Raw genomic sequence first — 144179 nt, forward strand, 5'->3', positions numbered from 1 at the left:
TTGGTCGGAGCGTGGTCAAATCTATCATAAAGCCCTTCGGGCTTCATTGGTTTTGACCACGCCCCGACCGAAATAACCACCTCATAATACTCAAAAAATGATTCCTTAAATAAATCCTCGAATCTACAGTCAGAAATTTAGACTAGTGCCTCTGTTTAAAGGAATACCGGTGTTTATTATGAGGGGTTCGATCTTTATCGTGCCAGCACCTACAGGAACTTTGGATTAAAAAGAGAGTATCCATAAAACTCGAATTTCATAATCTGACGAAAATGTTTATATCAATTATTTTTAAACTTTTATTTTACTGTAAACATTTTAAGTATATCACAAGAAATGGGCACCTAACATATTAATAATTAGAGAAAAAAAGTCATGAAAACTGTTCTATGCATGATTAATTTGTGTCTGATTCGTGGTGAAATGAATATATGGAGCAAATATGACATTGACATATGCATTAATTGTTGACATTTTTAAGACGTATTTAATCAAATTTTGTTTCAAAACTTACTTCTTTCTAATTATTTAGGTAGAGGGTGCATTTTCACTTATTCACAATCAAATGCACTATTCATTGTATTGCTTTTGTGTAAAATCTTCGAAACTAAGTTTTCAATGATGTTAAATCCTTATTGATGATAAAGTTCATTAGTACTAATTCAGGGACAACATCAAAACAACACTAGCGCATGCACATTTATTTGTATACTAGATGATACCCCGCTCAATCGCTGGATTTAACACTTTACACATTATTATCATATAATCTTAATATGTTGAACCATATTTTTGTTCCTTTTTTGTATTATCTTTGTCCCATTTTTCTTTAAAATTGAAATTTAAAAAAACCCAAACTGCATTGCAGATTTAGAGGAACGGACGGGGATAAAAAATCAGAACTTCAGATAAAAGACTGTTTTTAAAAAACAATCATGGGGGGGGGGGGGGGGGGGGCATCCCTATTAAACATTTACGTAGAATACAATTATCTTTTCAACAAATTTATGTCTTAGGTTTACAACCAAGGTTTACATCTGTCGTGATACAAAAAAGTATAAAATTAAATTAAAAACGTTAGGTTATGCATTATTATCCATTTGCATACATATTTTTAACCAAACTTGTCAGGTTCAAAGTATCTGGCCGACATGTTAACTCGCCCTATATATAGGGCCATGATGTCAATTAGTCAACCCGTTTCTGGGCACCCTATTCTGGAAAGTTCTTTTCATTAATATTAAAATCGCATTAATTGTTCCATTTTATTTATTAACTTTTGTATTAATAGAAGTCCGATCCAAGGTATCTGCCCGCGATGCACGATGAATCCGTCCTACTCTTTTCGTCAATTAGTCCATTCGCGTTCTTGGTTACCCCGTTCTGGAAAGTTCTCAAGCGAATGGGTATCAAAACTAAAATCGCCCACTAAAGAAACGAATTTACTCATTTTATTTATTCAACGTTTGTCAAATCTTAACTTTAATGTATTCTCTAAATAGGCTCACAGTAAATATATTCAGTCTTTACGTCATCATTCAATAATATTTCATTGCAATTATATATTTTGATGCAAACTGTCCCTGACTTGGATCCGCCAAAGCGTGTCCACCACCTTACTCTCATTTTTGCTATTTCGGGCTTGTTTATCGAAAATGAAAGTAGGTTTTTGATTAATTTCACAATAATAACTTATCAGTTAAAATTCAATTATACCTAACGGACAGCATCACGCATGTGTTGAAATACCAAAGGTGTAAGCAAGTACTCTGGTGCAGGCGTTTTATAGTTTATTTGCAAAATGCCTTAATTTATAAGTATAGATTTTTAACCAGAAGTGTCCGATCCAAGGTATGCGTCCGATTCATGGTTAAATCATCCTATTTGTTTGCACAATACTAGTAGTCGATATTTTGAAGTGTGCAACACGTAATAAACTCGAAGTTTTATTGGCTGCTGAAAATAGAACGACGTCGTGCAATGACTTTACGCATCACTTTTGTTGTGGATACATTCTATACTTGCAAGAAGTTCGCTTCAGGCTACAGCGAAACCTTTTGGAAAATTTCAGATTTCGAGGTCGTTAAGGATGACATCAACATCAAATAAGAGGGTATAAATCGTACAATATTCGTTTTTATTAGTTTCAAGCGGATTTTTTTTTCAATTAGAAATCATACTATTATTTATTGCAAATGATAAATTCAGGACAGTATGTAATATTAGCTAACGGCGATATGAACTGCAATTGCTCTTCTTGCATATCGGTCGGCTGCATATCTTTACGAGCGCTTTATGTAATATTTTAGCACCAAGTTCATTAAAAACAATCTAAGTTATATAAATATAAGACTTTACTTTATCATTGATAAAAGAAATAGAAAAAAAAAGTTATGGTTCAATGTAGCAACTACTTTTCTTAAATGACATACTTAAACGTGTTACCAGAAAGTTGATAAAGCGTAATATGCCATTGACTACTATAGCTTTAATAATTAATGATCATATAATAATTTCTCGTTTGTGCTACATTTCAACAGGACATCCTTCTTCTTGGATTACTGGAGGATGAACAATGGATAAAACAACATTGGTGTATAATCACAGAATGATAGACTTCTGGTTATTAGTCGCTAAATCTATTTACGCTCTTCTTTTAACAGAAAATGTAGGTGTGAATATTTTGTCTTATTTCAGAACATAGACGATTTAGAGCTCGAAGAATGTTGCCGATCAATAAAGAGGTTGGCGGTTCCCCTCGTGGGGAAGGTGCAGCTGGGACTGGGGACAAGGTTAGGACTTTTACAGGACTGTCATTGTGTTCAATGTCACGAAACTGTCCATGATGCTATACATTCATTCTGAATCTAAGGCGCGGTGCAGTTACAGAGTAGATAATGAATTTCTAACCAGATTTTAAGAATATCAATGCAAATACGAATCATCCACCCATTAACTGTTTAATGTATTCATAAAGGAAGGAAACCAAATGCTTCAGCTTTAATATCATTCTTATTTTATATAGTGCTGTCTTTTTCAAAGGAGTTAAAATATGTCCAATATTGTAATAATTATAAAAGTCCCCTCAAAGCACAGTTTGATATGTATATACTGCATTTACATGTGTGTGTATGTTCAGTATTTTGCAGTATTTTACACAGTGGAATTTCTACTAACTGACAATGTGTAAATGTTGGTGTAATTATTTTCATCGATATTAATTTTATTCAATAGATCACACCTTCTGGTCCAAAAATATAGAAAAAACCATGGCGTTTACAGGTAAATACGTTATTTATATACAATGTGATAAAATGTGCTATGTTGTTGTTCGTCCGTCGGTGGCGCCGATGACTACTGTCTCAACTTCATGGGGGATGGGGTTGACCTGGACGGTGGGTGCGGAGGTGGCTGGTTGGGCCGATCCTCGCACGAAATACTTGTAGTCTCGAGCAGTGAAAGCAGTGGATGGTGGCAGCTGCTGGGTCTTTGGCACTGTCTTTCCTGGCCTGCCTGCGTTGTTCTGTTGGCTTCACAGCTATTGGCGCCCTCATGGACTGTGGCTTTCCACCCACACCTGTCTTGTGCATGCTGACTTCCCATGAGTCAGGGTTGATACTGAATGCCTTGAGGAAGGTCTTAAGGCTTCTTTGGTGCACACCGGGAACACTTTCCTTCCTGTAGTTCGCAAGAGAGTAGTTTCTGGGGAGTCGATGGTCTGGCATACGGACTACGTGTCCCGCCCAGCGGAGCTGTGACTGTATGAGCATGGTGTAGATGCTTGGCGTGCCAGCTCGGATGAGGACTTCTGTGTCGGGTATCTTTTCTTGCCACTTGATACTGAGAAGCTTTCGGAAGCTGGTCTTGTGGAAGTGGAAGCTCTCTGGCGTGCTTCTGGTAGACAGTCCACGCCTCACGGCCATACAGCAGTGTGATGAGAACCACAGCACGGTAGATCTTAATCTCTGTCTCAATTTTGATGCCTCTTCTGTCCAACACGTTCTTGTACCGTCTGCCCAATGCAACGCTCGCCTTGGCAAGTCTAGCGTTCACCTCGTCATCGATCACAACGTTCCTGAAGAGAGTGCTGTAGTCGTTGGTTGTTGATGATAATGTTAGGCTCAACATACGGTTTGCCTGGTGCTGGCTGATGCAAGACTTCCGTCTTCTTTGTGCTGATAGTAAGGCCAAAATTGTCGCAGGCATCAGAAAACTTGTTAAAGCTACATATGTGCCTCGGGCAGAATCATCAGCATCAGGAGGTCGTTGATGGTGTCCGATTGAACCTTGGTCTTCGCTTGCGGCCGTCTGAGATTGAAGACTGAACCATCAAAGCGCCATTTGATGCCGATTCCGGTGTCCGTGCCATCGACGGCATCAGTCAGCTTGGCAGAGAACATCAAGCTGAAGAGCGTCGGGGCGATACGCAGCCCTGCTTCATTCCATTGGAGACAGAGAATGGCTCTGAAGATTCGCTGCCGTCTTGGACTCTCGCCTGCATCCCATCGTGCAGCTGTCGAACGATGGTGATGAATTTTGTTGGGCATCCGTACTTCGCCGTGATTCGCCAAAGGCCCACTCTGCTGACAGTGTCAAAAGCCTTGGTCAGACCGACATAAGTTGAGTACAGGTCGAGTTCTGTTTCCGACCTTTTCTTGCAGCTGACGTGCAGCAAATACCATGTCGATTGTACCGCGATTCTTGCGGAAACCGCACTAACTCTCGGACGGAAGGCCATCCTCAAGGTGTTTAATGAGAGAGTAAAGTAGAACCCACGCTTACGTCTTTCCAGTGGTGAATAGGGAAATTCCACGGTGGTTGTCGCTGGCCTGTCTATTTTCCTTTCGCTTGTACAGATGGATGATTGGGGCATCCTTGAGGTCTTGAGGCACATTCCCTTAGCTCAAACAGATGGTAGAGTTTTCGACTAAAACCATGCCCCCTTCTTTGTAAATCTCAACTGGGATGGAGTCTCCGCCAGGTGCTTTGCCAGTTGACAGCAAACTGGTTGCTTTCTGGATCTCTCCCAAAATGGGAACGGCCGCGTCCGGTAACTGTTTGATGGAAACCTGGGGCAGTCGGTTGATGGCTTCGTCGTTGGTGGTAAAGTGGCGCTGCAGAACGCCATTGAAATGCTCCGCCCACCTGCCGAGTCAGCAATGAGGAGAGGGGATGGGCCTGATGGAGTTGGCCCGTTAACTTCCTTCAGTCCACACTTAAGGTTGTTCATGTCGTGAGAGTCGGCGTAGCGGTGGATCTCGTCAGGTTTGGCATTCAACCAGGAGTCTTGCATATCATGCAAGCTTTTGCTGTACTGCGAGCGTTCCTCAGAGCGTCTTTCTTGGTTGTGGAGGTGGGATCATCTAAATGAGCCTTGTAAGCGCGATGCTTGTCCTCTAGAAGCTGCGTGATCTCGGCGCAGTTCTCGTCAAACCAGTCTTTGTGTTTTCTGGTGGAGGGCCCCTGACATTCGAAGGCTGTATTGTACACCGTATTACGAAGTGTGCTCCATGCTGCTTCCACGTCGTGGTAATCTAGCACGATAGAGTTCAGGCGTTCATCCAGGGTGTCAGCAAAGTACTGAGAGATGGAAGGCAACCTGATCTTGCCAACGTTGAAACAATTTGAAGCCTTGGTCCCCTGAGCACGTATCTTGGAATTGATTCGAAAGGTGAGTTTTGCGAAGATGAGACGGTGATCTGTCCAGCACTCCGCGCCGCATATAGCCTTGGTAACACGAACGTCCTGTCTGTCCCTCTTCCTGACGATGACGTTCCTAAAGAGGGCTGCTAAGTCGCACAGGTGGCTGCCGAACTCCAACGCTGCTCCGGTCTGTGAAGAGCGACCCTATGGTCTATGCCGCCTGTGTTCAGGTCTGCAACTATCGACTTCCAGTGTACACGCAACTGTCACTTTCGTTGCTCGCCTGTCGCCACAGGGCTTTGTGGTGGACGATAGATAGGATGGAAGATGATAAATGACTTGTGCAATGAGTTTATTAAAAACAAGAAGTGTTGCGCGTTGCCGACCTCACTCTCTCGTCCGTAACCATCTAGATCCAGTGGCAAGACAGATGTCAGGACGTCTGGAGATGGCAACAGCTGCAGTGGATGACCAAGACGTGCTATATGTGCCTTGCCTTGCTCCAAGCATTCCACGGTGCTTGTTGTGTCCGCCTTCTCCTTTGAACCATGTTGGTTTCCTCCGCAGAGTCCACCGGTGCACAGTCATTTCATGCGTTATAGGCAGGCAAGCCCTCAATTAATGGGGGTATGAGATCCGTCAGCGCTTTATGTAGAGGGTGCTCTCCTAGAGGGATCTCCCATAAGAGGAGTTCCCTCTACCCGGACTAGTGAAGGGAAGGGGCGTCAAGCCATTGAAGGTCATGAGACTGCCCACTGCCAGTAATAAAATGTTCATGTGGGTCATTTGGCCTATATTCTAAATATTTTCAGGAATTAATTATACCCCCTGCAAACGAAGTTTGGGGGGTATATAGGAATCACCTTGTCCGTCCGTCTGTCCGTCTGTCTGTGCAAAATTCGTGTCCGGTCGATATCTTTCTTATGGAGAAACATTGGAAGGAGGAAGGATGTGTCATGACCTTGACCCAAGGTCATTCGGTCAAGGTCAAAGTCACTGGCAGAAAATGTGCCAAATTCATTTCTGGTCCATATCTTATGGAAAAATATTGGAAGTTTTTAATTCATATTAAGATTGCTTATAACCCATGGGTGAGCCATGACCTTGACCCAAGGTCAATTAAGGAAGTTCAAGGTCATTGTTTAATAAACACTTAATTCCTGTCTGTGTCATGTCTTGTATTGATGGAAATATTTGACGCAAAGCTTCCTTGTCTCAGGCCACATAAAATTATTTTTTAGATTCTCATCCCTGTCTCCCTGAAAATGGCCTGCCCCGCTGTATTTTTTTTTTGGGGGGGGGGGGTGTGTGGGAAAAAAATTTCGGGGAAAATTCGGGCTCGGCACCAATAACTCAAAATGTTTATATTAAATGGCTGCCTGACATGTGGATATTCGTTTGATTCGAGTCATGTTTGTGAACATAAGGATGCAAAAGTCCTCATGCATTAACAGTAACTTGAAATAAAATGGAATTTAAAGAATAGAAATTGGTTTGCGTACTCATGTTAGCATTTACAGTTTTAAAATATAGAACAGTCGTTATTTATAGAAAATGGACGGTGAATTAAAATAGATTCATCCAATATTTTCTATAATAGAAAAAATACATGAGTTATGATATTTTCTTAGCAGGGGTTATCAATTGTGAGCTTGCTTTAATTTGAGTTTTAGTGTTCCTAGTAAATAGTTTTATACTGTAACATTAAAAATCTCTTACCGTCACTAAGTTATATAAATAATCAATGTTTGCATGTCCGTGGTCAATCCTGAATAAATTGTTTGTTTTTAGATGCAGCCTTAACATACATCGAAAATCAAATCAGATCAGAATATCTGCTATCCTTTAAAGGTGGGTTTGTACTATGTCATCATTTTGTTACAACTCTCTGTCTCTGAATTTCACAAGCTTCCAGAAGGTTGCTTTTACTTTTTATATTTTGTTTCATTTCTTACAGAATTTTTTACAGAATTTCATTGATGCTAAAGACCATAAGATACCCCGTAAATTATATTATGATCTGTTTAATTTTAAACCATTTAACAAACGTTAATTTGTTTTCGTTTTGTTTTTAATATATAAATAAAAATAAAAAAGATGTTTTCACAGATTCCAAGCATCACAGGGAAAGACACGCTATAGCTAGATCGTGTAGATGTGAGCTCTTCACTCCCCATCAGAAAGACCAAAAAGCACACCAGTCATTCAACGGAAAAACCTTATCAAATATCCAGACCTGAAGAAAAAGATAAAGTAGATTTCCAATACCGTAAACCAATTTTAATTCGCGATCACTTTATTTTGCGAAATTCAAAGAAAATATTGGTTCTCAACCAAGATTTCTCTGGAAAGAATTTACCAGAATTTTTAAAGTACCGATTCGCGGCGATAAATATTTGCTTATTGGTTGGTATTGATACAAATATAATTAATTGGTTTATTGCTATATATTTAACAGATAGTCAACACCAAATCTACCTACGATTTCTCTCTTTATATAAATTCCATATATGGTATTTGTGTAGGTAAATAATATGATATTTTCAGTATACATAATCTTACGATAGCCTCTTCACCACATGTAATAGCTCCAGTCAACAAAAGACCGAGGCATGGTACCAGCAGCAAAAAGGTACGGAATTTCACCGTCGTGTACACGCGATCGAGTGTTGCACTTGCCTCTTTACGGTACTGATTTTTTTCATGTTATATTGACGATGTTTAGGGAACAACAGATACCGATATTAGTATCCCAAACCATACCGACACCGCCTGTGGCTTCAGAAGTTGTACTGCCAAACAAAGACAACAAGACCACAGATAAAGCTGTATGCGTCTACTTCTATCACTTGTCAACTATTTTTCAAAGAATTTAAGGCCCAAATATAAATCAACGTCAATTTTATAACATTGATATATTATATACATACATACAAAGTAAATATATTATATGTGTACTACATGACAATTTCAAATACAGTATGTACCAGTTAGAAACTACATGTAATCACAAATTGAATATTCTTCAATTCATTTCGTCTCTCTTTTTTATCTCAGAGCTCTCGAAAACGAAGGCAGAAAAGATGTGATGTTCCAAACAAAAGTGGACGTAAGCGAAGATGGAGTTATTAAAATTTACTCTGCTTGCTATCTAATTTTCCCTCCGTTTGTTTTGGTTTTAAAATATTGTAAATACCTTTAATATTATATTCAATTTGTTTGTTGTTAATAATATGAATTTGAATGTGTTTCCATATATTGTTTCATGCACATCATACACGTGTTTTATTTTATTTGGAATAAGAAAGAAAGTATACAAAACTGTTTGGTGGCAGCCAAAAAACAAAAATTATAAACAACCATCTTTATTTTCCATGACTGCGATAGAGCAACGAGTTTATCATTACCCATCCTAATTAAAAAAGAAATAATTGGTACAAGTATGCATTGTGGGTATATGTAGCTGGTTTTGATGCATTTATTTCAGCCAAACACTTGAAACTTTGCTTGCGTACGTCCTTCAGAAAGCGATCTACCAAGCCCCAACCCCTTCCATCCCGCAAAAAGACGGCATTACAATGCCGCAAATATTTCTTTTAATTACACTCACACCCCCAACAAATGGCCAAACGATTTCTCAAATATATGGTCTGGATAATCTGATTATCAACATTGAATTTACAATCTTATTTATTTTTTTTATTTTTTTAAAGTTACATAAAAAGATTGCATAGATACCGATAAAGTCATACACAATGTACCTCTAAAAACTGGCATACTAGTTAAATATGACAGTCTGTATCTTATTCATTATTTTTGTGAGATTTGTGATCATTCCAATGCATTAACCCCATAGTGACTTTGCTAGGTTTCTTATATTTGTCTGGTTGCTTGTGGGTCGTAAAGGTCACCCGAGAAAAATGCATGCCTCCAAAAGCTGAACTAATATTTCAAATATGAAGCAATGGTAACAGTGTGCAGAATTATTCAAATTACTCACTTTCTAGAAATTATTGCTAAATAAGTAGTTATAATTTTTCATAATATTACCTGAATATAGACCATAAACAAATTATCAAAAAAATGTTCAAGAAGTGATATTAATTGATTATGAAGGTTGTTTTGAAACACAACTGAATAGAATCAGATTTCTTCTGCTATATACTAGAACATGCAAGTACCCTCAATTCTACTTCCCCAAACCAGGCTCTAAGTAAACAATAAACTTTTAGTTACGAAATTATCTTTCCCCTCCAAGATGCTAATTTAAGAGAGCTTTGTAGAAAGACGGCAACACTATTGTGTGCAAAGTATCTGTGAAACTGTAACTACGACATGTATGGGCAAAACAGTATTCATAAATACTCTTGTCAGACTACAACAAACAATTGAAATAATGACAATAAATGGAGATATTTTTTTTTCATTATGCTGGCAAAAAAAAAAATGATGGACATTGCTCATCGTTTTTTTTCCTGGAAAAAAATATGTCTGTAGTGATTGCTTTTCACAATTTTACCAGGAAATAAAGTCGTGTAAAGATGTGCATAAAAATAAACCACAGCCAGATTATCTACTATCGTTTCAAACTTCCTCTTATAACAAATTGTTCAGATACGCCAAATGCATGTGGAGGATCAAAATGTAAAGTCAAGCATTTGATGAAAAAAATGTATTGCACAAGTAAATTTGTTTGTGTAAAAGTTTAGAAAGTCCAATTCCTGACCAGTGCAAATAAAACTTGATCAATAACTTTTTGTAACTATTCAACACATTTCAGTAATTTGTAGATTTATTTTCATACTTTCATTTGCACACAGATAAAATATTTGACATCAATCAAACATATCTATAGTATCTTAATACAAACAAAACAGTTGATGTAATGTTACTACACATTGCATAACTTCAAGTCTTTGCCAGTGGTGAACCATGACCTCAAAGGATGGCCATATTATTCCCTTTGACTCTGCACAGAGCCACAAACCACAGGACCTGTCTTAACAAGCTCATCATCAGTAGTCACGCTGTTTGTGAAGACAACAGGAACCCTTAAGAACTTTTTTATGTAATAAAATTACTAAGTGGATCTATTAAAACTTGTTTATAGGCAACACAGAAAGCATGATGCTGATGTTAAAATTGTCATTCATATTATTTATAAAGTACATGTAAACTGTGAGTTAAAAAAACCTGAATGTGACAAAATTGTTGGACATATATGAAATTTGACATTCTTATAAAAATGATGCAAGATGTTGGGTCCTTCTTAAAGAAAGAACTTGGATTTCCTCTCTAAATCGTATTAAATCATTTTAAATCCCATTTTAGTTACATAAATACTAACATTACTTTAATTCAAAGGTGGTTCATCCTCATAACATTAAAAGATATTCCAATCGATATAGATTTGGAATCTCTTTTAAATGGCAAAGGACCTGTCAGCCTAAACATCCTAACCATAGCAGACCAAAGGCTGGTTTCCTCCTAGGATTTACTTAGTCCTACATTCTTCTTACTATGACACATGGCCCTGACTTACCTTTATTCGCATTGTAAAAATCTCACAATAAATCTATTTGGTCTTTTTTTTTTTTACCCTGTCCACCCTAATGAAAATTATCATATCAATTCAAATTTTGAAAAAGATCAGTTTATACAGGCTTGAGTTAGTTTGGGCACAATTAATCTATCCAAAGCATAGGATGTTTATAAAGATGTTATGATTACATCAGAATGTTTTTACATCATGATGTAATAATTACATCTAGATGTGATAATTACAACCATATAAAATAATTGCAGTAAAATGTAATTATTACAAAAAGTTGTAACAATTACACCATGATGGAATGATTTTATCAGGTGTAATCAACACATTTGAGTGAAATTATTTTATGTTCAAAGTAGCGAAAATGCCAAAATATAATGGTACATTAAAGTGTAATGAGTACCCTTTGATGTTACAGTATTTGATGAGCTCTATTTTAAAGTCAAGAAGTCTAAGGAAAACTGCATATATTGGTTACAGTCACATTTAAAAGCATTCTATCAATAAAATAAAGGATTTAATTATTTTTCATTTCAAGAAATGTCCAAACTTCACAATGGTAAAATGTTGAAGGAGTTTTTTTTCTAAAATTTCTGTCTTTGAAAGAATATTCATTGGTAATCAGTCAGTAAGAAAAATATGAAATATTTGAAGTAAAAGAATTTACACCATAAATTTGAGATTAAACAAGACTTTGAACTCCATTTTTCTTTTTGATATCTACTGGGTCTTTTTTTTAACCATCTATAAATAAGAACACCCCCCCCCCCCTTCCACAAGCCCGCCGTCCAAATAAATGTATGTTCTGTCATTAAAAAGCTGGGTTTGCATCATTTTTTAATATTCTCATCGAATAAAATTCTCTTTTGATGACAATTTAATTGTTTTCTCATGTCAATTACAGAGGCTGAAGTATTTTCACATTAGAAAAAACATTTTATTTACAATTTAAGAGAAATGACAAATATATACGAAGCAACGTAAGCTCAGCTTTTATACTTCACATAGTTTGTAAAAAGTTAAAACTGATATAAACGCAAGATAAATATCACACACAGGTTATATGTAACAAAATGTTGACTGCATAATACTTATGGTACATCTTTTATGCATGGATTGTAGGATGAAGAATATAATCATTCACTCCCTTTACACTGGTTCCAAAAGTAGCAACAAAGTAAGTATAAAGTACTATTAATGATAGTAAATGCAAGTTACAAGAAACAATGCTGACCAAAAGTTTTCTTTTAACCTGAAACAAACTTAAACACATTTTATAATTATGTTGGATTGTTGTATACCATACAATTTCATAAAAACTTCAGCATATTAAAGAATATGACTTAAAATGTATTAATATGGTCGTTTAAAGACACTGAAATCACTACTTTTATTTCTAGTTTTAAAATTTCATGAATTTTTAAGACAGTATCTTCAATTATCACACCGAGAAAAAACTTTAAATAGCTTGAAAGGACAGTGTTAACATTATATCATTAAATTAAACAGATGAAAGAAAGGATGTGCAATTAAAAAAAGAGAGAAAAATCCACCATCATGTCATCTTATGAATCTCTTTGTCCAATCAAGATGCCCTCTGTCATAATATCAATATTGTACAAGACGGCAGAGATTGCCCTACGAGCACCAATTAACCACATCTACTGGCATCCAAAACATAAGAACAAGTTTCCCTTTATATATACTCATTGTCAGCTGAGGATTACGCATGCTTCTATTAGATGATAAAGGAACAGCAGGTTCTATAAATACTTTTTCATAAATGATTTTGTATTATGCTTAATTTTTCTTTGATTGTAAATAGCTGGTCAAAGTTTAACTCTTTCTTAATTCAAGAAATCTTTTGAATGAAAGGAAATATTCAGTATGAATTCTGGTTTTAAAAAACACAGATATAGTTAAATTCTTGCACCTCACTTGTAAGCTTGTACTGGTAGTTGACTGTGTCCTGCTAACAAATCTAACAATAATTTATCAGTCACACATGTGTGTTTGTAACACAAATTAAACATGTACATGTAGTGTGTATTATGTTGTATTAGTGTGTAATATTCCGCTATCTCCTATCTCTCTCTCTAATCTTTCTCTCATATTCGTTAAATCATCAATTCAAATAACATGTAAGGAACCTAATGAAGACCAATGCACAGTTACTCCTGGTGAACGGTATGATAAGCAGTGTAAGAGTTGTTTTGTTTCTGTGTTGCCGTCCTTGCTTCATCACACTGTAGCCTTCATCACATTCATTGTCAAGTTTCTCATTAAACACAGCTACTGAATCCAAGGCATTAACTTAATAAGAATTCTGTTGCTCTTTCTATATCCCAGTTATGTGAAGATAGAGCCACTCTGGATTTGTGCTGCAAGCAAAGGAAAGAATTACTGGACACTGCTTTATTTTATTGTTACATTATACAGTAAAACACGGTTATAGCGAACACACCTATAATGAATTGATTCTTACAGTGAAATGATTTTCATTCCCTGTGACTTTATTACATGTTGTAAACTTGACAGTTATAACGAATTACGCTTACAACGAAGTAAAATTGCCTGTCCCTGGCACTTCGTTAAAAGCATGTTTAACTGTATAATTCAATTTAAATCAAAGGAATCAGTACAACCGGTTTAGATACAATAGAAAAGCACACTAATATCTATGTTGGTATTCAAACCAAAATCATGAATTTAACACACTTTTATGTATAGCCCCTGTACCAAAATAGAAACATAGGTAATCACAGATTACAAAGCTCACCGAGACGAAACATCACTCTTATGAGACTTCACCTTTATGAGACCACCTTTATCATATTAAATGAAAATCATACTTTATGATCTTAGATATTCATGGATTCTGTTTTGACACAATATCGTATATCATCTGTCAAAAAATTGTATGATAATCATATGTTCATATGTTAATTAATACAATTATAATATAAAATTAAATATTGCATCCTATCATATTTACAACATATATCATATAATACAATAAAATACCATAATAAACAATGATGAGATATGATATTGTAACGTATGATATAACACTGTATTGTGTTATACGTTATCGTATTTGATCACATAATACAATATCATAATATATAAAAAAATATAGTATTATATTACAATATCATATTACAGAATACATCATAACTTTGAAACATATGATATTATATTGTACAATATAGTATGATATTGTATGATACTGTATCATTTTTTATACATAATATGATATTGTATTATTTGATACAATATAATTTGATACATCAACATTGTATCATATCAAATGATACAATATTATGTGATAAAGTAAAATATTATATAATACAGTATCATATTATACATATTGTATCATATGATACAATTATATATTTTACAATATCATACAATACAATTTCATGTGATGTAATAATATATCATATTTAATAAACCAATATCATTTTATACAATATCGTATGATACGATATTATAATATATATTTCAGTATCATTTTAGACCATTTCATGTGATATAATTCTATATTACAAAAACTAATGTCATATTATACAATATTGTATGACACAATATTATAGAATATACAATATTGTATCATAGGATGCAATATTATATTTTGCAATATCTTATGTAATTGTATCATGTGATAAAATAATAAATTAATAATACAATATAATATTATACAATATTGTATAATAATATACAATACTATACATAACGATGTCATGATACAATATCATAACAAAATATTTAAAAAAATTGTATATTATATTGTATCATATTAAACAATATTGTTTCATACCATATAATACTATATCATAGGAATCATGTTATATCATTTATCAACAAACACGTCTATCTTTCAAGCAGGTTTGAGTGAGTTAGGAGATTTCTTTAGCATCCTTGATAATGGAGATCAGGCTCTGCATCTGAAGCAACCTCTGCGTTTCATTTATAATATAGTTAAATCAACTATGCAAGCTATCATCTATAAAACATGTGACCTGTTCCAAAAAAACTAAACCTCATCCAGCATCCGAAACCTATGGCTCAGATTCAGCATTCAAGCCTGTCAGGTGCATCAGTAAACATAAGACGCATCTCCATGCAAGTTTGGTGAAGTTCAGACCAGTAATAACTAAGATATCATCATCAGAGGGCACTAGCAATTAAAACCTTAACCTGCTCCAGCATCCGCAACCTATGGCTCAGATTCAACATCCATGCCTGTCAGGTGCATCTGTATCATAAGACACACCATCCATTCAAGTTTGGTGAAGTTAGGACCTGTAATAACTAAGATTTATTTTTTAGCATCCTTGATAATGGAGATCAAGCTCTGCAACTGAAGCTTCCTCTGTGATTCATTCATATTACAGTTTAATCAACTATGCAAGTTTAAAATAGTACTATTATCTATTAAACATGTGACCTGTTCCAAAAAACTTAACCATATCCAGCATCTGAAACCTATGGCTCAGACTCAGCATTCAAGCCTGTCAGGTGCATCAGTATCATAAGATCCATGGAAGTCTGGTGAAGTTAGGACAAGTAATAACTAAGATATAATCATCAGAGGGCACCTGTTTCAAAAACTTTTACCAGCTCCAAAAACCTTAACCTCCTCCAGCATCCGAAACCTATGGCTCAGATTCAGCATTTAAGCCTGTCTGGTGCATCAGTATCATAAGACGCACCATCCATGGAAGTCTGGTGAAGTAAGGACAAGTAGTAACTAAGATATAATCATCAGAGGGCACCTGCAACAAAAACTTTAACCAGCTCTAAAAACCTTAACCTCCTTCAGCATCTGTAACCTATAGCTCAGATTCAGCACCCAAGCCTGCTTGGTGCATCAGTATTATAAGACACGCCATCCATGCAAGTTTGGTGAAGTACGGACCAGCAGTAACTTAGATATTGCTATCAATGGGCACCTGCAACAAAAACTTTAACCTGGTCCAACAACCTTAACCTCCTCCAGCATCTGAAATTTAGGACTCAGATTCAGCATTCAAGTCTTTCAAGTCCATAAGTAGGTCCAGATGCATCATCCATGCAAGTTTGGTGAAGACAGGACAAGTAATAGCTTAGATACAGGACCTGCAACAAAAACTTTAACCAGATCCGGACGCCAACGCCGAGGGTATAGCATAAGCTCCCCCTGACTTCGTCTCGGTGAGCTAAAAAGGGGTTTTAAATTGAATCTGAGAAACACTGATTCAATATGATACATGTACATTTAGGACACAGTGACACAATCGACATGAAAAATACAGACAGACATTAACAATGTTTCTGTTTACATAGTTATCAGGAAATCCAGATTTTTTCAACCATTTCAATGATAAAGTGGTGCAACATCAGATTTAATAAGAGAGAACACCTACCTCATCAAACCCCATGCTCATCACCTGCTGTATCTTGGCTTCAATGTCATACTCCCTCTGTGGACCTGTGGTGAAAACAATACTTTTATAATGGGGTAATGGTTATAGAGGAGGAAAAAGGGAGGAAAAAGAGATACTCCCTTCACAGTCTGATAATGTAGAGAGAAAAAAAAAGATGCCTGACCTTAAATAGAATCTGACTCACTGATAACAAACTCATTGATAACAATGCTTCATAAATAACAGAAAAACAACACACAACTAGTATGCATAATCTGATCGCTTTAATCTTACACTGAGGAACCACGAACAAATACAAAAGGAATTTTGACTTGTCAGAAAAACTTGACACAATAAAGCTTTCCCATTATGGCTTTTCACATGTCTTCATCATATACTGGTAATCCCCCCCCCCCCCCCAAAAAAAAACCCCTAAACAATTGACATGGCTAACTTGAGTAACAGTTTCTTAGTTAGACCCATTTTAAGAAGATCTTGGACTTTCGATAGGACGTAACTATCTATTTCTTTCGTCAAAACAAGTTTAAATGACGCTTGTTTCAAGTGAAATATACACAGATTGCATAGTCTAAGCTCAAAAGCCAGACAAATCTTGTTGATTTCACAGAGCCTTGGCTGAGTGGCCAGCGATGAAATAGACAGGCCTACGTCACATTGCTGTTTGACACAACTACCCAAATCTAAGCTCTTGTTAAAATGGTTCTAATTCTTGCTATTTCTCTGTTTTGTAGCCAAATCCTGGCTTTTGGGATGACGATATATTATATAAATTAGAATTATCATCATAAAAACAATTTCTAAGAATTTTTGTAGTTTGAAACTTTATGCTTCTAAAGATATTAACTTCTTCCCTAAAATATTCCCATTAATGTGGTAAAAGAACTTTGCAATTACTCTTTAGATCCATCATTGGTCTTGGTTCCTAGAGGAGAAGATGAATATATGAGAAATTAAACACCTCTAACAAAGACCAGACAGACAAATTTTGATCAGTCTGAGAATATCTACTAGAATGTAAAAAAGATACCAGTACATAAAAGGATAAACAAATAATTCAAATGACCTCCAGCATAAGCATACGTCCAGTGTCTAGCAGTTTTCTTAAATATTTCATTGTTTTCTTTGTATTGCTTGGCTACCACTGCGTCCTGGGGATCATCGGGCTCTGCTGCTGCTAGTAGCGCCTGTAGGGAGAGGAGGACAGTCCTTAACGTCATGGCTGCTGCCCTGGAAGACAGAATAACTTGTTTAACTATCGAACTCACAGCAACTTCCATGCAGAAAGGAAAGAAGCATGTGATATGATTTCGACTTTGCTATTCAAAATGTTATTTGTAAAGATGCAACTGTTATTTATCAAGCACTTACCATTGGTCTTTTAAGATGTCTAAGCAAATAGCTCCAGTGACTGAACTGATATTTGGATGCCAAATTTTTGTTAAAAACTTCACCTACAATAACAGTTTAGAGAAGAAAATGAACCTCTGCTTATATATATGGTACTAAGCATATGTAAAAATTTATGCAGAAAAAAAAGTATTCATGTTTCTAATCACTCACAAGCTGATTAGCATTATTCCTGTGAAAAATGTACCTAAATTCAGGGTGTATTAAATTACCACAGCATATTATGTTTGTGTTTTTGGATTATGATAATCAAAAATGCATCAAAGTGTTCATGTTTTTGATTATCAAAACACATCGAAGTATTCATGTTTACAACTACACACAAAAACTGCACATTAGCAAATATGTACCAGAACCCAGTGTTTTTTTCCCACCAATTTGGGACTGGAGGCAGGAGCCCTTTCAATTGGAAAAAATAGCGACGAAACAGGAAATTTGGGAAAATTCGTTCTTAATGATTATGATGAAATTTAATGATTTCTATAATTTATCCAAATACTAATTAATCACAATGCCTCTTTTTCTAGAGTTCTTAAAATTATTCATTATTCTATTCAGCCGTTCTTGCAAATTTTGACAACTTGTCCAAAGTTGTTTTTTTTTAAATACAATTGGGAATTTTTGATCCACATTTGGCAAAATATTAGAAAATTCCCAATTGGGAATGGGGCTAAATTTCGGCCCCAATTCAGGCCCCCAAAAACACTGGAAACACATACATGGCTTTAGCCCAGGTAATGCACAATCTGAAGATTATTCTGTCCCACACATTCTACTGCAAAAAGCATTCCAAATATAGTACCATATATTGGTGATAAAGTTAGCACAAGCAATGAACTCACTTTAGGAGGATTAAATGGGTAAGTTTCTGGTATTTTAATCTCTAGATGAAAATTTCCCCCTTGATAAGGTGTATCTGGTGGTCCTGCTATTTCACCTCGTAGTTCGCTGTAGGAATCATTAACTAATTCTACTTTGATACTGCATTTCGCCACCTGTAATATATTGAAATCATTTCCATACCTAAACATGAATAAATGTTGAACATGGAAAATAGTTATGCCCATGAATGTACTCAATGACATTAAAATTGGGCAAGAACTCTTTTACGACAAATCAACATACATGCAAGAATTAAATAAAATCAACATAATGGAAAAATTGAAGAAAATGTTTTTGTTATTGGTTTTATCGTATATAGACTTGTTTACAGTTATTCAAGACATCTGATCTCATTTTTTCTTTAATGTTGCGTAACTACACCATCCATGTGATATCATTTACATGCAGCTTAAACAGATATCAACACAGTTCAGAACTCTTTATGCACATTCAGCAATTTTTAGAACATCTTAAATGGTTTTTCATCTCTGCCCTTGTCACAGTTATTCAGAGAATATCCTTTTAAATAAACAGTGTTGGAAGTGATTTAGTTTGAGAACTCTCTTATTCATTTCATTTATAAACATTTCATGAACTGAGACGAGTCCATGGATACCCATCAGCCTATATAACCCACACCTTTATTCCAGGACAACACCATTTTCTGTTGAGAAACATATGAAATACAAAAACATCACTGAACACTATAAGCTAAATTGTTGTGAGTAATGAATCAAGAATAAAGAATCCAGGAACCGGGATAATTGAATCCGTTTTTTTTTCTCTCGGGGAAATTCGAACTGAAAATAACACTTATTGAAGCTGTATTTCTGCTCTCCTATGAAAACGCACGTTACCTCTTCACTTTTTACAACTTCTTTGAATTCTCTCTGTATTCTTGCTGCGGCAATGTTTGCCATGATGCGGTGTTCACACTTTTATTTTGGGTAACACTAGTAAATGCTCTCAGATAATCGTAAACAGAGGATTACTTCACTTGCTCTACTTCCGGTTATTATTTTTGGAAACATGACGCATATTTGGGCTTTAGTGGAAGGGATCGATAATTAAATAACAAACGCACTTAATATATGACTTGTTTTCTTTAATACCCTATTTCATACAGTTCATCTCAACAACTAAAAAATTATCGTATCCGGATAAAAACGACCGCATTGTATCCTGGTAACGGCACCCCTTTTGGAACAAAGTTGTTCCCCTTTGCAGGGTTTTTTCTTTAATTATTAACTTTATCATATTATGTGGGATACAATCCTCGATATAGTTTTTATTTTGTCCCTGGCTATGCCAAAGTAAAAAGAACATAAGTTTACATTGTTATAATTTTAAGTAAAGGATACGGCTTGAAAACTCTTGTCTAGGACATATGTAAACAATTTTACAGTACATGTCGATAAACATTAGCTGTAGCAATCATTAAAAGCAATACTATACTCTATCCCGAGTTTTTGCTTCCACCACTTATAGCTTGATATTTCGATAATCATAAATACCTTTGAGTTCAAACTACGTTCATCCAAAAATATGAAAAATGTCCAGATTATCTGTTTTGAAGCGCCCCCTCTACCGCTTCAGGTTTCCATGCACTTCCCAAAATAGAAAGTCTACGGGGATTTTGCATTGCATCAGCCAATAATAAGCCCGGATGATAGCGTTGAAAAATTGCACGAGGTGTCCCGAGTACTTCCGAATGGAGAAAAGATGTAAACATTTCCCATTTTAAATCTCCGTAAGAAATTTGTTCTTGTGAACTTTAATGAGTGAAAAATGATGATTTGTCAATGAAGATATCCTGGACATTTTCCTTTTTATCGATTTCAACAGGTTTTCTTTCACAGGTATGTGTATTTATATTCAAAATCATCAAAAAGTGATGGAAGCAATAACTTGGGACAGACTATAGTAGCATATGCTATTTTCAATTCTTTTTATTAATTACATGTACATGCAATTGGTTTTACACGGATACTTTAACATTAGTGGGTGTTTTAAACTATGTCCCAGAATCTTTATGCAGCATTTTTTCAAATTCTTCGATCATAAATACCTCAGAGTAAAAAATATTGGAAAAATCAACTTTTAAAGTTGCAAGATTTAAGTTTGAAATTCCAAGATTAAAGTTGGAAAAATATTATTTAAAATTGGAAAATCCAAGATTTATGTTGGAAAAATCAACTTAAAGTTAGAAATTTCAACTTTAAAATTGGAAAATCAGTGCTCATAAACCAAAATGTTCACCAATGATACAGAAGTCCTTTTTAAAGAAACATATATTTTTAAATGGTTTAGAGAATTCGTGTCTTTAAATTTACAACCATTTGGAAATCTTTCAATCTTTTTTTTTTCTTCCACCATTCAAAGACAGTACTTTCGCACATGCACAATATTTCTAGGAGCGACTCGGCGTAGGGCGAAAAGACCCTTATTACTACAGCTTCGAGAGGCGAAACTAATTTACACCGTATGTAATGCGTGCGCTTGACATTGACTAACTCGTGCTGAAAATCACTCAGTGCAACACAAAAGATTGATGCATAAGACCTTCATCAAAAATAATCTGCACGCAAAGTCAGCTGTTGACTATCACAGAATGCCGAACATAAAGGTATTTAGTGGCATGTCCCACCCTGATTTGGCGCAGAAAATCTGCGATCGACTCGGAATTGAGCCTGGGAAAGTCGTCACCAAGAAATTCAGCAATGGAGAATGCTGGTAATATACATATACTTACATCTCTCATTTTATAAATAATACGGTTCTTTTAAAACAAAATGGATAAAAAAATATTTTTTTTTCTTCCAGTGTTGAAATCGGGGAGTCGGTTAGAGGAGAGGATGTTTACATCGTTCAAAGTGGGTGTGATGAGGTCAATGACATGCTGATGGAGCTTTTAATCATGATCAATGCTTGTAAGATTGCTTCAGCCTGCAGAGTTACCGCTGTTATTCCTTGCTTTCCTTATGCACGCCAGGACAAGAAAGACAAGGTTTGGCAATGATGTTAAATTATGTTAATGACTTAAAATATGCTAAAGTCTGTCCCAAGTTATTGCTTCCATCACTTTTTGAGGATTTTTAATAAAAATACACATACCTGTGAAAGAAATACAGTTGAAATCGATAAAAGGGAAAATGTCCAGGATATCTTCATTGAACAATTATCCCTATTCACTCATTAAATTTTACAGGAACGAAAACAAATTTCTTACGGAGATTTATAATGGGAAATGTTTACATCTTTTCTCCATTCGGAAGTACTCGGGACACCTCGCGCAATTTTTCAACGTTATCATCCGGGTTTATTAATGGCTGATGCAATGCAAAATCTCTGTAGACTTTCTATTTTGGGATGTGTATTGATACCTGAAGCGGTAGAAGGGGCGTTTCAAAACAGATAATCTGGACATTTTTCATATTAGTTGATGAACAGAACGTAGTTTTAGCATAAAGGCATTCAATATTATCAAAAAATCAAGCGAAAAGTGGTGGAAGCAAAAACTCGGGACAGAGTATATTTGATTCTTTTGTACCTGCTTTAACTGATAGACGTATTCAGTTTACAAGAATTTTTGTGCCAAAATGATTAACAAAATAAAGCTTTTAATTTCATCAACTTGTAACCAACTTTGAAAATATCACCATGGTTAAGTTGATTTTCTGGATGCCTTATAACCTACCTCTTGCATCTTTTAAATGTTTCCAAAGTCAGGGACACAATGAAACATACTTGTTTGAATCTCACTTATATTCTGCTTTTTAAACTTTGATGAAATTATATATTTTTAGAGTAGAGCACCCATATCAGCCAAGCTGGTGGCCAACATGCTGTCTGTGGCCGGGGCAGATCATATCATCACCATGGATCTGCATGCCTCTCAAATCCAGGTAACAAATCTAACAATGTTCATTGTCAGCATGCCTGAAATCAGTCACAATTTTATTTTTTTACTTTTTTTAAAAATTAAATCTTGGATTGCACATGGGATAATATAAAAGAAAACTTGTGGCAGAGATGTTGATAAGTGTTGTTGTAGGGGTTCTTTGACATTCCTGTGGACAATTTGTATGCTGAGCCCGCCGTCCTAAAATGGATCAAGGACACTATCCCAGACTGGAGGAATAGCTGCATTGTCTCCCCTGATGCTGGAGGAGCCAAAAGGTAATGGCCAAAAGACAACACGTTGAAACAACCAAATCACTCCCAATGTATTTTGATTAAGATATGGAGAGTAATATGTATACCAATTACAGAGAGAGAGAGAGAGAGAGAGAGAGAGAGAGAGAGAATGGTCAAAGTCTCATTTGACAAAGTCTGGTAAAATTGCTTAAAGATGATTGTGATTTTTCTGTTTAGAGTGACTTCCATTGCGGACAGACTGAACGTTGACTTTGCTCTGATTCACAAGGAGAGGAAGAAGGCTAATGAGGTGGCTACCATGGTCCTGGTGGGGGATGTCAAGGACAGGATTGCTATACTGGTGGATGATATGGCAGATACTTGTGGAACTTTCTGTCATGCTGCAGAAAAGTAGTTACATTTATGATTAAAATTTTCATATATTCATCATTGTCTAATCAAGCAGAAAGCATATAGCACTGTACATCAGGTTAGATTGCCTAGTACAGCTTGAATTCTAGATCTTGTGTTGTGATGTTTAAAAGGGCCACTCTTAGATATGAATGTGTTACAGTATATGGAATTTGAATGAAAACTCAATCACAAACATGATTCCTGAAATGAAGTACATAATAAAAATATGCCTTCAGGTGATGATTACAATACATATACATAAACTCTTTTCTAGACTTACTGAAGCAGGGGCCTCCAAAGTTTATGCAATTTGTACCCACGGAATCTTCTCAGGACCAGCCATTTCTCGCATCAACAACTCTGTTTTTGAGGCGGTGGTTGTTACCAACACCATTCCTCAGGAGGAAAGGATGAAGTGTGCTCCCAAAATAAAGGTAAGATACAGCCTCGAGTCATTCCTGTTGAATACTCACTCTCACCTCGTGTATCGTATTGTAGATGTGCTTTTTGTCTACAGGGTACAGATTTCTATTACTCAACAAACTTTCATTTTTTAATTTAACAATAAAAAACTTTGTGCTGTTCTAAAACTGAACAATTTCTGTTTGAATCTAACACCAGACATACATATTTCTTGTGGTTTTGAATTGATTTTAATACATGTAATTTAAATGTAAGTATTGCTGTACTCTAAGAGAACTTATCAATTGGTCTTTTAATTAATTGTTTTCCTATTATAAAGGCACTTGGAAATAGCATTGATTCATAAACCTTAAGAATAATGAAGAAATAAAATCATGTGGAACTAAGCTTCACTGGTTTTCTTGATAGAACAGTAGTTACATTTTTTTATCCGGTTTGAAATATCTATGGAAAAAATGACCCTGTTGACATTAAGTATGTCTACTGTTTTTAGATTTGTGCCCAACAGTCCAGTATGTAGTGCTTGATGCCATCTTCAGACGATTAAAATTATTGACTTTTGTAAAAATCAGCAAACTTTTCTCATTCTCATGAAAGCCCTTTTCCAATTTGTTCCTTTACACTTTCTTGAAAGAAGTCTCATCAATTACAATAACACTTACATGCATCTGTAAACAACATTTTCATAATTGGTATGTTGTCATTTTCTAAAAAACTAAAATGTTTTACTTCATCTGTGGATTTAAAGTAATTAATATTCATGAGAATGAAAAAAAGTTAATTAAGCCAAGTCCCATATTAGAAAGCACATTTGAAAAGATGAAAACTTCTCAGTTTAAATTATGACATGTGTTCAACCTTATTTCATGTGTTCCTAATCATGATTTGGTCCTATCTTAAACCACCACCAATTTTTATCTAAAAAGTTTTACATGTATGTCTGTGTATTAATTGCAACAAACTGCACACAATTTTTATTTTCGTAAACCAAAGCCTAATTTTCCCCTTTCATCAGGTATTGTAGTTGGAGGCGTGGACAGTATTAAAAGTGATAACAAACTAGATTTTCTTTCAATGTATAATGAAGCATTTGTTGCTAAGAATAAAAAGTAAGGGTATATTTGATTTTAAGTTTGAAAATCAGCCACCATAAGATTTCATAGATTAATTACTGTCTTGTTTTTTGTTTTGATGGGAAAATTGTCTCATCATGGAAAAAACTTGTTCAGTGATTATCTTTGGTTAATCTTTTCTGTCACTTTTTAAATGGATTTTTCAATTATCATAAATACCTTTGTGTCCAAACAATACTCAGAGGATGCATGATATTTGAAAAATTGTACAAGATGTCCCAAAAAGTTTTGAATAGATCACATTATATTTTTCCATTGTAAATCCTTGAAAGAATTTTGTTGTCTTTCTTGTCCATTAAATTCCTCTGTCTAGAAAAGAGGGGTTAAAGAAGAAATACTGCATTTTTTCTCATATAAATTTCAATTATTCTTTACCGATAGACATCTTAATGTATTAAGAAAAAATTGACAAAAAATGACTGAAATAGAAACCTAGGACAGAGTATAGAAGCCTTGAGCAGAATAAAGAAGATAATTAATGCTGAGTATTTGATAGAGCAGTGAAGTTTGACAAAACCCAGACTTAGATGTCTTACAACATTCATAAACCTCTCCATTCTGGAAACAGAATGCCTCATCCTCTTCAATGTCTAATGTTTACATGGACTTGACTATTTCAGTGCATTGACATCTCCATCATCTTAGCGGAGTCGGTGAGGAGAACACATAATGGAGAGTCTGTGTCCTATCTGTTCAGTCATGTGCCATTGTAAATCACCTGTTGCCCCTCAGTCTAACAAGGCAGTAGGTTCACTTTCAGAGTACCATGTTCTTTATGATGTTGTTGTTTTGATTGCATGCTGCATTCTATTAATTTACCTATCCTTTCTTCTGTTATGCAGGTTATTAATCATTGCTTTATTGTAGTTCTACATGTTATTAGTTTATTATTGGCCGAACATCAAGTATTACTGTAAATGTATCATATTTAGTCAGTATGATATTTGGCAGTACCTGGTAATTCAGCAATTTAGCATGATTTCATGTACATTTAACAAATTTCTGCATGTTAGTTGTCATGCATAAACATAAATGCAGAACATAAGTGCCAATTTTATTTTGCAGAAGCAATGTTCTGGCAAAAATGCTAAGTGTACCAAGTCAAATATACATTTACAGTATATTTTTTGTTCAAGATGCACAGGAAAGATGTATTAGACTAGAATCATCTTTGATTGTAAACATTGTGAAAGATGTTTTTTGCTATATCACTCTTTCCATCAAAGAACATGCATTTTGATCTTTCATTTAGATGATTATATTAACATTACTGTTCTGTTGGTATACATGTATTGTCTAGAAAATCAATGTTTTGGGGTATATTGTGTGAATTGAAAGATTTCAAGACAATGTTTGTGTTGGCATGACTTTAAATTTCAGGTATTTATGCACACCTATATAGCTTTTCTTAAGGGTGTTCTTTGTATTGAAGAGAAGAAAATTCCTTTAGTTGTAACAATTTTAATACTGCCTTACCCAAAGGTCATGAGGGGTGAAGGTTGTCAATATGCCTCTTGTATGTCCTTAATTATTTACAGAAACTGGTTTCTAAGGATTGTCATTAGTGACGAGTAGTGACTGTTTTAGTGTTTTGTGTGTAATGTTTAGAAAACAATAGATTAGAGAATGTTCAATACTTATGATACTTAATTAAATATTGGTGTTGAAATAAATAGTAATACATTGTATAACTTTTTTCAATTACTTCTAAATGCACTGGTACCGGTATACTGTTTCCATGTAATATGACCTAGCTATATCTTTCACTGTTATTGAGAAGAACGAGAATACTACCTGTTTTTAGAATTTGCTGTTTTATGGCTCTGCCACATTAAAATGTTGATTTAAACTTTATTTATATTTTTTTTCAGTGCATCGACATTTCAACCATGCTGGCTGAATCCATTCGACGAACTCACAATGGTGAATCTGTTTCATATTTGTTTACTCATGTACCCATGTGATCTCAATTTGGACCTTAATGTATATTACCTACCACACATGTTATATATTTCCATTTGCCGATTTCTTTCACCGAGATGTTTTGTCCTAGTAGAATGTGTACTTTTAAAATGCTTTAAATAGTTTTCATTTATGATCATACGTACAGTATATGGTCACAAAAAGACTAAATGAAATAAAAACCAAATACAAATCGAACCATACAGTTATGACTCATTGTCATTTATAGTGCCATAAAAATTGAAGATATGATGTTGATGGAAGAAATGAATTCTGAATTATTTTATAGAAAGTCTATAATGTTCTTTTTATAAAAACTCAGTGCTTGACTTCTTTGGTGAATACATCTCGTAGACTGGTACAAATTGAATTGTCTATTTTCATGATCTATAAATGTATTTTTTGACCTTCCATTTCAATAGAGACACAGATTTGATCATAATCTTAGTAGTTTATATTTTGTAATAATTATGGGAATGTACCAAGATGATCTAATGAAAGTATAAGAAGATAAGAACCATTCAGCTCATTCAGTTATTTGAATCGATCTACATCTGTATTTTGTTTCCATAATGTATTTAATACAATGTAGTAGTGAATGTACAGAAGTTTTTGTTTATAAATCGGTCATAATTTTATAAACCAGGGTATTTTAATAACTGGTGTGATATAATTTGAATAATAGAGTTATTTAATGCTATCACATTTGATTTCTTTCCTTTTTCCAGTAAGCATATTTTTCAAAATGATGTTTTTCACTTGTGATGAATGGTTGTGTCTTGATTAAATTAGATTATTCAGACATTGATGTGTGGCAAATGAAAATAATCTTAGATAAGCAATAATGATGTTAAGTGATCATCTGATTCAAAACATTTAGTGCTCATTTTTTCCAGATATTTACATTTTGTTGTACATGTATTCCACTTCAAAGGGTTATTGCATTGACTTGTTTACATTTTTTTTCACCCTTGTGAACTTTTTTCTCTCCATTTACAGTGTAATATTTTTCATAAAGTAGAATCTCGAGGGTATCATATCATCTAAGATTTATAATGCATGTATAATATATCAGGATCATACAAACACACAATTTAACGTCTCCTTTCAGTGGGTATTTGAATTTCATTTTTCATTAATATTGGTTTTTGAAATGTCAAATTATAAAATAAAATCTTGGATTTAATTTTCAAAAAAGGTTTTTTTTTAATTTTATTTTACATGTACATGTATACAGCAAACAGGTTTAGATGAGGTGGACATGAATTTCCAGTCTGTCTATCTGTCCTAAATTTTGACCAAATTGCATCTTGATGGCAAAAAAAATAATTTTTATGGCCAAAAAATTGAGTTGCGCCTATGGAGGGATATAACTTTCAAAGAATGTGAATTTTGTCTTTTGTCTAATTTCCGAAACGGGGATATCTGTGGCACAGTTAAGAGTATTTAAATTGTTTCAGACCTTGCTGCTTTATCAATGAATATGAAAACAATTGGAATCTTCTCTAATACTCAAGGAATCATGTTTCTTTGCTCATTCTATCATGAATATTAAGGGGGTTCTAAATTGAACTGCATGGTTTGACTACAGCTCATCTAGTTGCATGGCTGCATATTACAGAGGTACAAGGAATATGAGTGTTGGTGAGGGGCGAGGGGGTGAAGAATGCAGGGATGATCACTCATGGGGCCAATACATCTATTATATTATGCATAGGTTTATCAAACTAGTAGTCTCTACCACATTTATTACCAGTACTGTCAATAAAATTTGATATTAAGTAAGACAACAATTTTCGTAATTGTTATTGGCTGAAAGGACATCACATGACATTCGTCCGTTTCATGATCAGATATCGAAATTGATAGGATGTTCATACGTAGATTTAGACACCCTACCAACTGTTACACTGGCAAGCCTGGTCGATATCACATTAAGGCTTCGGTCAATATCACTTGACAAGGGTGCATATAACCACATATCGACCTAATGAAGTCCAATTTTTTAAAAATTGTATAATATATATATAGCAAATACTCTTCTGGACTACATTTAAGATAGTAGCAGCTATGCTAACCGCTAGGTCAGATGAATGCGGTAGAAATTAAAGAGTTTATTCTGCTATAAAGCAAGCGTATCATTTAAAACTAAGCTCTATATCATACTATAGTGTTTGGTGGCACACTTCTGTCCCATTGTGTGGAAGTTACTAATTTTTCTATATTAAACATGTCGACATACAATATCAATATGTTGAAAAGCAAGATAATTACGTCAACATGCAAGATAGCTCAGTCAATTCAGTTTTACAATATTACAGTTTTAAAATTATACCGTTCATGTAGATAACCGTTGTTGACAATATAAATATATGCATTAACTCTACCCTTTAAAATAATGTTAAATTGGCATTTACCAATTATAGTTATCGTGTTTGTGCCAATAAATAACTTTAGAACCATTTTATCAAGAGCTTGGATTTTGGGTGGTTGTGTCAAACAGCAATATGACGTAGGCCTGTGTATTTCATTGCTGGCCACTCAGCCATGGCTCTTTGAAATCAACACTATTTGTCTGCTTTTGAGCTAAGACTACGCAATCGGTGCATATTTCGCTTGAAACTACGTCATTTTTAATTAACTCGTTTTGACGCAAGAAATAGATAGCTACGTCTAACCGAAAGTCCAAGGTATCGTTAAAATGGTTCTATTTATATTCAAAAAGGTATAGCGCCTTTTCCCATACCTGTGTTTGAATGGAAAGTACCTGTTGCTAAAATTAGATACAGGTACCTGTCGCAATATGATCAAAACCTACTGATTTTATAATGGTGTCAGTATGTAACCACTGATTTGTCATATTAAATTTAGGAAACCTGCATCGAGAACTCTATGTATAAAATCAGTTGATATTATGAACGTGATAACCGAGCAAATGCAATGAATGCAGTGTTGTTGACGGAAGAGATCTGGGTGTTGTTGATTTTTTTCATATCCGAGGCATGCTCACACTCAGAATTAAACAAAAGAATTAAAAAAAACTCCAGCAGATTAGATACACTAGATACATGTAATCTAAACACTCTATTCTTATCATGCTTTTAAGGAAAAGAAAAAAAACTACTCAGAGGAATCGTTCAAGCGACCGCAAAATCAAAGTGTACATGTAAGAGTTACCACTAGGCCACGCACATAACAGTTTCATGGGATGTTTTTTTAATGTATGTCGCTATATGCCTTATTATATTATAAAAAGTCATTAACCAGATTAACTGAAATAATCGTTTAATTATCAATAAGAAGACCACGTTAAACCAAACTTAATTCAATGTAAAAGTGTACTACTTTACCCGTTGATCATAATTTAAATTGGATTTCTAATAGATATGAAATATGATAGTTATGGATGGACAACCTTAATTACACAGGTAAATACTGCAGGGCCAAAACACCACGTGGTGAAAAAGACAATGGACCAAAAAAATGAAACCCATATTCATAGTCTTAGATGCGTTTTTCTCTTTCTCATTTTTATAACGGTAAACAATGCTATTGAATGACATTGAAAATCATTGCATGTGCTAGAGATTGAAACGAACTTGAAAATGTTGCGATTGCCCCCTAAAGTCGACCCAGAAGAACAAAAGAAAATAGCGAGATATGGGTGCATACAGAGCGTTTGTGTATTTGCAGTCACATGTGCCGTTATCCGTGCTCGTGAGTGATGATATTCTGTTATTTATAAGGGCTTACTCCTGACGTTGTTACACAAGCATTTTTGGGTGAAAGCATGTATACTCAGTTATGATTTTTAGTGCTAGGTTAGTGGTTACATTTAATATAATCTATATTTTCCTGGAAAGGATCAAAGAATTGTGTGTTGGGGGGGGGGGGTGATATCAAGTGGGTATTATCAGAGACATAAATATAAAATAACATTATGTTATTTATGTCTCTGGTACTATCTACCACACATATTAAGTAAATCATACATCACAGCTGTCCGGGAATCATAAAGTTTGTGCAATTATGAACGATTTTCTTTGCAGTTACTGTAATGTATGAAAGGTTTATAACGGTTAGTAAATGAAAGTAGAAATATTTACTTGTAAATTGAATTTATCAGATATCTCTCGGTTTTTCTTTTCCCATTTAGTTTGGCATATGTCAAGGTTTGACTGTAACTGAATGTATGTCATCTTATCTTTACAGTACCATACGTTATGAAGCAGCTGAATTCCTAAGGACTGTTGCTCTGCTGGGAGGTCAAGAGAGCTGTACATAGTTTGACAATGCCTCATGGAGGAAAATGTAGATACTAGACACTGCATAACAAATTTGTTTTTGATGATGATGAGCATCCTGTTTTTGCAGTTATATGATGATAAATAAATGTATCTCGCATATCTAATAGCTCTGTTTGATCTATGCATATTTTAATATATCAAAAGAGAACTAACCATCAATATGGCAGACTGATTAAAATCAACCCTTCCAACAGCCCTTTAATTCTGATTAAGAACATCTGAACAATTAGATTAAGGAGCTAGTCGAAGGTTGCTTGTGGTGGTCTTTTCCTATTTGTGTAAACAGGATCAAAATATTGCTCTCCTTCTACAAAAAATCCTTTCACACCGCAAACCTTCATACAGCAAAACTTGTTTATAACGAAGTCACTGGGACCTAAGAAATTACTTTGTTATATCCGTAATTCGTTATAACCGTATAAAAAATTCATTAAATTTACATAGCTGGGAATCCAAGATGACTTCACTATATCCGTGAATTCGCAATATCCGTGTTCGTACTAAACGAGTTTTACTGTACATTGATCATAAGCAGAATATAGAGGTATCATTGGGATACGTATCACATATATCACATAAGGGGTTTTGGAAAAGCTAAAAGTATTGCAGGTAAAGGTGTGTTAAACAAACCTAAAATATCGGCACCGGACACCTCGTCAAAGACAACTCATCGAATGCGACAACTCATCAAAACTCAAAAGTCAACTACCAGGTAATCAAAAGTAAAACTCGCTGACGCAACATGTCACAGAATGACAACTCATCGATATTACATGTATATACTCTGAAGTAAAAAATCTTTGAATACTTCTCATATTACATACTCACTTAAAACATGGCTGAAGGAGGTACCAATTTACCTTATTCCGTCGCAGATGAATACAAACAAATTGGCATACAATGGTTTTGCACACTTGTGCAATAGGAAAAAGAAAACTTATTGGAAATTCAAACTGAGCACTTGTTAGGGGACTCTAATTCGAAGTGGCTGCTCATAAAGGAAAACTCTGGAAAAAAAAATACAATTGCGTAAACCGTCGGGGAACGAATCAGAGATGGTAACTACATGTATTAAAATGATCTTGAGGGTAAATATTAATGTTTATGTGAATAAAAATTTTATTAATAGTTTTTTTTTCACTTTCTATGACTGTCGATGTGTTGTCGTATTCATGAGTCGTCTATTCCATGACTTGTCCTTTATATGCGCTGTCCATTCTGTGTGTTGTTGCATCGTTGTGCATCGATGATTTTTTTTCGACAAGTTGTCTTTCGATGAGTTGTCATAGACCCCTTAAATATATCTATAAGTCAAGATGTAGTTTTCTGGTTCTTTAGTTGATGATAACCATGCATAAATTTTGCCATGTTCAAACACAGGTTAAATTATTTTAAACAGTTTTTATTTTTACCAGTAATTTCTACATTCTGCTCAAGACATATACACAGGTTTTGCTGTGTGAAACAACTTTTCTGGTTTGCAAGTAATGTATGGACACTCTTTACGCACACAGATGAACACAAAGACAAGCTAACAACTGTTGTGTAGTAAAAAAGAATTGTATTACACTTTCCTGCTGCATTTCCATTGGGGTTAAAAATAATTGAAATCATAGAAGGGATGGGTGAGGGTAACCTGTAATCTGGAGCAAGGTACATTAATACCTTTGAAAAGTTATAAATGGATACACTACATTCTAAGACTTCCATTTCCTACTTAGGGTTTATAAATGCAATTAAAAGAGCTCTTCTATAACGTAGAGGAAACTAAAATCTTTATATAAAAGTTAATAACTTATCATCAGTTACAAGTGCATTACCCGTATGTTGTTTATAAAATCTTGTCTTTGGTAATAGGTAACATTTACCCTGGCGCCTACAGTGTTGAAAACACTTAAATTCACTCAAAATAAATTATTGTGCAACCAAATATTATTAAAATAAATAACAACTAAAAAAAGAAAAAAATTCCTTGTAGACAAGAACTTTAAAAGTTATTTTTTGACTATTTTTTTTGTGTATTCTTTCCACAAATACCCTAAACTATCTGTATTTAAAGGACAGAAATATTGAATAATTCTACAACACCATTGGTACAAAGCTTTATTTCTTATGACTTGCACATAAAACATTATTATTTTATTAAAATATTTTGATAAGAAAAATTGATTGCAATGCGTTTGCACTTTTAAGAGATACATATGATTCGATGAAAATCTTAACTTTTCTTCATGTAATTTTGAACATGATTAATAAGGTCACTCATAAATATCACAGTCACAGTTCCTATATACCCGGTAGTTACACTGTTTTCAGCCGAAACACTTTGCGCTGCTGCCTGCTATCTTCTGTATTTCTTCTCTATTTTTTCTACTAAGTTGGGCACATTTTTGATTTCAAAGTCCAACAGCATCTGGCCCATGGCTTTTCCCTTGAAAATAATACCAGTATTTTCAGACATTGTTAACTAGGTGGTTACAAAGCAGTCACTCTGAAGGTTGTAATATAAGCGTGTGATATATTTATTTTCCCTGTTGTAGATTGTTTAATCAACTGAACATGTTACTTGTAGCCAAATATATATACTGGTACATGTGTAACAAAAAAGAAAATTTCCTATAATCATGAGGTGATAGGAGAGGGTGTTCATATCATAAGAACTGCAGATGATTGTGCATTCACATTTTATCACAACATATGTAGCGAACTTATTTGATTTTATATGCCTCTTTTTTAATCTTTTTTTTAAAAATATATTTCTATAGTGAGATATTTTTTAATGAGAGCCAGTACAATAAAAGGCTGTTGCTATACCTTTTCATAAACCGGTATTTTTAATGCATTTTCCATAAAAATGACTGTTTGCACTTAAACAGAACTATCTTCTATCCATACCTGAGGGTCACTCCTGAGAGAGGCGATTCCTCCGCCCCCTAGCACATCATGCAGCACAAAGTTCAACCCATACACTCCTGGTACATCATACCTTTAAAATTTAAGAGAAAGGTATTTTCAACATTTAAATACTATTTCGTCAATAAAAAAAGACAACCAAAAATACAATCAAAATATATATTAAAACTCTAGCTAGATATAATTAAGAAATAGTTGTATTAATGAAATTTTATATTGGATATTTAATTGCAATACATGTTAATTTTCTATTTATAAGATATATTGTTTTTTAAAATAAATAATTTGGAGATATGTGAAGAGATCAAAGGGGTGGTAATTAGTATTAATTGACAATACTTCACTTACCCATGATCAATTATAACAGTTGTTGTAATTAACTCAGCAGGAGTGATAATTAAACCATCAAACTGTGGAGAACTTAACAAGGGGGTCAAACAAACCTACCTGTGTCCCACTTCCTTTGATCTCAGTAGGATAATGACCTCATTTAAAGTCTCAAAATTTACCTAATGAAAAAGAGTAACTCCTGATGCATGGATGATATATAAGGGGGAACTTGCAGGGCATTTCATTACAACTCTCTTCTTCAAACCATTCAATATAATACTGTCAATATACTCAAAACCATGGATGTTAAGACCAGTGCACAACTCCTACAGAGACACCTGATTCATCACGAGAAGGCCAAGGCCCAGGTCAAACTCATAGGTAGGAGTTTGTAAAGTTTTCTGATAATTAATTCTCATTTAAATTTGTAACTGAACACTATATCCTTCAGAAATAAAATATTAAGTATAATACTAAAAGAAACAAAAATTAACAATGGTTTTATCATTTTTCAATGATTTACAAACTTTGTCAGTTTTTTTTTAGCCAACCTACATAATTGTAATCTAAACAATCATACCTGTAATTATTAAATACAGAGCTTTGTTGAGGAAATCAGAAAGTTGCAAGCATTTTAAAGAATGAAGAGTATATGTCTTCTATGACTCAACACAAACTCTGTGATATGTCATTACCATAATCCACAGGGCGAAAAACCATCTTTAATCAAGTCCTTAAAGGTGGCTTAAAGGTGACTTAAAGGAGCTTAAAGGCTATACAACCTTTAAGCCGCCTTTAAGTCACCTTTAAGCAAGTGCTTATAGGTCCTTAATGTCCAAACTTCTTTAAGCTACCTTTAAGCCACCTTTAAGCATCTTGAAGTGGCATTTACGCTCTCTTTACACTGCCTTTACACTGTCTTTAAGTGGCCTTTAAGTCAATATTGATCAAGCTGAACAATAAAAACATATATTTAATGCAAAAGCTCTTTTATAGAGATGGGAGGGGGTCATCCGAGTGATAATACAATTTTCAAGGAAGGGGGGGGGGGTTCCAGGCGGTTTTAATCGTCGCTTTATTAAACACAGATCGCTATCATCAGCACCGCTCTGATGGACACAGATTGCCGTTATAAAATTCTTTATAATTTTTTGGGGGTTTCAAAATTATTGTAGGGATGAGCGCAGTCTCTGTATCTTAATATGTGCATAAAACTAATTAAACTATGTTTGTTTCCTATTATAAATTAATCGGTGAAAAAAATCTCTCTCTCTCTCTCTCTCTCTCTCTCTCTCTCTCTCTCTCTCTCTCAGTTCATCTGGTTATTAAACAAAATAAAGATAATGAACCAAAAATGCATGATTTAATTTGTAAATCGGTTACATACGGAAGCGTATTAGGGCCGCAGCAGTATTTTTTATTAATTTGTTATAACAGATTATCAATTTGTTATATCAAATTATTAATTTGTTATAACAGATTAGTAATTTGTTATAACAAATTAGTAATTTGTTATAACAGATTAGTAATTTGTTATAACAAATTAGTAATTTGTTATAACAGATTATCAATTTGTTATAACAAATTAGTAATTTGATATAACAGATTAGTAATTTGTTATAACAAATTATCAATTTGTTATAACAAATTATTAATTTGTTATAACAGATTAATAATTTGTTATAACAGATTATCAATTTGTTATTACAAATTAATAGTTTGTTATAACAGATTATCAATTTGTTATAACAAATTTGTAATTTGTTATAACAAATTATTAATTTGTTATAACAAATTATCAATTTGTTATAACAAATTATCAATTTGTTATAACAGATTAACAATTTGTTATAACAGATTATCAACTTGTTATAACAGATTATTAATTTGTTATAACAAATTATTATAATTTGTTATAACAAATTAGTATTTTGTTATAACAAATTAGTAATTTGATATAACAAATTAATAATTTGTTATAACAAAATACTAATTTGTTATAACAAATTAATAATTTGTTTTAACAAATTAATAATAGCAGAGAGATATCATAGCATTGCACAGAAATCTCATAGCATTGCATTTTTATACTATTTTTTGGTATGCTATGATATTTTCAATGTTTTGTAATGAGATTCCATTGCTATGCTATATGATATTTGACCATCATTTTATGCATATCTATTACAATCTCATGCTATGCTGTGCTATGAGATTCGAGTAATGTTTCGAGATTCATAAGCAATGATATGAGATTCCTATGCTATGCTATATTAAATTGAAACGAAATGCTTAATGATATGGTAAGCAATGCTATGATCAGTGAGAATCATATGAAATGCTATAGGATTCAAATGCTTTATAATGTATATCGATGCTATGCTATGAAATTTAAATAACATAGCATTAAAATCGTATGACATAACATTGGAATCTTATAGCATATCACTTGATTCTCATTCATCATTGCATAACAAAACCTAGCACAGCATACCATATCATGTAATATCATATATCTTCATTAAACGAAGCATTTTATTTAAATTTACTAAAACAAAAGCATATAATGATATGCTATGATATTTCGATACTATTCAATGTTACGGATATAAAAGGTTAAATGATGCTATGCTTTGATGAATGAAAATCAAATTATATGCTATAAGATTCCAGTGGTATATAATGTAATTCCAATGCTATGCTATGGAATTAGATAACTGTAATATCATTGGAATTACATTGCATAGGATTGGATTTTATAGCCTATCATTTGATTCTCATTCATCATAGCATAACAAAACCTAGCACTGCATACCATATCATGTAATATCATATATCGTCAGACAGCATTTTAATTTACCAAAAAATAGTATAAAAATGTAATGCTATGAGATTTCTATGCAATGCTATGATATCTGTATGCTATTATTAATCTGTTAAAACAAATTATTAATTTGTTATATCAAATTACTAATTTGTTATAACAAATTGATAATCTGTTATAACAAATTATTAATCTGTTTTAACAAATTACTAATCTGTTATAACAAATTAATAATCTGTTATAACAAATCGATAATTTGTTTAAACAAATTGATAATCTGTTATAAAAATTATTAATCTGTTATAACAAATTACTAATTTGTTATAACAAATTGATAATCTGTTATAACAAATTATTAATCTGTTATAACAAATTACTAATTTGTTATAACAAATTACTAATCTGTTATAACAAATTGATAATCTGTTATAACAAATCAATAATTTGTTATAACAAATTACTAATCTGTTATAACAAATTAATAAAAAATACTGCTGCGACCCTAATACGCTTCCGTAGTTACAGGTTTGTATTTTTTTTTTCAATTTTCATTATTTCTAACTCTAGATCTGCTAGATACATGTTAAAGATGAAAAGACTCTCAACTGCCTTTGTTATATCGGGCAGGATATTACTGCTTTGTTTGTCTAGACATAGTTATGTTCGTTTGTGTATATCTAATTAGAGTCTATTGTTTGTCCAACTTAAGAAAACCTCTGGAACTAACACAGAATATACAAGATATACACAACAGTTGTGTCGTGTGCCCAGGTGCATGTTTGTGTATATCTAATTAAAGTCTATTGTTTGTCCAACTTAAGAAAACCCCTGGAACTAACACAGAATATACAAGATATACACAACAGGTGTGTCGTGTGCCCAGGTGCACGTCAGGGTTTCTAAAGGCGTTGAATCTTAGTATGTACGAGTATACGATAAGTCTAGTGAATAAAAGTTAATTTACATTTGTAATTCATTTTCAAAGTATTATTTCCTAGCTCTGGGTTTTAAATATGTTACGTCTACAAATTAACGATACATGTATGTAAGAGTAAAATCTTGAGGCTAATTAATTAATGTACCGGTGATCATAAATAGGGGTTGATTATTTAAATATATGTATAAGGGTAAATATGTCAAATATACCCGGCCTGGCACATCATACAATTGTATGTACAAGTCATTTGCAATTGCCACATGCAGTAAATACGTCACCGGTAATCGGTAATTTTGTTTGTTATAGAATTGATAGTTTAAAAATCATGCACATACAATTACATGTAAATATTTAAACATATTGGAACGGCGCCGCGATCATGAAAACCGGGAAATTGCGGGAAATTGAACAAATACCCTAATAGTATCAATGCATTTAATAAAAGAAATGATTTCATTTTCTTTCTTACATTTTTATAGCTATAAATTAGATGAATTACGTATATCTACTCGGTTTAAATTTATTAACTAAGAAAGCCTACTATAGTGAACCTAACGGTTTCCATTTAGGTATAATATATTTTTGTTCACTGAAGACCAAGTTCCGTATTTCATTCTAAATACATGCCTGCATGTAATTTATAAATTAGATATAATTGATTGTTACAAACTGAATGGTTTGTCAAAATCTTTTCAAGTAAACACATTCAATACAGTGATTCAATATCCACTGATATATAGGATATAAAAACACGTATAAATATGTAAGTTGCCGTGGCGCAGAGGATGTGTGATGATGCTAGTAAACTAAGGGTCCCGGGTTCAATTCTCAACGTGGCCGTTTTTTTTTTGGTGTTTTTTTTTTGATTTTTCTTTCTAGAACAAAAACCGTTTTAATACCTTTTCTTTCATAAAGTTAATACATTTTGATGGAAATTAAGCACAATATTGAATTAAAATTTTTTTAATGGCTTAAAGGTGGCTTAAAGGTAGCTTAAAGGTGGCTTAAAGGTGGCTTAAAGAAGTTTGGACATTAAGGACCTATAAGTTGTCCTTAAAGGTGGCTTAAAGGTGGCTTAAAGATAGTCTTTAAGCTGCCTTTAAGCCATCTTTACGCTTTCTTTAAGCCACCTTTAAGCAATACATATAGCTTAAAGGTAGCTTAAAGGTGGCTTAAAGATCGTCTTTAAGCTACCTTTAAACACCTTTAAGCTATCTTTAAGGAGGACTTAAAGATGGTCATTCATCCTGTGATCTGTATTTCAAAAAAAAGGATATGTAAATTATTTTAGATCTGCATGGTGTTGTTCTGATGAAAATAAAAGTATCTGCTTGGTATTTATTTTGCTTTTAATATTTCAGAGCGACAGATTAAGAGACAATATCGACTGGCAGTGCGCACTGTTCTCAAGGGTCACAAGGGACAGTCCCTTCACTACATGGGAATCATGACCGTTCTACAGTCCGTCCGACACTTCTACCAGCGCTATTCCCACAGGAGCTGGCTGAACGTCCAGATGCTGGCCCGCATTATCATGCAGACCATGGACCCCTGCCGCATGCTCCCTCCCCTAGAGATCCCAGAGGACAACTTCCAGTGCGAGAGTGGTCAGTCAGAGAAGTACCAGCATGCTCTAGTGGTGGCCCATTGTAACTTCTCCAGGGCCAGTTAGTGACATCCCAGTTGTTGCTACCTTGTGATATTGTGTTTGTGATATTCTAGTGATTTTCATTGTGTGACAGTGTTATATTCTGACATTGTGTGTTAAATAAGACTCAAATTTTTAAATGGCTTTCAAGAATAAGGACCTCTTGATAGGCTAAAAAGATATCCAAACTTTCATCTGATGTTTTATTGTGTCCTTTTGTGTAAACAATGATATTATTTCATGTGCTCCTCTGTGCTGAACCATTTGTATATTCTATTCAAAATGTGAAAGTGCTTACATGTTATAGAAACTAATAAATTATAACCATAATCAATTTTATAGTCTTCTTTATAAAAAAAAAAAAAGCAATAGAGAAAAATTGATTTTGGTGACAAGATAAAACCAAAACCTAATATCCCAAATATGCAATCTAAAATGCCTAGTATATGTTATATGGGTCTTAAAGGGGCATGGTCACGAAGTTCATCAAATTTTATTTTTCTATTTTCAGTGTTTACAATGCTATTTCGTTTAAAACATAAAAAAAAACCATTTCCTGATATTTGTGACATTCATTTTAGGTCGAAGTCCCTTTTAATGCATTTTAATTGCATTCCGAGCATATCTAGAAATATCTACCAGTAGTAACTTCTTACTGTTGAAATATATACAAGCTTTTATAAAATACCTCTGTATCTTATGGTGACTGGGTACACTCTTATTCTCAAAGAGATGGGAGAAGTAGCTTTCCACCGCCTCTGTAGTGAGAGCCTGTCTAAGATAGGGTAGTATATCAGGGTGTCTGGCAATCACACCTACAACACAAATACAATGGTCATTACACACTTATACATTAAACATATAACACTTTAAAGAATTCTTTTGAATAAATGCACGTAGCTCATGAAAGAACACAAATATTACTTGAGAGCCATTTCAATTACTGCATAAAACTGCTATCATGATTTCCACCCTATCTTGATAATAAGTTTGTACAGATCAGCGTTTGTACCAATATATGAACTGTGATAATGAATTCCCCCTAATCTTGACAATACAGATGAGTTGATTACCAATATTAGCACTGTTTCCCTTGTCTCCACTCCTGGTGTAGGCCAGTTCCTCCAGCCTGAAGGAGTAGTCTCCCCCTGGGAGGGGTGTCTCCACCACTCGGGAGGGAGGCGTCACATTCTGGGTCATGTACTCTGACATAGGGATGTCTGGGAACTGATACTGTTCTACATGTTCACCATTCATGTGGATGTCAACCTGTAGCATTAACATAATTCATTATTCAAGAAAATCACTACGCGACTACATCTTTTTATCAAATCATATGAATGGGATGAATTATAATGGTAATTGATGATATATGTATCAAATTTTCTTCTTTAACACCATGCTCTGTTTCAGTTTAAAACAAACTCATTTAATTCTGATATTGTGGCAACCTTTTACTAAATCAAAATGGTTATATATACGAAGAGAAGTTCTGGGGTTTTTGCTGAAAGTCTCACAAACATGTTTACCTGGACATTGTTGCGTGGATACAGAAAGGAAAACATCTTCAGCACTGGATTTCTGCAAACAAATAGAACATATTAATATAAATAAATGCAAAAGCACACAAACCAAATCAACAGTCATACTAGACCAACAACAGATTAAGATTAATATTATAAATATTCATATTCTCATATGAAATAATTCATATTTAAGAAGAAGAGGTAATTTTGAAAAAAAATTGGTTCAATTTCACCAAATGTAAAATACATGTACCAATAAATATATATACATGTATAAATATACATGTGTACCAATATAAACTATTTTTTCTGGCAGAGTTGCGATCAGGGTACTTACACTTTTGGGCGTCCACCAATGATGTTTGTTAATCCTGGAGCTGTGTATGGAACATAATTTGGATTTGTTAGATATGAATTATCAACAGATGATTTTCTACATGTAGTTTCAAAACAATATCAATATTTTATACATTAGAATTTTTTTTAAAGATATTCAGAAATTCAAAACATGAGATTAGATAGATTCCATTGCTGTGCACCAATGTTTAACTAAGAGGACAACAACTTGTTATTTTTCTTAAAAACAATGCAATTTGTTTAATTTTCAAACACTCTTGATAGGACTAGACCATTCAGCATCAACGGATGATGAGGAAATGTATGACATAACCTTTTCTTGCAATAATGAAAACCTCATATTAATACCTGGTTGGAACATTTGGCCTAATGCACATTAAAAAACCATGATCAGAATACCGGTACACATGATGTTAGTAGGAGATACATACCCATCCCCGTTCCTGCAGGGGCAATTTCTTTGGCAAAAAACTCTAATGCCTTTTTGTCTTTGTGTTGAACTGCTAACCACATAACAGCATCCCTTACACCCTAATGACAAGGTTATGGATTACATTGGCGTAAGATACATGTATATTCCACAGTTAATTAACTCTTTACCTCTCAATGCCATATTCATAAGATAGTTCGATCAAATGAGACAAACTGACAAACCTTTGGAACTCTACTATGTGGTCCATAAATATGTTCTGAGCCAAGCACCTCAAGGTTGACTTTCGTGAAATCACTCATATTTAATTGTGAAAAAACTCTTCTACATCTGAAATAAATATATGTACATGTACAAAGGTACACTGTACTGTAACTATCAAAGTCTTAATTTTTTATTGATACCTTTTTTGAATGTTCCTTAAATTTTTATCTCTTACTGATTATCCAGTATTTCATACAAGTTAAGCTATATTTGTTATTATGTGTAGTTACACAGTTATCCCAGGTCTAAATTTATGTCTCTTTTTTATAGTTTTCTTAATCAGTACAAATACTTATCAGTAAAGAACAATAAAAATGGATATAAGAAACGATTCTTGGTACTTTTGTTCATTCTAGTGAATGAATATTGTTTTGACACAGAGGCAATTGTGCATATCAAAATATGGCTTATCTGCATCTTTGTAATTCCAGATTCTTACTGTCTTGAATGGTGTTAAACTAAATAACATCAATGATGATATGACAAAAACTGTTTTGAAACAGGGCTTCATCTTATTAATAACCAACCTGTATGCATTCATAAAAAAAACATAATTGTAAGGGTACTGAATACAGACTACACTTGCCTTTTAAGGATTTCTTCAGCTGTTTTTTCTGCTTTAGCCTTGGCATTGACACCACCCACGCAAGCTACAGCAGTGGCTCTGAATCCACTGGGATATATGGTACAAACCTGATCAGTGTATTATGGAACAGAATAGTAATAGAAAATAAATATTTGACAAATTAAGTTTAAGATAAAAGAAACAATGAAATTCAAAAGTAATCTTAAGCAAGATATGGAGATCGAGTAAATAAATGTAGCACAATTAGGATCTTATTTTGACCTTGAACTCCCCGGTAGGAGGATGACCTTTGGCCCCTGAGACATAAACAGCTGTACCATCAGGTGCTACAATGCAATATCATTATTGAGTTCAGTCTAAATTGTGTAATACAGTAGTTTGAATAACACAATAAATATAGAGGTCAGCTTAAGGTCGTACTGTCAAATTCATCCAGCTGTACTTGAGAGAAATCGCAGCAGACGTCAGGGAGCATGTAGTGCTCTGGGTCCCCTATCTCATACACCAGCTGCTCGCTGACCGTCCCCCTGTTCACCAGACCCCCTGTCGCCTTTGGTTTGGTGACAATGAATCCACCATTGGAGGCACACTCCACAATAGGAAATCCAATGTGGTCCCTGTCACAGATTGAGTATCGTTATACAAGCATTTACAGTTGGTAATTTTAGAGAACTACACACCTAATGCAAATCACCAAAATAAGCTCAATATATGCTACAACTAAAAAGGAGCTTTCAATTTTAAAACCCAAGGGCTATAACACTGTTAAAATTAACTCAACTTTAGCAGATTACATAATTTGTATGAAAAATAACTTACCAGTCGGGTACCTTATCCCAGTCTGTGAAAATTCCTCCGGTGACCTGAGCCCCACACTCTACCAAATGCCCTGCAAGACTGTAAAAATCAACACAATATCATTAAAAATGCACAATCAACAAGTCTTACCATTCTCATGTTCTCAATTGATTGATAACCAAAATAAAGAAAACCCTCTCCAAATTGATAAATATTCCTTGAAAATGTAAAGTAAAGTATTGAATGGCCAGGAAATGATTTTCAGCAATATCAATTTATGTATTGGTACATGTATGTAACAATAACACATGTCTTTATTAATATAAATGTAATTGGCACACACCTTCCAGCAGCAAGACTATTGAAATCTTTCCAATCCCATCCGAACTAGAAATATATAAATCAACTAAAAATCATGTGCCTTAAGGAATAAACATTTAAAAACCTTAATTTCTTTTCAAAATTATGTGTATTGCATTATCACATTTTAAGCAACAATCCCATAATGATAACATAGTACTAAATTCAAGCAATGAATTTTTTAGTGAAATTTTCACATTATAGTAAGCAAATTCCAATAACATATCCTATAACTTCAGCCAATTGAATCACAAAAGAATTTCATGTGGAAAGTAATACACAAAAATTAATGTGAAATTTCATCCATTTTTAAGTTATCTGAATTTCACATTAAAATTTTTATGTAAAATTTGGATGTAATTATTGCAGTTAATCAGTCTTGAAATTAAGTACAAGTTTAAAACTATTTTTTTTCCATCATCACAGACAGGCAAACTTACTGTGTGTACAAGAGGTCCTAACACTACAGCACTGTCTACACAGCGGCCTGTGATCACAACATCAGCTCCAAGGTCCAGGGCTCGAGCAATGGGGCCTGCCCTGTAACAAAGCAATCCAAGTCTCCAATTAATAAAACTACCTATGCAGGGCCATTACTACTGTAAATTCCTTATTTGTTGCGAGTACTGGTACTTAATTCCGCAATTCAACTGTTTTGTATTAAATCGTGAGAATATAAAATCGAGAGCACTATTTTTTTGATATAATTCCTAAAGTTCAAAACTGTCTGAAAAATAACAGCGTGATTTTATAATCGGCGAGGGTTGCTTCTCGCGATTTTAAGCGGATGTTAATTCCTTGCCTTTAATAAGGAATCTACAGTAGCTAATGGTCCCTGTAATCTGGGATAGAACATGCAAGTAATAAATTTACACATATTACCCAATGTAGGCATTCATGCTGACCACTGCTTTTGGAAATGATTGACCAGACTGCATATCTATTATACAGTCATCTTGGAGACTCTTCAACTGAAAAGAAATTAAAAAGGTAATGAAACTCCTCTTCTCTAAATTTATAATTTGCTTGGACCATCATAGATTTGTGTGGTGTGTGTGTGAGGGTATGTCTGTCACTCTAATCAAGACTTTTACCTTTGGCATGAGATCATCTCCAGTGACAACAGCAACATTTAGATTGACCCCTGCAACCTCACATACTTTTTTCAGTGCAGCAGCACAACCATGAGGATTTACTCCCCCTGCATTGCTTACAACCTTTATTCCTTCAAAACATAACACAAGAGTATAATATCGTAAAACACAGTCATAGAGAAAATGCTTAAAAAGAATTCATGCTTACATCAGTTTCACGTCCCTAATCTTTAAAGTGTACCGGTATATTAAAAACGGATCGTACATTATGAATTATGCTTATAACATATAAAAATTGCTTGTCCCTGGCATTTTACTATATTAACCCTACTTAACTGTAGTTTCTTAAAGTATACCTTTATCATAAATAAGTAATCTGTAATTCAATCACATGTAGACCTTTAGTGCCTACCTTGTCTTTTGATATCTTTGATAAATGGTGCCATGGCTACCGTAATGAAATCTGGAGCATATCCCATCTCCTGTTAAAAATATGAAAATAATCAACAGTCAAAATAATTCTAACCGACTTAGGAATAAGTTTAAATACTAATTCTATAATGATCGAGACCTCATAAATAGTTGATACCATAACGTTCCCCATAATTCATTATTGGTTGATTTATAGTCTACAAAATATAGTGCCTTTGTCATTCCAAGATAACATGTTGTTGTACAGTAATATAATATCAACCTACTGCCAATGAAAAATGTTACATAGAGAGGGTTAAGCAAAATTATGTTGCATCTGCAGGTAGGGGATGGAGAAAAGAGAGATTAGGGGATGAACCCTCACTCTTTTTTTGTTTTCACTGGACAGAAACCTTCTATTAAAATATGACCAATTTACTGTTTGGATTCAGAGTCAGTATAAAAGGGCAACTTAATTACCGGTAGTATCACGTCTAGTCAGTGTACAAATACGATCAGTGTATCACCATGATCACAGGGAAAGGAATTTCAGAAAACAATGCATATATGCAACATATACATTTATCAAAGAATGCTTTTTTCCACAAAGTTTACAAAACTTATTACAAATATGAATGTTTTGATTAACATATGAATAAAAATAAACCACATACACTGTTCTTATGCTTTGCCCCAACAAGCAGAGACATTGTGACCTCGGCCAGATAGTCATAGACCAAGTAATCAATCTTCCCTCCATAGATAAGTTGTGGGGCTGGAAGAAAATTATATTATACAATAAAAGTATTGATAAAAAATTACAATATTATATACGATTTCTTAATTTCAATTTAAATACTCCAATATACAGTAAACATATTATATTCAGCTTATACAATATTTGGCAGAAAATGACTTTGCAACAGGTTAATTAAACATAGATTTGAATACACCACAGATAATACTAAAGTAATTTGTAAATTGTGCACTGCTCATTTTAAATATAATGAAATCACTTTGGACATGCGGTTACACATCAACAAATTGAATATATTTTAAACCCTTTTTCATGTTTTCATTGAGTTACAATGTATCGTGATCTTTATTGTATTGCATTTCAGTACTAGCTACTATAATATGTACCGAATTGGCAAAGCACAGTTTTGGCCAAGCCCTAAATCAAGTTATTCTGAATAGCTTATTAAAGCTCTATAGCTTATTCAAAATATAAACAGAACAAGCTATATACATGATGCTAAATCAAGAGATTGTTCTGGACCTGCTGATATGTGATATTTCAACTGTTTTGTTGCTCTGTAGGCAATATTTTAAACATGGGAAAATAAACATTTAATTTATTATTATTCATTTAAAATTCATCATCAATTTATTCCAGTTCATAAAATTTAATCCACCACGATTTTTCTAACAAAAAATTAAAAAAAAAAAATTTATTAAGGGGGCCAAATTTCCAGGTAACGAATTGACTTATCTCGGGTAAACAACGTACTCGAAACAGAGGTATCCCCCCAAAAACCACTTGCGCATCCTATTCTGACAGTCTTTCCTGGTAAATAATCAGAGTATCTCCTTTTCTCATATCTGTATTGTAGATATGAAGAACAAGGCAATGTTCTGCATTTGTAATTTCTAAAAGCATTAAATATTTGCGGTGTGAGTAGTTTCATTTTCACTTCAGCCGTCTGCTGACAGGAAGTTCAAGTCGCACATGCGCACTACATCATATGACAAGTTTCGTCACTTCTGGCCAAAATGGATGACAGCATCATCTTTACAGACGGATAATAATTTTATGGTCCTACAACTGATGGATGCGTAATTGCATCCTTTTGAAGATTATTCTTATCGAATTAGTATAAAAAACGTAAAAATCATGGCAGCGATTACGGAAACAGTGTATGGGACGTCCGAGGAAGGGCATGTAATGTCTGAAAAGGTTTCCTCATTAGCCACAAATATTTACAAAGAATTTGAACGAATGATCAAGAAATACGACGAAGATGTAGTAAAAGAGTTGATGCCGTTGATAGTGGCTCTTCTAGAAGGGCTTGATCAGTCTCTTTCGGACAAGCAAGAGGCTGATGTTGAGTTAGAACTATTAAGAGATGATAATGAGCAACTTTTGACACAATATGAAAGGGAAAAGCAACTCAGAAAGGGTACAGAACAAGTAAGTTATAACATTTAAAGTTCATGAAAAAGTATTACTGATTTGCTTTTTTGGTTTCCTAAAGAGAGTGATATAAGATGCAATAAAAACATTGAACGATACCCCTCCCCCTTTTGCTTCAATTGCCATAACATTTGTTTGCTCTTTCTATTTGTATTGTTTAGTACTGACTTTAAACATATGGTATTTTATATTCAAAAATTTTAATCTAAAAAAAAATGAGCATTTCTTATTGATAATTAATTAAAATCATTCAGATGAAACATAAGACTGAAAATTGAATTGTCCTTTTTGATTAAAAAACATATTGTAATCTCAATAATATTTTTTCACCCGCTAATCATAATGTTTCCTTTTTTAATCTTTTAGAAATATTTGGAAATGGAAGATGCAGTTGAAGGAGAGAAAAAGTCAATGCAGGATAAGCTTGAAAGTTTGGAGTCTGTTGTGAGAATGTTGGAATTAAAAGTGAAAAATTCTGCAGATCATGGTAATGTTTTTATCTTGGTAATTTTGACTGAATAGTAAAATGGAGAGGTCAGTTATCAAATTTTGATATTATTTGATCTTGTTTTATATCATTCTATTATTTAGTGTCCAGAATGGAAGAAAAAGAAGTAGATTTAAAAAAGGAATACACAAAACTACATGAAAGATATACAGAGGTAAGATCTGAAATTATCTTAAAAAGTATAGTAATAAACTGAGATTTACTACCCAGATTTCAAGTACGTGAATAATTGCTTTTCTTGACTGAATCATGTTACTCTTTTATATGGAAATCTTCAAATTGATTTTTAGTTATTCAGAACACATATGGACTACATGGAGAGAACTAAAATCGTGATGGGGTCTGACAGAATGGAAGTCTCAAACAGTCCTCGTTCTAAGTAAGTTATCTCCACAACCTACCAGCATCATGTAAGCAACCAGTAATAGGCATACAGTGGATTGAATATGAAACTTTAAAATAATGTGTGCTGGAATATTTTTAATCCATCATTTTCAAAATATGATTTTACAGCATGTATTTAATAGTATTATTTGTATTTTCAAATATTATTTTTCATGGTGCTAAAACCTTGAAGGTTCCGAATGCAAGTAAACATGTATGTCAAACTTTTTTAATGAAACAATAATCAAGGAAATCCATTAACCAATTCAAAGGAAAATATAGCATGGTATGTTATACAATATATATTGTATGTTATACAATGTATATTATGGGTTGAAATTTATTTACTATAAAGACAAGTGTTTATGTATAAAACATTATGATAACCTTTTTTTGTGTGGAAAAAGCTTGAGAACTGTAGGTGTGCAGACTCAGATACTAAGAAATGACAGTGAGAGGAGTGATACTGAAGGAGTGGTGTATCGCCAGACAGAGCCAGTGTTAGGGTACTGCAACCAGGGCATGGCTACAACACTCTGTCTGGAATGACTTGATGAATTTCATTTCCAACAAATTTGATGCTTTGTTTTACAAAATACAGCTTCTATGATCTCTGGATAGTGATGTCAGACTCTCCAGTCAACTATTTCCCTGTAAAATAGCTTTCAGCAAAGAATGACCTCCATAATTTCTGTTTATATCTTTTCAGCTAAACAGGATTTTCATTTACTATACACTTTTATAAATGTACTCAGTGAGCTATTTTCAGAGATATAAATTTAATTTAACAGATTCAATTATATGTAATTATATATTACCTTTTATTTACTCTGTATACTTATTCTTATTCACTCACTTTTCTAGCTGTTCTTTAATTTCACAGATATTCTTGCCCTAAATAAATTCTAGAATTTGAATACCCATAATAATTTTCATCTGGCAACTTTCAATTTCTGCTGACAGACATGCAGTAATATTCATAAAAAAATCTCTCAACACATTAAGATATTGTTTGGTTTTTCATCTGAATAGTTTCCTTTAATAGATAATTATGATTCATTGTGACAGTTTAAAATTGAGAATATCACTACCCTTGTTTCTGTTGTTAATAGAGGAGGATTTCATTTACCAAGCCTTCGCCCGGTCAGTATAGCTTATGGTCAGAACATCAGTGCCCGGTCAGGGAGTACCCCTCCTAGCTTCAGTAGTTTTGATGACATGATGTCCCCCCGCAGTGTGGCAGACTCCAATGTCAGTCTACAGAGTGAACTGGGAGAACTGGACTCTCCGCAGAGTGCCAAAGGCAAGCAGAAGGAGACCAAAACCTGTGACCAGGGTCAAGTGACCGACAGTATTAACGTCAGAGAGTTTGCCACAGCAACAAGTAATTCTATCTCTTGGTTGTGTTCTCTGTTGTATTTCTGATCATGTTATTCATCGTGTTCATGTTGTGTTGTATTTGTTGTACCAAACATCATTTTTCAAATTCTGGGCATTCTTTTTCATTTGCTGTATATTGTAATGTTTACCTTAAAAATCATCAAAAATCATAATAGATTTTTACTAAAATATTACTTGTAATTATCTGAATAATTATATTAATTTTAATGTGAATTGATCAATCAATATAAAATTTATAACAATTTCTATAATCAATAATATTTTAGTCACTTTCTCAACTTCTTTTTTAAATTTTGCCTTATTCAAATAGTTTGGTACAGCATTCTAATGATGAAGAAATTTCAGATGTACATTTCATTAATTTTACTTTTATTTTTTGCTCCATTTTGCTGGAATGCTAATTTTTATCATGCTTAAGTTTGGTTTATTTCTTGTTTGCATGTTTGAGTTGTTTGATTTTCTTTACTTTATTCAGAACCCCAAAATAATACTGAAGAAAATAGCAGCACCGCACAACCAAAAGATTCTCAGGAAGTGAAAGTAGAAACAGACAATCAGGGTGAAAGTGAATCAAATACTCAAGTATCTAATAATACTGACAATACTAGTGAACTCGGTCCTAGTGATGGTAAAGCTAGTCAGAAATCTCAGTCAGTCCCACAGTCAGTGGACAGAACTGAAGATAGTACTTTAGATAATGAGAGGGTCACTGTTGACCGGTCTGACTCAGAGAACATGATAGACAATCAGAACGTTGTAAGTTCACCAGAGGTCAGTAAGCCCCCTGAGGTCAAGACCTCCACCCCACAAACTGAGGACGGTAGGGGTAGGGAAAGGCATGATAGTAGATTAAGTATTGAGGAAGAGGAGGCAGAGTTTGAGGAGGATAAGATTATGGGTAAGTTAGGTGACGACAAATGCCATTCTCTTTTCTCTCTCTTTCTTTATTTTGTCTGTCTCTTTTACTTATTTCTTTGTATATTCACTTGTAAGATTAGTTAACTGTGTACTGTTAGTAATTAAATGTATAAGGAGTTATTTTGTTTCTCCATTAGATTTTGGTCGTAGCTTATACTTTGAAGGTAACTCATCCACTGTTGTTCTTTAGCCAAAAAAATTCTGTGCCGCTCAACAACAGCTGTTCTACACACGCTTACTTAAAACCTACTTATATTTTCATTCATATTTTGTATATTGTACATCCCTACAGATATGTTAATGTTCAAGCACAAATCAAAATCTCACATCCTACATGTATATTTAAAAAAGAAATACATGCTTTCATACCTCAATTACCAGCAAATGAATTCATATATTTAACAGTTAGGTTAATAAATTTCATCAATGGATAAAGGTATGATTTTTTGAAGTTGTTTTTTGTTCTGGAACTGACATTACTAAACCCTTTTGATGTTTTAAAATTGTCATTTTAACCAATGATTGATTTTTTTTTTCTATTCATGCATTGCTTATTGTGATTTTTATGATGGTAAGTATATTGTGCCCAGCCTTCCTTTATAATAAATCTATTATGCCCTTGCACCTTGTACAGTAATAATATTTTTTATAAGTATGAATAACTAACAAATGACATATATTTTAGGTTTGGATCATACTTTGGCTAAAATTGTAGCTACAACACCAGAGCTTCAAGAAATGGAAGAATCCATGTCAAGTGTGAAGTCCAATAGGTCAAGAGGACCCAAGTAAGTGTTTGTTTCATTTGACAGTATTCTAAAGCAATAAATAGGTATCCTGATGAAATGATTGCTTCTTCAATTATTTTATGCAAAAATTGCTATTGAATCATCTAAGGAAATGGTTAAACCACCAAAGGAAACTACACAAAAACAATGCCTTGTTGGGTATTGTTAGTCTTGACCATTCCCCTTGATATTCATTTAGGCTTATCTTTTTACTGATATCAGACATTGTTCAAATTTTCTTTCCTATTGATCCTTGTTTCAGTTTGTTCCTATCACAGATACTATCCTCATCTTTGATTACCTGATAAATTTTGTTTTACCTTTTTTTTTCAGGAGAAATAACGAGTCAATATTTGATGAACTTCAGTCTCAGGACACAGATATCATTGGGGACGTGGACTTTGGCATCACAGGTAATACCAAAATATTTGTATCACTATGGATTCTGAAATTTTAATGAAGGGTTATATGTTAAATAATACTCATGTAGATTTCTTCATTTAATAGATAACAAGCATGCTTCAACAAAAAATATTTATCATTGATTGAATGAATAATGTAGATGTAATGTTCAAAATATATGCAAATCAAACAATACATATGGTTTTGGGGGTACTATGTTTATGTAATTCTTGTTGGCTTAGAGTAGAGAATGGGAATTAGAATCTTTATTTCATAAAGGGAAATTATTAACAAACATGTTGTTAGCTGACATCATTTGTTTACATCATGTATTTTGTCCTACAAAGGACGGGAGGTAAACCCTGGAGATTACGCCTCATCAGGTAGGGTACCACGAGGATGCCGCCACTCGGGTCTCCTTTATGTAGATGTGTCTATACATGTATATGTCTGTCTGTTCTGTTCTGGGTAGTGACATGTATGTAGATTGATTTCCTCTAATTACAGTGATGTATATATCAGACTGCCTGATTACTAAACTCTATTATTACTTTAGCAATCATTTATTTTCTTTATTGAGTGATAGCATGCTTACAACTTGAGACAAGTGTAACTTGCATTAATCATCATTCCATTTTTTTTCTGGTTCAAGATGAATGTTTTTAGTCAGAAGAAATCATTTAAAATAAAGAATAATTTGTTATGTATGCAGGTATTCTTGTCAAAAAAAATTTGTAAAACAATATAGTTCAATGCACTCTAGTTTATTATTGAAATTATATACATGTATCTCTGCATGGTCATCTAGGCTTCAAGTTACATTTAACAGGACTTATTTACTAGCACAATATGCAAGATGAATAAATTTTCCAGTGCATATTAGACTTGATACTAAACTGCATAATAACCAGTATATAACCTGTATTTATGTATCAACCTGTAGTTATAAACTACATGGGGATCAGCAGCATCAAATAATCCTTGCATTATGAAATTTGATCTTCATGTGAATTATGAACAATTTTACATTGTTTTCCTCAGAAATGAAAAACTTTAAGAAATTTGGTATGAAACCTTCAGTTTGAACATCAAAGAAGTTAGCATGTTGTTCTGATATTACTGAGACAGTGGAGAGAGAGAGTCATAGCTTACCATAGCACTATGTGGTAGACATCTCAAGACATTGAGTTCACTGAATTAAGAAAGCTCTGACTCTCTCACCCTGTATCTCTTGACCTTTGTTGTTGTTGTTGTTTGTGCATTTTGTGTTTATAATGCATGCTTATTTTTGTTGTATTAGACTCTGAAAATGAAGATGAGAATGAAAGACGTTCTACTGGTATGCACTTCTGTATATACCATTCCACTTGTCTCTGTGATTTACTTCTTTGTCAAAAATAGTTACTCCAAGTAACAAAATGAAATTTTTTGGAAAAAAAGCATATAATTATTTAATATCTCAATAATTCTATGATCAACATAAATATTGACCAATTTGTAAAGGAGCAATATAGATTGTGAAACTTGCTCTATGTTAATTAATTTTTAAGTTAAAAAGGAAATGATTGAACTTTTTTCTGTTTTCATTTCATAATTCCCATCTACAGTGAGCGACAACTTCTTTGGTATGTACACAGAATCATGACTAGTACATATGATTAATTACATGCAAGTATGTCATTGATTTGGAATGGTTTCCAATAACAGCAGAACATTTTAATGTAATACATGTTTTACTTCTCTTACAGGAATGGGAAAAGAATTAGAAAACTTAATTCTGGAAAACACTGAATTACTGGAGACCAAGTAAGAAAAATTAAGGAATAAATAGAACATATTGTATAACTTTATGCTAGTCATAAAACATTAATGACTTGTACATGTAAATACTGTGTTCCATTGTGATAATCGGATTAGTACTGGTACTAACAGTCCTGTATAGAAATATTTAGTATCAAGAAAAATATTACAATATACCAGTAACTGTTATAACAGAGTAAAATCTTATTAAACTGACAAATATAATGAGACCAGTCAAGAATGGGTGAATGAGTAAAAGATCATCATAATAAGTCTTCTCATATTCTGTAATTACTTTGTAGGAATGCTTTAAACATTGTCAAGGATGATTTGATTGCCAAAGTGGACGAACTCTCAGGGTAATATTTTTTCTCTCCATTTTTGCTTCTGCTTTTCATTTTGAGCATTACACGTAAACGACTTGATTTATTACCTGTATAATGATGATGTGTTACAGAGAGGTGGAAATCCTGAAGGAAGAAATCAACAACCTACAGGGAGTCAAGACCAAGTTGAACACAAGAATAAAGGAGTTGGAAGACGAGCTAAAGAAAACAAAGGAGGAACTCGAGAAGAAGAATACGGCCACCAAAGAAGGAGAAGAAGAGGTACAATTCAATTCATTTTCTACATACTCAAACATATTTAGGGTTTTTTCAATCACGTTGATTGTTTTTCAAATTCCATACTGCTATAATGTATCAACTATCTACAGAGTTTTAGAGTGCCTGAATACCTTTTATTGAAAATAATTTGGATTTAACAATAGACTAGCTATCACCAAAACCTTATAAAAATTATATAATGAATATTTGTATGAAGATAAAAATACCGCAATTCTGAAGTTTGTTCAATATGACAGCATGTATTCTGTTTATAGGATGATGTGCCTATGGCCCAGAGAAAGAGGTTTACAAGAGTCGAGATGGCTCGGGTGCTAATGGAGAGAAACCAGTACAAGGAGAGACTAATGGAGCTACAGGAAGCTGTCAGGTGGACCGAAATGATCCGTGCCTCACGGGAACATCCAGAGGCATCCAACAATCCTCAAAAACAGAAAAAAGGATCCATATGGAACTTGTAAGTCTCCATGATGAAGTTTCACCCTTTGATTCTTTATCTGTAACAAACATTAATCCAACTTTTTGGCAAATCTACAGCCCTTACTCAACTTTGAGGAGGAAGGGTTAACCTTGCTTATCCCTGAACTTTCTCTGTTATTTTGTGGGTCTCTTGATTTAGCATGTGTATAACTGGGCTGGTCTGTTTTTAGTTTCAGTAACCTGGTAGCTCCCGTCCCTCCAGTGCCTCCCCCCTCTACCAAAGCTAGTCCTAGTCGCAGTCAGAAACACAGGACGCATATTGTTTGATTTGTTTTGTCGTGTAATCCTGGTTCTTGATCTGTACACATACAACATATATATTCAGTCAAAACTTGGCCTTGATCTCTTCTTGTATTATACTATAATTGTACTTAGATAAAGACACAATTATAAAGTTACAATTTTATATATATGTTGACCAATTGAAATCCATTAGATACAAAAATCTAAACTGGTTTTGCTTTTATTAATCCAATGTTAAAGTTTACAGACTTCATAAGGTGCTAATTCTAGAACTGGGGTTACTTGTAAACATGGAAATAAAAAATATATAAAAAACAGAGTAAATTATATTTGAATGATGAATTTCTAATGTTCTTTTAAAGTTTATTTTACAATTTCTTTGTGAATTTCCATGTTTGCATGAATTAAATTATTAATGATATATTCTTTTTATTGTTTTGAACTTTACAGAAATCAATAGGGATCACATGGTTTGAAAAAGTCATTGTTTTGTTTCTGAAACAGAATATAATTAAAAGTTTGTAGGTAATTGACCTATAGGATCGACTTGGTACTTAGGATCAGATACTTAAAGCTTTGATCCTTATTGATGAATCTATTAATAAAGGTTTCTATTTTTTCAGAAGACAACATTGCATGCTCATTGCATGTTGTAACTGCAAAGGCAGCTAAATTTTATGTAGCATTCATTTATTGATTTACTTTTTGCATGAGTCCAATTCTGCCATTTTGATCCCTATTATTTCTGAAAAGCATTTAATTTCTTTATGATGATTTTATCATAATTTCTTTTATTTATGAAGTGTTCAATGTTTTATCGTTCAATGTTTTACTGAGAGAGAAAGTTTTTTGTGATCCATTTTATATGTGATATTTTTAAATATTAAAAAGCTATTTTATACCGAAAAGTTTTAATTCATTTTTTGTAAGTGGTCAAAATGGCAGACTGATTAAGTGGTTATAAAGCAATGGTCATCATGGTGGAGGAAACAAAACCATTCAGTGGTTGTGGAAACATGACCCACGTTCCATTTCTGCTTACAGACTAAGTTATTGGACACATCCCAAGGGCGAAGATGGAAAATGAATGGCAGAATTGTTATTGTTATTTTAATAAATATTTATACAGAGTTACTGGACTTCCCTGTCTGTTTCCACTTCCATTGCAAAAAAAAGGTTTTGCTTTCCAAAACTGCATGCTGCTGCTGGCATATGGAATTTTATTCCACAAGAGAGTTGACATTAAATAGAATGTATGCATGGTTTTGAGTAGATAGATCAGTACTAATGAATGCTTGAAGAGCTGATATCTGTGATACTCATCGAACTTATTTACCATCATCATATGATGTAACAATATTACATAATTTTTAAGGTCAGATGACACGTTCCTTGAGCATCTTTTTTGTATCTCCTTGTAATAAAGAGCTCCAAGAAAAATTATTATTTTTATAATGATTTTTAAAATGATTAAAATTTATTTGTATATTGATATATGCCTAGATGGCCGAGTGGTTAGAGCCGTGGCCGCTCTCTGCCAGGAGCGTAGATTCTAGAGGTTGTGAGTTCAAAGCCCGGCCCAACATAGTGTATTATTTGTTTATTTTTATATCAGCAATTCAAATGTATTTTCAAGAAGATTATATAGGAAATTGCATTCTCAAGTATTTTGTAGAAATGCCTGGTAAGGTTTCCTAATTTTTTGCAAGAAAGCTTGTCGGAGTAGTAGTAAACCATTAACAAATTCCTGGAAAATGTTATATAAAATTGAGGAACGTGTCGTCTGACCTTAAGTTGAAGATTTGTCTCTCTTTTCTGAATAAATACTCAGTTCTGCTCAAAATGCAATTTCTGTTGAACTCTTTTAACAGTGGAATATTAATTGCCATAAAACTGGATCCTCTAGTGGATGAGTAACTTTGCAATAACATAACACTGTTCTGTTAGATAGGAGATTAAGTTTGCCTTTTATGACAAAATCACAATGAAGTCCCCAAAACTATGCTTTAACCAGAAATGTTTATTTGAGAGTATTAAAATCTAAAATTTTAAGTGCCAAAATAATTGATTTACATGACCTCAATGTCTAATAATCACAAAATCATGGCATTTCTGGCATTCTTTCTTCCGAGTGAATTGCATGACAACTTTTGACATAATCATTATGATTGAATTTTCATGAGCATTATAAAAGATGTGAAGAATACAGGATTTAGTCAATTTGTATAGAATCAGGCTTTAGCACTCACAAGAGTAGTGTGAACTTGACATAAGAATTTTGTTATGAAACTTTGGTTTTCATGGTTATGAATGATATACCAGAGTGAAGTTCAAGGGACCTTCCAAGTGAAGTAATAATCAATATTGGTGGGAATTCCTTTAAAAATGTGAAATTTATATTTAATTTTTCAGAAAGTAAATAAAGATTATAAATTTCATGAAACATTGATACATTCTTTGTGGTGCATTTTTTTTGGTCAAAATCAAATAATATGATATGTTGAACATAAAAGTAGGGAGTAAATATCTAAATAAAATTGAAATCTATTAAAAAAATTCATTAAATGTACCTATGCCTCTAGTAAATATATATAAATGATAACATTAAAATCTCATTGGATCATGAAGTCCTCTTCCTGATTCTTTGCACTTGAAGAATAACATCTACATAGCATTGAAAGACATTCATTCTAAGAAGAATTCAACGATGCTACAAAACAGGAATGTTGACTAGTATTTTGTTTTGAATTGAATGACATATTATGTGCATTGCAGATTATTATCATTTAAGTCAATTTTAACCAGTTCTATGATTTATTTAATTAATCAAGAAATAAATAGCCAGTTAAAAAGTTCACTGGGATATGAACATCTGATCAAATCCTGTGAAGCCCGAAGAGCCTCTCGGAAGATATGATCATGTTCCATCAAAAATAAGAGTGTGTGATAATAAATGTGATGTCGTGATAAAGTTCACACAATTGAACATTTTCAATATTCTTTAAGTTCATATAAGGAAAATATTTGCAAATGTAAATATTTAGAAAGGATCTCATGAAGGTAATTTTAAGTGGGGGGAAATGGCTATCTTTATTCTAATGAGGAAAGATTCTGTTTTGATGATCGAACAATGTATTTTGGAGTTTCAATTTTGTATAATTATATGGATATTTCTGCTGCAAACTTTTGTTATGATGTCATTTAGTCCACATATGTCAAAAAAATAAAAGCAAGATTTTAAAAACCGCAAAAGGTGCTTCTCTTGATTTTGCGCCTATATTGACTTCTCATTTTTAATTAGGAATCTTCAGTATTAACAAGAATAGTTTCTTCTCCTGTACTTGGTTTAAATAACTTAATGCAAAAATTTCAATGTTTACAAAAAAATTTGATTTATATAAGTACATCACTGGTATCAAAGACCTTTGAGGTAGTGGTATACTTTAAATCTGCTCCGTTGTCGTGTTTCAGCTTCAGTAACCTGTTCAGCAGCAGTTCTCCTCACAAACCGAGCAAGAAGCCAACCAATGTTCCAGTGGCCACCATCAAGTATAACGCCCCCACCACCCAAGTCCAGCCGGTGGGAGATCCCAACCGCCGCTCCCGTGAGATGACTAAGCTTGGGGACAAAGCCAAGGCTTACGAATTCCTGCAAGATGATCTGTAAGTATTCTTTAGATGGTGTTAGAGCCTTTACATAACTCAGAGTGATAGGAGCACAGCGTGACTGCATTATTTATGCTAACCGATTTGTAAGATATTAAGATTGCATTATCAAGGTTGAATATATCGGATGTTATTACATGAATCGACGCATGGTGGGTTGTGATGTCAGAATTTTTTTGCTTATGATTTTTAGACAATTTTATTTTGTTGATTTTGTTGGTATAGATGTAACCCATTTCAGTTTCATACATATTCAGTACAGTGTGGATGATTGTGTAGGATTTTGCATGGACAACTTTGTTATGTTTTGTTTTTTTTGTCATTGGACAAGTTTTAGTAACATTGCACTTTCACTGTTAATTAAGGACCCGAATCAGTTCATCAAATGTTCAAAAATTACTAGAAGAGTTACAAGACAAGAAAAAGTATGTATTGCTATTGGAGGTAAACTTCTGTGTATGTCATGATATTGCATGTCCAGTCCACGCTATGACAGGTGCCCATTGTCTCAAGATGGCTAACCATAAACGTCTGGTAATGTGTATTTCAGCATTTTTGAATCTGAATACAAATATATATAATCCTGGCATGCAAAAAAATTGTTCTCTGGAATGTCTGTTTCTAGATATTAATGCATTTATGGAAACTGAAAGGTTGAGAGAAGCTTTCTGGTGTAGATTTGCTGTAAATCCATTATTTTGAAAATCGATCAACATCCAAAAAAGATTTCAGAAAAGGGAAAGAAAATAGTATCTTTTCTTCAGCAGCTATGAAATAGTAGATAGTATATGTATATTTTAATCAGTTATGTTGTACTTATTTATCACTGGAGATATTTTTGTTATCATTTTATTGATTGGAGAATTTATTTTTGACCTAGATCTGACAGTTTTGTTCATATTGAGGCAACAGATGGAGGGTAGGGGCAGGCACAGCACAGTATAATGCCTCATTAGCTTAGACCAGCTACTGGTGTCTGGGTCTCACTAAGTCACCTAAAGTTCCCTCAGCCAATAAAACTTGTAGACTCGTCCTTCCTCACAATCTGTTACTTTACTTCATAATGCAAGCTGCCATTGCATCGAAATATCCTAACACTTCTTGCATGAAACAAATGAAAACCCATCGTCATTGATTACCAATTATTATTTGAAGGTTTTAAAGTAAGCACTGAAATCATTAAATATAAAGACTTGAGCAAGTCTCTTTTAAGTCCTACAGTGAGTCTTTTATTTCTTCTGAATCCTAATTACAGGATTAAAATAATTCAAAATTTAATCATCTTTAATACAAGAAATTTACTTCTCTTACATTTGCTTTTTTCTGTCAATATGAATCAACTTTTTTCTTACATTTCCTTATCGAACCTTTTAACTAAATACATAACTGCATAACATACCGGAATATTATCAGTATGATAAACCTTTTTTGTATGTATTTGTTTAATCCAGAAAAATTGAATAATAAATTTTGTGTGTGAGATGCATAAATGTATGATTTTTTATGTGTACGTATTGACAGGTGGGACCAGGTTTTTCCTAATGTTAATTTTGTATTGATGAATATTAAATGTTTTCATAAATTATTTAATGAAAAATTATAATTTCTCATGCAATCCACATTTGTTAACATATGAAATCATTTTAAACATGTTAAAAATTGAAGAAAAAAAGTAAAGCAGGTATGCTGGGTTTGTAGGCCTGATTTTGATCGGTTGATGAACGAAGGCTCACTATGGCATTGGCCCTTTATCGATGATTTTCAAGATAAGTCGTGCAAAGAAACATCTCTGCTGACTTCCAACTAATACATTCACCCTTTTGTAGCGTTTATTTTGCTTCTTTTATTTTTCTTTTAATGTACACATAATTTGCTTCACTGTAACCTGACTTGATTTTGAGTTTTGTGTTTCACCAGAGCCAGTAAAATAGAATCTCTTCTCGAGGACCCTGTAATTACTGCTCAGCCGAAGTAGGTTACACAGAGTTATACTAACCTATCACCCTATACTCCTCTACTACTACTACACACTACCACTATTTACTATGTCTTAATAGTACATGTATTATATTCTCCTAACATTCAGTAGACCTTGCTAGTGTTCATTAATCATGGGTTAGCAGAATTAACGGTAAGTTCAGAGGCAGCACAGTAGCAATGTCAGAATTATATCAAGTGAATGTCTTGGGAAGAAAAGCCACAAATGCTTAATATTCTACAATTTAAATTTTTCAATACTATTTTTGAAATATGTTAAAATCCAGATTTTACATATGTATGTAATGTAACAGGGAGAAGCTTCGTCAAAAGAAAATGATACCCATAGCGTACATGTACATGTAAAACGGAATTAGGTATTTATTATTAGCTGTCTTACCAAGACTTTCACAAACAACCTTTATTTTTATAAGTGGATGTACATAGTGTAAATTATGTAACAGGCAATTATATCATCAAATTTTGATGTTTTTTACCTGGTAACAAATTTGGATAAAATCTGAGCTGAAAATTTTTAATTTGTACATACACTTTCGATACTAACTTTCACAGCAAAGCATAACATCATATTTCACTTTCACTTGTGAAAGCCATTAATAATTTGGTGTTAAAAAGTTGATATTCAATTACCAGTATTTATTTTGGTAGAGGTTATATAATATATATATGTATGTATTCAATATTTATGGCAGCTGTAAAGCATCTTTAAGTTTACAAATTTAAAAACTGTTGTGGTAAATTAAATGTATTCATGTGTACAGAATTTGAAGCTATATGTATAATATTAATAGGGAAAATGCTTGTGTATGGATCAATGGAATCTGTTTTTCAACAAAATGAATCTTATGATAGTGATTATAGTTTGGAAATATGAAACTCACAGTGCATGGAAATTTTCTTGTTTAGCGCTAGGTACATAGTATTCAGTATCAAACAAATCATTTTTACATGTACCAGCAAATATAATGTTAAGTTTTTTTCAAGGTAACAGAAAAAGTACCATTATTTTTTTGAAAGAAAGCATGCATGCATGCAATTCCTCAATTTCCATGGAATGAAACATTACACAAAATTCATTGTAATACAGCATGTCTTTGCCCCCCTCTGTTTATAAAGCTATAGGAGCTGCCTCAGTATGAGTGTTATATATTTTAAGAATGTCCGAGAAGGCAAAGAAGGAGCGAGAGAAGGAGAGACAGGAACAGTATAAGCAAGTCCGCGCTCATGTCAAGAAAGATGATGGTCGCCTACAGGCATACGGCTGGAGTCTCCCGGCCAAGTTCCAGCCTTCGGTTCGCGAGAGCCCGGCCAAGCGGGAGGTGCCAGTTCCAGTACCTGTCTACTGTCGACCTATACTGGAGAAAGAGCCAGGCATGAAGGTATGGAATCAAATCTAATGCACCTGGTCATGATAGTACATCCCTATCTGTTGAATGATATTTTTAAAGATTAATGTGACTTAGGATGGAAAAAGAAAGAATTAATACACTTCCCATACATCTGTATTCTGGGAAAATTTTGACCTGTTTTAGTTTTGCTCCATTCACTTTTGGTGTCAGTGGTTGATTGTTAATTTTGTCTGAATGTCTTCGGCAGATAAAACAGAGCTTGTGTAAACCAGTATAGTTATACATGTATATGTTAAGTGTTTGAATACAACACAATCCTGTATGTACATTATTGATAATAGAAATAACTGACTGTGATATTTTCCCCACCATTAGAAAAGAGCTGAATCATATTTCTTTAATCAGTTTTTTCTTGATTATTTGTGTATATTTATTTGATTGTTATTGACAAATCTTGTCCACAGATCTGGTGTGCTGCGGGTGTAAATCTGACCGGAGGGAAGACCCGAGATGGGGGCTCAGTGGTGGGGGCCAGTGTGTTCTACTCCAGTCCCCCCGAGTCAGAGACCGACAGGAAAGAGGTCAAGGACGAGGTCGACCGCCTCAACCAGGAACTCAAGGTATAACTCTGCTTCACCCAGAAATTGAAAGAAAAAGGAGAAGTTTTATCAATTTACTGCAAAAACTTATTTTTTGGCATAACAAACGACAGTTAAAAGAAATCAAAGACTTACTGGAATTTTTTTTGTTTTGCTTCACCAGAAGTTGTCATTAGTTGTTTTAAAAGAAATTAATTTCAGACTAAAGAACAGACAGCAACAAAATCATAAACTAAGGTAACTGGAAATTTTTGGTTTTGTTTTGGCAGGACCACGAGAAAGGCCTGAAGGATGCAGAGAAGGAACAGATGTCTTCCCTGGTGTGGATTTCTCACAGTTCAGGCTCCCACACCCAAGTGTCTGTCATTGATGCCAACAGTCCGGGGGATATACTGGAGACCTTCAAGGTTACCTCCTCCCCTATCCTCTGCATAGCCAGTGTAGCAGGTGAGTACTCCACACACCATAACAAATGTATAGAATTTATAAGAGCAGTATTACTGAACCTATATTTCACATACCGGTACATACATTGTATTGCCAGTGTAGCAGGCAAACACAACTCATAAATTTTTTTTTTTTTTTTTTAAAGCTGTTATACAGAATATTTTGATGAGATTCATGATGTACATGTAGATAATCAGCAATGAGCATTCTTCACACAATTTAGTAGTGTAAAAAAAAAGCAGTACAATGTACTTCTAAATAATTCAATATATATTTATGGAGCAATTTCAATCTGTAGGAGCCTTGGAGTCTGACTATCCAGTAGATGAGGAGATTTTAAAGGCCGAGTCTTTCCCCCAGTACAAGCCCCCTCCCTCCTCCTCCTCCTCCTCCTCCAATGACAACGCCCAGGCAGACAACAGTGGGATTGGGGGCATCACATTTGTACAGTGTGCCACAGGAAACAACAGCCAGCCCACCTCACCTCAAGTGTCTCCTGTCGGCTCTTACAAGTCTAAGGGTAATTACCGTAGATCTACTTAAAAGAATCGCTAATTAGTAGTAAACACTGGTAAATCATTTGTTTTCAACTTCGTTTTGATCATATTGGCTGTTCTATCAGACTGTAACCATACAAATAATTCTTCTATTTCCCCAATACATGTATTTCTTTTAATTATACGTAGATGTGTGCCATGCTTAGAGTATGGAATTTTTCATTTATATTAGAACAAGCTTTTCTAAGAGATACTCCTATTTCGAACACATTGTCCTGTGTACTGTTATTCCAAACTTATGATGTTATTTGTGTCGTTTCAGAAGTCACACCAGAACACAAGAGTAACCTGAATGCAGTGGCCCGGGCCTTGACTTCTAGTGGTGAGTGGGGTAGTTGTTCTCTCTATATCACAGTCTGTAGTGCTCAGTAACCAGCCTCATAATAAATGTAGTCTCTAGTAATTATTCATCTTCTAATCAGAGAAAACAGTTATAACAGCTTTGCATATATTGAACATCTAGTAAAATTATCCATTTATAAGCATTACAGTGTATACTGTAAGAGATATGTACCATTGGATAATACATGTATCAGCATAATAAATCTGTATATGAACAATGATAACTTTTCAAAAGCTTTCACATATCTGGATATAACAATATCTAATAATATTATCGTTTTCATTATCATGGACAATCTAATATTATGCACACTCATGTTTCTGATGTTACTACTCCACGTGGTGTGGGTATCTGCTGTGCTTCACTTAACACCATGCTGTATTACAGAGGAGAAAATTGACACGGAAGTAGAGCACAAGGATAAGTTTGATACTGAGAGTATCATGTCAGAGCGTAGCTACGAAGGTGAGATCTCTTGTCCCAGGCACACTGACCTACATTAACCTGTGTGGGACACTTCATTTGTCTTAATTTGTTTTATAGCATATAGATTATATATATTAATATTGTAGTGGATACTAACTGTAATAGGAACATTGTGAATTTAGTGGCAATGCTGGCTTAAATCATCTTTGCCAAGGCATTTTTAATACTGATTGCTTTATATACTAAATAATTCAAATTTAGTAATTTATTGTTTCCTGAATTAAAAAAAAAAACCAATTTGAACATCAATGACAATTCATAACAGAGAAATAAATATTTGATATGTTAATTTTCCTCCAATCTTGAGTACCATTTTGATTGCAGTACATTTTGGTTCGGATGATGTTCAGCCCTCAGTGTTCAAAGCCAGAGGTTCACCAGCCAACTCGGGCACGAACACGCCTGTGTCACGGTCCTCCCTGGCCTCACTGGACCGGCACCGACACTCGGAGCTCATCAGGGACGGACTCAGTCCGATGTCCGTCGACAGCGACGTCCAGTTTGAGGAGACAGAGAAGATGACCAGTGTTCTACCCACCATGTGGATGGGCACCCAGAGTGGAGGGTAGGTGGATCTTGTAAACAATGAGCTGGGGGGTTATTAGTTGTCTATGGCAAATGTTTAAATAAGAAAATATGGAGTGGGTCAAGCTTTATTTCTTGTGCAATTCATTTCAGTCTGTATGTAATAAATACCTGATTTATTGTTTCAGTCTGTATGTACATTCCTCAGTGGCACAATGGAGAAGATGCCTGTACTCTGTCAAACTTAGAGACTCCATTCTCAACATTGTGTAAGTCCTTTGTTTTCCATCTAATTTTGAAGAATGTGTCAATGCTCTGCCTTAAAAAAAAGAGAGGATTAATATTGTTTTGGCTTTTTTTTATAGTCATGTTAAAGGAAGAGTTTTGGTTGCTCTTGCTGATGGAACAATATCCATATTCCACAGAGATACAGGTATATTATTTCCTGCATGACAGTAATTTTTTATGTGAATTACATTTCATTATTTGTCTTACCGTTTATAATTTACTGTGTAGTAATTATTTTCTGTGGTGACTCAGTAGTCATGAATTTCATGCACACAAATTTATATTTCCAAAATCTGTTTAATGTTTGGGAATGTGTTCAAAGGAGTTGATTTCGCCAACAAATGATGACACCCTTCGATGGAACAATTCCACTTTATCAACACACATGTACTTGTATGAGCAACTTTTGACACTCTGTTGTCTCTTTGACATAGATGGTCAGTGGGACCTGCAGAACTATCACCTGTTGGATCTGGGGAAGCCCCACCACTCCATCCGCTGTATGACTGTGATAGCTAACAAACATGTCTGGTGTGGATACAGGAACAAAATCCATGTTATTGAGCCAAAGAGCATGACCATTGAGGTAGGATGACATCCAATATATGCTTTAACTGCAAAATATCATGTTTTTTAATTTAAGTTTTTATATTTTTGCATTGTAATTCCAAAATTTTAGCTTATTTAATGTATGGAATTTCATTATTTTGACTCAATTGAATTATTTTAAATCAAGATAACATTAGAAATACATGTATTATTAAGCTATTGGAAATTTTAACATTTAAGATGATACTATAATGTTAAGCCAAGATTAGCTAACAAGGAAAGGTAGAAGGCTTAGAGTCAACACAGCAAAATATGGGTAACAAGGGTTTCTGTATTGCATTTATAGAAAACGTTTGATGCTCATCCTCGTAAGGAGAGTCAGGTGAGACAGCTGGCGTGGGTGGGAGATGGAGTGTGGGTGTCTATCCGTCTAGACAGTACCCTTCGTCTGTACCATGCCTACACACACCAACATCTACAGGATGTGGACATTGAGCCATATGTCAGCAAAATGCTGGGTGAGTCTCTTAGGAAAAAGATTTGTTACTATACCTTTAAATCAGACTGATAAATCAGTTCTAGTCAGAGTTACGTCCCATAAAAATCATTTGCAATATACTTCCATTTAATATCCATTGGATGAATCTTTAACATTAAGTTAAGCATAATGAATGTTGGTATATTCTTGTGACTACTACAGGAACCGGTAAGCTGGGATTTTCCTTTGTTCGCATCACTGCCATGCTGATTTCCTGTAATAGACTGTGGATTGGGACCGGGAATGGAGTGATCATCTCTGTGCCTCTGTCTGAGAGTAAGTCAACAATACCTGTTGAATTAAAACTAGGAATTGATCCAGTTAAGAATGTCTGAGTGTTACTTACTTTGAAATAATCTGAAAGCAGCTCAAAGATTAACTTATCAATTTCCTGGTATAAAGTTTTAATAGTTTTATGTGTTTACGTACTCACTATTATGAAGAAAATTTTTGAGTTTATTATAGCTCCTGAGACTATGGCCAATTTGTTTAACAGAATATCTGAATAGGTACATTATATACTGATACATTTTACTATATTAGACCAAACAGGTTTCATCCATTTTATTAGTCCCCTACCGGTTTTCACCGGAGGGGACTATAGCTTAGCTTTCCTCTGCGTCCGTCAGTCCATCTGTCTGTCCGTCCGTCCGTCAGTCTGTCTGTCTGTCCGTCCGTCTGTATGTCCCACTTCAGTTTTCCACACTTTTTTTCTTTATGCGTTTGAGGAATAATATGAAATTTGCTGAAAAGCTTCAAAATGTCAAACTACAGATCAAGTTTACACTTCGGTAGCATCTGGTTGACATATTTTCGAGAAAATTAATTTTTTATATTCCAATTTTTTAATGTTCGGGTTCGATATTCTGCATAACAGTGCATTGTTTTCACAATTTCCACAAACCGGTAGGGGACGTGTATTGCTTATGCAATAGTATTGCTTATGCAATACTCTCAGACTGCTTGTTTCATTTGTACTAGAAGATTTATCTATATATCCTAACAAAAAATCATAATACCGGTGTGCTGTGCCAAACATTTCTAATATGTGAGAATAAACACATTACATCAGGATAATTTGTAATATCAGGAAAGAGGTGATAAAGGGTCATTTTCTTATTTCCGACAAACAACACTTGACTACTAACAATTATCACCTCTTTACTGATCCTGCCAGAGCTCTGAATACGTATAACAGGACTAAAGAACGGAGTGATGTTTATTTCAGGTAACAAGCAGACCGTGTCCAGTGGCCCCAGCGGTGGGCGGCCAGGAGGGATCGTGAGGGTGTACAGTGACACCCAGACAGACAGCGTTACCCCGGGGACTTTTATCCCCTATTGTTCGATGGCACAGGCCCAGCTATCATTCCATGGCCACAGGGATGCTGTCAAATTCTTTGTGTCAGTTCCAGGTAAGACTGTTTTATTCTTATCTGATGCTGAATTCTTGTTCTCAGTGGAATAAAAAATTTAGTCCCAAACTACAAAACGATTTTTAAAACATTTTGCATTGCTGCAGTTTTCATTAATGTTTTTTTAACACACATTGTTTCTTGGATTTCCTTGTTGAGTCCACTAAGTGAATTACCAGGTAAATATCCAATAAAAAGAATTGAAAATATCAGCATTCATAAAAAGCGTTGTAGTTACCAAACCTGACAAGCTCAAAAGAAAATGATAGTTTTGCTCATTAAGTAGTCAATTAGTAAAGTGTTAATACATAAGCACAGTATTTCACAAAATTAATATTATAAAAAAACTTTTAATGCCACAATGAAATTAAATCAAACCTCTTTCTATTCTCATGCCATTTGTTACTGGGTATTTATGTTTAGAAAAAACAAAATGAAATTCCAATTCAAGGTCAACCACAATTAGCTTTAATGTGTATGTAATATACCAGAATGGAGTATGAAATACCCTGGGTTCAATTTAACCTACAGTATATAGATGCTGTATTTTATTACTGGACTATAAACAGAAAATGGAAGGTTTATAGGTCTCTTGTTAAATTGACGGAAAATAAAGTTTAATTAAAAAAACCTTCATGGAGACTATTGTGGATGAGATTAAAAGATGTGTTTGTTTGGATGTCAACTTAGAGGAGAAAGTAGACATAAAGAATCAATTGTTACACTATTGCAAAGATTGTTGAAATCACTAGAGCATGTCAACGATCGTCTCGTGGTTAAAAGAATCGTGCCCTGTGGAAGTATGGAGGAAGGAACTAGAAACTGGAAATTTTCTAAACACAACAGGGAGCCCATTATTGAGTTTGATTTCTTAGCAGTGCTGAATGATCCGACTGATACAAAATTATCATTGACTGAACACTGCAGTGGATATATGGCTATTATGTATGAAAATGACAAGTTCTTAACTTATTGTTTTAACAAATCAGAAACTGGTCTACGAGCTGATAGAATTTCTTTTTCTTTTAGCTATGACTTAATGAAATCTGTAAACTTCATGTGTAAATGTTTTCAGTTTGATGACAAATTAAAATATCTTCAGAAAGATGAATGTTGCAAATATGTTGTTCAAGGAACTGTGTACAAAGTTGGACCTGGCTGTGAAATTTGTACAGACCACAAACCCTCAGGGTACATGCAGATAGCCACTGGCAATGATGTGGGGTCTCCCTATTACAATGACTGTACTCTGGTATTTAAATGGACAAGTAAATCTCAATCCCTTTTAGTCCCAGACCCAGAAAATTATAGTGTAAAAAGAACTCAAGATAATCTATATGTTTTAGTAGATTTTTTACCAGCTATTGAGTTATTTAAAGAGAACAGGTCAGCCTGTAAGAATTCCTCCGATCTCCAAATTTCAAAACTGGACCATGAATGCTATTTGGTGCCTAAAATATGTAAACAAGGACATAGGACATGTTGGAAAAAATCAGACTGTGAAATAGAAGTTAAGATTTTAAAGAACTCATCCTCTAGCCATTGTGTTGCCTATATGGTTTTAAAATTCCTATGTGACAAACTATTTTCTGGATTCATTGAAGATGGCAGCCTTCCGACAACATACAGAATTAAAACTGTTGTTTTACATCACATTCAGAACTGTGAGACATGTGAAGTGGTAACATGTATTAAAAAACTTCTACACAATATGGCATCAAGTTTTTCCCATCAGTCTCTGTCACATTTCGTCAATGGATCCAACTTGCTAGCAGCAAATACAAAGGAAAAGCTACCATCACAAAATAAGACTTGGCACAAAAATAGGTGCTTAGTTGTAGCAGAATGTTTTTATTTCATTCAAAAACTAGCTGAAAACTGTAGTAAAGAATCGAGTACCATAAGCAGACTCTCACTGCAAACTTTAATAGGATTGTTTAAATGTATCAGTAGAACATTTCACCTAGCATGGTCACAGACAGAAGTTGAAACAACTTTTTTAGTGAATCAGGAAGAGCTATTATTTCTCTTTGAAAAGACATTGAATAAAGTACAGAGTTTAGATCAGAGAAGTGCAACAACATTTATAGATAAACTTGCATGTGACTACAACTTTTCCTCTTTAATTGTAAAGCAAAGTTCCCCTGAAATTCACTGGACAGCTCACCTAAAGGTTTGGGAGTACGAGAGTGTACGGGAAATGTATCAAAAGCATCACTTTGAGTGCCCAGATCCTCCAGGCATGAATTCCACTACACCTGATGAAAAAATTCTTTCTAAAGCCCAGAGGTTCTGTGGCTTCCACTCCTGGTCATATAAGGAACAAGAGAAATGGAAGGCCAAGTTAGCAAATAGCAAAGATCCAGACAATATTGTAACTGCTCTGAAAGCTGTGGACATTTATTATGTTGATGAGGAGAAAGTCAAACCAGGGGAGATTACTGAGGAACTGTTTAAATGACCGTCAGATACCTATTTAACATAAAAATTAATGCCAACAAAAATTTCTTCATCCATTTTCTTCAAACATGCAATTTTTAAAAATCAGTTTTATTAATCACCAGTAAATCCATTCATCTAATATGATGTGCTAAATGTTGTAAATTTTTACATTGATATGGTAAACAAAGGTGTGTCAAATCTCTTCAAGGATGGGGTATTTCCCCCATAATAATAGCAATTCATTGATATGTGCTGGAAAAGATATTTTAATGCTTATAGTTGATATTTTAAACCAGGATATCCCTCTTCATATATCTCCAAATTTCCCCACGTTTTTCAAATAGATTAATTTAATCCTGAGTTTTATTTCTATTCTTGAATTACTGTATCATGATTTTATACCCTGTAATACTTCATGATTTTTGTACCAATTTAAATATATTGTTTTTAAACATAATGCAATGAATGATGACTACATGTATCAGTAAAGTTTTCATAAAAAGGTTGCTTTATGTCCATGAGGGGTGATTAAAAAAAGTTGAAAATGATGCTATAAACAAAAGCTATTCTGTCAATGGCATATAAATTTATAAGGATATATATTATACATATTCTCTACTCTATATATTTCACCTCTGTGCAAACTACACTTCTTGAATGTTATTCAACATTATGACACAAGGCAATAGCATTTGAGGTCTCCAAAGTATTTTACTATGGCTGCAATCAATTTTTGATATTTCAAAAACAATGAAAAAAAAAACCCACTCCTAATCATACAAAACAAAACCTGAGGTTTGTTTTGTGTCTGGAAACATTGTGAAAAAGGTTTTGAAGTAATTATTCCTGCAGTGTAAATTTGTTCTCTACCTCATAAACAGCTATAGTATAACATATGAATCCATTCTTTCTTCATCAAATATACTTTCTCTACCCTCGTAGCTTTTATGCCATTTGAAAGTTAGAATTTAGGACCCTCAGAGTAATTCAGCAGCTTCAGAAAATTAAAAACTTTTTTCTGTATTTTTTCTGTTTTTCACCTGGGTTTTTTTTTCTGTGTATATTTCTAAATTTTTGAATATTAAAACATATATTGTATATATATATTATAATATATATTGTTTTGATTGTAGGTTCGCCCAGGAAAGGTCTGAGTGCTGCCACAGAGAGTGCAGAGTCCGGTGACAACAGATCCAGACACGAGGCCTACCCCGTAGAGGACAGCAATGCTAAACTGGTCCTCTCTGGAGGGGAGGGATATGTGGACTTCAGAATTGGTTTGTTTTTATATGTTTTAGGGTACAATGACCTTCTGATAAGAGAGATAACTCTCTCTAATTACTGAGATAAAGAATTCATTGCTACTGATACTCTTACTTAGAGTATCAGTAATAGCTACTGAGAAAAGGAATTCATTGCAAAACTGTCATGGTCATAGGTTTTCAGATGCTATGTGGATATCAATTATAATTGAGACTTTGTTAGAAAAATTGTCATTACCAAAGCAAATTTTGATATTAATACACATGAGTAGATGATCAACTTGATAGCTGGAATCCTTTATCCAACTGATATACATAGAGATGTATAATTAGAAGATATTTCAAAATCAATAAAAGGCAGTAGACAAGGAAATGAGCAGTATGATGATTTATATCACTATAGCCTGCAGTACCTGGATAAATCTTTTTTATCCCCAGTGTAATCAATCTTCGCTTTTGCTAATAACTGTATCTACTGGTATATTCTATAAGTTGTGGTTATTTTTGTTCCCAACCATGTTTTGTGTATCTGATGTTTTACTGACCTGCTACAGGTGACGGTGAGGACGACAATCCGGAGGAGGAAGAGAAGAAGCTGTCCCTCAGTAAGGGTGACAAGAGCCACCTGATCGTGTGGGAGGTGACCCAGACCCAGTAGTCAGGGGGCCAGGGAGACGGACCAGGTGGTCAGCTATCTGGGGGGTCACTGTGTTGACTCTCGGAACAGAGACCTGCATCATTCCTTCACACAGTGTAGAGCAGGTCAAGGGCGTCGTAAACCAGTCAGATGTCAATGTATAACAAATGCTGTATGTGTGTGCATACATTACGACTTAATGTATGTCGCTTCAGGTTAAATGCTTGACCTAATTTAAAAAAAGAACTACTATATTTGAGCTGATGCTATTTGTGTATGTATACATCACTACACGAATCTTAATATTTGAGCCTGCTATGAAAGGTGATATTCTGTTTCAACAGCTTGTATGATAATGTATCTAAAGCAGTGATCTCTGTTGTAAAGTCCATATTTTTGTTCAAAATCGTGGCATTCAATTTTAAAGAAAAGGAACAAAGATTTTATTGTATATCCATCTAATAATGAGCTGAGAAAGAGAATTTTGAGAGATATTTTCTGGCATTTCTAATACTGTCTTACTCGGTTTAATCCATATATTCATGTGCAATATATATCTTGTTGACATTTCAGATTTTATTTATAGTCATTTTTTTAATGTTACATGTGTTTATTTATTGATTAAAGAGGAAATGTATACAGAAAAGAACATGGTACATGTATAGCAGAGGGCAGTACTAAGTATGCATGTACGTGCTCAGAATTCATTGTCTATTATTTTATCGGTAGTTTTCTTCCTTGTTTCCAAGAAAACCTTGTTATTTTAGACTTAGTATAAATAGGTACAGTTTTTACCCCTTGACAGCTTAATTATCCCCGAGTTGTTCAGTTAATTTGTGTAACAAAAGAGCCAGGTGTTTTGTTAGTCATAATAATTCATGGCAAAAATAAACAAGGTCAGGACATCTTTCCGGGGGAAGAAATCAACAGAGCACATGACGCATGACAAACTCCAGCAGATCTGACATGTTATTTTCCTTTTTGTTGTTGTTTAAAAGACTTATTTTGAATTTATTTGTTTCAGTGGATTTTGTTACTGGGTTTGTGTTATTAGTTTTTATAAACCTGAATCTTGTATTTAAAAGCTTTAATTAAGAAGAGTGTCAATATTTTACTAAAAACGAACATTGTATTTATCCAGTTACCAGTATATTTTAGAGTAAGGAATTTAAAAGTTTTTTAAGTTTCCTAAGAATTTTAGGATGCCAGAGTTTTTAAGTACACTGTACTTGACTGTGTATGTAATAATTACATCTGGTTGAATTAAGAGTTGGGAATAAGACATGTTACTTATACATGGATTTCACATGTAGGATTGGATATGGATGATGTCATGTAGAATAATGTCAAGCATAAATTGTATGCAGTGTGCTACATGATCAAATGTATATTTATGTGTTTCATGAGGAATACTATGTATGTTGTCAAAGCATGTTAAAGATACTGAGCTTAATTTATGATGATCCTGAATAAAGCTGCAATTTCATCAGAGAGAGTTTGTTGATGACCAATCAAACACACTGTATACAAACATGCCTTTTTAGATATGAATATGATGGCATCTGATTTAATTGAAGGGTTGAGTTTTCTATCCACACACCTTGAGGTTCATATCAAAAACCTTTACACCACAGCCTCTTATGATTCAACTGATCCTATGTCCTTTTTAAAATATCAATTATGACATCGTAGTGCAGTATAACCACTGCAGATTGATGCAAACTTGATAAATACAGATATGTGTAGTTCACCAAATAATGGATAGTCTGTCCACACAGAGTCTTTAAACTCTCTTCATCAGATGCATATTTATCAAAGTGGGTTTTCGCAAGCGCTCACCAAAATTCCCTTTGCTTGTAACACAAATTTGGGGACCGTTTGCAAGCACCTGCTCTGCTGAACATGCCTTGGGAGTTAGGAATTATCCAAACCAATTTTGAATTGGGACAAGGTGTGAAAGCTTGAATTGCATTCTACTTTAAGTGATCAAGAAACAGACCTACAAGGTTTTAAAGTAACTGATTAAGGAGGCTGGGTTCTCAACAAATTTCTAATCAGAGTTACCTGAAGTTTTCTTAGCCAAGTTAGAACATAATGGAATATATTCTTATATTGTTATACAAAGTTCTCATTAAAGAGTCTAAATGTGACCATGCCCATACAACACTTTTAAAGAAATGGGTAAAGTATCTTGTCCAAATAAAGCCCAATTCATGCCTTGTATGTATTTTGCTTAGTAAAATATCATTTTTTGGTATGTTCAGTATACTAAAATGCTAGGACCTAGTCTACCAATATACCAAAATTCTATGACCTATCATACCATTGAACCAAAATGTTAGGATCTAGGTAACTAGTGTACCATAATGCTAGTACCTAATATACCAGTGTACCAAAATACAAGGACCTAGCATACCAAAATACAAGGACCGAGCATACCAAAATACAAGGACCTAGTATACCAAAATTCTAGGACCTATCATACCAGTGTACCAAAATGCTAGGACCACCTAGCTAGTATTTCAGTGTACCAAAATGCAAGGACCTAGTGTACCAACATTCTAGGACATATCATACCAGTATAGCAAAATTCTAGGACCTATCATACCAGTGTGTCATTATGCTAGTACCTAGATAACCAGTGTACCTATTAATCCAGTGTACCAAAATTCTAGGACCTATCATACCAGTGTACCAATTGCTTTTACCTATGTAACCAGTGTACCAAAATTCTAGGATCTTTCATACCAGTGTACCAAAATGCTTGTACCTAGATAACTAGTGTACCAAAATGCTAGGACCTAGATAACTAGTGTACCAAAATGCTTGTATTCAGGTTATCAATGTACCAAAATTCTAGAACCTAAATAACCACTTGTCCACTGTATCAAAATGCTAGTACCCACTGTACCAGAATGCTAGTACCCAGTATACCAGTAATTAATGCTGGTACCTTGTATGGCCAAGAAATATGTAAGTAAATGCAATGTGTGCATACAGTAAGCGTGTCTATAACCTTACCTATACAAACAAAAAACAAAAACAGACAAAGGACCATTTATCACCTTTTTAATTATCTATCATTACTTACTTACTTACATCCAAGTACCATGTAAAAAATGATTCTTTTAATAAGCCCATTATAAATTATGATAACGAACTACCGTTATTATGAATAATAGTTATTTACGTATATTTTACATTCATTTGTGGTATACAATTTACTAAAAAAAAAAAAAAAACAGAGACGTTTGGTGATTAAGGTGTTATCATGTTTTGCTTGACAATATTTCGCTACAGAGGAGTGTTGCTTTCATTTAGAGCAAAAAATAAATAAATAAATAAAGTGTTTCAAATAAAAAAAGAGGGTTTTTCGTTTGATTCTTGTTTTTATTTTAACTGATGTAAGACAAAAAAGCGACAGTTTAATTTGTTTTTTCGTTGATACTATGATTAATCGAATTCTGTAAGTATTGAGTCAATGACTGTACAAACTGGATTTCAAAAATGATATTGCAGTTCGTAATTTACTATCTATACATGTATAAATTTTCACACTTAACATAGCAGCAAGCAATAATGTAGCTATAGCCCTCTCCCGATTTTTTTTTTTGGGGGGGGGGGGGGGGGGGGGGAGTCATACGTACCCCGGTAAGTTTTCTTTTTAATAATTGGTTATGGTAAGTATGTGGCATTATGATATCGATACAGTTACTATTAATGTAAATGTGATATACTAATGTGAATCATTAGAATTCGTGGTGGCTCAATTTTCGTGGTATTCGTGGGTAGCCCTCCCCCATAAATTTAAACCCTCAATGAAAACAATTTTAGACAGAGTTATCTTTGTTACTGAAACAGTAACCGACGCATCCACGAAATTACATCCCCACGAATGAACAAAGATTTCACAATCCACGAAAATTGGCCCCCACGAATTTAAATGAGTCCACAGTAGTATGTTTTTTTCGTTTTTTCTTTTCGTTTTGTTTTTGTTTTGTACTATTTTTTGTTTTTTGTTTGTTTTGTTAAAGCAAAATTGAGCACACATAACCAAAGGCATAGATACATTTAAATAAATGTTATTAATGTCTCTGACATAACTGATGTATTCTATCGGAGACATAAATACCATTTTATTTCTGTCTCTGATTCTATCAATAAGCTTGAATTTAAATTTAATATTTCACTAAGAAAATAAAAAAATGTACATCTCGATCATTTATTTAAAAATCGCAATTAAGATTGAAGTTTAAATTGATTTTTTTTTCATGTCTAAATGTAGCAAACATCAGTAACTTCGACAAAATATGCAAACTCAGCACCGTGTCAATGTGCAATATTTTTAGAGCTTGTAAATTCCATTATTGTTTGGGTGGCTGCTTCAAATATGCAAATTTATGTCTCACATTTGCTTTTTTTATCTGTTTAAATTTTGCACCCTCATATGCTTCAACCGTTGGATATACTGGCCCGGGGCACGGCTGACAAAGGTCAAATCCACAACGTAAGTTAAATTTAGAACGGGATGTTTATTTATAGCAACTAAATTTATTTCATTTGCTCGCCGCACAAGATTGTAATCGTGGACGTATGTTGTGCATAAAATTGAGGAAATTTACGGTATACTGTGATTCATCTTGACGAAACCAAAATTCTTAGCTGGTAGTGAATTTTATCATCCACAGAATCGAGTGCGCCCATTGCGGAACATTGATTGTAAAACCGAGTCCGTCCCCATTGTGACCTTGTTCCGCTTTGATATGCTGAGACAACTCTACATGACCCCATCTAAGCAGATGAAAAACGTATATTTATACAAGTCTTGGCAAATGGTATTAAGACTTTCTTGTATACACAGGTAGTATGGATTAATTATTAATGGCTTTCAAACACCGGCCTCTACGAACTCTCGGTAAACACACACACTCGATCTCATTCATCGACATAACTCGAAGCGCCGCTGAGCCAACAACACGGAAAAGATAGGCAAATATATGTTATTGTAGGAAGGTGTTGGACAACGTACAGTTCATGATGTGGATTATATCTCCGACTTGAGAAAGCTCGTACCTGCGTGTATGTGTATATTATACGTGGTCTGTAAGGTAATGTACATGGACTGTGCATTTCTCGACGAACAGCGAAATAAAATGGATCTTAGCGGGCACCTGCCCTAGAGTGTTTACAGTGCATGTTCTTGGAATTCTAGATAAAAAATGGCAAGTAACGGGAATACAAAGGGAGGAGACAATCTCTACCTTTCTACAATGGACACCATTGACCCTAAAACTGTGTGTGTTGACTTGGAGATGGAGGAAAATGAACTGAATGAATCGGACAAACAGGCCTGTGGCAAGTGGCCCATTCTGTTTGAAAGAGCTTCAGGTAGCTGGTGGAATCCCAAATTTGACTCGCCCATTTTAGAACGAGAACAGTGGGAGAAGTCATTTCCCCAGACTTGTCGGAGATTTCGTGCAATTCTCTGCATCATTCTCGGGTCTTGTCTAGCCTGGAGTGTTTTCTTTGGAATCAGACAGGATGCATATTGGTTAGAGTTTTTAATAGCTAGTCTCCTCCTCCTGTTTTTAATAGCATTAATTCTAGTTTTTACATTTACCAATTTCTACAGGAGATTCTACCTTCTGACCTCCATAGTGCTGTCAGTCCTATTGTGTGGGGGGATAAATGTAGCCCAGTTTTTGTACAGTAACTCCCTTGTGTCCACTGTCGGGACTTTCACAGCCTCCATTGAAATACTATTCATGATGTATACTGTGATACCAATGCCCTTGTTTTTGTCCATTGGACTTGGAGTCACACATTCCATTATCTATGAGGTATTAGTTGCAGTGAGAAATGATTATATGCAGCAACCAATATTCATAATTGGGAAAACATTTTTGCATTTGTGTGTCCATGTTATGGGTATTCATATCTTCTTAATGTCTCAAGTCGGTCAGAGAAGTACATTCTGGAAAATCGGCCAGTCTGTCTTGGCTCAGAGGGAGTTGAAAAATGAGAAGAGATTAAAGGAGAAGATGATCCACTCTCTCATGCCTCCGTCTGTTGCCCAAGAAGTGATGGCCTCAAGACAGGACAAGGAACAAAACCCAGATGAAGAATCCAGATCCAAGAAACGCAATTCAAAGTCCAAAAATGTCAAGGGAGAAATCATATTTCGCCCTTTCAACATGAACACTATGGACAATGTCAGTATACTGTTTGCAGACATTGTCGGCTTTACCAAAATGAGCTCCAACAAAACTGCAGCACATTTAGTGGGGTTGTTGAATGACTTGTTTGGAAGGTTCGATACTCTGTGCACAAACTCGGGATGTGAAAAGATCAGCACCCTAGGGGACTGTTACTACTGTGTGTCGGGCTGTCCCCAGCCAAAAGAGGACCATGCCACATGTTGTATAAACATGGGACTCGGAATGATTACCGCCATCAAGGAGTTTGACAAGGAAAACAATGAGTCGGTGAACATGAGGGTGGGGGTTCACACAGGAACCGTGCTCTGCGGAATTGTCGGAAGACAGAGGTTCAAGTTTGATGTGTGGTCCAATGATGTCACACTGGCCAATACGATGGAGTCCAGTGGTCTTCCTGGGAAAGTCCATATCTCCGAAGCATCCCTGAGTTTTCTTAACAAAGAAGATTATGATGTAGAAGAAGGGCCTGATGTACAAGGTTTGTACTGTTTCATGTCAAATTTCTTAGAAGAAACCCCCCTCCCAATTATGTTTCCTTGACTCCGGTTGAACCCATCCATTACTTTTGATATCTTGAGTACACAGCATGCTTTGATAGGTTGAAGGCTTGTGTTGACAAGTCATTGAGAGCTAAGGAGAGCTGCATATCTGGCAATATGATCAAATTGGATCACTGTAAATTTTATTGTTAATGTCAGTCTTTTATGTCCTTCACAGAAAAGTAGCGGATATAATTACAATTTTCTCATTAATTAAAGCATTCTTGAAACTTGACTTGCATATTCTGTATAAAGCAGACAAAACAGTTGAATGACTCTGAGGTGAAATATTGATGTTGAATACTATAAATACATATTGAAGAGATGGCTTATACAAAAAAAGTCCTGTCATTATATCTGTTGTATTCAAACCAGTAATAATGGCTATAGAATTGTGTGGGTTCAATGTATATTGGACTGAGCTAGTAAAGCTGACACAAATGAAGCTGTCATCACCCTTGTACACAGATTTATGGTGGAAAATGTACCAGAAAGCTGTGTGGCATTTATGGCTTCTTCAAAACAGTGGTCAAAATGTTGCTCTTGAAAAATTGAGTGAAAAAAAAATTGGAAGGAAAAAAAAGATACCTTACTTGAATTTTTAATTAGAACTACTCGTGTTTCATCTATATATAGTTCAAAACTAGAATTACAAGGTACTCTAATCCTAGTACATCACTTAGCAAATTAAAATAATTTAAAATTATGATTTACAGGAGGTATGACTTTATGAGTTTTGTATGTATTTACTAATTTACTTTTGGATAACAGTCTGAATCTTAATTAATCATTAGAGATATAGTAACGTAGATTCTCATCCACATTTTTCCAGTGATAATTTTTGAGATAGCGCTCAAGAAAAAAGAATTGAAATGGGTTGAGTACATTAGGCAGGTCAGGGCTACCAGACAGAATTAGATACCAAGTCTCCACATATATCTGCCTCTCATTCATTAAAACTTCTAAATTTAAATGGATGCAGTTACCGGTTAATAACATGATGTCCAAGGCCAATTCTACATCGTATTTCTGGATGAAAGATTTTTATTTCTGAATGACATAACAAAATGATAAATCTTGTTTTGGAGATGGGATCTAACGCTGTGTAATAATAAAAAGGGTTCTCCCACACTTCACACATTGTTTTTAAATGCACTTTGTTTCTTAATGTGTTCATTTGGCAATAAAGGTACAAACTTATACACAGGGTACCAGGGTATTCATGATTTAAAAGGAAATATTTTGCTTCATATTTAAGTGCATTGTTGAATCAGAAGTCAACCAAACATTTGCAATGATATTTGTTTGATAATTAATTTTCCAGCATATTTTTTTTGTTTTCTATCTCACTTTTTTGGGGTTTTGGTTTCTACATTCAATTTCCACTTCATCAGGCACAGGTGAGAGAGATGTAATTGCTAACAAATTTGTCAACAGTCAAGAGAAAGTTAAAGATTAATGCTATCATTTATCATGAGGCTATTTTTGTCAGGTAAGCTTGCTATCCAGGGCTGGGCCAGATTGATTAACTTGATGAATGTTGTAAGGTAGAACTACTTTCTAAATCCGTTATGCCTGCCCTCTGTTCATTGAACAAAAGCATAAAGAGAGACAGAGGACAACATAGCATTAGTAGATGAATATCTGCTTTGTTATGTGTCACAGCTGGTCCCATGGAAAAAATGGATTTTGATGGCAAATATTAGATGTGGAGGAAATTAAAAATGTCATCCCCTTTCTTCATTTAATCTAAGTACCTGGAGTTGTTAAATTTCTGATTTGTATTCATTTACAGAGATTGAGGGAAGTCTTAGCTTATTTGGGTACCGTATTCTTTCTTTTGGGTAGATTGTGAAAATATTTACATACATGTACAAATCCTTCTCAAAGTCCGAACAAATACATGATGCCATAAAAATGTTTACATAGTCAAGTTTGTTCAAGTTGAGCAACTTCTACATTGAAATTCTCATTTTGTAAGTGTTAGAAGTTCGTATCTTGAGAAAGTGTTTTTTTTTTTGTGCGGCTTACATTGGTAATACCAACCAGTGTTCATTGAGTCATTGACTATTGGAATTAAGTAGATTACTACAGGTATTTGTTTCCATATGGCCAGTAGACAAGAAGAGAGATTTCAGGTTTCCCAGTAATGTCTATTGATTTTAAATGTTAGAATAGGCTTCCCACTGAGGCATCGCTTCTCATTTGGTCTAATTTCCCAATGTTCAACTGAATCTAAATTCACATTTCTCATGATATTGGTGATCACGGAGATTGAGTATCATGAAGAGAACTTCTGCAGTAGCTAATGCTGGAAAGATAGTCAATAAAATCTTTAACCTCTTTTGAAAAGGCTCTATATGCATTTGAATGGGGGAAATTGAGGGAAAGAAAATGTCTGCAATTTTATAAGTTTAACACTTGAATTGAATTTTTTTGGATTCATTGGTTTGAACACTGGCCAGTGAATGAGATATTTATAGATGATTAAAAAAAAGTATTCTGCTGCCAACTAAGATACAAAAATATGGCAGAGGAGAGTCAAGGCTGGCCAATTATTTATGGTCATATCAGCAAATATTCTGATGTTTGAGCTTCTAAAATAAAAAAAAAATTGTTGCTAAAAATTCTTCAAACAGTGATGAGGGATTCAGCATATTTTCTACAGCTTTGTTCAAGTATTATTATTTCCAGGGGGTGATAATAAAACAGAGATTTGGCCTTTCTTTTAGACAGGAGCCTCTTTTAGATTGGCATGGCTACAGGATGCAATGAATCTATATTAATATTGGCAGTACTTATATTATTTTTTTGCAAGTGCATTTCCTGTATTAAGTTGCAAATCAATGCAGGGAGCTAGATATCTGCAGCCTATCTGAACATGTCTGGATAAGGTTCTGATAAGGTTGATAATAGTGCATGTACTGCTACATTCAAGTCTAGCATGAAGATCTTGTCAAAGTGGCAACAGTCTGGCAAGGTAGATCTGAACTGTACAAGTTAACAAACATAATGGTGTACTTTAGATTCGATTTGAATTTTTTCATTGGCATGCTTTATACCAATAGATGTTTTCATTTATATTGTCTCATATTTGCCTAGCTTATTCCATGATCTTGCCAAACCATTAATTAATTCTTGCCCACACCAACTTTTTTTAAACCCTGAAAATATTGGCTTTAATATTATTAAGATACATACTGCAATGATACATATACCAGTAATTAAACTATAAATCATTGTTACTGCAAAAATATTTTTTGTTTTTATTTTACCATCTAATTGATTTTTTTACTCCATGATTATCGCATCTCACCATGCCTACAAGCATATATTGATAATGCACAGATCTGGTAAGATGTTCCAGTATTTCTAGTTATGGATTCACTATCAATTAAAATCGGAGTTAGTGGACTGATATTCCTCAGATCCATGCAGTTGGCTGGTCCAAATTAAATGACAGTTAGCTTCATCTAGCATATTGAATAAATTGATAACCTGAGGTGTTTTTTTTCCTGCTTATTTACAAGTGATTTACTAGCATTTTTATAATTATGTTTCATTTACTTATCATGCAATTATTAGTAAAGTATGATCTTTTTTATTAAATTAATTTAGTGAATTAGCCTAAAATATTTATTTCAGTATTTCTACATGTAAAAGTAATCAAGAATTCAAGTATATACAGATTCAAAATAAAATGTCTTTTCAAAACGTAAGTGTATGCATTTTTGAGCACATTATTCAGAAATTGGAAATTTTTATCTGAGTTCTTTGATAAATGTTCTGATATTCAAATGGAAGGAAGAAAAGATTTCTCTCTAAGTCAATGTGATTTTATTTTAAATTAGGCTGACAAGTCTTTTCTGTGTCAGTGTGGCTGTAAGTAGCAGCAATCCAACATTAGAGTAACGATTCCAAAAAGAATGTAAATAAATGTATGCCTGTGCCATTGCTGGTATATTTTACTCATGCAACTACTATATTTAATGAGCTATTAAAAAATATTTAAAGTATTGAATATTGATTCAAGGTTTTTCAAATTTAAGGTAGCGGTTACTTTACAACGTAATGATTGCATTTAGTTTTTAAAGTTGACTTCATTGATATGTACACATTTTAATGATTGTGCCGTTGATTAAAAGACCTACAGAATTTCTAGATTTAAACTGCCACTTGTGAACACAATATAATACAGTTTGATTGAAAGGTTCAACCTCGTTCACATAATAACACTGCAGCTTATAATCTTAGTCTCGGGGATTTTTAAAAATCTCTTAATGTTTTTCCCTTCCTTTCAGACAGAAACGCTGCCGATCTAAAAAAGGCCACAAATAAATGTAGGAATTAAGGCTTTCTTGTTTCAATACACTAAAATGTTATATGCCTGAAAGCTTAGTTATATTCCTTTGATGGCTAAAAATAGAGAAGAGTAGATCTGAACAGGGAAATCAATGTTAACCAGATAGGGAAAGATAAGTGTAATTAGCTTTAAAAGGGGTATTTATAGCAGACCATGTTTCAAACCTTTTGTCAAGGGAGGCTGGGTAATTGTAAGCTTTCCGGAGGCCAGTTTGAATTAGTTTTAACTAAGAGATCAATACCGGTAATTAAGACTCAAAGGGTGGGGCCATGAAGTTACCACATCATGGAGTAATTTGATGTCTACCTCCTATCTTTTATGTTTGATGATTTTGTTTTTCTACAAATTACTGTCGGCCTCATAGGGAAATGAACTGTCATTGCCTTATAATAAAACAGGTTATTTTGATGATTTTTTGATTTGATGATAATTTGCAAAGGCATTAGAAATATAACGTTAGTACTAAATCTAGTCCCCCTCTTTGATGTACATCAGTAAACAAACTAGACAGTAGTAGTTGCCATTTATAAGGAAACAATGAAACTCAATGTTTTATACTACCGGTATTTGTTCAGTTTGTTAATATTCTCTCTCTCTCTCCTAATATATAGTGTAAATGTGCACCTCTTTGCACAGTTTTCAGGAACCCTCTTTGTAACAATAAAGATATTTTGTATTTGTAGATAACCTATTTCTCGGTACAGACTTCATGATATTCTGAAGATGCTCTCACAAAAAAACTTCTTATTCAGCTAATAGAAAAACACTCTGTATGCAGTAGATGATAAATGAATTGTACATTGACTAGATACAGAGAGGCATACACTCACACAAACTGATCCATGGGAGATGGCATATAGTGTCTGTTCATCCTTTTACAAGGTAGTGTGCATTCACCAGCAGACATTTTAACGCAGCAAATGAAATCTTCTTTAATGAGTGAATCTGGTGCACATTTGAACAGTTCAGAGAAAACTCAAGGATATGATCTTCTGTATTGGGTTTATTTGATCATCTATATTGGGTTTATTAATAATATTTTTTAACTTGTATTAGTGCTATTCTTAAATCTAACTGGCATTTCTATTAATTGAAGCAATCATTTTTCCGAAGGCCGGTTCTTAAGGAAAACACTGATGCTATGCTTATGTGCTCGATAAAAATGGGCGTGTCTCCATTAACAAGGAAGTATGGAGTATATGCCCATTTTTTAAAACAAGTTTCCTGTATTATCAGCAGACATCATCACAATTTGGTCAAGTAGAATCCACTTCATAATTAGGGTAATGGTATGTGTGTCATTAGCTTAAAATGTCTCCCAGCAAGTTCGGGTAGTTTGAGGTATTGTCTGTGAATATAAATATAATGAATGTATATGACAGCTTTTGCATCAATTGGATATTCCTGCATCTAATTGGATACATTTCTTGAGCCAGAAGTTAGTTTTTCTTAAGTTAGATATGAATAAGCTTACATGGACTCCAAAAAGGCATCTCTTATTGTCTAATACAATTAATGTACCAGTATACTAAAATATTATACTATATACCGGTATATGTACCAGTATTTTTCTGTAAGGAATAAAAGTGCATATGATTCAGTGAAAATTACGTTTTTGGTGAAGGGGTACGGGGCATTCTTTTTTTTAAGTTATATATCAATCAAAATATTGCATTATATAATGAACAAGGGAATAAAAGTACCAGTTAATCACCTGGTGACTTTTTTCTTTCCATTTCATAGATATAGCTAATCAAGGACTGGGAGTCTCTCAGCCAGACTTTCTATATAATGATGGTGGGGGGGGGGGGGGGGGGTGGGGGGTGCAGGGGGTAGTGAAAACTTCAGACTGCTTCCTGATCCCTGTGATGTAATATGTTACATAATCAAACATAGTTTTAATCCCCTGTGTATGAAAGGTCTCAGGTGTTTCTTACCTTGAGATCTATAAGGACTCCAAAACTAATATGGAATAAATCTTGTGTGTTGGCATTATTTTTCAAAGCATATATTTCTGACATTTTACCTCATGCACCCATACAGAGTAAATCATTTACAATAAAGGGTCTTATAAGGAACACCTGCCTACCCGGTATATTGAACAGATTATTGCTTGTTGGACAACAGTGTTACGTTCTTCCTAAATCTTATACCTAAAAGTAAAAATAATAATGCAAGGATAACATGCAGGAAATACACCGTAATTTTTATTTCCTCACTATCTTGTTCAGATTATATTGTTCAGTTAGATTGGCTGAGGCCAAAATGAACTGAATATTTTACAATGCAAATATGCCAAAAAATATATTGAATTTTTGTACCTTGTTCCTTTTAACACAATTGACAATGAATATTATGGCTTCTTTTTTTTCTTTTAATCCAATGAAATCCAATTAAAATAAAGATGAGATTATTAGTTTTCATTTTTATTTCTAATATTCTTTGAGAATTGGATGGAACAGTTACATATAATGATTTAATTCTTTATACCCCTAAAGAAACAAGAAAGGTAGTGCATAAAATGCTCTTTTTCATCATAAACCTTCTTTCATTTGCTCTCCGGCTGCCAATAACGTATCTTTGCTCAAAACATAAAAAAGGTCCCATGGGATGATATTGCATTGGTCTTTGTCTTGGTATTCATTCTTCTGTGAGTGACAGAATCTTCGCACCTTGGGTTATTAATATTTCTTGATTAGTCTGGAAATAGTAAAAACAGGAGATAGCCTACCGCGCGCGCAAGGAGCTGTGTAGAACCGGAGCTGTGTAGAACAGTCCTCAGATATTAATTTACTGGGATCCAGAATGAAGCCCCACACTGTGACAATAAATTTACTCAACTGACAGTTAATGTTCTGCTTCTTCATTATGAGAGACTACAGGGGAGGTAAAAAGGTCTGCGAGAAAATATAAAGCAACATAAATATACGTTGTTTTAACAAATCATTTTCATAAAAGGTTCATATGAGGAAGCAATAAATTTTTTAAAAGGAAATGAGATGATTTTTCATGAGGTCTCTGATTCACTGCATGATAAACTTTATTAATTTAAAACAATTTAACAAAAGCACCTGTAGTGAAAAGTTATGAAGAAAAAATGATACTGTAGATGTTTGTTGATTCCACAAGTTTATTCATATTGGGGCATGGGAGGGGGTGTCAACAATCTAGCTGTGAACTATTTTATAGTAAAGAAAATAAAAACAGAATATTTATAAAAAAAATTGTATAATTAATACAGAACTATTATCGTGGAGGAGGATAGAATAAAAAAAAATGTTTATGATCAAACCCTTTTAAAACTTTCTCTATTAGGAGGGGGACGCTTCTCTTTTAGTGTGAAGACTTCATTATACAGTACCGGTATATTCATTAGTTGGTAGAGGAATTTACCACTATGTTCCTTGAAACATCATTTAATGTAGTTTAACTGCATATAATTTGAACTTTTGCCCTTTGAATGTGGTGATATAATGGTGATTTGAAACCATTTGATTATGTCTCCTAGCTAAAAATGGCATACTCAGGGGTTCTTAATTGTGTAGAAACAATGATAAATGCAGTGGTAAATCATGTAAATGCCTGATGTAGCTGGCAGCTACCCGGCCATTTTATTGATCCTACTGGATCTGTCTGAAAAGACCATATTACCCACATATTACACCACTAGATAGATTTAGAATTTTCAAATTGTAACTACGATATAAACTTACCATATATGGTTCTTCCGAAACCCCAAAAATAACATTATTACCAGTTTATAAGATATGGTATGCCTAATGTAAACTGTTGTCAGAGAACAAATTTCTGTCAAGTCAATCAGAGTTTGAGTCCAGGATTGATGCTACATGGTTAGGTTTTCTTTCTGTCGGGATTATATTGATACATAAGCCTAGTAACAGGAATAGATGTTTATTTCTTTCTTTGTCAACTGGAATTGCTGAGATATTGGTGCTTTGCTAGGGATGATGAGGTGGTTTCTAAGTTCAGTGACTGAAGGAAAAGAACAGGGCAATCTATAAACTGTTAACATAATTAAAACCCTGTCAGAGACGAGTCTTGTCCTTCTGTGTCACTTTTACCCTCTGTCCTCAGGCCATTCCAGATCTTGTGGGAATTTTGTACAGAACTACAATATCCTAATGCATTGATTGTCTTTGCTCAAAAGGATCTGTTTAGAGGATATTTCTCTGTTTGCTAAAGGAAGCTAGATACTTGAAGGCCAATGGCTTTATCTTCCATAATTTGTGTCTTGCTGTATTGATTAGTCATTTAAAAAGTATCCCTGAATCGTAGGAGGGGAAATCTAGTCTGGCTTTTTTGCATATCTGGTATCATATCTGATAAAGTGCAGGCCGTAGTTGCATTATGTAATAAAATTGAACAAACTAGTTTGGAGATGTTTGATTGATTTGACAGAAAATCATACTGTATTAATGTAAAACATTATGTTAAATCCATAAACAAAGTACATGTACTAACTGATTTGTTTTAAAAAGCCAGTTCTGAAATGTTTGATTAATTTGTTTGAAATATTGTACTGTGTGATATTACATGTATATCTGTTTTAATAATATAGTACTGAACTGTTTTCAATTCTGTGAAGCAAGCTAGTCTGCATCCAGATGAGGTTTACAATTTTGGACCATTTGAATGTGTTAGATAGTTTTGTGTCTGTTAGCCGTTGTTGATAGGTGACAGCCTCTAAAACATTAGATCAAGTATTTGACATGATGGAGCATTGGACTCAATTCTTTTAAGTGCTTCTTCAGAAACACAGGATGAATGTAAGACTTTATAAGTCTCTACTGCGTTTTAAAGAATCTGTCGGTGACACTCACTGTAATGAGAACAAATGGACTGTGGTTCTCAAGAAGTCGCTTAACAACATCTCACTCAACCAATTTTATCACTTGCCATTACATGGAATTGATTCAGATTTGGATGTTGCTGACACAGGATATTTTCCAATTGTTCAGTGGTATTGGTTAGGAAATGTTGTTTATTATTAAATGAACTGGTTTTGAAATAAATACAGGAATTTAATGATTGGCAAAGAAATACTGGAATTTGATTGTCTGGTATGATGTATTGTTTCTTCTATCATGTCTATCAGTCTTGCTGTGGTAATTTTACAGTTCAGTCTTGGTAAGCTGTTCTGTTTAGAACAATTTTATGTCAAGTCTATGATAAGGAAATATATCTTAACTCATTCTCAAAATTCAACCACTGAATAAAGAGTTCTTTCTTTCCTGTTGTTTTGGGGTTTTATGGGTACTAAACAATGTACATGTATATTGCAAACCACCATTAAATTACCGGTATGCTTAATATTTTCTCAATGGTCTTGTTATGTCAGAAATAAGCATTACATGATGTATTGTGAAATGGCCATTGCAGAGCTGAACTAATTTTCTTAATTTACATGTCACTCGGGCTTTCAGTTAAGTTTTTCTTGTCAACAGAGAATTTTCAAAGTCCCACTGGAAAAGACTTAAAGATAATTGACCCAATGGGCATATGCTCATCACAAAGCACTATTCCAGGTCAAAAATGTCCCCTCCCACTGGGCCATCAATTAATTGGAGCCCACATTGAATATCTCAATTCTGTATGTAAGTTACGCATTAAAAATCAAAGGAGGTGTGTGTTCTGTTATAACTCTGATGACAGGTTGCTTTGATCGTCATCATGATGTCACTCTCCCGAGTGTTCTGATTAATGGTAGCACCTGTTGGAAATGTCAGATACATATTTCATTTTGGTAATCGAACCCTTCGATTGTTGATTAATCTACTACTACCTGTCCTCTGACATTCTTTGTCGAACCGAAGTTTGTCAGATATAAAAAGATGAGTGACAGATCTCATGGAAGTGGTATTTTGAAAACTTTTTAATTCTTTTTTTCTTTGATTCTCTTACAGATAATAGGACGTATAAGGTTCTGATAGAGGAATATGATACGAGCAAATCAACCTATGCCGTCAGACATACAGAGGAGCAGAAAGGTTGGTCTGGAAAATCAATTCAGAGGATGTAGAAAAAAAACGGTCATTTGTGACAAACAATCTGATCCTTGTTTGCATAGGAGGTTATAAAGAGGATTGGGTTTCATAATAAAGTATATGGCTATTTTTGTCAAAACAAAGTAACTATGGAACATTCCATGCTAAATTTTAGAAACTTATGACTTAAGAGCAATACCTTTTGGTAATAACAAAGGATCTTCTACTGTAGAAGCAAAAATATTGGTTGAGGATTTAATTTCTTTATTTTCGCTGGCAGTATAAATCAACGAAATTAAATCCATGACGCATTTATAACTCAAGTATTAATGAATACAAAAAGATTACAATATGACAAAATTAAATACCAACGAAATCTTATTTGGTTTAAAAACAACGAAATTTTGACCTTACGCAAATATATGCTTCTACAGTATATAGTATTTTGTGATCTGTGGATTCCTCATTGTAGTTAAGGTCATTATGCTAAGTCATTATATTGACCAATAATATTTTGTTATTTACATAATTATTTTTTATAGTGCATCAATTAAAATTTTTTGAATCTTTAAAAACAAATTTCCTTAATGTATGAATATATATAAAGAATATATGATGTTAAAATGTTTAAGTATGGAACTCTTTTGTTAGTGTACTGTAATGATGTAAGGTTGACTTTATTTCAAAACACTTTTAGTATTCTGCAACCCATTGTTTATTAAATGTTTGGAAAAACTCTAAAAAATTTTGAACCAAGTAAATCAGATAAGCATTAAGCTTTCATCTTTCTTATACATGTATAAAAACATATGTGACCCATAGTTTGTGAGTGTTATGTTCAGGTAATCATTAAGTTCCATAGGCCTCATGCTTTTAAGGATGCTTGATAAAATTCCTTGAATTTCAGGATGTCTATTCTGTTTGCTGTTTTGATTCATTTTTACTAGTTGCCTCAGTTGTTTATTTAATTGACATGTTGCTTGCATGTGTTGTTGAAAAAATATTAAAAGGCAAGAATAAAATCACGAAATCTTTTGATTCATGAAGTTAGACATTTTGATCTGTGGATTTTACAGTCATCAAGACCTACTTCATCAATGGCTACAAGAACCAGATGGCGGATGAGGACAGTAAAGAAAATGATCCATCGTCTAGCAACCAGCAGGAAGAGGATCATGGGAGTACGGAGCATGCCGAGGGAAATCCAGAGGATATAGACAAGGTGATATATTTCAATCCAAATACTCACAGATCTTCTGTCTGTAAGCAATAACACAGGTTGCTCTAAAAGCATTGTAATGTTTTCTCCCCCTCTCCCAGTTCTATACCTAACATTCAAAGAGCTATGAGCTTATTATTTCAGACTAAATTATGTAATTCTGAAAAAAATATCACACAGGTGATAGTGTTGGTCCTGCATATTACATCATTGATAAAGCTATCTTTATGAAATGAGTAGATGATTGATGAGGAACTTGCGAAATGATGCACATGAAGGAGATCTTTGTGCAAGATGCCTGATAAAAAAAACCCCCTTTCTGTCATTTTCACTTCATGTCATTTGTATCGATTGGTTTGAAATTAGATTCAAACTTTATTTGCTATAACAATGACAAGCATTAGTACTTTAATCACTACAAAACCAATAATGAATTGCCATTCTGACAGCACTGCTGCTTAAATTAGAATAATTACAATAAATATATGCATGACATCATGCCAGCATATCATTCATTGTAACATGCCTTACAAGTGCAACTAGGTCAAATCATTTAATGTTTTAGCTCGCCTGCATTAATTAATTTTTTATGTCAGGTGTGAGAGTTTACTTTGATAGAACGAGGAACCATAACTTGTGTTATTAATGATTTTATTCTTATCTTTCATTCAAAAGTTGGAATTATTCTTATCTGAATAAGTTTCTGAAAGGAGGTACAGAAATAAATTTTATAATTAGAATATCTAGCCTAAATGGAGTTCTCCTGATCACATAACACTATGTTCCCTGTAGGTGCTAAATTAATGAAGTGAAAAAATGGAGGATTCTGAGATTCCCATCCAAATAAGCCCTCACTAGATAATGATTTTGTTTTACTCTAGATATAACATGTACTACATGTTGAAACATTTCTAGCTGTAGCTGTCTGTCTCATCAACATCCAATTAATGCTCATGCCATCCATTCTAATTGATCTTCATCAGGGAACACTTGAGATCAAAGGTTTCAATATCCTTGCATGCTTCTTTCTACTCTGTGACTCTTCTCCATTAGGAAGCAATTAAATGCTAGCCAACATGTTTGTGAACGCAAGTTGCCATTCAATACATCAAAACTTATCCTGAGCTCCCAACAATGATCAGTTTTATTCCTGACATATCGGACCAAAAATCAAATTTCCAGGGCTCCACGTCCATTCCATCAAATATGAGGAGAAAAAGCTAGAGAAAATAATTTGCACATACATCAAACGATGGACTGTAAACCAAGAGTAAAATCCAATCGTCAGAGATAGGTTTGTTGGGGGCTTCCATCCCAGTCCTATCTCTAGGGACCCCTATTATTAGTCTATTTTGTTATCGGTGAAAACTAAATGGACGCAGACATGCTAACTTGTCCTTTACTTGGTTTTTTTTTGTTTTGTTTTTGTTTTTTTTGATTACTCAACGTAGCTATATAAAATATTGATTTTGTACAAAAGGAGCATATCTCTGAACATAAAATTGTAAAAGCGATCAAAATTTGAATACTGTAATTAGGGAAAATTGCTCTCATTTGGATAATGTTTTAACCTAAATAAACAATATAGAATTCATTAACAAGAAAAATATCTGCATATCTTTCAAGTATTGATTGAATGATTGTCACTGAATTAATTGAATGCTTCTTTGAGAAAATTTACATAGCATAAGACTTTTTATCAGATGATTTGGTGAAGCCAGTTTTCATGAGGTTTCCATATTACCTGATAGTTGAACATAAAACTTTCAATTACTAGGTATTTCCATCATTTGTGATTTTATGTATTCGATAAAATATGTTAGGGATTCAGTAAAATTGTAAGACCAATGGATTCAATGGTTTTGGTTACTAATGTGCAGTTTACCATTTATGCAATCCTAAGGGAGTTAACTGGGATTTGTTCACAGCCATTTCGAATCTCTTAAGTAATAGGATAGAGTAGGGTCTGTAAGTGTTAAACTCCTATAAATAGGATTCCATCAATATTGGAGTGGATATAGAACCATCTTAACAAGGTTCCGTTGTAATTACCTTTATCCACAGACATGTTGCAATCTTTATTCGGCTGGATTTGGTCAATACGGTGGGCTTCAGAAATCCAAATGATTCTCTTGTCACTTGAATTTTAATGATTCTCAGTTTTTGAAAATCATTTAATCATTCCTTAATCCAAATGTTTCTTCAATGTAGGCGATTTGGTCAGAAGTGAAAATTTTTGGATTAATGAAGCTTTTGATTCAGATAAACACATTTGTAGCAATACATTTTTTACTTCCCATCCTAAGCATGTTGAAATTTATTAACACTTTACATTAAGTCCTAAAAACTTAATAGTTGTGAATATGTTTTAATGAAATATTTCCTCTTCTTGTTTTTAATGCTCTGCAAAAATTATTATTTTGAAATACAAACATTACAGACCTGGTAATGATATTTATTGGGATGTTTAAAGAAATTAATGTTCATTATATATCCAACTTAAAATTAATGGGTTTACACCTGTATTTTATACTCATTCTTTATTTTTATTTTTTGTAGACAACAAAGAAACACAGACTTTCCAACCATTATGAGTCCAAGGTAAGTCCAAGGTCTCTTGGGAGACATGGTCGGATGATCCATACCTGTCTTGAATAACCTGTGTTTTGAATATACATTTATCTGTCATGTTATGAGACAGATTACTTTTGAATGAAAAACATACATTTTACTTTTTTTGATGATTTCAGAAAGAATGACAGAATATATGTTTAAAACTCTTATACAGATTTTCAGATGTTCATTATAAAGACTTTGAACAATTATTAAAAACATGAAAATTATTTTTTTCCAAACTACCCTATGATTTGTTATGCATAATCTTACTTTGTCGGATTGTATTAATTTAACTGTACCATGCTCATTGCAGGCTTCTGATGCAAATGGTATCACTCAAAACCTTTTAGGCAGGAAAAGAAGCGCTAGTGATGTGTCTTTGGAACAGGATAATGGTAACGCTTATGCTTCTAGCTTCATCTCTCCTTGCAGAACAAAATAAACAACAAAATACAGGAAAAGCAACTTCTATTAAGCTGCTGTTGTTGATGAACAAGACCAATTTCTTTATAGTGCTGCAGTCTGCCTGCATTGTATATGCTGTGAATCTATATAGCTTAATGTATGGAACATGCACACATAGTACAATTGTCACCAAGCATATAGCACCACAGTAAATTGTTTTTTGTGGGGATTCATGAATATGCTTGTTTGATTACCCAGGTACTCTGATTTTTTCCCCAAAAAACTATTGCTCTGCTTGCAGCAAAATTTATTGGTAAAAAGCTTCTCTTTGAATTAGACATACTTGATTGATGTGATGTATCTTGGGTAAATCTTATGAAACTAATTATTATGATAGATGCCAATGTTACTTGAATATGATATAGTTTGGAACTCTTTAGGCTTTATCAACCAAGAAATTGGAATATACATAGCATATTTTTCACTGTAGACTAAGGCAAATTATATTAAATGGTTTATCATTATATTGTTCCAGCCTTGCAAATTATGCTTTAAGAGCCTAGTACTTTGAATGTGATACATGTACAAGTTCCAAAAAAGACAACAGAAATGAAGTATTTCTTTTTTTACTAAAACACATGTATACATTTAAATTTCAAGCCAGACATGTGTACAATTGTTAGACCTGAAAAAGTTCAAGGATCAATTCAACACATTTTCTTTAAGGTGGCTCACCTTGTCTAATAATTACAGGGAAAGAACTCTCTGCTAGGAAATGTAGAAACCCTGCTAGTTTGGTGCTTTCTTCAATTTGTACAGAACCACCAGAATGTAGATTGACCCATTTGTTCAGGGTTTTTGTTTGTACGTGTATAATCAGTGAATTTTTTTATTGAAATATTGACTTCTTATTTGCTCCTTGTAAAGAAGATCATTTGATTTTGATCAAAGAAAGATAACTCAAAATATGTTTGAAAAAAAAAAAATCAGATTTGCTAGTAATGCCAGGCAGCAACCAGTAGTAACTATTGGTAGTTTTGCTTTGAATTTCTGTTCATTTGAAGGGAAATATGTACGATAAAGTCAGCTGGATGAATTTCAGAGCTAATAAGATATTCAAAATAGGAAATAACATCTGAAGAAATACTTTGATGTTATTATTTTATTTTATGAAATTAAAGAAATTCTTTTAATTAAATAGTGTATCTAATTGATTGTAAAATCTGCTCTGACAATTTTGAAGGTTAATGAAGCTAAAATAACCAATTTGAAAATAAACACAAACTTTTCTTTAAATTATTACAAAATGCTAGACTAGTGTTAAATACATGTACCATTACCTAATTTAGTAAATTTAAATGCATGTATAGAGTAATGGTGAAATTTTATTGTGTTATTTCATTAAAATAATGATAGAATTGCATTGGACAGGGAATATTGAAACTTTTGTGAGAATTGATCCAAGTTTACATTTTGGTAATGGTTCTGCTGTTAGCACCGTGGATACAATACTGACCAATGAAATGAAAGAGAACAGCGCCACTAAATACAAAAAAGGTTGCTAACCACTACATCATGCAATAAACATACATTTTCTCGTTCAGTGCATCTACTTCATGAGTGAAGTGATCCAATTACTGTGACAGACTCTCTATAACATTTTGAATTATTGTTTCATTGGACAGATTTTTAAAATTTCTTGATCGCATGCATAAATGAATCAATCACATAAGAGGACCCAGAAAATATTTTTTGGGGGGGGGGGGGGGGGTCTGAAGCATATTTTAGATAATTTTATATGTGAAAGTAAAATATTTTAGTTTTCCCCTGGAAAGGGGGGGGGGGGGTCAGGACCCCAGAACCCCACCCCTACTATTTTATTGGTATTTATGCCCTAAAAATTAAGGAAAATCATGAAATTTAAATTTTTTCATAATAAATCATTTTTTAATATAAAATCACACAATTTACTTGGAAAATTTATTTTGTTTTCAAGTGCTTTTGTCACAAGCAAAAAAAAAAAAACATGCATACTACTTATTTTCAAAATGAAAGATTTTGCCCCATTTTAAAATCACCTTAACATAATTTTGGGTATAAAGAAGTAACTTTAATTCAGTTTTTAATTAAGCCCCATTTTGAACTTTACCCATGCACTGTTAATCAAAGCATGTGGTTCCAACATTAAAGAAGGTGCAAATATTTCCCTGTATACAGTAGTTCTTGACAATCTACAAATGTAGGCATCTGAAAATTCAAAATGATTTCAGAATATTATATAAATGAAAAGAATCTAAGCTAAAATTCATAATGTTATATTCTTTCTTGTTTTCACAGAAGAGGACACCAGAGACAGTGAACATGGTAAATACATGAACGACAAACAGATTATAAACCTGATCAATGAAGACAGGACAAACCAGGAGTTCTTCTACCGGCCGCCAATCAACATCCTGACCCTCGCCTTCACCAATGCGGAGATGGAGACAGACTACCGTGACCACTACCTGGAGGATACCAAAAACCAGAACACCGTGTCCTCCCCCCGCTACCAGGCCCTGCTGGAGATCATCATCTCCTTCGTTGTCTTCTGCATCACGTCTGTCTGCTGCTTCCTGATCTTCGAGAGACAGTTGCCATGGATTCTGGTCTTTATTATCTCGCTAATTTTGGAGGTTCTCTGTATGATTCAGGCCTTCACTGATGTTAAATACAGAGAGAGGAAGGTGGACTCCTGCCCCAGCTGTTCGCATTTGATGTCGGGATGGTACTTTAGGAACCTGATGGGTGCCATGGTGACCAGTATTCCAGTGGTAGCCGTCTACTCTAACCTGTCGTGTGAGATCGCTATGAACAAGCTTTCCCAGGACTATTTCTTCTGTTACTGCATTGTGATGGCTCTATTGCACTACTGTAACTTTACCATGATCAGTTCCTGGATCAAATCAATTGTGGCCTCATTAGCAGGGGTTGTTATCCTGGTTTTGTTGTACGTCCAGTTGTGTATGTTTGAAACTGCACCTGAAAACAATCCTTTAACCAATGGAAGTTTCGGCTATTCCAACACCACTGATATTACCATCACCAAGTTTGTAACCGTCATGGATACAGGTGCTACCGTTTTACCACCACTATTTTCTGGTGACCACCCCTTGAAATTTGAGATCATTTTGGACATTGTCCTGTTACTGGTTCTAATTTTCTTCCTGAACAGAGAATTTGAAATCAGCTATAGGTTGTCTTACCATGGAGACAAGCAGGCTTCAGCCAATAAACAGCAGATGCAACTGAACAAGGAGCAAGCTGATTGGCTGCTGCACAACATTATTCCAAAGCATGTCTCTGAACAGTTAAAAGGAGAGAATTGTCAGTACTCCAAGAACCATAAAGATGTTGGAGTGATTTTTGCTGCAATTGTGAATTTTAATGAGTTTTATGATGAGTCTTATGAAGGAGGGAGGGAGTATTTGAGAGTGCTAAATGAACTTGTGAGTGACTATGAAGATTTGCTCAATCAACATAGATTCAAGGATGTAGAAAAAATAAAGACTATCACCAGTACCTTCATGGCCGCCTCTGGTCTCAACACACAATCCAGGATGGCCAACAAGCATCCGTCTGCCCATCTCTTTGCACTGATGGAGTTCTCCATAGAGATGCAGGAAGTTGTGAAGAGATTCAATGAGAGCTTGTTTAATTTTGACTTCATACTTAACATAGGGTACAATCATGGTGAAGTGACAGCTGGCGTTATAGGAACCACCAAACTGTTGTACGACATTTGGGGCGACACGGTCAACATCTCTAGTCGTATGTACTCCACAGGGGTCAAAGACAGGATCCAGGTTCCCGAGGCATCCCTCCAACTCCTGGAAGAAATGTTCGAATTTGAGTACAGAGGAACTATCCAGGTGAAGGGAAAAGGTGACATGAAGACATACCTTCTGAAGGGCAAAAAAGAAGGGGCCTATTGGGAGTAAAAAGGAGGCAGTAAAGATTATGGCATTTGCATTTATCTATAGGGTTTTAGTAGTTCCGTTGCTTGATGTACTTCTAATTGGTTTTTAAATGAAACTGTACAGATTTTTAGCTGGTCTGTAGAATTGAGCAGTTCAACTGAACTCAATGGAAATGTTACCTTTTTAGAAGTAAATGAACAACATATTTATAGTGATAGTGTTTGATATTGAAAGAATTTCCAGAATTTGTCATTTTCACAAAAATGTGACAGATTTTTCTACGGGTAGTTAGTGGGTTGATCTCCATTAACAAGTTTATGAATCTATTTAAAAAACCTACAACTTGATGCTGTTGTCAGGAATATTCTCAGATACTTTTCAACTAAACTTAGACCAAAGTTCATTGAAATAGCAAACAATTCTTTCTACATTTTTTACCTGAATCAACTTATGGAAAATTTTGATATTGTGATACGCGGCTATGTTAAGGCTGTCCGAAGCTAAATATATATCGAAAAATGATACTATTTTAATTATCGAAAAATGCTTTAACCGAGTGAGTTTCTTTAAACTTTTATTACATAAGTTAACAGTGACATCCAACACTATATTTGATGTGTTTTTGTGACGTCATATATTTTTCTTAAGCACGTGACGGGTGTATTCTAACACGGTAAATAATCTATAAAAATCGCATCGGCACAAGTGAATAATGACATTAAATCAAAAATATTTTTATGAAAAATCCTTCGATAGGTAATGTATTTTGCACTTCTTGCTGGGGGTTCATATAAATATTTCGTTTATTTGAAATATTGTCAAAACATTTCGCACCGCCATCGAAAATTAGGCACATTTTTACCTTTTAGGCTCGATTTACACAAAATCGAGTCAATCGGTAGGTTTCCCCCAGCAAGATTCACAGTGGTACTTATTTTCTCTCCCGATTTCACGTAAAATATACTAAGATTGTTATTATCTTTCATTTGTGCAAAGCCGTTTTTTATATGCACATACATATCACCATTCATTAGATTACACGTAGCAGGGGGAGTCTCAAAACCATTAGTTTATGAATAGTTTTATACCTATTACGAAGCTTTAAAACTGTTGATTTTTTTATACTCCATATCGGTGATATTGAATTAAGTATCCCTAGTATTTACAACAGTGTCTATGTAAAGGAATGAAGCGGTTTTATTATGCACAATGAATATCACTTATTACGTTATGATACATTCCCTAAGAACGATAGAAAGGAATGCAGATCGTGACGTCAAAGTTAACTATGACGTCATATCTTATGAAGTACAGACAAGCGACTTTCTAAATATCGCTGTGAAATTAATCGGGCAGCCTTAACATAGCCGCGTATGAATTCTCCATTTTTGTCAGTTGATTCCATTATAAATGTCATTGTGCATCCCATGGCTGTAAAATGTAGAGAAGCTGCAGAATGGTTAGTATGCTGCTTTATATCTATATATTAATTGATGCTGCAACAGTTCAACTTTTTGATATTCAAACAAAACCTACATGTTGTGTGTGTAAAGTGGAAGGTGGGGGATTTCTATCCCTGATCCAGTGTTGTTTGTCATGTGACTAAACAGTTGTATTTCTGGTCACCCTACAAAGTAATGCTGAATTTCTAGTGATATTTTATCATCTGTTGTGTGTGTGTGTGTTGAATCAAGATTTTGTACACCTATAAATAAGACACTTATGTAATGAATATATTAGAAATGTAGATCAGTGTTTGTGACTATTGTGTAGGGAGACTAACAATTTCTGTATATTACATGGTGTATTGTATTTAGTCTGTTTGTCTGTTGGTTTAGTGTATTCTACTAACACTGGAGAGAACCCTTGTAACCCTGTTGTTTTACCACAAACTGATCAAAGAACAAACCCCTAAAATAGTAGATACTATTATATCAAAACTTTGTGTCAGTGTGTCAAGCTGCTGTAAGTTATGTATTTTGGGTATATTTTGTGTACTGTAGGGGATCTTTGGAGCTGTAACATGTTAAGTAAAGCCATGATGTACATATTGTCAAACTTCAAATTGTTTCATTCACCGGTTTCACCATTTGGTCAAACCTAGTATTTCAAAAATACCCACTGTTGAACAAATTTCACAAAATAAGTTAATTCATGATAATAATTCGGACACTCCTTTTATTTTCTCTGTGTTTGAGCACCCAAACTGTCTTTTATCCTAAATCCATAGTTTGCTGTGTGTTTTATCCAATATTTCTTTTATATAAACAGGTTACTTGGGGCCACCATTTTGAATTATTATAATTCTTTATTTCTTGTAAATATCTTGATATTTATAACTTTAGAATTTCTCTAACTCATTTTAGTTATATATATATTTCTACAATAGAATTCAGAGGTCATCCATATTTTGTGGCTGCAACTGCTTTGTTAATATGAGTATTTTTCTACAAGAACAGACTCTCATCTTTATTGCAGACAACCTGCTCCATATTCACAGCTTTATCAAATTTCAAATTACCTGGTAGCTTTTATACATAACACAACACCAATTTATTTCATTTGAAAAGATGTTGGGACTTTTACTTTAAAATTACTTACTGAGAAAGTTCATTTTCCGAGTATTTAATTCACATAGCAATGAATTTAAGTACTAATCAGATTAAACTATATTTTATTAATACAATTAATTAATTAAGACGTCTAAGTTTCTAAAATAAGAGAGAATCTAACGGAATTGTTAAGTAAAAGTATAGTAAGATTGACATGTTTAATTTACTTTCACTTACCAAATAAAAGTAACACAAAACATAAAAATGGCCAAGCATAATTAAATTAGTTTGGATCCATAAGGACCTCATTTTAACAATAACCCAGAAAAAAGTTTTCTGTTAATGCTCGCTGTTGTATTTCAACTGTTGTCTACATATTAGTACCTTGTTAACTGAGAACAAACCACCCACATACCAGTTCTATAATCTGTAGATACTTACTGCATGCTCTTACCATTCTAGTCACTCTGTGTCGATATTAAAAGTAGCCAGGAACTTGTATGTACAATTCATATAAATATATAATAGGGTAAAACCTTTTTTCTTCCATTATTTATGGCTTATTTTTGTGTTTCAGTTGTTTGTGGGATAGAGTATTGTGTTGATGCATTAACTTTAAAAACAATTTGAAGCATATATGAAAATTCAATAGATTTGATGTTAACCCTTGATGGTTACATATTTATTAGCTTAAGAAAGGTTAAACAGCAATATCTATTTAACCAACTGTTGTAAAGTTTTGAAATGAAAGTAGTACCTTAAAGATATGATATTTTCATTAAAGCCATAGGATGATTTTAAAACTTATTACTAGATGGATAGAAAAGCATTATTTTTTCTATATAAGGGTTGATATATATATTGCACACGTTTGAAGTGACTTCACATTTTAATTAGTAGTTTTTATATTGTTATGCTTCTGATAGGCTTTAGAATAAACTCTAAAATTTTCAAGTCTTGTTTATTTCTGTTTCGTCGTAAACATCTGGACAATTTATTTCACTTTATAAATGGCGGACGGATATTTCTCAAAACAAAGATCGTGGCTGCACAATCTAACTATCCAAAAAGTTCCAATTATCGGAAAATGGCTAATATTTTCAACCAAATTATTGAATATGAATAAATCTTTATTGGGACACTCTTTTCACTTCCTATTTTTTTTTTAGAAGAAAAGAAGATGGGGGAATAAGATGGCGCAAATGCCCATTCGGTTTAGTAGTGAAATACAATCTTGAATTTATTTTTCCCCAATTAAATCTATTCAAATATATTATAATACAACTTTGCAAAAGCAAAATTTCTAACTATAGTCAGTTTTTAATATATTTAACAAAAAATAAGAAAAAAAAATATTGTCGGAAATTTTGGTGGTATCGAACCCTTAACATAAAAACCCTAGATATATAAGGTTAGCTTATGCCAGGTACTCTAACCACTGAGCCATTTCAGACACAACAAAGTGGGCTTTTTAAATATAATCTGACTAAGGCCACGAACTACCGGACTTGTATTACTTTTTCAAAACGTTCAATTGTTGGGATACAAAATAATATTTTATAAGTATAGTGGGCCATCTCTCCACGTTTTTGTTGATTGAAATCGGTTAGTTTTCCAATAGACCTTAATTAGACTATGAGAAAAATATGGAGCACAGACCCACTCTATAAAAGAAAATGCCTTAAAGTTCTAAAAAATGAAAGTATTTGCAGGTTTTGATACGTATACACCTGTTTGAGTCAACCTATTCCAAGTATTGAACATACCTTTAGGTTAAAAATCAATGATTCGTTAAATATATATTGTTTTAAATGATTTAAAAAAACCCCATCAGATTTATTGATACTTTAATTTTTCAGTAGCCTGTCCGACCGCGTATGGGCATTTTACACGCCTTATCCACCCATCTTCTTTTGCTATATACAGAAATTCATTTTCTACATCGAGTATGTGCCATGTTTACACTGGAATTAAAATCTATTTGAGGAAAATAAATGTAATCGGTTTAAAGTTACTTTGGTTTTTTTTCTAGCGTAACGAATTACTTGCAAATTATTTTATACAGTGTTAATTTGTTGTTTTTGTTATATAATGCATCAAATGGCGGAGAACTACATGTATGCAAAAGTACCAAATGATATTATGCATTGAAGAGCAGGTCCTTAATTTGAGCGTAAACTGTGTATCTTGAACCTTTATTTTATTGTCTTCGGTAGAATTTGCGGTGAGACTTCGGCAAACCTATAACAAAAGCACTGCCTTATTTATCAATGTACCTCACCTGACGTGGCATCGTCTCAGGCCACGGTCCGGAGTCCGCTTGCTCTCTCAAATTGGTCATGGTTTGCGATGATGTGGTTGTAGGGACTATATGTAATCTCTTAAATAAAGTAAACTATCCGTGTGGAGAATATAATTTAATGATGTACTGTATGTTGGGCTACGAATTATGTTTTCCGTAATCTTGTCCAGTTTAACTCACTGAGAGATCATCTCTACGTGTATTGGCCGTGCTTAAAAAAATTAATTTAAATTCGACCGGTTGAAAATTACACAGAGGGTGTTTGAATGCAGCAATACGTTGCCATTGATGCGTAGAATGTTTATTTGCAGTCATGTGTAAATGAAATTGTTGCTGCTCGGATTTTTAAATTTAAAAAATGTAGTGGCAGTAAACTACTGAAAAGCCCCATAATTGCCCAGTATAAATGAATAATGATAATTGGGCAGTAGGCGTTCGGAGAATGAAAATTGAGATGAGACCCGGTGATAACAAAGTATATACTTTTCTATTAAAAGGGAGGGAGGAAGGGGGTTATCCCCATGTCCAGAAGTACGAGAGGTAAAGAAATTTTTATATTACTACTATAAACCCTTTTAACTTTTTTCATTTATAAAATATTCTCAAGATAAAAGCCTGAACTCACCAACTTCCATAAAGGACTATATACTAGTATAATATGGGCCTAAAATGAACCCCTAAAATGAACATCATCATTTTACTGTAATTCTTTGTTTTCTTTGTACATATATATATGTGATGTTTTTACATAATGTTCATTTTGATTCAGCTGCCCACAATTTAGAAATATGACATCGTAAAGACAACCTTTTCCCGCCATTTTTGCATTTTTAGCATGAAACAGATTGTTTTCGAGCAGTTTTTCTTTCAGAAAACATAGAGCGCATGTTTGAACAAACCAAATATTTTAATCAGAGATGTATCTAGTCAAGGCTTTTGTTTTCAAGTGCTTTTGTCACAAGCAAAAAAAAAAAAACATGCATACTACTTATTTTCAAAATGAAAGATTTTGCCCCATTTTAAAATCACCTTAACATAATTTTGGGTATAAAGAAGTAACTTTAATTCAGTTTTTAATTAAGCCCCATTTTGAACTTTACCCATGCACTGTTAATCAAAGCATGTGGTTCCAACATTAAAGAAGGTGCAAATATTTCCCTGTATACAGTAGTTCTTGACAATCTACAAATGTAGGCATCTGAAAATTCAAAATGATTTCAGAATATTATATAAATGAAAAGAATCTAAGCTAAAATTCATAATGTTATATTCTTTCTTGTTTTCACAGAAGAGGACACCAGAGACAGTGAACATGGTAAATACATGAACGACAAACAGATTATAAACCTGATCAATGAAGACAGGACAAACCAGGAGTTCTTCTACCGGCCGCCAATCAACATCCTGACCCTCGCCTTCACCAATGCGGAGATGGAGACAGACTACCGTGACCACTACCTGGAGGATACCAAAAACCAGAACACCGTGTCCTCCCCCCGCTACCAGGCCCTGCTGGAGATCATCATCTCCTTCGTTGTCTTCTGCATCACGTCTGTCTGCTGCTTCCTGATCTTCGAGAGACAGTTGCCATGGATTCTGGTCTTTATTATCTCGCTAATTTTGGAGGTTCTCTGTATGATTCAGGCCTTCACTGATGTTAAATACAGAGAGAGGAAGGTGGACTCCTGCCCCAGCTGTTCGCATTTGATGTCGGGATGGTACTTTAGGAACCTGATGGGTGCCATGGTGACCAGTATTCCAGTGGTAGCCGTCTACTCTAACCTGTCGTGTGAGATCGCTATGAACAAGCTTTCCCAGGACTATTTCTTCTGTTACTGCATTGTGATGGCTCTATTGCACTACTGTAACTTTACCATGATCAGTTCCTGGATCAAATCAATTGTGGCCTCATTAGCAGGGGTTGTTATCCTGGTTTTGTTGTACGTCCAGTTGTGTATGTTTGAAACTGCACCTGAAAACAATCCTTTAACCAATGGAAGTTTCGGCTATTCCAACACCACTGATATTACCATCACCAAGTTTGTAACCGTCATGGATACAGGTGCTACCGTTTTACCACCACTATTTTCTGGTGACCACCCCTTGAAATTTGAGATCATTTTGGACATTGTCCTGTTACTGGTTCTAATTTTCTTCCTGAACAGAGAATTTGAAATCAGCTATAGGTTGTCTTACCATGGAGACAAGCAGGCTTCAGCCAATAAACAGCAGATGCAACTGAACAAGGAGCAAGCTGATTGGCTGCTGCACAACATTATTCCAAAGCATGTCTCTGAACAGTTAAAAGGAGAGAATTGTCAGTACTCCAAGAACCATAAAGATGTTGGAGTGATTTTTGCTGCAATTGTGAATTTTAATGAGTTTTATGATGAGTCTTATGAAGGAGGGAGGGAGTATTTGAGAGTGCTAAATGAACTTGTGAGTGACTATGAAGATTTGCTCAATCAACATAGATTCAAGGATGTAGAAAAAATAAAGACTATCACCAGTACCTTCATGGCCGCCTCTGGTCTCAACACACAATCCAGGATGGCCAACAAGCATCCGTCTGCCCATCTCTTTGCACTGATGGAGTTCTCCATAGAGATGCAGGAAGTTGTGAAGAGATTCAATGAGAGCTTGTTTAATTTTGACTTCATACTTAACATAGGGTACAATCATGGTGAAGTGACAGCTGGCGTTATAGGAACCACCAAACTGTTGTACGACATTTGGGGCGACACGGTCAACATCTCTAGTCGTATGTACTCCACAGGGGTCAAAGACAGGATCCAGGTTCCCGAGGCATCCCTCCAACTCCTGGAAGAAATGTTCGAATTTGAGTACAGAGGAACTATCCAGGTGAAGGGAAAAGGTGACATGAAGACATACCTTCTGAAGGGCAAAAAAGAAGGGGCCTATTGGGAGTAAAAAGGAGGCAGTAAAGATTATGGCATTTGCATTTATCTATAGGGTTTTAGTAGTTCCGTTGCTTGATGTACTTCTAATTGGTTTTTAAATGAAACTGTACAGATTTTTAGCTGGTCTGTAGAATTGAGCAGTTCAACTGAACTCAATGGAAATGTTACCTTTTTAGAAGTAAATGAACAACATATTTATAGTGATAGTGTTTGATATTGAAAGAATTTCCAGAATTTGTCATTTTCACAAAAATGTGACAGATTTTTCTACGGGTAGTTAGTGGGTTGATCTCCATTAACAAGTTTATGAATCTATTTAAAAAACCTACAACTTGATGCTGTTGTCAGGAATATTCTCAGATACTTTTCAACTAAACTTAGACCAAAGTTCATTGAAATAGCAAACAATTCTTTCTACATTTTTTACCTGAATCAACTTATGGAAAATTTTGATATTGTGATATGAATTCTCCATTTTTGTCAGTTGATTCCATTATAAATGTCATTGTGCATCCCATGGCTGTAAAATGTAGAGAAGCTGCAGAATGGTTAGTATGCTGCTTTATATCTATATATTAATTGATGCTGCAACAGTTCAACTTTTTGATATTCAAACAAAACCTACATGTTGTGTGTGTAAAGTGGAAGGTGGGGGATTTCTATCCCTGATCCAGTGTTGTTTGTCATGTGACTAAACAGTTGTATTTCTGGTCACCCTACAAAGTAATGCTGAATTTCTAGTGATATTTTATCATCTGTTGTGTGTGTGTGTGTTGAATCAAGATTTTGTACACCTATAAATAAGACACTTATGTAATGAATATATTAGAAATGTAGATCAGTGTTTGTGACTATTGTGTAGGGAGACTAACAATTTCTGTATATTACATGGTGTATTGTATTTAGTCTGTTTGTCTGTTGGTTTAGTGTATTCTACTAACACTGGAGAGAACCCTTGTAACCCTGTTGTTTTACCACAAACTGATCAAAGAACAAACCCCTAAAATAGTAGATACTATTATATCAAAACTTTGTGTCAGTGTGTCAAGCTGCTGTAAGTTATGTATTTTGGGTATATTTTGTGTACTGTAGGGGATCTTTGGAGCTGTAACATGTTAAGTAAAGCCATGATGTACATATTGTCAAACTTCAAATTGTTTCATTCACCGGTTTCACCATTTGGTCAAACCTAGTATTTCAAAAATACCCACTGTTGAACAAATTTCACAAAATAAGTTAATTCATGATAATAATTCGGACACTCCTTTTATTTTCTCTGTGTTTGAGCACCCAAACTGTCTTTTATCCTAAATCCATAGTTTGCTGTGTGTTTTATCCAATATTTCTTTTATATAAACAGGTTACTTGGGGCCACCATTTTGAATTATTATAATTCTTTATTTCTTGTAAATATCTTGATATTTATAACTTTAGAATTTCTCTAACTCATTTTAGTTATATATATATTTTTACAATAGAATTCAGAGGTCATCCATATTTTGTGGCTGCAACTGCTTTGTTAATATGAGTATTTTTCTACAAGAACAGACTCTCATCTTTATTGCAGACAACCTGCTCCATATTCACAGCTTTATCAAATTTCAAATTACCTGGTAGCTTTTATACATAACACAACACCAATTTATTTCATTTGAAAAGATGTTGGGACTTTTACTTTAAAATTACTTACTGAGAAAGTTCATTTTCCGAGTATTTAATTCACATAGCAATGAATTTAAGTACTAATCAGATTAAACTATATTTTATTAATACAATTAATTAATTAAGACGTCTAAGTTTCTAAAATAAGAGAGAATCTAACGGAATTGTTAAGTAAAAGTATAGTAAGATTGACATGTTTAATTTACTTTCACTTACCAAATAAAAGTAACACAAAACATAAAAATGGCCAAGCATAATTAAATTAGTTTGGATCCATAAGGACCTCATTTTAACAATAACCCAGAAAAAAGTTTTCTGTTAATGCTCGCTGTTGTATTTCAACTGTTGTCTACATATTAGTACCTTGTTAACTGAGAACAAACCACCCACATACCAGTTCTATAATCTGTAGATACTTACTGCATGCTCTTACCATTCTAGTCACTCTGTGTCGATATTAAAAGTAGCCAGGAACTTGTATGTACAATTCATATAAATATATAATAGGGTAAAACCTTTTTTCTTCCATTATTTATGGCTTATTTTTGTGTTTCAGTTGTTTGTGGGATAGAGTATTGTGTTGATGCATTAACTTTAAAAACAATTTGAAGCATATATGAAAATTCAATAGATTTGATGTTAACCCTTGATGGTTACATATTTATTAGCTTAAGAAAGGTTAAACAGCAATATCTATTTAACCAACTGATGTAAAGTTTTGAAATGAAAGTAGTACCTTAAAGATATGATATTTTCATTAAAGCCATAGGATGATTTTAAAACTTATTACTAGATGGATAGAAAAGCATTATTTTTTCTATATAAGGGTTGATATATATATTGCACACGTTTGAAGTGACTTCACATTTTAATTAGTAGTTTTTATATTGTTATGCTTCTGATAGGCTTTAGAATAAACTCTAAAATTTTCAAGGCTTGTTTATTTCTGCTTCGTCGTAAACATCTGGACAATTTATTTCACTTTATAAATGGCGGACGGATATTTCTCAAAACAAAGATCGTGGCTGCACAATCTAACTATCCAAAAAGTTCCAATTATCGGAAAATGGCTAATATTTTCAACCAAATTATTGAATATGAATAAATCTTTATTGGGACACTCTTTTCACTTCCTATTTTTTTTTTAGAAGAAAATTTTGCTATATACAGAAATTCATTTTCTACGTCGAGTATGTGCCATGTTTACATGGGAATTAAAATCTATTTGAGGAAAATAAATGTAATCGGTTTAAAGTTACTTTGGTTTTTTTTCTAGCGTAACGAATTACTTGCAAATTATTTTATACAGTGTTAATTTGTTGTTTTTGTTATATAATCGATCAATTGGCGGAGAACTACATGTATGCAAAAGTACCAAATGATATTATGCATTGAAGAGCAGGTCCTTAATTTGAGCGTAAACTGTGTATCTTGAACCTTTATTTTATTGTCTTTGGTAGAATTTGCGGTGAGAATTCGGCAAACCTATAACAAAAGCACTGCCTTATTTATCAATGTACCTCACCTGACGTGGCATCGTCTCAGGCCACGGTCCGGAGTCCGCTTGCTCTCTCAAATTGGTCATGGTTTGCGATGATGTGGTTGTAGGGACTATACGTAATCTCTTAAATAAAGTAAACTATCCGTGTGGAGAATATAATTTAATGATGTACTGTATGTTGGGCTACGAATTATGTTTTCCGTAATCTTGTCCAGTTTAACTCACTGAGAGATCATCTCTACGTGTATTGGCCGTGCTTAAAAAAATTATTTTAAATTCGACCGGTTGAAAATTACACAGAGGGTGTTTGAATGCAGCAATACGTTGCCATTGATGCGTAGAATGTTTATTTGCAGTCATGTGTAAATGAAATTGTTGCTGCTCGGATTTTTTAATTTAAAAAATGTAGTGGCAGTAAACTACTGAAAAGCCCCATAATTGCCCAGTATAAATGAATAATGATAATTGGGCAGTAGGCGTTCGGAGAATGAAAATTGAGATGAGACCCGGTGATAACAAAGTATATACTTTTCTATTAAAAGGGAGGGAGGAATGGGGTTATCCCCATGTCCAGAAGTACGAGAGGTAAAGAAATTTTTATATTACTACTATAAACCCTTTTAACTTTTTTCATTTATAAAATATTCTCAAGATAAAAGCCTGAACTCACCAACTTCCATAAAGGACTATATACTAGTATAATATGGGCCTAAAATGAACCCCTAAAATGAACATCATCATTTTACTGTAATTCTTTGTTTTCTTTGTACATATATATATATGTGATGTTTTTACATAATGTTCATTTTGATTCAGCTGCCCACAATTTAGAAATATGACATAGTAAAGAAAACCTTTTCCCGCCATTTTTGCATTTTTAGCATGAAACAGATTGTTTTCGAGCAGTTTTTCTTTCAGAAAACATAGAGCGCATGTTTGGACAAACCAAATATTTTAATCAGAGATGTATCTAGTCAAGACTAATAACTGACAAAAAAATGTTCCTTGTTCAAGCCTGAGCTCTATATTTCCAATTTATAAAAATATAGGCCAAAGAAAAATGTCAATTTTTGACTGATTTTGATTGAATTATAGAAATAGCATCACTTCTGACGTCATATACTGCCAGTGAGTGCAAAAAAAAAATTAAATAGGTGAAAAATATATTCTACATCAACTCTTCTCAAATATAACATACATTTTCATTGTACCCGAAACACTTTAAAAAATGGCGAATTATGGGGGCCAAATTTAACTCATATCATATATAGTTCTTTAATCTCTTTCGTTAATTATATTATGAAAACCCATAAAAAGAGAACCCTTTAGTTGGGAGCAATATGAACGAACTTGTATAGTATACGTACAATTTGTGGGCATTGGAGGATATTCCAGGTATATGATTTACAATTGTAATAAAGTATTTGATATAAAAGGATCATTAGTCTGCATTGCAAACACCAGTGCTTCTTTTAGGACAAAAAACCCCCCAACAAAATACAAAACAGGTTACAGCTATGAGAAAATCATAAAACGAATATGCCTTCATTCATTTTACTTGACAGGAGTTTCTATCGCATTTGATCGCAAAAGTTTTGGGTTTTTTCATGAAATAGAAAAAGGTTACAACTTGCATTAATACTTTTTCTTTAATAGCACAACTTTTAGGTGATGGAAATACATGCCTCACATATTTCATTGATCACAAGTAGTCTGATTATACATCAAAAAATCCAACTTTGTTCTCTTTTTAAATAAGAATTGTACATGTATTACTTAGGAATAATATGATGCATTGATTAATACAAAATTTTAAGAACATTGTTTTCGCTTAAATGGGTTATCACAATTTATCTAAATAAACCAATATAAAATAAAAAGTAAAATAATTCAGACCTTATACCGATTTTTACGAATGAAATCACAATTCAGAAAAAATACTTAATAGATCCATCAAATAATAAATTTTAGTGTCGAGCCCCAATAAATTTCTTTCAATGCTCTGCGTCACATGGAACATAAGGCGGCTACTGTGGCTTTCTATCTACCTGTGTCATACGTTTGCAATACGTTTTGACTCTCCCTAGGTCAGTTTTCTCTAGGTCAAAAATTGGTAGTCTGCGCCAGGTATGCTTTAGTCTTCCATTTTACTCTATTTTATGCTGTTATTTTGCCTCATTTCATGTCTTTCCAATACTTTTAGCTATTTCATCCTTTTTCTTCTCCTGTTACGAAGAAAATAAGGTTAATTAGTCCAAAACTAGCGCAATAATTTGTGCGCCGTAAATTGCAGTTTTTTTACTATGGGAGGCACTGTAGCTCCCAGGTCGTCCATCCGAATTTTTTCAGACCGGGAGCTATACAGACCTGCAGCTATGGAACTCCATGCTGGCTTTAGCATTGCAAAGGCTTAATCTAGATTTGAGGTCTTCGTAATTTGTTGTCGTTTAAAAAGCTTACACGAGCTATCAGATTAGATGTGCTAAAACCAAAGCAATTTATTCTTCAATAAAGATTATCTTGTAGTAGACATATACTGTGGGGTAAACTTATACCAGAAACAAGTGCTTATGGCTAAAACTCTGAGTATTTGTTCAAAATTTGACCCTGTATAAAGTATTTTAATGCCTTTTATTCCTTGTTTTTGTGATTATTTTATGCTACATATGCAAGATTGTTGAGCTACTGTTACGTCTGTACACATTTTTATTTTATTTTTAACTTTTAAAAACATATATATGTTTCTTAATTTTGTAGTATAAATGTTTGTGAGTGCTGTTTGTAAAATTACATTTAAATCTTTCAGAGAATCGACAAGTTATGTCACGTCATGTCTCTCCATTTTAATGAATATTTCTAATCGACGCATACTCGACTCTTTAATTCGGACTGCAATTGCAGGTGCTCTTCCCAATTGATATAAAAAATCCCTGAATACCACAAGCGCTACGTTTAACTTTTAAGCAGGTTCTCTACCAAATTGCCATGTCCTGGAGTTAAAAAAAATTAGAAGATAAAAGTATTGGAGAATATCTCGAATTTCATGTTCTTATTTGTAATGCATTCATACTTTGCCTCTTGCTCCTGCCTTGTTCCTGTATCCTAATGAATACGCTCCTCCAGTTCTTTCTGGATTTTAAAAATCTTTTCAGCCAGTATATATAAGTACTCCGCCTAAACAAAATTACAGTAAGAGTCATTCAAAGTACGGTAAGCAGTGTCGTGGATTTTTGTAAAAGTCTTACCCGGCTATTTGCTGTATCATACATATCTCCTTCCACTCTCCTAACATAGGCCACTAAGTTGTTCATTCTCTTATCCATAAGAGCAACAGGGCCAGGATTAGGAAATATTTCTTTAATCCTGAAATATATATGGGCTTGGTTAAATATGACTATCATATACTGGGAAATCATTAGAACTCGAAGTAGCTCACTTTTTGTTGCATTCATAGATAGCCCTCTCCCACGAATAAACATCCTTGACGAAAACGAATTTTGAAAGTGTTAGTTTTCTTACTGGGCTGAAAACCAAGGCATCCACGAAATTACCTCCATACAAATAAGCGAATAACCCATAATACACAAATTTAAATGATTCTACAGTGCATGAAGCTGCTGAAATATCTGTAACTGAACTACTTTACACATACACTTTGACAACAAGGTGGTGTCTAATGTCCAGCGTCACACTTTGATGCCATTCCTTAAAATAACTGTTCGTGTTTACTGCTATATGCTGGGACTTATGTTGATCCATACTAGGTGGAGTTGTGTACCCTACAAATAAGTTAATAACATATATTTTGTGAACTTTCAATTAGTACAATCGGTTGCATTTGAGTGTTTGGATGTTTCCTTACAACTTGGATTGGATGGATTCTGCCCAGTCCTGTCTGTCTTTTGGGCATGCTTTAATGGCAGACACACAGGACAGTCATCTCTGGTGCAGTTCTTCCAATGTGTTATTATCTGTCTAGATGACGCACAATGAGCAACTAAAAGTTTTTAAAAAAAATATTCGTTTTTCTTTTTACTAGAAGATCCAGAAATATGATAGTATGACATTGCATTTAATGAACATTTGGTTTGCAGAACAAATGCAGCCGCAAATTTGACCTCAGAACAAACATGTTGTTTAATTAGTATTTTTTAAATTTCTCGAAATACACCATGTATGTAGTCGTAATGTAAACCTTAGGAGAATTGTCATCTGGACATCAAATTACAACACCCAAAATAGGAATCTACATGAATCATTTTATCTCGACACACTAGTACAATAACATATCTCTCTGCCTCAATTAACTGAATAAATCGGGCACGTAGCATCGATTTTATAAAAAAAAAAAAAAGGGGGGGGGGAGCAGACTCATTCCAAAAAATCCGGACAAGCCACAAAAGTCAAAGTACTGAAATACTGAAAGCCGGGCTCTTTTGGTGTGTCTTAATGCGTATTGTGTAGTTAAGACTGAAAATATCTCTCTATCTTTCTCTTTCTCTTTCTCTCATGCTTTTAATGTCGGCAAAGCGTCAGAGAGCGACCAAATTTTGTAAGCGGCTATAAACAAAAATATGTCTGTCTAGTAGAAAAAAATTCAACAGTTGCTGCCTTGAATTTTGCTACAAGTGTTATATATTCGATCCCCATTTCTTTAACGCGCAGAAATGTATTTCATGGAAATTCATGCGCATTGTATGTGTCCAAAATGCAAAGTCTTGTTTTTAAAACACGTTATTAATAAGAAAACCAAAAAAGATAGACAATTCTCTCGAAATTAAAAAAAAAGAAACAAAATGCCAACACTTTTGACAAAACGTAGCTCTTTGTGTAACTGCTTGGTAAAGCGGAAGCTTTTACTTTGACGCTGTTCGGGTTTTTGTTTACTTTTTAAGTTGTGCTAAATATAGTAACATTGTCAATTTGCCTGCCTACAGCCAGGACCCTGCTTTCAGCAGAGCCCAGCTAAAAACAAAAAAACAGAAAAACAACAAAAGAGAAAAAAGGCAACCTTCAATATTTCGTGGGGGGGGGGGGGGGGGATAATGCTACGTGCCTGTAAATTTAGTACACCTTATTATGATGTGTCACTACTCACTACATATTTTCCAGTGTCTACCAGGAATTCAAGGAAAATTATTTAACAATAAAAATATCGTAAATGAAAGTGTTGTATATGGTATCCTTATATATGTTTTGGATTTGCTGTAGTACAAGTTTTAGGTACTGGAGAACGCTGAATATATCTTCAATATTTCTTTATATTCTTTTAAAATGTGAATTTGGTAGAATGCTGGGAGTGCAATTTAATAGAATTTAGTTAAATATGTATGTTATAAATACAAACTTTTTTAGTCCACATTGTCAATGGACTAGTTCACTGAAAAAGAACTGGTTGTATTGACCAAACACCCTGCAGCAAATTAAAAAAACCATGGGTAAGTAATATTTGTTTATAAAATTTTATAAAGTGAATTGCATTTTCACCTCGACAGGACTTCCCAGCATTGCAAGTCGTCATGTGATTTAGCACGTTCTTCATTGTTCTGCAGTGAGGTAGAGAACAAACCTCTCCATTGGTCTGCTGACGTCTCTGACATTTGTCGGCATGCAGCAACAGCACTAGTTGTCGCTGGATAAGTTTACGTTTCTCAGGGTCAGCAGTTGGAGGCTGTTGAGTTCCAGTGGCTCCTGGGGTAAGATTGGCACTGGCACCTGGAATCCCACCTATGTACGTGGTTGGACCTGCCACTATTCCACCAGGGTTCATCTGGGGTTGCTGTGAATTTAAACAAAACACAAATTGAAAAATAATTTCAAAATTGATCATGCGTGACTTGCATGAAACAATTTCGTATCCATTTATATTTGTTTGATACGAAACTTTCCACGACGTGTACACAAGATCGAGTGATAGTCACATTCAGTGTTCTTTTAATGACCTAACCTCTATTTATAGAATATACTTACTACGACTTTATTTGTTATCGGAAACATCGGCATCCTGGATGGATATTCTATAGAGTAGCCAGAGTTGGTCATCCTCCCATTTTGGTCACTTGACCCCACGAGTTCGTCATCAAGCGTATTTACATTATCATGCATGTTGAACGAATCGTTAAAATCTGAACAAGAAACGGAATGAATCAAAACTTTATTTTATCATAACGCAAAGATATGTCTCCTATTTTTAATGACAAATCCTCACGTGTTCTTACTACAATCGAAAACCGAATCACGATGTATTCAGTTTAAATCAGTCTGAATATACTTATATCATTTTATTACTGCATTCTAAAACATTTATTAGTTTAGTGTTTATTAAATGATATCCTTTATTTAGATGCCAATAAAAATGTTTACATTGTTAAATTGTATCACATTCTAACTACATGTATAGAGTGGACCATTCCCAGAACAATTGAACTTGATGGTTCATTCTGGCTTTGACGGTAGCGACCATTGTAAAAACAAAACAATATATCTTTCTCAGGAAATATCATTTTTTGCAGTTTTAATACTAACCACTTGGATTAGATAAATTCTGTCTAGTCTTGTCTGTCTTTTGGGCATGCTTCGATGGCAAACACACAGGACAGTCATTTCCGGTGCAATATATCCAATGTGTTATTGTTTGTCTTGACGACGCACAATGAGCATCTAAACAGAAAAATGCAAGTTAAGTAATATATATATATATATATATATATAAATATATATATATATATATATATATATATATATTAAGGAAAAAAACCCAACACTTACTGCAAAACATGTTTTTGTTTTTTTGTTTTTTAAATTTCCCCTGTTTTTCCTTTTATTATATTTTTACCGGACACTGAGAAAATACTTTTGTGATTTGGATCATATATATATATATATATATATATTTATATATGATTTTTTTTCTTTCTGTTGTACATCCAATTTAAAATATCTCATCACGATGACCAAAGTATCTTGTATCTTATGAAACTGGTTTGTTAACCATTTATTTGCTTATTTAATTTTGCTAAAACTATTGCATTAAATACTGTATTACTCAATATCATTAGTACTCTTTGTATTTAACCTAAATGTATACTTCAGAAAAAACCCATGATAGAGTGGTTTTTTCCTATTATTACAGTGATATACTAGAAATTGATTGGTTATTATCTATGAATGAGGAAATAATCAATCAATGAACAACAATAATGTATATGTTTTCCTTATACTTGATACTTTCTGTCATTAACACAAACTGTCATTGATCTCTGGAAAAGTGTATAAAAAGTAAATTCAGATAATGGAGAACCTTGATTATCTAAACAAATGTAAATGTGTGCAAATCATGTCTATAGACTCTATTACTAAATGTCTATTGAGTAGAATTATGTGAAAAGGTAAATATATGGTTTTTACTTATCTTTAAAAAAAAAACAATTTTCCTTTGTTTCATATGATACCTCCATATGGGTTGCACTTGATTAAAAATACTCGAACAATAAACAATACGTATGTCACATGTAAATAACTTTTTAATTTCACCTAAATGAATTTTACCTTGACAGGACTTTCCAGCATTGCAAGTTGTCATGTGATTTAAGTCATTAACCTTTGTTCTGCAGTGAGGTAGAGAACACACCTCTCCACTGGTGTGTTGGATAAGTTTATGTTTCTCAGGATCAGCAGTTGGAGGCTGTTGAGCTCCAGTGGCTCCTAGGGTAAGATTGGCACTGGCACCAGGCATCCCACCCATGTTTATGGTTGGACCTGTCACAAGTTCACCAGTATTTATCTGGGGTTGCTGTGAAAAAAACAACACAAATTGAAATACTGTGGAATAATTTTTATTCGTGGGGGTCAATGTTTGTGGACAGCCAACATTTTTTTCTGGTTCGTTGATAGCAGATTCGGGATAATTGTAATAAGTATAAAACAAATGCTACAATGTAAACTCATGGGGATGAAAATTCGTGGGCAAGGGGTATTCACAAAAGCAACGAACATAAGTCCCCCCACGAAGAATGATGATTCCACAATATAGTAATACATGCATGACTTGCATGAAATGATTCACTTCCTCTTATTTTATTTGACATGCAAACTTACTCTATCAATATCCGACATCGACACCAGGGATTGATATTCTATAGAATGGCTGGAGTTGTCCATCGTCCCATTCTGGTCACTTGACTCCACGGGTTCATCATGTATGGTATCAACATTTTCATAATTGTTTGATAAATTGTTAAAATCTAAACAAAGGTGCAAAATTAGATAAGAATTAGATAAACTCAGTTTTTACCATCTCACACAGAAATATTTTCTATGTTTGAGAAATTAACTAACCTTCATCATTGCTTTCAGATTGGTTAGCCATAGTGAGATTTTATCCGTACATATTCATTAAACACCTCATCACTTCCTCTTTCGGTTTCATTTATGATGTTGCTGTTTTGTTTTCTGATCTGAAGTCTAATATGTTCAACAACTGTTCAAGTTATCAAATGCCCTTTGTCGAATGACTCAGGAAAACGTAAACTCGTTTTTGTCGCATTCATCCAAAACAGCAATAGACCAACTGTTGATGCGTTTGACGTTACCAAGTTAATTTTGAACCTAACCCAGTCAGACAGAAACCTTACCAAGTCAATAAAGACCCTTACCCAGTAGGACAGAAACGTTACCAGGTCAACTTAGAACCTAGCTAAGTTAGACAGAAACGTTACCAAGTCAATTTAGCACCTAACTCAGTCAGGCAGGAACGTTACCAAGTAAATTTAGAACCTAACTTAGTCAGGCAGATTCATTAATAAGTCAGCTTCATCCCTAGTCCAATCAGGCAGAAACGTTAACAAGTCAATTTAGCACTTAACACAGTCGGGCAGGAACATTACCAAGTAAATTTAGCTTACAATTCTTCGCTATGTAAACAAGGCTTTTGTTTACATTTTGAATGTTGAAGTGAAAATTCCAGTTTTAGATCTAAAATGAATGTGTTTATCGTTAGGAAATGTTTATTTATGCTTAAAATGAATAATAAGATAGACATATCAGCTTAAAAAAGAATTATATTGAACCTAGGTAAACAAAAACAGGGCACGAGTCTTGTTTACATGACGAAGAATAGTGAGCCCTGTATCTTGCTTAAAACTCAACGACTGGCAACCAAATTTCATTTGATCATTAGAAATGCATTCCTAAAGCATTGCAAATAATAGAAACAGAAAAATAAAATTTGACCAAAATCATGACCATGCCCCTTTAAAAAAATGAATAGGTGTCTGGTTTGTGTAAAAACAGTTTATCGTGCCATTTTCCGGGAACATTCTGCCTAAAACAGGATAGTCTGTTTCCCTTGATGCTATTACTAGGTCAGGCGTGGATCTTTAAAATCGGATCTTTGGTTTTAAAACAAAACATTAAAATAAATAAATAAAGGAGCGGATTGAGGATCTGATTTTGAACAGATTGATGCCCTAGGTGATAGGATTTGACTTGCAGAGAAAGTAAGGGAAAGTCAGAGGGAAAGGTCTACTCTACTTTGATAAAGCTCAAAGGAGGCCCTTTTATGGGTGGTAAAGGCAAAAGTAATATGTCAAAAAATACTGTCAAAATATTGTATTATTCTATTGATCGTATTTGTCAATTCAGTTGAGATCAAATCGTACATTTCATCTCGTACATGTAACTAAAATACTTATATCCATTACATAACAGGGTAAAATGTTTCGATCAATTTTACACATTATGTTTAACCTGAAAATATTTCTTTTACATGACGAAGAATTGTGAGCCCTGTATCTTGCTTAAAACTCAACGACTGGCAACCAAATTTCATTTGATCATTAGAAATGCATTCCTAAAGCATTGCAAATAATAGAAACAGAAAAATAAAATTTGACCAAAATCATGACCATGCCCCTTTAAAAAAATGAATAGGTGTCTGGTTTGTGTAAAAACAGTTTATCGTGCCATTTTCCGGGAACATTCTGCCTAAAACAGGATAGTCTGTTTCCCTTGATGCTATTACTAGGTCAGGCGTGGATCCAAAATTAATTCTAAAAGGAATATTAAAACGGGGGTTCACTCTCTCTTGATACAGGGACATGCTTTTTTCATTATTTCACTTTTATTCGTAATTTTTGGAAGGAAAAAGTTGTGGTTATGGCATGGGTTCAACGCAATTACAATGGATACAAAGCTTTATAACACTTACTGTCCATATTAACCAAATCGATTGAACACTTAAAAAAACAATTGATTTGAAAGTAAATGAGTTACCTTATTAAAAGACGAGTTTTGTTCTTGGTGTTGTTGACAAAGAAATTGTTGTATCGCATGAAATGTAGTCATTTTGCCTCACATGTGCATGCTTTAAAATCTCTTAATGATAAATGATACTTTCAATAATGTATGACATAATGTTTGCCCTAGATGATAAAGAATAACTGTGATCCTTCTTAAGGACTCCCAACTTTACTCGTTAAGTAACGATAACAAAACAGCTGACTTACAAGTATAACATTTAAATATGCATACTTTTATTATACATATGGAACGCCATAGCTGCCTCATGTGGCTATTTTATGTAAAGATAGTGCTTCATTTTATTATGTTGTGGTTATTCTACGTGAAGATGGGGCTAAATATTATATGAAGATGGTACTTTTTTATATGAAGATCGTGCTTTTTATGTGATGGTGCTTTTTTATATGAAGGTGCTTTTTTATGTGATTGTGCTTTTTTATATGGTGGTGCTTTTTTATATGAAGGTGCTTTTTTATGTGATTGTGCTTTTTTATATGGTGGTGCTTTTTTATGTGATGGTGCTTTTTTAATGTGAAGGTTGTCACTCGGAACTTTATTTTTGAAGACTGATTTTAACATTATCTCGAAATTTTAAGGTAAAACAAAAAAACTGATGCAATCAAAATCCATTTGATACACAATTGCTAGTTCCTCTTTTTTCTAGCACAGTAAGTATATACCAGGTAAGCTAACGACATAATCTGTATTCGACTTTATCTCATTCGAACTTACATCTATTAAGTGACAACTATATAAGGACGGAATATTACAAGAATTAAAGCCTAGTAACCTTATCCTGAATTTTAAAGAGCAAAAAATTAAAATTACTTTTGATTTAGCGATGAAGAGGTTATTCGATTAGGTGTAAATGCCCTAGCAATCTCTTTAAAATCGGATCTTTGGTTTTAAAACAAAACATTATTAAAATAAATAAATAAAGGAGCGGATTGAGGATCTGATTTTGAACAGATTGATGCCCTAGGTGATAGGATTTGACTTGCAGAGAAAGTAAGGGAAAGTCAGAGGGAAAGGTCTACTCTACTTTGATAAAGCTCAAAGGAGGCCCTTTTATGGGTGGTAAAGGCAAAAGTAATATGTCAAAAAATACTGTCAAAATATTGTATTATTCTATTGATCGTATTTGTCAATTCAGTTGAGATCAAATCGTACATTTCATCTCGTACATGTAACTAAAATACTTATATCCATTACATAACAGGGTAAAATGTTTCGATCAATTTAGCACATTATGTTTAACCTGAAAATATTTCTTTTACTTTAGTGTTTCCCACCCTGTTTAAAACTAAAGATATTCCCTAGTGGCAAAAATAGGTAAACCTGTAACAATATTTGCTGCATCATCGTCACATTTATTTCTAGAACTGTGCAACAGACGCAGACGAGCCAGTTTTTGCACGTGTTTGAGTTTTTATAAATGATTTACGTTTGTTTGAACTAGCTAGTGAATAAGAACATGAATGCAAAAGCCTTTGAGTTTCAAAAGTCTGAAATAAGTGGATATATAGCGCAATACATACCTGTAAATTAAAGGGACTTGGATACGATTTGAGATTAAAAATTCTATTTTTATTTAATGTATAAAATGGTGTACTGGTGCATTTTAAATAATTGACCAAAATACTAAAAGTTAAAGTCAAGTCACAAGCGAGATACAGAGGTAAGAATTGATAGTTATGTAAACAAAGCTCGAGTCTTATAGTTGTTTACAAAAAATGTAATGTAGAAAATAACCATTTGATAGACAAAATGACATGTTAAAAAAACAATTTAAACTAGTTCAATATCTTATTAAATACTATTATCAACAAAAGAAAGTTACATTTGATTGAAATTTACACCAATACCACGAATATGTAAAAAATGACAATATTCGAGCTTTGTTTACAAAACAAATAATTACGAACTCTGTATCTTGCTTATAACTTGATATTTGAGTTTCAAATTTTGACATAGCATTATGAACTTCTATATTTATCAGTATAAACATTGAATATGGAAAAATAAAATTTGAAAATTTGAAGTCAAATCGTGTCCGAGTCCCTTTAACACTGACACAACTGTAGAGTTAGCCTTTCAGTGTATGACACACTCCTTTCTGCAAGTCTTAATTATTTAATCGCTTAACTAGCAATTCATCTAGACAAGACCTAGCAAATGTTTACTACTATTAAAACTGCGAAAATCATTATATTTTTATGAATTTTCTTGAAGCACCTTTTGCAATGAAAATAATAATTTTTCATATCACGAACGATCAACTCGAGCTCCTGTCTCTTTACAAAAGCCTTGTTTAAAAGTGTTTTTTGAAAAAAAAATCAGTTCTTTGGCAAATAAACTTCAGCAATTTAACTTAACACTTTTAAGCAAAATCAAAAAAAAAAAACAAAAAAACAAAAAAACAAAAAAAAAAAAAACCCGTAGAACTTCTGCATATTACGCAAAACTTTTCAGCGAATGTACGATCATTGTCGCTAGGCATGTGTTTTACATCCAATCTATTGTCACCCGTGGTTTGCAACGATGATGTAAGATAAATTATTAAAATATTGACATTTTTAAGTTATATTCATTGTTTTAATAATGCAAACCACGCTTGAGTCCCAACAGAACGTTATTTGCGTCATCGATGAAATGTATTGAGCCGTGTGTTACAAAATTGATTCGTATTCTTATCAGAAAGATACTGGAAAAGGTAACTATATAGTAACAAGAAAACTACTTGGATTTTATTGCTCAAAAGCTACATACACTGATGCTAATGTTCCCACTAAGTTTTTTTGAAAAAACCGTCTGAAAATACAGATTATTCTAAAAAGGATTATACAGAAATTGCAGTTCTTCTTCGAAGTAAGTTTATTAAATACTACAATGAAAAGTTCCACTAAATTGTAATAAATGTGTGATAAGTAATATCATATTGTAATATATTAAAGAAACAATACTTTCTACCGTCCGTTTTTTGGGAGAGATCGTCTCAAGATACCTAAATGCCCAAAGTTTCTGCGGCATACACTTTTGTCCTTTTTTCTTTTGAGGCACACATGTATAATTAACGGATATTGAACAATTTTGTATTATTTTACACTGTACACTGTCCAAAAATTCTGCTTCCAACACTTTTTGCGTACTATTATCTTTATAATTATAAAAACCTCAGAGTCCAAATTTCATCAATTGACTAGAATAAAAAGTTCAATAAAAAGTTGAAACGCCCCCTCTTACAGCCTGATAATGCAGTTCAATCAAAAACGGTTGTTTTTAGGTTATTCCAAAATAAAGACCTGTACATACATAGAACATTATCATTTTCCGCACTTCAAAAAGGATTAAAACAAGAAGCACATGGGCCACATCGCTCACCTGAATCACAGTTCATTGTATTATTCTACATGTATTTTGAAATTTTTAAATGTGAAAATCTATAATATTCTTGTAATATACATGTATTTACGTTCCAAGATTTGAAAATTTATTAAATTGACATCATCATGATTTGAATCATTTTATGATTAATTCCTTTTTCTATTTTATTTCTATGTTGACCTTTAAACCCATCTTAGAGCCCCAGTATTGGTTCGGCGGTCACACTTTTAGCAATTTAAAATCTACAATGTCGTACAATTCTTGCATATGAATCTTACACATTTTAGCATTGAAATTTTTTAGATAAAAGATTTTTTTTTAAATTTCCTTTACATTTATATTTGAATTTTGATCAAAATTGAACACATTATATAACATTGTAGTTCTTGAGAGAAAGATTTTTAAACATTAAACCTATAGATTTCTATGTTAAACTTTTATACTCTTGGGGCCCAGTCATCCGGGGGTCACAATTACAACAATCTTCAACCTACACTATCTTATGATGCTTGCATAAAGTTAATATCTCACAATTTGTAGCATTGCAGTTTCCACATATGTTTCTATGTTAATTTTGAACCCCTCCTGGGGCCCTAGTATTGGTCCGGAGGTCACGGCATTAACAATGTGAATTTATATTATCTTAGGATGCCTGCAGAGTAATCACACTAATTGTAATATTGTAGTTCTTGAGAAAAAGATTTTTAAACATTTTTTCAATATATTTCTATCTTAAATTGCACACCCTCCTGGGGCCCCGGTATTGGTCCGGGTTTACGGTTTAAACAATATTTAAGGGGGAAGTCTACACCGTAACCAATATGTCTGACTGCCGGTTGAACCGCCATCTTGTTCCGGATTGGCTTGTTTTGTAATGGAACAAAATAACCATACACCGTTTTTTGGAACTCTTTAATAGAGGAGTTTAAAAAAAGTATAAAATCACATAAACGCTTACACAGTGGGATAAAAATATATGCGTATCAAAAGCTTTTAAACTACATTGATTATCAGCTGTTTTTGCGAAAAGCCGGTTGTGAAGTTTGAAGATTGCTTGTATACTCATCATGTCAGTTACAGTACACGACCATACATACGGGGCAGATTATAAATGTAAGTATTGATTTCTGGAATTATAAAAATAATCACCATCTCTTCTCTATATATTGAATTCACATTCCTAATTTTATTCTGGACTGAAGGGGCGCGGATAGTAGCTTTCTTAAAGGATAATTGGATAGATGAATAAATAAAGACAAGCTTTATAAATTGTTTTTTTTTTATTTGTTCTATTAGTTAATAATCCGAGTACTAGTATACAACGAATACTGTTTTGTACCAAGAAAAAAATTATAAACTATTTTTATGCACGAACATTTTTCATTTACATATATACATATTACATGTATGATTATTATATAAATGTTTTTATGGAAAATTTATAGGCAGCAATAGCAGTGGAAAATGTGTAAAAGAAGATATGATGGATCCGGTGGATCCGGAGGATTATGCTGTACATCATGACCACTCTTATATGTGTATGGAAAAACCATGTATGTGTAAATTGCATAAGATTTTTTTCATTATTTTCATTTGTATAGGGACAATAGAAGAAAAATTAACACATTTTAATGTGTTATTAAATTTAAAGATTTAATATGCTGTATATATATGCTAAAATATTTTGAAAGGTTCGAGCAATGATGTCCAAGCAGACCAGAAAGATGATGAGACAGAATATGTCATCTCAGAGGATGATGATAATGAAGACGAAGGAAATACAGGTTGAGTTTGAATGCATATTTTGTATAAAGCAGAACAGTTAATACATGTACATTGATATATATCAGTACAATTGATACTTATGTATTTATGTATTTTTTTAATATACAGGTGGAAATTTCTATCATTTGCAAGGACGGCATATCATAGATCTTGAAATATTAATTCAAGGTCTGGAAAGAGGTTGTCATTATTGCAAGAAACCTCTACAGCTGTCCTCTTGCATTGGAGACACCAGATATGGACTAGGTAGTATATAAATATATACACAAATAATTTTGACAAATGTAAAGCTTTCATATAAAAATGTACATTTACGCGTAATTTTGATATATAGCAAATATATTTATTAAATATTTTTAATGTTTTGAAATTTGATTTTATAATCAATACATGTATTTTTTTTTTTATTTTAAATATGTTTATACAGGAAGCTTACTTCACATGGAATGTGAGCACTGTGAAAAAGTTACATTAATACCTACTGGAACGAGACATGGTCCTAATGTTTGGGATGTAAACTCCAAATTAGGTGCAGGTAAATTAATTTTTTATAAGACATATTTGACATTTTATGTTTCAAACAACATTATATTTTTTCTACTTTGATAAATCATTTTTATAGCTATGCTTTTTTGTGGGATTGGAGAAACTACAATTAACTCTCTTCTTGGGGCACTAAATTTGCCATCTGTTACCAAAACTACATTGAAGAAGAGAGAAAGAGAAGCAGGGATTGCATTTGAAGAAGTTGCTTATGAGTCTTGTTGTGAAGCACTTCTGGAAGAAAAGAGCAGGTAGGTAAATAAAAATATATTGTAAAATATTTGATTTTTTTGGTGAAATACTTAAAAACAAATAACAATGGTGATAAATCTTTAAATAACAGGTGTGCAAGTCCTGATAGCGTAGAAACTGTAAGCTTTGATGCTGGCTGGCAGACACGAGGAAGTGGTAGAAATTATGCCAGCCACACAGGTAATTTTATTTATAATTGACTGTTAATTATACTTCGGAAGACAAAGATCTTTAAACATTTACCTAAATATTTCTATGTTAAAATTTGAACACCAATTGGGCCCGAGTATTGGTCCGGGGATCACGGTTGAACCATTTAGAATCCACACTATCTCAGGGGGATTGCATAGAAATATCTCAATTTGTAGAATTTTAGTTCTTGCGAAGCTTCATTTTATTATAACGTCATAAAAGCACAAAGCAACATTCACATACTGAGCGGTAAAATGAAAATAAAATACATAAGATAAAAATAAAAAATAATTTTTTCCTTCAAAAATCCAAATATTTAATCTGTATTTTGTTTATTTAATGTTAATTGAAAAAATGTTTTTCCAAGCAATAAGTACACAGTTTTTTATTATCCTATCTTGTCTATAAAGGTGTACAATGAAAGCTAAAATCGACCACCTTAAATCAATTTTATATCAAAACAATTGCTGAAAGGTTTAATACGCTGTATCTTACATGAAAACACAAAAACATGCGCAATGAACAGTATAGTCGGCACCCTTAAATGAATTTTCACTAAAATTTCTTTTTTTATTCAATTTTGATAGAACTCACTTATTCCAATTTAAAAATTTAACTAAATTATCAAGGCATATGAGTTACATTTATGATAAAGTATCTGATATGATATGAAAGGATCAGAAGTCTGTATCGATGAAAAGAAATACAAACACTAGTGGTTCTTTAAGACAAAAAAAAGCACTCCAAAAAGGATTACAGCGATGAAAAAATCCTAAAACGAATACGTTTTCATTAATTTTTTAACAAGAGCTTAGGTCTCCTTTTCATGCAGTTTGAAAAGTAGCCCTTAATTCAAATCGGTTGGTATTTCTATTATTCTGGTGTATACAATTTCATATATTGCTCCCTATTTGATGTATTTGACTCATATTTGGTTAAAGTTCTCTTTCATAGATACATCCTCAAAAAAGGGTACCGGACTTTCATTTTTAAGAAAATTGACCCCAACAACGGTGACAAAAACAAGAACGATGACAACATACGCCAGGAAAAAAAGGTTAAAAGCTTACACGAGCCTTTGGCTTAGATGTGCTATAACCAAAACAATGTATTCTGAGGTAGAGATTACCATGTAGTATACATATTATATGGGGTAAATTTATCGCAGAAACAAAAGGCTGTGGCTAAAAAGCTGATTTTTCTCCTTCAAATTTTGAGACCTTAACTTCCAAATTCATATTCTGATAATTTCACAACATATGTGTTAAGTTTGTCGGGAGACAATAAACGTTAAGAACTGCTGTTTAATATTTGCTTATATGATTGATTTTGCTACATACGAAAGTCGGTTGTGCGACTGATACATCTCTAAACTTTTTTAATTTTATTTAAAACTTCAAAAGCAAGTACAAATGCATGTCAGTGCTGTTTGTAAAATTGTATTCTTTCAGAGAGTAGTTACGTTACACCATATCAATTCTCTTGAATGAATATTTCTAATAGACGCATGCTCGAATCTTCAATTCGGACTGCAATTGCAGATGCCGTTCCCAATAGATAGATAAGTCCCTGAATATCACAAGCGTTTAGTTCATCTTTTAAGCAGGTTCTCTACTAAGTTGCTAATCTCCTGAAGTTTAAAAAATAAAAATGATAAAAGTATAGAATAATTTCTTGAATTTCAAGTTCTAATTTGAAGTGCATACATACTTGGTCTCGGTTATGCCCCTGGTTTGTTCCTGTACCATGTTGAATACGAATGTTATAAATATTTACAGCCATTGTATAAAAGTACTCCTCCTAAAAAACAAATACAGTAAGAGTCTTTCAAAAAACGGTAAAAACTGTCATAGATCTTGTGAAAGTCAGGCTTACCTGGCTGTTCACTGTATCATATATTTGTCCTTCCACATTCGTAGCATAGGCATGCGCAGCAGGGTCGGGATTAGGAAATATTGCTTGAATACTGAAAACATATTTGGCTTAGTTTAAATGCGATAATCATGTATAGGAAGCAGCAGAAATATCCAAAACTAATTACTTTAATGAATACGAACATACAATTTATGTACAAGGTGAGTTCTTAGTTCCTGCGTCACACTTTGATGCCATTCCTTAAAACCACTGTTTGTGCTAGATGCTATCTGCTGATCCATACCAGGTGGATTTGTGAACCCTGCAAAAAAAGTTAATATCATAATTATGTGTTATGAACATTCAATTAAAAAAAATCTGTTGCAGCGGAATGTTTGGATATTTCCTTACCACTTGAATTGCCTGGATTCTGTCCAGTCCTGTCTGTGTTTTGAGCATGCTTTAATGGCATACACACAAGACAGTCATTTCTAGTGCAGTTCTTCCAATGTGTTATTATCTGTCCAGATGATGCACAATGAGCGACTGCAAGAAAAATGCAAGTTCAAAAATATGCGTAATTTCTTTTTACTCGTTCATCAACATAGTATGACATTACACAAAAGTATCTAATAAAATGTGGTTTATGAAACGAATAAAGGTACGTATTTAACCTCGATAGAACCATTGTGCTTAATTTTGTATTTCTCAAAATCTCTCATTTTCTGGTAATCAAAACACTACACTAATGACAATTATTAGTATCTCCGTGTGCTTTTTAACCATGTAAGCTTTCTTCGAGTCACCGTAAAACATTAAGCAGCACAGTATTGCCGGGTAAATCTCTGTACCTCTGTAAATTCATCACATCATATGAAAATGGGTCACTTTTCAAGGGTTTATCAGGAATTACTAGGACAAACAAATTTTTAAAACGAGATAAGAATTAATAAAAATGAAAATGCTGTATATGTTTACCCTATATCTAATACTTTTATGGATATCTGAAAAGTGAACTTTTCGCCACGGTAAAATAACAATAATAGAAAAAGTTGGATATGTACTGGATATCTTTATACAATCGGCTACTAATGTCTATGTGAGAGATTCAGTTATTAAGGTATATGTATGTTATACAAAAATTCTAAGTTCTACATTATCAAGAACCTAGTTTATTAAAAAAAACAAGATTCTATAAATAACAAAAAAAAAACCAAACTATGGTGGCATATTTCTGCCCCTTGTGAAAGTTATTTTTCTATCAAATATGTTGACATGCAAGATAGGTATGTCAACATGCAACATAACTATGTTGACATGCAACATAACTATGTTGACATGCAAGAAAATTGCAATCACATAAGAATTAAAAAAATCTAAAAAAATCTCAAATATCGCCCACATGTGACATCAAAGATGCTAAGATGCTACTTATTCATGTCGACATGCAACTTAAATCTTTATGTTAACATGCATAGTTGCATAGTGACATATATATCTTGCATGTCAACATAATTATTTTGCATGTCGACATATTTGACAGAAAAATAACTTGCACACAAGAGGCAGAGATATGCCACCATAAAAAACGAAGAACCCCCCCCCCCCCAAAAAAAAAACCAAAAAAAAACTAAAGCAATGCACATTCGTTCATATTATTTTATCAACTTTATTGCAATTTTACCTTGGCAGGACTTCCCAGCATTGCAAGTCGTCATGTGATTTAGCACGTTTTTCATTGTTCTGCAGTGAGGTAGAGAACACGCCTCTCCATCGGTCTGCTGACGCCTCTGACATTTGTGGGCGTGCAGCAACAGCACTAGTTGTTGTTGGATAAGTTTACGTGTTTCTGCAACATAATATCGGGGTTGTTGAGCTCCGGTGGCTCCTGGGGTAAGATTGGCACTGGTACCTGGCATCCCACCCATGTTTTGGGCTGGAACTGTCACTATTCCGCAAGTGTCTATCTGGGGTTGCTGTGAATTAATCGAAAATAATTTGAAAAATGACTTGCATGAGACAGTTTGTTTTTCTATTCTATTTTTACTATGATGTGTTAGCTTAATGACGCTACCTCCATTTATAGAATGAACTTACTACGTCTGTATTCGCCATTGGAGACATCGGCATCCTGGATGGATATTCTACAGAGTAGCCAGAGTTGGCCATCATCACAGTTTGGTCACTTGGCCCCACGAGTTCATCATGTAGAGTATCAAAAATGGCAGGCATGTTGAATGAATCGTTAAAATCTAAACACAGATGAGAAATCAAATAAACTTTTTTCACCACCTCGCGCAGATATACATAATTTGTTGAGAAATCCACTTACCTTCATCAGTGCTTTCAGGTTGGTTGGCCATGAAGGAATACTAGTAGTCGTTTTTTATCCGTAGTACAGACCAAAACAAATTATGACATTCAAAGTCAACAGTCAATCACTTCCCCTTTCACTTTCGTAAACTCGAAGCTAAAAAATATTTGCAGCGATATATATGGCACGCCATATTCACAAAAATGAGCTAAACATAAGTTCACAGTCGATAAACTATAGGTTTATCAGTTGTCAACTATAGTTAACGGATCCTAAACTATAGTTAACGACGTTAATCTATATTGTGTGAAACTACGTTTTGCTAATTTATGTGAATTTGTCGTCCTTTTGATTTGTAAACCGTAGTTTACTGATCATAAAACCCTATTTATCAGATAAACTATGTTTAGCAACCGCAAATGATTGTTTTCAGTGTTAACTATGGTTTACAGATGTGAAACATAGATTATCGCGTCAACTATAGTTTACAGATGTGAAATATATATTAACGTCGGTAACTATAGTTTACGATCCGTTAACTATAGTTAACAGTCGATAAACCTAGTTTATCGACTGTGAAACTATGTTTAGCTCATTTTTGTGAATTTGGCGTGCCATAGATATGGAATATCTATACTTATAAATTAAGGCATTTTGCAGATCTTGCTTACACCTTTGGTATTTCAACACATGCGTGATGATGTCCGTAAGGTAAAACTGAATTTTAACTGATAAGTGATTATTGTGAAATATATCAAAAACCTACTTTCATTTTCGATAAACATTAAGCCCGAAATAGCAAAAATGAGAGTAAGGTGGTGGACACGCTTTGGCGGATCTACAAATGTAAGTCAGGAATAGTATCCTTGCAATGAAATAATATTGAATGATTACGTACAGAGTGAATATATTTACCGTGAGTCTATATTACAGAATACATAGAAGTTAGGATTTTGACAAATGATGAATAGATAAAATGAGTCAATTCTTTTCTTTAGTAGGCGATTTTAGTTTTGATACACATTCGCTTGAGAACTTTCCGTATGTTGAACAGACGTAGACGAACCAGTTTTTCCATGTGTTTAATTTTTTAATTTGTAATAGGGTGCATTTTATGATAATTACATTCATGCATATTATTCATATTTCATCATCAACATCATCATCATTATCCTACATTCCATATTTTACATGTACATATTAAGAAACAGACTTCTATCCCTATAACTCCCTGTCTTTTATGCGCCTCAAGTAATCATTACTTAATTACCTTTTCTAGTGGTTTCTAATATTTTATAGCCTTAAGTCATTTCGCCTGTATGGTCACTTACATACATGTAGACAGGATCAGGTGGTTTACTTAGCCAATAGTATGTTTTTATGATTTTCCCCGCTTTAACTGAGTAGCCTTTGTGACAGACCAAGGCTAGGATTCTTATGAGTAAGACCTGATTTCTTTAAGAGACGATTTCACTTATTTATTCATTTCATCAATATATTTGAAGCAGTTAGTTATAGTAAGTGTTCTATTTTTTGGTATTCTTGAACTTTAATAAATAATTTAATAGATAATTATGATATTTTCTGTTTATTGGTACATTTGGCTAATTCTACTTTTTGATGTTATAATACCTTATTTATGAAAAAATGTATTTTATAAATTATCCCAGTAATTCATAGTTTTGATATCTAAGCTATAGTATCTCATTTCTAATATATGTGAAAGGTTATTTATTGTTACCATATTTAATACTTGTAGTTAGAGACTACCATTGTCAGAGTAATCAGGATTGTGCATGAAACCTTGTTCCATAAACAGGTGATCGTTGCAAAGTTATATTTTTATATTTATTCTATGTATCTTGATAAAATGTAATCTACAAAGGAGTTACATTGAAAGTATATGTTTTTATTTAATTAAATATTGATCTTGATAAAGATGTAGAGCATATTGCTATATTTTTGTAAATTGTGTTCAAGGGCAGTAACTCTTCTTGACACTGAAATTATGATGCATTTTAATCAGAGTTATCCTTCTTTACAAATAGTTTGATTAGTGAACTCTGAGCATTAATGTATTTCATGAATATGTATTTTATGATTGTATATTTTTATGCTGAAACTTATTGTAAACATTGATCCTTTTTATGCTGATATCTATGAATTATATTACAGGATTTAATCCTAACCATTTATCCGAATAAATGAAGAACCCTTAAAGTGGACTTGTTTATTTCTTTGGGACAACCCACTATCACAAATTTATAAATGATTTTTGTTCGTTTGAACTTGTGAGCAAGAACATGAATGCAAAGTCAATTGCGTTTTGAAAGTATGAAAGAAGTTGATATACCGCAATACTTACATATGAATTAACTCTGGCACAACTGTAGAGGTACCACCAGTTTTTCAGTGTATGACACGGCCCTTTCTACAAGTCTTAACAATCCAATCCCCTAACTAGCAACCCAGTTAGAAAAGGCATAAAGAATGTTTACTACCATTGAAACTGCGAAATGATGAATAATTCTTATCATAAGGACACTTGAAAAGGTAGTTATATAATAACAAGTGTATTTCAAGAGTACTAATTGGATTTTATTGCTCAAAAGCTACAATGACTTTTTAAAACTTATTGGAACAAACCTGAATTCTAGTGTTACCGTTAAGTTTTTTGAAAGGACCGTCTGAAAATACAGATTATTATATAATACGATTATATAGAAATTGCAATTCTCCTTCGAAGCAAGTAACTTAAATACTACAATGAAATTTTTCCCTAAATTGTAATAAATATGTGATTAGTAATGTCATATTTTACTATATTATAAGAAACACTAACTTATACCGTCCGGTTTTTAGAAAATGTTCAAAATTTCTGCGGAATGCACCTTTTTACTTCTTCTTTTAAGACATTCGGTATATGAAAAACGGATATTAAACAATTTTGTATCATTTTAAATTTTACACTGTCCCATGTTTTTGCTTCCACCACTTTTTGGGTACTAATATCCTGATAATCATAAATACCTCTGTGCCCAAATTACATCGATTCACTAGAATCAAAAGACCATATTATCTGTTTTAAAACGCGCCCTCTATAGTCTTAGGTTTGATGACGCAGTCCAATCAAAATTGGTTCTTTTAAGAAGTCAAAATACATACCTGTACATTTACTACAGGGACGCATAAGAAATTAACATTTTCCGCAATTCAAAAAGGATTAAAACAAGAGGTCCATGGGCCACATCGCTCCCCTGAATCAGAGTTCCTTGTGTCATTCTATTTTGAAATTTTTGAATAAAAAATATTTGATATTCTTGTAATATACATGTACATGTAATTATATTGAATTTTTTCCAAGATTTGACAATCCATTAAATTGACATGGTCATGATTTTGATCATTTTATGATTAATTCCCCTTTTATTTTACTTCTATGTTGAGCTTTAAACCCCTCTTAGGGCCCCAGTATTGGTACGGCGGTCAGCTTTATCAATTTAAAATCTACAATATCGTACGATTCTGGCATTGTAATCTTACACTTGGTAACTTTGAATTTTTAACCCCTTCTGGGACCCCGGCATTGATCCGAAGGTCACGGATTTAGCAAAGTATATTTTGAATTATTTTTAGGATGCTTGCAGAGTAATCCCAAAAATTGTAATATTTTGGTTCTTAAGAATAAGATTTTAAAATCTTTTTACTATATATTTCTATGATAAATTTGAACTCCTTCTGGGCCCCGGTATTGCTTCGGGGGTCACGGTTTAAACCATTTTAATATACTCTTTTCGAAAATGCTTACAAAGTAATTTACCTAAATGTAGCATTGTAGTTTTTAGGAATATTTTTAAACATTATATCTATTTATTTTAATGTTAAACTTTGAACAACTCCTGGGGCCCGAGTATTGGTCCGGGAGTCACGGTTTTGACCATTTAAAATCTACACTATTTTATGGTGATTGCATAGAAATATCCCAATTTGTGGCATTATGGTTCTTGCAAAGATGATTTTAAACTATTTCCCAAGTATTTTTATGTTTAACTTTGAACCCCTCCTGGGGCACCAGTATTGGTCTTGGTCATAGCATGATGCTGTTCATACAATTTCCAGGGCGTACACTTTTTACTTTTTCTTTAATGCTATTTTTTATGACGTGCCCCTATAAAGCTTAACTTTATCCTAACATCATAAAAGCACAAGTCAACATTCACCTACTGAACGGAAAAAGAAAAAAAAAGATGAAAATAAAAAGTAAAACATTTCTTTAAATATACTTTAACTTGTAATTTTGTTTATTTGGTTCTATTTGATAAATAATAATTTTAAAAAACAGTTCTTTTAAGCTATAAATACGCAGTATTTTATTATATTGTGTAAAAACGTGTGCAATAAAAGCTAAAGACGGCCACATTAAGTCAATTCTATTTCAAAACAATTACTTAAAGATTTAATACGCTGTATTTTACATGAAAGCGCAAAAACATGCACAATAAACAATAGAGTCGGCACCCTTAAATGAATTTTCATTTTAATAAATATCATAATTATGTGTTATGAACATTCAGTTCATAAAATCTGTTGCAGCGGAATGTTTGGAAGTGTCCTTACAACTTAGATTGCCTGGATTCTGTCCAGTCATGTCTGTGTTTTGGGCATGCTTTAATGGCATACACACAGGACAGTCATTTCTAGTGCAGTTCTTCCAATGTGTTATTATCTGTCTAGATGATGCACAGTGAGCGACTGCAAGAAAAATGCAAGTTCAAAAATATACATAATTTCTTTTTACTTTTCATCAACATGGTATGACATTATATACAAAAGTATTTAATAAAAAAGATGGTTTATGAAACGAATAAAGCTACATATTTAACCTCGATAGAACCATTGTGCTTAATTTTGTATTTCTCAAAATCTCTCATTTTCTGGTAATCAAAACACTGCACTAATGACGGTTATTAGTACCTCCGTGTGCTTTTTTTTTTTACCATGTAAGCTTTCTTCGTGTCACCGTAAAACATTAAGCAGTACAGTATTGCCGGGTATGTCTCTGTACCTCTGTAAATTCATCACATCATATGAAAATGGGTCACTTTTTCAAGGGCTTATCAGGAATTACTACGACAAACATTTTAAAATGAAAGAAGAGATAAGAAAAACTATAAATAAAAATGCTGTATATGTTTACCCTATATCTAATACTTTTATGGATATCTGAAAAGTGAACTTTTCGTCACGGTAAAATAACAATAATAGAAAAAGTTGGATATGTACTGGATATCTTTATACATACGGCTACTTATGTCTATGTGAGAGATACAGTTATTAAGGTAAATGTATGTTATACAAATATTCTAAGTTCTACATTGTCAAGAGCCTAGTTCATTAATAAAGAAAAGATGCTATAAATACCCCCCCCCCCCCCCAAAAAAAAATTAAGGTGGCATATTTCTGCCCCTTGTGTGAAAGTTATTTTTCTATTAAATATGTTGACATGCAAGATAAATATGTTGACATGCAAGATAATTATGTCAACATGCAAAATAACTATGTTGACATGCAAGAAAATTACAATCACATGAGAATTAAAAAAAAATCTCAAATATCGCCCACATATGACATCAAAGATGCTAAGATGCTACTTATTTATGTCGATATGCAACTTATTTATGTTAACATGCATAGTTGCATGGTGACATATATATCTTGCATATCAACATAATTATCTTGCATGTCGATATACTTGCACACAAGGGACAGAGATATGCCACCGTAAAAAAACCCAAAACAAAACAAAACAAAACAAATACAAAAACTAAAGCAATGATCATTCGTTCATATTCTTTTATTAACTTTATTGCAATTTTACCTTGACAGGACTTTCCAGCATTGCAAGTCGTCATGTGATTTAGCACGTTCTTCATTGTTCTGCAGTGAGGTAGAGAACACACCCCTCCATAGGTCTGCTGACGCTTCTGACATTTGTGGGCGTGCAGCAACAGCACTAGTTGTTGTTGGATAAGTTTACGTTTTTCTGCCACAGAATATCGGGGTTGTTGAGCTCCGGTGGCTCCTGGGGTAAGATTGGCACTGGTACCTGGCATCCCACCCATCTTTTGGGCTGGACCTGCCACTATTCCGCAAGTGTCTATCTGGGGTTTCTGTTGTGAATTAATCGAAAATGATTTGAAAAATGACTTGCATGAGACAGTTTGTTTTTCTATTCTATTTTTACTATGATCTGTTAGCTTAATGACGCTACCTCCATTTATAGAATGAACTTACTACGTCTGTATTCGCCATTGGAGACATCGGCATCCTGGATGGATATTCTACATTGTAGCCAGAGTTGGCCATCATCAAATTTTGGTCACTTGGCCCCACGAGTTCATCATGTAGAATATCAAGAATGGCATGCATGTTGAATGAATCGTTAAAATCTAAACAAAGATGAGAAATCAAATAAACTTTTTTCACCATATCGCGAAGATATACATATATACCTCCAATTTCTTGAAAAATCCATTTACCTTCATCAGTGCTTTCAGGTTGGTTGGCCATGAAGGAATAGTTGTATTTTATCCGTAGTACAGACCAAAACAAATTATGGCATTCAAAGTCAACATTTCATTAAATCATGTGTGCATGATTTCATTAAATCATGTGTGCATGATTTCATCACTTCCCCTTTCACTTTCGTAACCACGAAGCTTTTGGCGCATGCTACAGAAATGTTAACAGACAAACTGGTAGTGTGTTCGACAGCTAAATAAATTATGACATTCAAAGTCCACGTTTCATTAAGGTAGCTCTATACACCACTTTTTGATGACGCAGTACGCAAAAAAGTAAATCTGGAAGCATGCAATTCCGGTACTAGCTGATTTGAACTGAGGCGAATTCAATGGGAACCGCTCTTTTCAAAAATTTGTTAAATGAATAGATTTAATTTGATAATTGGAAAATTCATTACTTACAAGTAATGTGGTATGTGACACCTTCACGTTGTGTGGTATTATTTATCGAAATAAACAATAAAATCAAGTATAATTTTTTAGATAGTTTCTTTACCATCGTGGATATGTTACACCGTAGCGCTGTTGGTTAGTGGGTTCACTACAAACCAGTAGGTCATGAGTTCGATTCCCGTTGAGAGTAATAATTTTTTTAACTTTCCAAAAATTTCTAAAACGCATTTTTTGGTTGAATTCCGTGAAAGAAAATTCTAAACCGGTGAAAATATTTCAATTATGATATACTTTAAAGGACTTTAATATCGACACCTAACGGGGATGAGAGGGTTGCTTTGAATTTCTCTCAGGTTGGGATACATAAATCCTATTAGCCTAGTCAATGTTCCCCTTTATTTATTTGACTTTGTTTTGCATTAAAGCGAATATATTCACTTATACAGGGCGAAGTCTATAATGAAATATGTATGTATTTATCATTCCAACATTATATTTAGGAAATTTTCTTCAACTCAGAAATGAAAAGTCCCCAAGGTGTTTGGGCCTTGGGATTTAGGAACGATAACCCTTACCTGAGGAACTTTCATACCAAAAAAAATTTAAAATATTTTTTGTGTTTATTTGCAATGGTTTTCATTCAATTTTTTATGTCACATTTATTAAAATACATTTTCTTATAACATCAAGTAACTTTTTCAAATGATTTGTCAACAGAGTAAGAAAATATGAAAAATTATGTTTTGGGGAAATACTAAAAAAAATTGCAATTATAACATTTTTGAATGTTAAGAAGTATTATATTTTTCTTTATGTGTCCGAAGGAAATATCCACCATATGACAAACAAATTTCTCTCAATTTGTAAATAGCTGTCTTTTTAAAAAATATTTTACAAAAACACGAAAAAACATTAAAAAATTCTTTAAAAATATCTAAAGTATGCCTATCATCATTTTAATATTTGATAAGTATATGTTTTGTGGTCTTCTATTGAAAATTGGAATAAATTGTGGGTGTATAGAGCCACCTTAAACAATGCGTGCATGACTGAATCACTTCACCTTTCACTTTCGTAAAGTCGAATCTTTTGGTACATGCGACGGTGAACTCTTCTTTATTTAAAACTTGAATAACTGTATCTAATACTGCCCTCTGTTCAGTTTCAAATAACCTCACAAAGAGATAATTTTCGCCAAGAAACAAGTTAAAGCCTGTAGGATGTGTGTATTTGATTATGAATTAAGTTGCATGATATAACTAAGTACTACATGTAGTATTTTGTTTCTTGACGTTATCATGGAATTATAGAACCATTTAACTACATGTAGTTGCTATTCTTCGCCCTAAACCTCTGGTCAAGGTCATTAACTTTTTATAAATTCTCAAATAAATTTAAAAAGAAATATAAGAAAAACCTCTACAATTTGCTGCTTGCCGACTATAGAAACATAAACACATGAGTTTTTAAAGTTTCAGTAATATGTAAATATTTTTATAAAAATTGGGGTCTGTTCGTTTTGTTTGGTTTTTGGGTGGGATCTTCTTTTTTTCTTTTTTGCTTGGTTTTCGTTTCTTTTTCTTTCTTTTTATCTTATTTTATAAATGGTAAGGTAAACACGTGTTGTTTACACCTCGTTGCAGAACTTTTTCTCCTTCTTTAGTAGCTACATTTTCTACCTCCCATAAGAAATGCAAAAATTCGATAGAATTCGAGGAACCCTCAACTATTTTTACAAATTTTACACCTGATACGCCAACTTTGAGGCTGATAGTAAAATGAATTTTTCGCATTAGCAACAGCGACACACGGATTCCCCTTTGCAGAATGACCATATAGTTTGTTTCCATCACACACAAAAATCCCATTTTATCCATAAATTTGAGTGCAAATCGGTCCTCCTTGTTCACTTATTGTAAAAATCATTGGATGTATTGTAAATGGAAGTGTAAATCTGTTACCATGACAGAATGTGACTCGTTTTATTGTCATATGTAGATCTTTTTTGGCACTGTAGGCAAACATATTTTGAAGTGTATTGGAGTACTGTAAGATGTTATCTTTGACTGATTTTAGCGACATTGTTGGATTAACAGTTTTCAAAACAGCAATATGATCTACATCCTCCTGTTGCACAATTTTACTTGGACCTCCTCGACGCGGTCTTCTGCATACCGTACCAACAGTTACATAACGTTTCCAAATTGAGAAAATACAGTTTGCATTGATACCAATGTTTTTGAGACCCGTTGGCGATGACCTCTCTGCAATTGAAGATCAGAAACATAGGCTCCTCCTTCTATTAAGTTGTCTATTACAATCCTCCTTAAGTCCTCACTCAGTTCTTTTCCGTTTACATACAATGTCCCTAATTTATTTCTATTTTTCATGATGATTTCTATTTAAGAAATTGAAAAAAAAATGTGAAGCAATGTATATTATAACTTAATCATTCAATATCACTCTAGTAGATGCAATTAAATAATATTGGAAAGGGTGTATCTCTAAGTATGTTTTCATGATTTGCGGGGAAGGGGTATTCAACGTATTGAAAGGGGGAACAATGACTTGAACGCTCCTGCTTTTCAAAACTCACCCGGCTCCCTTAATTCAAATTTCTACATATTAATCTACATTATTGCTGTTATCATTAATAAAGCTATTATGATTAATAACTTACTACGATATACATTAACATACCTGTTAATTTTTTACGGAAGGATAACCTTGTCATGCTTGCTGTGCTCGGATTAAGCAAGGTAAACGAGGTTGGATATTATGTAACCTTCGATTTTCAAAAGAGTGTTTAACAATAACTCTTAGTAAGGAAAAATCTGTATGATAGAGTAGCAGGAAAACTAGGACGTAATAATTATGGCGGTGTTCGAAGAAGATGTTCGGGAGGTTTTCTTGAAAATACATCATGAATGTAATGGAGTGAAACGCGTGTCTCCTGTGTCGGTCAATTTTTCTGAACTTACTTCGTTTATTGGATTAAAAGGTGCCATTTATGCTGAAATAAAAGCTATAGGACTTATGTCTTCGCCAATATTAGCATAACGCGATGACAAAGGAGATTACGTTAACCTTACAGGAAAACATTACAATAGATTTTTGAAATTCGTATCGTCAACAGATTCAAATATAAATATTAAAGTCATAGATGGGGGTTCAGAGCAGGTCATGCAGAAACTCCTCAAAGTATGCCTGAAACTCAGGTATATGTGCAGGAAAAGGCTCCCGATATCTTCCAAAACTACACTTATCAAACGCCCATTGGACATTCGATGAATAATCTAAAGCAAGAAATTTTGGGGCTTGAAGTTCAAAGCGAAATTGCTTTGGAGCATTTACAAAATTTAAAAGACATTTTGTGGGAATATTACTCCCGGATTGTGGAGATATAAACAAACATCAGGAGGAAAAAGCTCTGGTTGAATCAGCAAATGATGTGTTGAGAAAAATACAAAAGGAACTCATAACAAAAACTGAAGAATACGAAACGAAATTTAAAGCTTCCGAATCTGTCAAAAACTCATTTTCTGAAAAAAAATAGATGTCATTAATCACCTGTAACAAACAAAATTATCCAGTACAAGTGTCGGATGAAAATGTTCTTCCTCACTCAGAAATCGTTAATTGCGATATAGCTAAACTTGAAAAATACTATCAGGGAAAGTGTCCCGACAACTTGGACATCGCGTCAAAATTTTTTAGAAATATATTTTCTAATTTTGATAGAGAGCACGCACAATATAAAAAAACACTGGAAGCAATTCAGCAAAGCGCATCCTAAAAGAAAATACAATGTTCCCTGTTAATTAAGTTCCCAAGACGTCTTCCCGTTTTGACTCATCCAAACCCTGGCAGTACTTATCAAAACAAAGGTATGTGATTCTGATATGATGTATCAATTCTATAATTGAACAAAGTGCTGAAATAGATATTTCATATAAACAAAATAAAATTTCAATCATTGTTCATGCAATAGAAATCAGGTGAAATAAAAATTGTAGATGTTATAGATAATTTTTATATAATTATTTTCAGTTGCTGCTCCTAATCTGCCGTTAAAAAACGCTAGAAAGGGAAGATCATCAATGTATTCAAATGAAATAAACGTCCTCCATTATGTTTACTTGTTTTCTTTGACGTTCCAAAGCAAAAGGTGTAACCTTTTTATGATAGAAAAAATACCGGTACTTCTGTTTGTTCGTCCGATGCCATTCGTATATTAAAAAAATCACTTATTTTTAATTCAAGATAATTTTTTATATTCATTCAGCGATAGATGAATGGCTGATTTTATGATACCGAACTATGTATAATAATGTTGGAATTCGCTGGATGTACACGTCATAGATTAAAAAAACAACACGCTTCGGATTGTCCACGTGTTGATTTTCAATACAAAAATCGTGTCATTGGTCAGTGCGTTCCAGGGTTCTGTGTTTGATATGCAAATTAGCATTCACATCAATGAAATCGAACAACCAATCGATGAGTTTTATGATAATCAGTATACAGGATGTTAGCACGGCTCGACAGACAAAGTGGCACGCTGTAAGTAAAACGATAATATCTATAGTAACAATTTCGATTGAATTTTTGATGAGTATACGGGGTTAAATGTATTCGTGCGGAACAGGTAGGTTACTTCTGTCCAGGTATTAGGAAATTAAAGTCATTCGATGTTTCGCAGATTTTCGTGCAACAGCCCCCTCCCCTCCCTTTGAATTCACTGAATATCTAATTTGATTTAATTTCTTTTATATTGTTGAATGTTGATAATGCAACCAGAAGCTTTTAAAAGATAGGTAAAGTTAGCTACTAGTAACTGGCTACGAGAAGTTAGAAAAGCTAGCTACTAGTAACTGGCTATGAGATGAAAGAAACTTGGCTTCTAGTTACTAGTTACTGTCTAAGTGAGAAAACATACCTCGGATTTCTATTTGTGTTCATAATATGTATATTGCACTTAACTATCATTTACTCATATTCCTCTCATACTCTCATCGATAATTGGTGCATTTCGTTTAAAATATCTCTATTTTAGACAATACTGTCTAGTTGACTCAAGTAGCTGTACTTATAGATTGAAAATATCAAAAAAGTGTTATTAATTATAACAATCTATCATGTCATCCTCTTCATATTACAACAAAATACTCAGATATCTCTCTTAATCTTGTCAGCTACCAGTGCATTTCGTTTCACTATATCTATTTTAAAGAAAGATTAAAGACATCTTCAAGGGTTGTTAATATCAACATTCCTTCAGGTCATCCACATCATATTACGACACAATTACTCAGATATCTCTATTTATGTAGTCAGCTACTAGTGCATTTTGTTACAAATATCTTTATATTTTTTGGCGGTTTTGTCAATATATCTCAAGTAGCTGTACATATAAATTGAGGATATATGCCAGTCTTGCTAATGTTGATATCAACATTCTGTCATCTCATCCACATAATATTACGACACAATTACTCAGATATCTCTCTTTATGTAGTCAGCTACTAGTACATTTTGTTACAAATATCTTTATGTTTAGGCGGTTTTGTTAATATACCTCAAGTAGCTGTATATTTAAATTGAAGATATATGCCAGACATGCTTTTACCAATATTTCTTCAAGTCATCCACATAATATTACAACACTATTACTCAAATCTCTCTTTATGTAGTCAGCTGCTAGTGCATTTTGTTACAAATATCTTTATTTTTTTCGCGGTTTTGTCAATATATCTCAAGCAACTGTATATATATATATTGAAGATATATGCCAGTCTTGCTAGTATCAAATTTCCTTCAAGTCATCCACATAATATTACGACACAATTATTCAGATATCTCTCTTTATGTCGTCAGCTATTATTAACGTTCTGGTCACTTGACTACACGGATTCATCGTGTATGGTATCAACATTTTCATAATTGTTTGATAAATTGTTAAAATCTAAACAAAGGTGCAAATTAGATAAAAATTAGATAAACTCAGTTTTTACCATCTCACACAGAAATATCTCCTATGTTTGAGAAATTAACTAACCTTCATCATTGCTTTCAGATTGGTTAGCCATAGTGAGATTTTATCCGTACAGATTCATTAAACACCCCATCACTTCCTCTTTGGGTTTCATTTATGATGTTGTTGTTTTGTTTTCTGATCTGAAGTATAATATGTTCAACAACTGTTCAAGTTATCAAAAGCCCTTTGTCGAATGACTCCGGAAAACGTAAACTCATTTTCAATGTCGCATTCATCCAAAACAGCAACAGACCAACTGTTGGTGCGTTTGACGTTACCAAGTTAATTTTGAACCTAACCCAGTTAGACAGAAACCTTACCAAGTCAATAAAGACCCTAACCCAGTCAGACAAAACCTTACCAAGTTTATAAAGACCCTTTCCAAGTCAGACAGAAACGTTACCAGGTCAACTTAGAACCTAGCTAAGTTAGACAGAAACGTTACCAAGTCAATTTAGCACCTAACTCAGTCAGGCAGGAACGTTACCAAGTAAATTTAGAACCTAACTTAGTCGGTCAGATTCATTAATAAGTCAGCTTAGACCCTTCCCAGTCAGGCAGAAACGTTAACAAGTCTATTTAGCACCTAACCCAGTCGGGCAGGAACATTACCAAGTAAATTTAGCTTACAGTTCTTCGCTATGTAAACAAGGCTTTTGTTTACGTTTTGAATGTTGAAGTGAAAATTCCAGTTTTAGTTCTTAAATGAATGTGTTTATCGTTAGGAAATGTTTATTTATGCTTAAAATGAATAATAAGATAGACAAATCAGCTTAAAAAAGATTTATATTGAACCTATGTAAACAAAAACAGGGCACGAGTCTTGTTTACATGACGAAGAATTGTGAGCCCTGTATCTTGCTTAAAACTCAACGACTGGCAACCAAATTTCATTTGATCATTAGAAATGCATTCCTAAAGCATTGCAAAGAATAGAAACAGAAAAATAAAATTTGACCAAAATCGTGACCATGCCCTTTAAAACAAGAGGCCCAATGGGCCACATCGCTCACCTTAGCAACACTGGCTTTATATGGGCGTTCAAAGGATATTGTGCCATGTGGCCCCTGGTAGATTAACCAAAAATGAATATCCGAATTTTCACTTATTTTTGCATATACAGTATGATATATATATTCGTACAAAATGGCGGCGTGTTTACATTCGCGCTTCACCTCACAAATTTAACGTCGAATAAAAGGGTTTATAAATAGCATCGGAATTTCGTTAGTTATTTATAACAATTTTTGGTCATGTGACATTTTTATGTCACGTGATTTTACTGTCGTCTGCTTTGTAAACAAATCTGAATCGACGGAAACAAGATGGGGCGCAAAGCAAAAGAATTGAGTAATGAGGTAAAAGAAATGGTATGGAAAATGTTACAAGATGGTAAAACTATTACTTACGTGTCAGAAACCTTCGGAATACCCAGATCTACAATTTCAAGTTTTAAGAAGCGTGTAGAACAACGAGGTTACATAGAAAACATCCCAAGACGAGGCAGGAAATCTACCGTGACATCCAGAGATTATCGGAAACTTGAAAGGCTTCTGAAAACACACAGAAGAGAGAGTTTGAAGGATATTACGGACCAATTTAATGAACACAGAGAGCGCCAGTATCTAAACGAACTGTGCAATTGCATCTGCACAAAAATGGATTCGTGAGAC

General features: G+C 33.6%; 12 protein-coding genes and 2 long non-coding RNA genes across 35 annotated transcripts; 9 read left to right on the top strand and 5 right to left on the bottom strand.

Moving 5' to 3' along the window:
• The first annotated feature begins 7767 nt into the window (after nt 1–7767).
• LOC128192105 (uncharacterized) lies at nt 7768–8471 on the top strand. Its single transcript, XR_008244502.1, has 3 exons — nt 7768–7896; nt 8232–8275; nt 8369–8471. It is a non-coding gene; the product is annotated as an uncharacterized LOC128192105 (long non-coding RNA).
• Nucleotides 8472–11249: 2778 nt separating this feature from the next.
• LOC128155813 (ubiquitin-conjugating enzyme E2-22 kDa-like) lies at nt 11250–19936 on the bottom strand. The gene is made up of 6 exons (XM_052817676.1): nt 19770–19936; nt 18873–19025; nt 17992–18074; nt 17687–17850; nt 16603–16667; nt 11250–13575 (listed from the first exon to the last, which is right to left on the bottom strand). Exons 1-6 carry the CDS (start codon nt 19830–19832, stop codon nt 13504–13506), a joined length of 600 nt encoding a protein of 199 aa, XP_052673636.1. The 5' UTR covers nt 19833–19936; the 3' UTR covers nt 11250–13503.
• A 1459-nt stretch (nt 19937–21395) lies between these two features.
• LOC128156007 (ribose-phosphate pyrophosphokinase 1) lies at nt 21396–28178 on the top strand. 2 transcript variants are annotated; one of them, XM_052817957.1, is made up of 8 exons: nt 21396–21645; nt 21736–21919; nt 22719–22817; nt 22967–23091; nt 23287–23460; nt 23738–23897; nt 25640–25763; nt 26891–28178. In XM_052817957.1, the coding sequence occupies exons 1-7, from the start codon at nt 21464–21466 to the stop codon at nt 25730–25732; spliced, it is 1017 nt and encodes a 338-aa protein (XP_052673917.1). In that variant the 5' UTR covers nt 21396–21463; the 3' UTR covers nt 25733–25763; nt 26891–28178. The 2 variants fall into 2 exon arrangements, with proteins under 2 accessions (XP_052673917.1, XP_052673918.1); XM_052817958.1 differs by lacking the exon at nt 25640–25763.
• A 2217-nt stretch (nt 28179–30395) lies between these two features.
• LOC128156766 (uncharacterized) lies at nt 30396–31392 on the top strand. Its single transcript, XR_008239763.1, has 2 exons — nt 30396–30698; nt 31194–31392. It is a non-coding gene; the product is annotated as an uncharacterized LOC128156766 (long non-coding RNA).
• A 1982-nt stretch (nt 31393–33374) lies between these two features.
• Nucleotides 33375–47495, bottom strand: LOC128157417 (uncharacterized). Its single transcript, XM_052819960.1, has 19 exons — nt 47277–47495; nt 46441–46541; nt 45768–45837; nt 45356–45486; nt 45144–45232; nt 44702–44801; nt 44245–44288; nt 43923–44000; nt 43524–43720; nt 43365–43429; nt 43104–43210; nt 42478–42583; nt 42255–42354; nt 41804–41843; nt 41470–41521; nt 41014–41209; nt 40629–40755; nt 34184–34274; nt 33375–33719 (listed from the first exon to the last, which is right to left on the bottom strand). Exons 1-19 carry the CDS (start codon nt 47452–47454, stop codon nt 33630–33632), a joined length of 1962 nt encoding a protein of 653 aa, XP_052675920.1. The 5' UTR covers nt 47455–47495; the 3' UTR covers nt 33375–33629.
• LOC128157419 (uncharacterized) lies at nt 34281–40540 on the top strand. The gene is made up of 2 exons (XM_052819962.1): nt 34281–34912; nt 39654–40540. Exons 1-2 carry the CDS (start codon nt 34831–34833, stop codon nt 39962–39964), a joined length of 393 nt encoding a protein of 130 aa, XP_052675922.1. The 5' UTR covers nt 34281–34830; the 3' UTR covers nt 39965–40540.
• A 24-nt stretch (nt 47496–47519) lies between the features above and the next one.
• LOC128157415 (C-Jun-amino-terminal kinase-interacting protein 4-like) lies at nt 47520–74096 on the top strand. Of its 19 annotated transcripts, XM_052819939.1 has the most exons (36): nt 47520–47957; nt 48327–48447; nt 48552–48622; nt 48759–48847; nt 49260–49358; nt 49965–50236; nt 50729–51151; nt 51309–51335; nt 51857–51959; nt 52293–52372; nt 52709–52744; nt 53662–53700; nt 53969–53986; nt 54110–54167; nt 54464–54520; nt 54619–54769; nt 55042–55241; nt 58979–59170; nt 59539–59598; nt 60054–60092; nt 61091–61144; nt 62328–62550; nt 62985–63140; nt 63389–63566; nt 63865–64086; nt 64386–64445; nt 64854–64931; nt 65277–65517; nt 65666–65746; nt 65843–65910; nt 66200–66351; nt 66661–66832; nt 67015–67128; nt 68081–68266; nt 71842–71985; nt 72525–74096. In XM_052819939.1, exons 1-36 carry the CDS (start codon nt 47661–47663, stop codon nt 72626–72628), a joined length of 4665 nt encoding a protein of 1554 aa, XP_052675899.1. In that variant the 5' UTR covers nt 47520–47660; the 3' UTR covers nt 72629–74096. The 19 variants fall into 19 exon arrangements, with proteins under 19 accessions (XP_052675899.1, XP_052675909.1, XP_052675905.1 ...); XM_052819949.1 differs by lacking the exon at nt 64854–64931; XM_052819945.1 differs by lacking the exon at nt 61091–61144.
• Nucleotides 68273–71830, top strand: LOC128157418 (uncharacterized). The gene has a single exon (XM_052819961.1). It carries the CDS (start codon nt 68931–68933, stop codon nt 70725–70727), a length of 1797 nt encoding a protein of 598 aa, XP_052675921.1. The 5' UTR covers nt 68273–68930; the 3' UTR covers nt 70728–71830.
• A 3227-nt stretch (nt 74097–77323) lies between the features above and the next one.
• Nucleotides 77324–98399, top strand: LOC128191474 (adenylate cyclase type 9-like). 2 transcript variants are annotated; one of them, XM_052863558.1, is made up of 7 exons: nt 77324–79303; nt 89652–89735; nt 90809–90954; nt 93511–93552; nt 93881–93962; nt 95404–95529; nt 96310–98399. In XM_052863558.1, exons 1-7 carry the CDS (start codon nt 77827–77829, stop codon nt 97950–97952), a joined length of 3600 nt encoding a protein of 1199 aa, XP_052719518.1. In that variant the 5' UTR covers nt 77324–77826; the 3' UTR covers nt 97953–98399. The 2 variants fall into 2 exon arrangements, with proteins under 2 accessions (XP_052719518.1, XP_052719519.1); XM_052863559.1 differs by lacking the exon at nt 95404–95529.
• A 5405-nt stretch (nt 98400–103804) lies between these two features.
• LOC128191476 (adenylate cyclase type 9-like) lies at nt 103805–108301 on the top strand. The gene has a single exon (XM_052863560.1). The coding sequence runs from the start codon at nt 104109–104111 to the stop codon at nt 105714–105716; it is 1608 nt and encodes a 535-aa protein (XP_052719520.1). The 5' UTR covers nt 103805–104108; the 3' UTR covers nt 105717–108301.
• A 2109-nt stretch (nt 108302–110410) lies between these two features.
• Nucleotides 110411–117485, bottom strand: LOC128192703 (histone acetyltransferase p300-like). 2 transcript variants are annotated; one of them, XM_052865599.1, is made up of 11 exons: nt 117207–117485; nt 116967–117112; nt 116418–116661; nt 115395–115529; nt 114840–114994; nt 114357–114648; nt 112732–112866; nt 112522–112648; nt 112115–112232; nt 111940–112043; nt 110411–111094 (listed from the first exon to the last, which is right to left on the bottom strand). In XM_052865599.1, exons 1-10 carry the CDS (start codon nt 117235–117237, stop codon nt 111972–111974), a joined length of 1455 nt encoding a protein of 484 aa, XP_052721559.1. In that variant the 5' UTR covers nt 117238–117485; the 3' UTR covers nt 110411–111094; nt 111940–111971. The 2 variants fall into 2 exon arrangements, with proteins under 2 accessions (XP_052721559.1, XP_052721558.1); XM_052865598.1 differs by having other exon boundaries at nt 110411–111859; nt 117207–117483.
• Nucleotides 117486–123426: 5941 nt separating this feature from the next.
• On the top strand, nt 123427–126411 carry LOC128191388 (uncharacterized). The gene is made up of 8 exons (XM_052863450.1): nt 123427–123665; nt 123998–124105; nt 124244–124336; nt 124446–124583; nt 124765–124872; nt 124960–125131; nt 125224–125312; nt 126266–126411. Exons 1-8 carry the CDS (start codon nt 123620–123622, stop codon nt 126409–126411), a joined length of 900 nt encoding a protein of 299 aa, XP_052719410.1. The 5' UTR covers nt 123427–123619.
• Nucleotides 125719–129666, bottom strand: LOC128192704 (histone lysine acetyltransferase CREBBP-like). The gene is made up of 8 exons (XM_052865600.1): nt 129511–129666; nt 129276–129430; nt 128863–129154; nt 127590–127724; nt 127386–127500; nt 127200–127290; nt 127035–127124; nt 125719–126954 (listed from the first exon to the last, which is right to left on the bottom strand). The coding sequence occupies exons 1-8, from the start codon at nt 129539–129541 to the stop codon at nt 126916–126918; spliced, it is 948 nt and encodes a 315-aa protein (XP_052721560.1). The 5' UTR covers nt 129542–129666; the 3' UTR covers nt 125719–126915.
• Nucleotides 129667–134012: 4346 nt separating this feature from the next.
• On the bottom strand, nt 134013–136194 carry LOC128192706 (histone acetyltransferase p300-like). The gene is made up of 4 exons (XM_052865603.1): nt 136032–136194; nt 135787–135941; nt 135371–135662; nt 134013–134244 (listed from the first exon to the last, which is right to left on the bottom strand). The coding sequence occupies exons 1-4, from the start codon at nt 136060–136062 to the stop codon at nt 134063–134065; spliced, it is 660 nt and encodes a 219-aa protein (XP_052721563.1). The 5' UTR covers nt 136063–136194; the 3' UTR covers nt 134013–134062.
• Between the last annotated feature and the right edge of the window lie 7985 nt (nt 136195–144179).

This window comes from Crassostrea angulata, chromosome 7, assembly GCF_025612915.1.
Source record: "Crassostrea angulata isolate pt1a10 chromosome 7, ASM2561291v2, whole genome shotgun sequence".
NCBI lineage: Eukaryota > Metazoa > Mollusca > Bivalvia > Ostreida > Ostreidae > Magallana > Magallana angulata.

Coding starts and splice junctions, on each gene's coding strand:
- LOC128155813 (XM_052817676.1), bottom strand. CDS start 19,832: ATGGCAAACATTGCCGCAGCAAGAATACAGAGAGAATTCAAAGAAGTT. Junction 19,026..19,769: donor AAGTTGTAAAAAGTGAAGAG/GTAACGTGCGTT, acceptor AATATATTACAG/GTGGCGAAATGCAGTATCAA. Junction 13,576..16,602: donor TGAGCATGGGGTTTGATGAG/GTAGGTGTTCTC, acceptor CTTTGCTTGCAG/CACAAATCCAGAGTGGCTCT.
- LOC128156007 (XM_052817957.1), top strand. CDS start 21,464: ATGCATAAGACCTTCATCAAAAATAATCTGCACGCAAAGTCAGCTGTT. Junction 21,646..21,735: donor TTCAGCAATGGAGAATGCTG/GTAATATACATA, acceptor TTTTTCTTCCAG/TGTTGAAATCGGGGAGTCGG. Junction 23,092..23,286: donor GATGCTGGAGGAGCCAAAAG/GTAATGGCCAAA, acceptor TTTTCTGTTTAG/AGTGACTTCCATTGCGGACA.
- LOC128157419 (XM_052819962.1), top strand. CDS start 34,831: ATGGATGTTAAGACCAGTGCACAACTCCTACAGAGACACCTGATTCAT. Junction 34,913..39,653: donor GGCCCAGGTCAAACTCATAG/GTAGGAGTTTGT, acceptor TTAATATTTCAG/AGCGACAGATTAAGAGACAA.
- LOC128157417 (XM_052819960.1), bottom strand. CDS start 47,454: ATGAAACTACTCACACCGCAAATATTTAATGCTTTTAGAAATTACAAA. Junction 44,802..45,143: donor AGCATGAATGCCTACATTGG/GTAATATGTGTA, acceptor GCTTTGTTACAG/GGCAGGCCCCATTGCTCGAG. Junction 44,289..44,701: donor TAGGACCTCTTGTACACACA/GTAAGTTTGCCT, acceptor ATATATTTCTAG/TTCGGATGGGATTGGAAAGA.
- LOC128157415 (XM_052819939.1), top strand. CDS start 47,661: ATGGCAGCGATTACGGAAACAGTGTATGGGACGTCCGAGGAAGGGCAT. Junction 51,960..52,292: donor AATAGGTCAAGAGGACCCAA/GTAAGTGTTTGT, acceptor TTTTTTTTTCAG/GAGAAATAACGAGTCAATAT. Junction 66,833..67,014: donor ATATGTCAGCAAAATGCTGG/GTGAGTCTCTTA, acceptor TGACTACTACAG/GAACCGGTAAGCTGGGATTT.
- LOC128157418 (XM_052819961.1), top strand. CDS start 68,931: ATGTGTTTGTTTGGATGTCAACTTAGAGGAGAAAGTAGACATAAAGAA.
- LOC128191474 (XM_052863558.1), top strand. CDS start 77,827: ATGGCAAGTAACGGGAATACAAAGGGAGGAGACAATCTCTACCTTTCT. Junction 90,955..93,510: donor ATCCAGAGGATATAGACAAG/GTGATATATTTC, acceptor TATTTTTTGTAG/ACAACAAAGAAACACAGACT. Junction 95,530..96,309: donor CGCCACTAAATACAAAAAAG/GTTGCTAACCAC, acceptor TTGTTTTCACAG/AAGAGGACACCAGAGACAGT.
- LOC128191476 (XM_052863560.1), top strand. CDS start 104,109: ATGAACGACAAACAGATTATAAACCTGATCAATGAAGACAGGACAAAC.
- LOC128192703 (XM_052865599.1), bottom strand. CDS start 117,237: ATGGCTAACCAATCTGAAAGCAATGATGAAG. Junction 112,867..114,356: donor TGCTGGGAAGTCCTGTCGAG/GTGAAAATGCAA, acceptor AAAAACTTTTAG/TTGCTCATTGTGCGTCATCT. Junction 112,233..112,521: donor CACCACCTTGTTGTCAAAGT/GTATGTGTAAAG, acceptor TATATATTTCAG/GATTAAAGAAATATTTCCTA.
- LOC128191388 (XM_052863450.1), top strand. CDS start 123,620: ATGTCAGTTACAGTACACGACCATACATACGGGGCAGATTATAAAT. Junction 123,666..123,997: donor ATACGGGGCAGATTATAAAT/GTAAGTATTGAT, acceptor GAAAATTTATAG/GCAGCAATAGCAGTGGAAAA. Junction 124,584..124,764: donor AGACACCAGATATGGACTAG/GTAGTATATAAA, acceptor ATGTTTATACAG/GAAGCTTACTTCACATGGAA.
- LOC128192704 (XM_052865600.1), bottom strand. CDS start 129,541: ATGGCCAACCAACCTGAAAGCACTGATGAAG. Junction 127,725..128,862: donor TGCTGGGAAGTCCTGCCAAG/GTAAAATTGCAA, acceptor TTTTTCTTGCAG/TCGCTCATTGTGCATCATCT. Junction 127,125..127,199: donor ATGATACAGTGAACAGCCAG/GTAAGCCTGACT, acceptor TTTGTTTTTTAG/GAGGAGTACTTTTATACAAT.
- LOC128192706 (XM_052865603.1), bottom strand. CDS start 136,062: ATGGCCAACCAACCTGAAAGCACTGATGAAG. Junction 135,942..136,031: donor ACCTGAAAGCACTGATGAAG/GTAAATGGATTT, acceptor ATCTTTGTTTAG/ATTTTAACGATTCATTCAAC. Junction 135,663..135,786: donor CAATGGCGAATACAGACGTA/GTAAGTTCATTC, acceptor AATTCACAACAG/AAACCCCAGATAGACACTTG.